General features: G+C 48.1%; 1 protein-coding gene across 1 annotated transcript; it reads right to left on the bottom strand.

Moving 5' to 3' along the window:
• Positions 1–46,820: 46,820 nt before the first annotated feature.
• LOC146201217 (uncharacterized) lies at positions 46,821–124,336 on the bottom strand. Its single transcript, XM_084592503.1, has 4 exons — positions 122,829–124,336; positions 121,574–122,780; positions 90,180–91,073; positions 46,821–49,052 (listed from the first exon to the last, which is right to left on the bottom strand). Exons 1-4 carry the CDS (start codon positions 124,334–124,336, stop codon positions 46,821–46,823), a joined length of 5,841 nt encoding a protein of 1,946 aa, XP_084448629.1.
• Positions 124,337–144,179: the final 19,843 nt, after the last annotated feature.

Below are 144,179 nucleotides of genomic sequence, written 5' to 3'. Positions count from 1 at the left end.
AAACAAGGTGAGGAAGATAACTTCATCGTAAAAATAGAGACAAATATATAGCGCGGTCATCGATATGATATGCGATAACTATAGGATTGTGCCTGGAGCACTTTCCTCGGACAAAAAGCGCAGCTAAAGTTATGTTGCGTCGCCTGTGAAACATAGACATCCAGTGGCCCGCGCGCTCGCAGCTTGATCGAAAAGTTCCGGAAGGCGTAATTTGACGCACCTGCACCGCCTATTTACAAGGGAGACTATGCTCAGCTTAGTGCGCCTGACAGAGGATAGAGGGGATGCAGGCGATTGAGATGCGGAAGAGCGGGCATAGGATTATACAAAGCGTTCCTCTTCGCCGACACGCAGGGCAGGCCCACGTGCAGCGTGTATCGCCCTTTGTGGCGTGTTCCGTGCAAGCCAAGCATGTTCACCGGTACAAAGCCGACAAAGCACAAAGCGCACAAAAGATGACGTCGTTTATGCCTGACCACAAAACGCGGAAGCACGAGGGAGGGACCCCGCCGGCTTTGACGCGCGACAGATTAGCACGCAAACGATGTTGAACGAGGGACGCTCGCGACTCCCCCAGGCGGCCCTGCGACGTGAACGACAGCGTGCATCATTGCGATGTTTGACTGTAGCGATATGGGTGCGACGTTGGCAAACACGAAAGCTCATTTGTCACCCCGAAACTGCACCAAGTGCTTCTGCCTTGCACCTTGGAGCAACTGCGCTTGATTTCGCTTCCTGTGCCCGTATACGCGGCACCCGCAGGCGCAGTAGAGGTGCGCACGGGCCAAAATTTTGAGCCCGAGCCCGGCCCGACTCTGAAAGGGCCTTAGTCCGGACCCGGTGCTGCCCGTCATGCTGTAATTGCAGTTGAAGCGATGATATGGAGGAAAAAATTTCCGGATGAAAACTTTATCCATGATCTTGAAATGCTGAATCTCAGGTTTGAAATGACAAATTTGCTGAATATATAGAGGCACATCACGCACGCAGAATTAACTTATTCTTCGAAGTCAACAAGTTATGCCTTGAACTGAGGCATTTACGGCGCTCGAGCGTGGGTAATGAACCCGGTAGCGCTGAAGTTGCTCGCGGTGCTAATAAAAAGCAAGTATTCGCTAAGAAGGTTGCTTGCTTCTCCAAAAGTGCGCTTCCTCTAAACCTAAACACGGGGTTAATTTTGTGGCCAAGTTCTCGGTGAGCTCGCATCGCTCATCTTGGGCCTTTAACGCGAACATTTCGCAACAAGAGTAACAAGAGGAAACTCTTGCAGCGCAGATGCTTTGAACTTCAAATCAGTCCGTGTCGAGGCAGAGACGTTTGATATATAGGCGACAGCGTGGCGCGAATCTCGAAACGGATACCTAAACATCAGCGCCTGTGTGACCCAAATGGAGACGCGAAACTCTCAACTAAATAGCCCACAGGCAGCCCTTCTATTCAGTCACTGCTACCAAATATCCGTTCGCGACGAGAAGGCGGGGAGGAAAGGCGGCCGACGCCGGGAAATCTGAACTCGAAAGCGCTCGCGTGGGGATCGAGGGCGCTGGAAAATGCCGTGCATCGTAAATTTTGGAAGCGCTGAGGCAGACAAAGACGAGAGAAGTGGACGGGACAAATGATACTTGTAACTGTGGTTACTTGAATCTTCCTGTCCGGTGACTGGTGTTCCTGCGCAGACGCAGCAACATGGACTAGCGCAAAGTATATAATAGCAAAGGTAAAACAAATTGAGAAAAGAAAGCGGACCAGACACGCTCCTCATTTAATAGAGAGCTTTAGTTTAGCGTTAGCGCAAGTAGCGGTGCTAACGGAAATAAAGTTAGCTTGCCGCAAAAGACCCACTATCAGATCTAGTTTTAGTATAGCGTTTAGCAAACAGTACACAAACATGAGGCATCAGCGATTGAGGATATATGGGAGGTAAAGTCCCTTGATTATTTGAAAGTAGCGACACTCTCCTCCGCGCCGTGCTTTCCTCCTCGATTCTCCTCGCGCGGCGGCGGCGAGCGCTGCGCACGACATGCTTTTTCTCCTTGGCGCCCGCCGGCCGGCTGCAGCAGTGAGCGAAGCGCGAGCTTTTGGGCCAGCTCTGCGCTCAAGGAGTGCACAGAATTTTTGAAAAATTGCGAGAAAAGCATTGAGAATGCCGAAAGTAAAGTTCATGAATTGATTGGTTTCTTCTTAGAACTGTTTGAATGGGGAATACTGATAAACAAAGCTTTCAGGCGAGTTCTGTGCTGCAGACACTTTTTAAGTCACTTAATGAGATATTTTACTTTGTGCACCTAATCTAGTACTGCCTATGACTTTTTGTTTGTTTTTTTAGAGCGTGAAATCTGTCACCGCTGTAAAACTTCGGAAAACGATCCCTTCAAGATCAGAGAAGGTCAAAGCAGGACTTAGTCTATTTCGACTGTCATGCTATCTGTCTAAGCATAGTATATGTCACGTGATCAACCATGAGATTGGATTATTGGTTAATTGTACATGTATTGTGATCAATTACTGGGCCAAATTAATTGATATTTAGTAAATTTCAATTAAAATCTAAATTTTAGCTGCAGCATCGAACCGTATACCATTAGAAAGCTTAGACCTAGTGTAATGGCATTGTGCTAGTTGGCGATCCGGAATAATCTGCGTTAATTGTTAAGTTTGTATTAAACCAAACATTGAGGCGTTCCTTGCCACTTCGGGGCAAGGAACAGGTTTGCCACGGCTGTCTTGATATGATGCTGATGGAGGAATTAAATCATTTTATGAGTACGCGGCCACTCACTAACTTCGCGTGTGGTTAAAAGACAGCAGGGTACACTGGGAGAAGTGGTGCGCCCTATTGCTGAAACACTGAAGTTCGGGGGCAAGCATGCAGTGGCCTCATGCGCTATGTAAAAGAGCTTGATTTCATTGAACGCAACAATCAAATAAAAAAAATTACAGGGTGCACATAAATCTTCGACGTGCGGGAATGCGAAACCATATAACTGCCAATTCATTAACTATCGCTATCCTATCTATCACTATATCTACTAATGCCTTCAAATGACTATCATAACTGTCACTCTCCGCAACGAACACTATCACCTCACTATCCGGATCTATTACTATCATTTACTATTAATATCCGTAACAGTCATCATCATTAGCTATCACTATTCATAACCATCACTATTTATTCTGATGCCGTCCCATGACCCATTGATATACCTCAATATTCATTGACTTACGTTGTCAGTCATACCTCTATTATCTCATAATATCTGATGAGACAACTATACATTGACTTTTCATTCTTATACTTTCTTGTTTTCTCATAAATGGAGGTGGGAAAAGAGCAAGCCACAGAAATAACTGACTACTATCATCCCGAGGTTCATGTCTCTGTCGAGGAGGCTTCCTTAAGGACAGGTCGGTGAGAGAACATTGATGGAACTGCGTTGGGCCTCAGCTTTTTTTTCGAGTTCGTGTAATATTGGCGGCTCAAACTGGTTTTCAGTGAAATGTAGCTAGAACATAGAGCGATGAGTTAATCACGCTGGCTAGGTGAAAAAAAAATCTTCTTGCATACAGTTGAAATGAGTAATACGTTACAGTGCTAAGAATTGTTGCTCGCAAAATGTTCCCCTATTTTACATCATAACCATAATCATTATTGATTGTTTAAGTTTCGTAAATACAGAAGATTGATGCAATGATTCCGGCTGATTTGACATCGATGGGAAAACTTCTCTCGCAGTAAATGAATATGCGGAATCGCGGTTTTAGAGCTACAGCTTTCAAAGCGAAGGTAACCTGCCAACGCCTAGTAGTCATAATCAAAGTGAAGCGTGTATGATCATGTGAACACCCCCCCCCCCCCGCACATTGGCCGTATCCCTAATAAAACGAAGGCATACTTTTAACCCACGCATGCGTCGAAGCATGGCAAGACACATTCAAGAATTGAAAAAAAAAAATGCCGTACGACCTAACTAGTGCAGATTACCCGCAATACCGCGGGTTTACTTGCCAAAGAGTTTTCAGGGCCAGCATTCAATGCTCCCGAGTAACTGACGCACACTACAAGTAAAAGCTGGAAAGACTAGCTCCTCTACAAGCCTCAATTTTGATTTTTAGGGAAAGAGGCCAATGATACTACCATAATCGCGACAAATGCAATCGAGAGACTGTACTTTTCCAGTTGTCACTGACTGCCAAAATTAGATTATAGTGCCGTATTTCTGACTATACAGAAGTCGACAGTGTGTGGAATGACGGAGCCTCGCAGAATATTCAGCATGCTGCAGAGGACAATCTTATTTTTATACAATGAACATGTTGCCGCCGCAAAAATATTGCGGAGCAAGCAGGAATAGAAAACGCAGCGTCAGGTGACGCGTTATTACGGGGAGTGAGAAAGGTGCCTTACGTCGCACACAACTATGTTCTTTCTAGGAATAAGCCTCTTTGGACTAATCTTGTGAATCCACTGACTCTTGCGCAAGCCGTCACGTTTGCCTTGAGGTATCATGAATACCGCATAACCATCTTCAGGCCGCTTGCTGCAGTTGTACGCGCAACAGCACGGCATAGAGCTTGCACGCTGTAATAAAAGCACAGCGCGCAATATTCGCCCGCCGAGCCTAGGAGAAAAATGGCGCGAAGGAAAAAGAAAAACATAAGGAAAACGCCGAAAGCGCATTGGTTTCCAAGGGCAACGGCAGGGAGACCAATCATCGCTCAGGAAATTGGGCGGAGAACCGGCCTTCAGCGGAGGGGTGCGCAAGGGGCGAGGAGGAGGCGAGGAGGTAGCGCAGCGGCGGCGGCAAAGTTCGATTGTTGGCGTAACTTTTTAATTGGAGGTAAAGTCCCTTGATAATTTGAAGGTAGCGACACTCTCCTCCGCGCCGCGCTTTCCTCCTCGATTCTCCTCGCGCGGCGGCGGCGAGCGCTGCGCACGACACGCTTTTTCCCCTTGACGCCCGCCGGCCGGCAGCAGCAGTGAGTGAAGCGCGAGCTTTTGGGCCAGGTCTGCGCTCCAGGAGTGCACAAAATTTTTGAAAAATTGCGAGAAAAGCATTGAGAATGCCGAAAGTAAAGTTCATGAATTGATTGGTTTCTTCTTAGAACTGTTTCAATGGGGAATACTGATAAACAAAGCTTTCAGGCGAGTTCTGTGCTACAGACACTTTTTAAGTCTCATGATAAGGTTTTACTTTGTGCACTTAATCTAGTACTGCCTCTGACTTTGTGTGTTTTTTTTAGAGCGTGAAATCTGTCCCCGCGGTAAAACTTCAGAAAACGATCCAGGCTGGTGCTTTGAACTTCAAGATTAGAGAAGGTTAAAGCAGGACTTAGTCTATTTCGCTACTGTCAAGCTATCTCTCTAAGCATAGTATATGTCACGTGATCAACCATGAGATTGGATTATTGGTTAATTGTAAATGTATTTCGATCAATTACTGGGCCAAATTAATTGATATTTAGTAAATTGCAATTAAAATCTAAATTTTAGCTGCAACATCGAACCGTATACCGCTGGAAAGCTTAGGCCAAGTGTAAAGGCACTGTGCTAGTTAGCGATCCGCGATAATCTGCGTTCATTAGTTAATTTTGTATAAAACCAAATTTTGAGCTTTTCCTTGCTGCTTCGAGGCAAGGAACAGGTTTGCCACGGCAGTCTTGATATGATGCTGATGGAGGAATTAAATAATTTTATGAGTACGTGGCCCCTCACTGACTTCGCGTGTGGTTAAAAGACAGCAGGGTACATTGGGAAAGAGCAAGCCACAGAAATAACTGACTACTCTCAGCGCGAGGTTCATGTCTCTGTCGAGGAGGCTTCCTTTACTTCAGGACAGGTCGGTGAGAGAAAATTGATGGAACTGCGTTTGGCCTGTTTTTTTTTTTCGAGTTCGTGTAATATTGGCGGCTCAAACTGGTCTTCAGTGAAATGTAGCTAGAACATAGAGTGATGAGATAATTACTCAGGCTAGGTGAAAAAAAAATCTTCTTGCATACAATTGAAATGAGTAATATGTTACAGTGTTAAGAATTGTTGCTCGCAAAATGTTCCCCTATTTTTACATAATAACTATAATCATTATTGATTGTTTAAGTTTCGTAAATACAGAAAATTGATGCAATGATTCCGGCTGATTTGACATCGATGGAATAATATTTCTCGCAATAAATGAATACGCGGAATCGCGCTTTTAGAGCTCCAGCTTTCAAAGCGAAGATAACCTGCCAACGCCTAGTAGTCATGGTCAAAGTGAAGCGTGTGTGATCATATGAACACCTCCTGCACATTGGCCGTATCCCTGATAAAACGAACGCATATTTTTTAACCCACGCGTGCATCGAAGCATAGCAAGACACATTCAAGAATTGAAAAAAAAAATGCCGTACGACCTAACTAGTGCAGACTACCCGCAATATCTCGGGTTTACTTGCCAAAGAGTTTTTCAGGGCCAGCATTCATTGCTCCCGAGTAACCGACGCACACTACAAGTACAGGCTGGAAAGGCTAGCTCCTCTATAAGCCCGAATTTTGATTTTTAGTGAAGGATGGCCAGGGATCCTAGCATAATCGCGACAAATGCAATCGAGAGACTGTAATTTTCCAGTTATTTCTGACAGCAAAAAGCAGATTATAGCGCCCTGTTTCTGACTGTACAGAAGTCGAAGCGTGTTAAATGATGGAGCCTCGCAGAATATTCAGCATGCTGCAGAGGACAACCTTATTTTTATACAATGAACATGCTGCCGCCGCAAGAATATTGAGGAGCAAGCAGGAATAAAAAACGCAGCGTCAGGTGACGCGTTATTACGGGGAGTGAGAAAGACACCCGACGTCGCAAACTCTGTTGTTTCTAGGAATAAACGTCTTTCGACTAATCTTGTGAATCCATTGACTCGTGCGCAAGCCGTCACGCTTGCCTTGAGATATCATGAATACCGCATAACCATCTTCAGGCCGCTTGCTGAAGTTGTACGCGCAACAGCACGGCATAGAGCTTACACGCTGCAATAAAAGCACAGCGCGCAATATTCGCTCGCCGAGACTAGGAGAAAAATGGCGCGAAGGAAAAAGAAAACACAAGGAAAACGCCGGATGCGCGTCGGTTTCCAATGGCAACGGCAGGGAGACCAATCGTCACTCAGGAAATCGGGCGGAGAGCCGGCCTTCAGCGAAGGGGCGCGCAAGGGGCGAGGAGGAGGCGAGGATGTAGCGTGGCGGCGGCAAAGTTCAATCGTTGGTGTAACTTTGAAAGTATCAAGGGGCTTTAACTGGAGGTGCTTGCCAGCGCCGCCTGGTAAGAAAAATCTTCACTGAAATGAAACAAGGCGTAGGTTGAGCCACAGGGAGCCGAGACAATCTACTTTGAAGCCGCGAGCAAAGCGAAACGTTTAGAAGCAGACGAAACTGGAAGGGTACCCCTTCCGCTTTGGAAGCAGACGTGCGAAACATCTGCTTCTACAGGTGCTGTATACAGACATTCTTCTGCGTCTGAACATTCCACACGTCTGCTTCCAAAGCGCAGACAACGTGCCCTTCCAGCGCTGAGCAACTGAAAAGCACATTCTTCGGGCGTTTTTTAACTATACCGTCGAGCGTCTTGGATGATTCACGATATCTGTCGGTGTTGACATGGGTGGAGTACGAAGAACTGTATCTATAGAGCACGTAAGTCAGCGCGAACTAGCGAGTTCACTCGAAGCCGACAGTTTGGAAATCTGGCTGCAAAGCATAAGTTAGCCGACTATAAGCCGCTACCGCTCGAAGAATGGTCAGCGGGTGTATCTGCTGGGCTCGTCCAAGTCCGCCATCTACGTGGATGCAGCCAAATATGCCTCGCTAGCTGCCTTCACAGCGGTCGTGGTGGACCACACGGGTCGCCTCCTCACTGCGGCCTCGCTACGTACTAACAGCGCTCAGTCAGCCGAAGAGTTGGCCATCGCTCTGGCTCTCACTACCCCAGACCCACTCACATCCCGGACAGTCTTTACCGACTCGGCCTCCGCCTGTCGTGGGTACCGCGATTTAGTCGTAGACCACACCGCCGCTACCGTTCTTCAACATGCACCGACTCCCGCCCCACCGACTAAGCTAGTCGGACCCCTGGACACGACGTTCTCGACGGTAATCAACAGGCACATGCCTGGGCTCGCGCTCTTGCCTACCGAGCTGATTCGCCGCCGAGTTCGCCGGGCCCTTCTCCGGCAGCGTTTAACCCTGTACTCCCTGTGTACCGGGAGATCCTTGAATACTACCGCGCGACACGTTGCGCCTTCCCGCGACCTCACCGCCGCCTCTCGCGGACCGAGGCGGTCTCTCTCCGAATGCTCCAAACTCTGACTTTTCCCTGCCTCACTCGTCTACACCGTATCCATCCAACTCTCTATCGTCCTGAGTGCCCACTCTGTGGGTCTCTAGCAACCCTATACCACACTGTCTGGGCCTGCCAAGCTATTCAAGCGGCCCCTCGTATACTCACGCCAAATGAGGCGGACTGGGAGAATGCCCTTCGCGCACCCGACCTGGAGGACCAGCGTCTGCTCGTTCGCCGGGCTGAAGCAGCAGCGAGGGCTATTGGGACCCTGGACTGAGGGTACCACTCCTCGTCCCTCATTATGTAATCGCCATATCAGAAATAAACGTTTTTCACTCACTCCGCGCTGTTCAGTTGTCCTTCCGATTCGAAAAGAGGATTTTGAGCAACTGTACAACTGGCTTTCTGTGTCAGACACTTTCACCAGCGCCCAAGGCTAAGTTAATGTATCTGGCCGACAGGCGCTTTGTATTGAAGACGGCTTTCGTATTCTAACCGCTGGTGCGATTTGGTACTCATCTTCGGCCTGCATTCAGCAGTGATGCCGAAAGTCATGGTTCAAACTACCAGCTACATTGTTGGTAGTTTTCTGCACCTGTTTAGCGATGTCAACAATCACAGCTGGCTGAAGCAATAATTACATTGTGCTGACGGAGAAATTCGAAGCAGTGAGCACTCACACAATGCATGATATATATTTTTTTAGTGTCACTTACGCTTCGAATCAACGCTAATACCACGTGAAAAGTATACCTATGCGCCAACCACGATTGTTGAGCAGCGGGTGTTCGGATGCTCGAAACAGAAACAGGTGCCCGCAGAAGTGCGACGTTGCGTTGAGCAGTGAAACGTGCATTTTCCGCTACACTGTGCTTCGACGTTGGATATTTTGGTTATGGCGCTTGTCGTCTGCTCTCTTCTACTCCGAGGATGGATGGATGTATGCTACAAGAACCCCTCTTGCCTGCCCTTTTGAAGTGAGATTTTGAACATTTAACAGATGCATTGCAAGCTTCACAGCCAGCTCAATATGTTCTCGTAAATTGTAATTATATATCAGTCAAAATTAGTAGTTAAATATAGTAGCCACCGAAACTAGACTTTAAACCAGTTCGCTTTGTTCAGAGCGGTTGAATCGTCATAGGCGCGACCTCATTAGGCTTAGGAGCATCAGATTCCAGAACGAATTTTAACAACAAAGCTTCTTTATACCCTGCACATCGGCGTCAAAGCAAGATTAGTAAAAGCGAAAAAAGACAGTACCAGTAGTTGCCCATAAACGTGCCAACCGGAACTGCAACGACTCTTTGTTCGTCTGAATCGGACGGCTGCCCGATCTATGGACGCCGCCTTGTTTTCACGCTAAATGCGCAAACGACGCGCGCTGACTTCTCAAAAATGCGTGTATGCGATGGCACTATTTTGCTGCTAGCGTTCAGCTCATGCGCATTTCTGACCCGCTATTTCGCTAATCCAGTGCCTCCTGAAGAACAGTGCCTGCAGCGTCGCGCCTGTCTCCATAGTAATGCAATTGGCGGTCTGTTTCGCTGAGGAACTGTGTGGTGGTGCTAGCGTCACGCCATACAAGGCCATGAAATACAAGGCCATGAAATACCTAGAGTAGCAGAATATAAATATCTGGGGGTATGGGTAAACGAAGGATTGGCATACATTGGAAAGCATGAGCAATCACTTAAGGCCTAAGGGCGAAGGAATGCCGGGATAATGAAGCATAAGGCATTGTGGGGATACAATAGGTGTGAAAGGAGTTATGGTGCCCGGACTTACTTTCGAAAATGCAGTTTTGTGTCTAAAATCAGAGGTACAGTCGACATTAGAAATAAATCAGAGATCCGTTGGACGATTAGCACTAGGTGCCCATGGCAAAACTACAAATGAGGCGGTACAGGGAGATATGGGCTGGGCATCTTTCGAAGTACGGGAAGCTCAGAGTAAAATATTATATGAGGAACGCCTGAGGAAATTGGACAGTAACAGATGGGCAGCTAAAGTATTTAAATACCTGTACTTAAAAAGCATTGACTCACAACAGAGGAAAAGAACTAGGAAACTAACTAGTAAGTATGCTAGTCACAAGGACGGAGAAATAAAGAGCATTAAGCAACAGGTGAAAAACACAGAAGGTAAAAATTAGATAAATTCGATGGAAAAGAAACAGAGTGTGAAATTATACCGAAAGTGGAAAATGCAGATCAGGAAAGAAGATTTCTTTGATAACTCAAGAGGCAGTGCCCTACTTTTTGAAGCTAGATCAGGGTGCCTTAGAACACGCAGCTACAAAAAGAAATTTAACAATGGAGATGACGCATGTGCTGTATGTGGTAATGAAACAATTGACCATAGTATACTCGAATACGCTCCCTATCGACGGATGCGAGGCGACGTGCATGGTGCTCATCCACCCAGAGGTATACGATCTCGGGCAAAGGCGTGTGCCTCCTCGTTTCCAAGTAGTTCCGCATGGGCTGGCGCCCAGATGAGCGTCACATTTCTGGTTGGAGTTCAGCGCCTGAGTATGGTGCTAGCTTGCCGAGAGATGCGTCCAGAGCTAAATGTACAACGCTTATTTGAGTCAGATATAATTCTGGTGGCGGCCGAGGAAGCGATGGCTACAGCGATAGCCGCCTTCTGAGTCGTGGTCATAGATGAGGTGTAAACGATTCCTGCCGTGACATGGCAGCCGTCGCTGCGAACAGCCCCTATCGCTGCCTTAGCGCCTGATGAATATAACGAGGCATCAGTGTATACACGTTGGAATACTATTTATAGAGTCTATGCAGTGCCAGGGCCCGGATCTTCCTGCGTTTTCTATCCCGTTAAGGATGCATGTGCTTTGGTAGTGTAGCTCGTATGGAAGTAGGAATTGTGTCATTACCGGATATTCCACCGACGAGTGATTAGAGAAGCGACTGCAAACGAGCTCGTCTATAGAGGTTATGTGAGTCTGGCTAATAATTAAAGGATTGCGCTAACTTGACCAAACATACAAACGGGATCGAACAATACCTGGCAACTTAGCAGCGAATTGCGGCAGACAAAAATGCATGCCTTTGTTGGAGAGTACTTCAGTTTTGTTCCGATTCCACAACAATGGCCACAAGAGATCTGGGAGGAGTTTAACTTGGCCTCGGTTACGAGGTATATAAGCCAACCTTCGGTAGCTTTAAAGGGACACTAAAGACAGCCAAAGATGGTATGAAAATCTAATAAACTACATTTGGTGACACTGTCGCCGCATATCCAGCAGCAAAAAATCGAATAATTGCTGAGATATTGCGATAAGAAGTTGAGGTTTTTTTCTTGTTCCCGCCGGTCGAATTCAAACTGTGCCCTTCGACTACGTAGTCGGAGTTGAGTGACGCACACTATGACGTAAGCGGAGACTCCGTAATAGCTAGCGAGCCAGCGCGGCCCGCGGCGTCGCATCCCTCAAGGGCCAACATGGCAAGAGCGTACTCGCAATGACGGCCTCAGCCGAAATAAATAAAACGATGAAGAGAGTAATTTACCGAGCGATGAGCCCATAAAGGAAGTAAAAAAAGAACATGGAGCGCTTGTAATGCACAATACTTTACATGTTTCTCAAGCTTTCGCGCTCCTTCTTGCACTGTGTATAAACAAATGACCGCTTCCTGACATGTTTACATACAAATAAGATTTAGTTGCCAGCAAAATAGTGTCCTCGCTGCTGCGCTTGTCAGTTTTGAAGCTTCATCGCACTTTTTTCCTTTAAGGTTTGTGCTACAGCTCCGTGTTCAGCGAAAATTACGTCCAAGGTAGCAGAACATGACCGAAGTGCCGGCGCCACTACATTTGCTAGCGCTGTGAAATTCCACGTGTTAAAATGGATCTAGTGCACAATATAGTGCGCATATGCATCCAGAACATTAGTTGCAAGACGTGAGCGCAGGCAGCATGCGCCGATGATTAAGAAGTTGTAATTTTTAGACCGGCAGCAGAAACACTTTATTGTAAATGGGGCCGTGACATAAAAACTAGAAATATTTCCAAGGTTTCCGTGTTAAAACTAGAGCCAGAATGGTTAGTTAGTTTTGAAGGGTTGTCACATATGAGGGATTTTTAATCCGACAACTTCAGCTAAGGAAGGCTGAAGCTTTAAGTCAATGCTTGATCTTTTATTTTGTCATGTTACTGATGTCACATGTGTCTTTTTCTGTACGTCCTCGGTCAGGAAATAAAGAAAAAAAAAAGCGGCGTAGCCGAGCGGTTAGCGCCGAACGTTACGGAGCAAGAAGTAGCGTGTTCGATCGAGTCTTACCGCTACCGGCAGTTTTTTTTTTTTTTACAAATCAATTTTTTTAACCTTTTGTAATGTATTTCTGGTGCTTCGTTATTTTTAGTTTTTACTTTTTACCCGAGGCCCTTTTTTTCGCCGGGCAACGAGCGCAATATACCGACGCTCTCCTTGGTATAAGCGGCAAGAGGCCCCTTTTGTTTACGACGCCTGCAAATAGCACGTTGAAGGTCGTGAGATGTGCTATGATTTAGTGAACAATTGAATGATAATGCGTTTTTCCTTCGGTACTTAGCATATGTATGCTTTTCGTGGCGTACGTAGCTGCAGTCAAGCGGTCAGGTCGCAGTCGAAGCGGCAACGGCGGCGATATGTTGGCGCAGAAGTGTGAACGAAGGAGTGTGTCGGCGGCAGCGGATTTCGCTCGCTCGTGCCTCCGAATGCTCAAATGGGAACCATCAAGGCGCATCTGCTGCTCCAAGCTCGTATTTCAGGCGCTGCAGGTTCAAACAAACTATCCGAGTGCGCACGAAATGCCTGAGCCGAAACATAACCAAAACTGAAGTGGGCGCCTGTGTACAAGTATATTTTTGTATTTGCCTTGCAACGTTTACGTTGTCTTTTCGCCGTCGTTTACGTGTGATAAAAGAGTGTTATCATGTTTGAGAAAAAACGTACTACCGCATTCAAACATGCAACGTGATTCGCATTTGGCGCCTCCGGGATCCCTAGCGCGTCACGTGATTTGTAGTTGCGAGCCTCGGCCGTTTGGCTGTGGTGGCGATACCTGTATTTCTGTTATTCTTCTTTACTCCCTTATAACAGCTCTGTTTTCAGTAAGAGTGGTCTTTTTGTAATCAGGAACTGGCATTCTATCGATGCAAACCCACTTCCTTTCTCTCTTTAGTGTCCCTTTAACTTCAAAAGAAAGAATGTTTTTATCGACTGAAAAGGTAGCTAACTAAGACTTCTGTGCACAGGACCCCGCGTTTCACTCCGCTTTCTTGCTTCCACTGAATTGTTGTTTTAGTTTTTTGTGTATTCGTGTGACGATAAGGTGTGCATAAATATGCGCGCCTTGGAGAATAAAATTAAGTTAAAAGTTGTGCTTTGTGTCCCGTGCCATGTGTTTTTTATTCCGTTTGCTTGTTGTGTTAAGCTAGCGCATTCCTTTAATTATTATGAACAACCCTTTAAAGCATTATTGAGTCTGGCTATACTTGTGCTGTCTTGGTTCATTCCCTCAAAAGTATTATGTATTCCCACTCGTAAGAAACGCTCAGTGGAAGCTCTCGGGGCAAAGCGTAAGGCGGCACGTGTGCTGCTACAAATCAGGCCGCCTAAGCGTTCCCTATATTTCGTTAGGAGGTACGCTAGTACATGTGTGATTCTGCTGGTAATGTAAGCCTGTGTAAGCGAAATCTGTTTGATTTCTGTAAGCCCGTTTTCCTATGTGGCACGCGTAGGATAAGCCTGATTGTCTGTCGGGTATGCTTTTTGATTGTTTGAACTGTGCCAGTGTGAGATTCGTGGATTGTGTGAAGCATGCCTAGGACGCGAATATTTGGGACTGCGGGAACTGATTCTGTACTAAAAATGAGCTGACTATTAATCGGTGCGCCGGATGTTCGGTGAAGTTTGTGCATGAAAGTGCCGATTTCGTGTGGGAGCATGACAGCCCTGTCTCATTGACATTGGCAGAAATTATATTTAGCGTTGTACGCCAGTGGAGTTCTATCTCTGCGTCGCTACTACGGCATGTCCAGAAAGTTATGTCATCGGCATAAAATGTGTAGTGCAGGATGGGTATCGAATCAACCGGCGAAAGCTGGGCACCAGCCGGCCACCCCATTCTGTCACTAAAGGTAGTTGACTTTCGGATGACCTTGCCACGGAAGTTGAGGGCATCTCCTCTGAGACCCACAAACACTCTAAGGGTGTCTCAGAGTGTGAGCGCCGATTATTAATTATATATAATTATTAACTCCGTCTGTAAGGGCATAATAGGTATTCGTCTGTTGCGCGTTTTGCGTCCTGGCCGCGATGGGGCGTTCCTCGTGCTTTGGTTAGCGTTCCCCGTGGTGACGGACGTCTCAAGCAATACAGGGGGAACCGCTGCCGTCCCTTGCATTGCTTCGCGGGCCTTGCACGAGCGGCGCAATGCGGAGATCTACTCGCTAGACTGCAGTTCTTGTTCTAGGATGGTGCTTCCCTCCACGGTGACGTTCATGATAATGCCGAGCTCGCCGGCCTGGCGCGAGGGTGCCGTCAGACTTAGCGAGGTGGCTTTCCCTGGCTGCACAGAACCCGGCCAAAATCCAAAAAAGGATGAGTTTTGGCTCGCAGCTAGGCAATTGCGTACAGTCACTGGTGGCGTTACTCTCTTGTCTGATCACAATTGGTTGGCTGCTGTGAAGTAAATTTCTGAGAAAACTCACAATATTTAGCCGGCGCCCATATGCAGAGCGCCTAACCCGCATGCCCCCCTAGCGGCGTTTTTCTTTTTTTTCTCAGCGCTGGCCGCACGGGTTGCGCGAGCTTGCCACAGTGGTTCCACTCGCGAGCGCTTCGGTTGACGGGATTCTGACCGTGTGCTCCATGGTCGTCGCTAGTTTGTTTCTTATCAAGGCCACGGCAGATGGCGCTTTGAAAGTGGGCAGTTCAATAAATGAGTCTTTGCATTGTCTTTGCCCTTATTGTCAACCCCGTTTCTTTATGACGGAATGTTTGCTATTACTTTATAAAGCAGTGGTTAGGGCGCTCGACAGCTGTAACCCAGGCATGAAAATGATCAGCGAACAACTGTGACGAGGACAGAAGAAGAACAGTGGGCACTCGTAAACGTTTTCACATAATGTACTACCAGCAAGGCCAAACTTCTGTGTTAGTGCACCTAAGGATGCGGGACCTAATTCTGGTCGCGGCGGCCGCTTTTCGACGGAGGCGAAAAGTGAGGCGTCCATGCGCTGTGCGAGCCACTGCACCAAAAGATCCCCAGGTGGTCGGGAGCCCTCCACTACGGCATCTCTCATAGCCTGAGTCGCTTTGGGGGTTTAAATCTTACAATACAAATCAAATCTAGGTGTAGATTTATGCAGGGAACCAATGGTGACTTTACCTTATCGCAGACGTTATTTACGCGAAAAAGAAATTCTAGCACATTATCCTGACGCCGATGCTTGGGATTCATGGAAAAGGCAGACGGTTTGCTGGAGATTCGGCAAAGCTGCGCGCGCTTTATTGCCGGCATTGGGACGGCTTTCTAAACGCTTCCTTGTAAATAACTATGGGCATTGAGGGGCAATTAATTCTTTATTGAGTATTTGTCGAATCTATAAACGCTCTATAAATTCTCGAAGGCAATTGAGTTATGTTATAAAACGCCAATATGATATTTATTCGTATGCAAAATTAGACAGTTAATTGACACAGTTTAATGGAAACTCAAGCAACACAAAATCAATTAACAGTGGATTTCTCACTTAGTCGATAAATTATTAATATATTATTGATCGATATGAAGAACAAAAACTTAATTGTCTGAAACGTAATTAAGCCTCAATTAACAAGAATTCAATTTACAATCAATTGCTCACTGAGTGAATAAAAAGTCAATATGTCCTTGATTCATATGACCAAGGTAAAGTTAATTGACTGAAATTCAATTAGAACGCAAACAATCGAGAACAAATGTTTTGCAAATCAATAAACAGTCAATATATTCTTGACTAATATGACCAAAAATAAAGTTAATTTACTACAACTTAATTAAAACTCAAGCAACCAAAAGCTAATTTCTCGCCAATCATTAAACAGTTTATTTTTATTCTTGACTGATTCGTGTAACAGAAAGTTAATTTAATACAACTTAATTAAAACTCTGACAAGAAAAACAATTTCTCATAAATCATTAGAAAGCTTATATGTTCTTCACTAATATGGCCTACTATAAAACTAATTGAATACACCTTAAAGGGGTCACGACAGCTAACATTTAAGCACAAAATGATTATTGCATTTCACTCCACACACGTTAATTATAAATCCTCAAAATTTGAGCACATTCGATGCAGTATAGATATAGTTTTAAAATAATTTTTTATTGTTATTGTTATCGAAAACAGCTTCCTGGTTTGGCAAACATTGGCCACTGACATAACAACGAGATATCATCTGCATGACATCTGCTATTTGCGGTGTCGGCTGCACTCTTCTATGCGCGCCTTAGACGGTGGTCGCTGAGAGCCTCTTTTTTTTTCAGCAAAAATGTTTTATTCGTATATTCTATTTTTACTTCAGAAATATTCACTATAATATGCGACCTTAGGGATCCTCGGACTTGTTTTAGGCTTCGTCTAGAGATTGTCGAGAAGGCCGACATCGTTGGGCTCACACTGTATTATTTAAGCATACAATCAGAGCATATTATTCTTACGTTATGAGAGTTAACTTGGTTTAGCAACAAGCTCTTCCGCGTATAAAAAGGTACATGTCCGATGTTTCCTTCCGCCACGTGCGCCGCGAAAGGGGGGAGGGGTTAATGTTTTCTTGCTGATTATTGAGCTATTGCCCTTCGCTTTTTCGGTTCATAAACCAAAAGGAAATCCCAGACAAGCATACGTTGACGCGAGAGAACACCTTGCCACATAGATGAGCAGACAAAAGTTTTGAAAGAAGCGGCGCCTCTTGATTTTCTGGTATAGCGCGTACGTGTTAGTCAAACTTAATTATTTCGGCTCGTAAAGAATTTTCGCAAAACTATGTTCAGTCTGGCCACGGCCAGCGCACGAAAGCATGCGCAGCCTCAGGGCCGTCATCGCAATACCTAACGCGATTCGAATATGCCCGCACCGAACAAAACCTCCCATCTGCCGCCGTCTCCGTCGACTGTGACTGACTCTCGAGCCTAAACTTGTGTTCCTAAGGCGACAACATTTCTAGGCTCATGGAACGAAATCCCCTGCGCGAGAGTTGTGCGCGAGATCTGTCATATTTCGCGAGATGTGTTCTTGTCTAGTGTTCCTGGCATCGGCAATCCCACACTTGTAAGCGCGCCACGGAACGCGAGAGGAGCGATGGTGCACCGGCCGTCCAAGCTCACACTGCATGCCGGAGAAAGTGTGACAGATACTGGCGTTCGCTTTCCTGCAAACTAATTACATGTAGGACTACAACGAACGCCGATTAGAGGCAAACAATTAAAGCAAATGATAGGAGAGGAAGGGTAGGCTTTCGCCAGACACATCTAAGAAACCCACTAAATTTTGTACTGGTTGTCCAGCAAATGACTCGTGATTGCTTCAGTGTAAATATACACTATTTAGTTTTTAGTGTGTGATGCCGAAAGTTGGGCGAGTTGGTTAACATTCATGATGGAAAATAGCGCGAAAGTACACGAAGGACGGAAGGAAGTAAGACACGGACAAGCGCTAACTCGCAACTGCAGGGTTTATTGCTGAAGCACGCAATAAATACAGGTCACATGAAAAAAAATAACAGAAAAAACGAACGGGAAGAGAAGAGAGAGAGAGAGAAGCAGCCTCCTAAATGGGAAGCTAGGCCATAACATAGACAGTGATACACAGTAACACGTGCCAGTGTGTGAGCCCTAAACTCCCGCAGGAATGAGCCGATTCGCGGATTACGACTGCACCCTGTTGTGCCCAGCCAAAGCCGCCCAGAAATTCAGCCGGACGCCAAACTTCTCTGGCGAACACCTCCTTCACAAAATCCGGTAACTGCTCTGCAAAGCACCGGTGCACTTGAGGCGAGCCGTGCCAAGGGGAGAGAAGCGACGTGTTTCAACACGAGCTTAGCATCCAGAAAGCTCGGCGCCTTGGCTCTGGCGGTGGACCCCTTCTCGCCCCGTGACATATTTGAAGCAAGGGCGTAGCAAGCTCTCCCATTGGTCCTGCGAAAGTCCTGCTGTCGGATTCGACCGTTTGAGCGTCAACGGTTTCTCGGTTTACGGAGACTTAAGTGTTTCCGCTCGAGACTCCGAGTGTGAGTTCGTCACTAGCGTCCATCGGAAGCAGTTTGCCCCCTAAGAGAGCGGACGCGGCGGAATCTCCTCGGCCGTCGCTGCGCGAGAACAGTCGCGTATGGCTATGTTAGAATTCGGCCCCAGAGCCGATCTCGTTCTGTAACTGCCTGTAAATAGTGTATAAAGTCTTTTATTCATCTCACCAGCGCCGACTCGGATTCATCGCTACCGCCCACGGAACTGACGGGCCTCGATCACGAAACGGGTGACGAGCGCTACGCAACCAACTCCTTGGCACAACCCTGTTGACGGTGGGCTACTGTGTGATAATCCCACCGGCACAACAGCCCCCAGCGTGTTTGTTTACATGGCTTTTACAATGAGTGGATGCATGCTGCTTGTTGTGACGCCATAAAATGCAAGCTGAGCTAGCAATACCAAAACTGTCAATTTCGTTTCGCACCAGTTGCACCTTTATTTGTTCAGAAACTACCACTGCGCTGCAAGAAGCACCATGATGCTACGTCCCCTGCCTGCGCCGGGTACCCACAAGCGGCTGCCGCTGTGCTCGCCAGACAGGGTCACATCGATGCTTCCCGCCCAATGTGCACTCACTTTGTGATGACTGCCAGAACTACACTCGATGACCACATGGAACAGCTAAAACCTGTAAATGCGCGCTCCGTAATCCCTTACAAAAATGAGTTTTGAAACTCTATTGTTGGACTATTGACCGCCTTTTGAATTTATTGAATTTCGATAGACATTCAACCCCAGCTGAATGCAATCTTTACAGGGCCAACAGAATTTTCATTGTGTTCTACCCAATAGACTTTTTGTGCAATTTTTTCTATGTGCTTTTTGTTGTCAGTTTTCAACATTCACGAACAATTAGCGTGTACTGTTCATGCTGACCAATGTTTTTAAGTAGTTTTAGGCACAAATGATAAGAGCATGATGTGACAATTTCGTTATGAACTTTTGGTCTCACTTGTGATCAACTATTGGCCACATTCTGCAAAGGGAAATATAAGAGCAGCATGCAGTTGCGTGCTCGTTCATGTTATATAAAAATACATATTAACGGTGCACACTTAGCTCAAGCTTCGCAACACAGTGAAAATACGCCCTAAAAACTTCATGATGGCAAAGCCTCCACTAATAATGCAAATACATCGTTGAATGTCAATCAGAATCCGTAATGGATCAGCTTCTGTATGTCGCAGAAGGTAACTTTAGTGGTAGGACATATTTTATATTTATCATAAAACAAGTTCAGTGAGTCATCATACTAACAAACAGGATCCTAGATTGAACCTACCATGTAGGGCAGGACAGAGCTTTTTTAAACCAGTTCCAAAGTTCACTATATATATGCTTCAGGGTCTGACATTCTGCCCAAGCATAGGTATTTTTGCCCGTAGCTTATTGCCGCAAAATGAGGTGCAGTCTGTATTGGAATCCTCCACCGCTCTATGTCTTTGGAGAGTTTTACTGTAATTTGTTTCTTTTCTTTCCTTTCTTAAAGTGGACACCATGCTAAAATGAAGTCACTTTAAACATTGAGGGGTTCTAATAATCACGGATTGATCCCACGGATACTATAGAGTTAACACGCATAGCAAAAACATTCGCGTATGAAAAAAAAAGAAAAAAACAAGATTGCATGCGTCTTCTAACGGCGACTCTTCTTTTCAAAGAAGCATTCGGCCGCCGCCTTGCTCCTGTCCGCATCCCACTTCCCCCGTGCCCCGCGAACGGCGCCAGCATGTCCGGAGAGGTCGAGGGTCGCTTCCTGTCGGCTGGGGGGAAAAAAGGGGGCAGGGAGGAGGGGTTGCTCCCGCTTGGTCTCCGCTCTCTGCCTTCTCCGTGGTTTGTTTTCACGGAGATGACCTTGGCTTCAGCAGTCGCGAAGCGGGGGTGGCGGCTTTTCACCGAAGCTGTTCTTCTGCGCCCCGTTTTCTTTGCACGCAGACGCGGGTACGCTGAGTGCGGCGATGTGCCAGTTCAGTTGGCGTTTTCCCGCCACCGTGGTCGCATCTTGCACTGTGAACGAAGCACCGTATGTAGGTTTTTCGCTGGTGATTATCACGAAGATTGTTTTGTTCAAATTGGAGCGCGAACGTACGAATTTAAGTCTTCGGAGGACTCCGCTCTTGGGTGGCAGCTTCTGCGCAAGGAGGACGTGTTTAAGAAGTTCAACAGTCGCAGGCGTTTTGGATTCTAAGCGAAAAGCCGGCGCGGGCGGAGGGAGCGTCTGCACTTTGGTGAGTGTTTTACTTTTTCCTATTCGTGTTTGTGCCAGTCTTGTACAGTGTGTGTTACAAGGTGAAGCCCGCATGTAAATATTTCTAGCAGACAAACCAGCCTCGTCGGAAAAAAAAGGAGGGGGAGAGAGAGAGAACGAGGCTTGTCTCTACGCGGACGCTGGGGCCGATGGAACGCCAGCTGGAATGGCGACATTTTCTTTCTTTTTTTTTAACCGGTGACCGTTTTTGACGGATTGTTCGGCACAGTGCTGTACTCTTTCGATACGCTACTCGCGCTGAGACGGACACATTATCGAGATCATAATATGCCTCTGTCACACATTGTGGATTATTCAATCTGTGCAGCTCCGCCATTTTTGCAGTGTTTGTTTTTGTTTCCACTCATTTTAGTGCCTATAGTTGGTAATTTTGCTTCAAGTTTTCTTGGTAGTAATGCTTGTGACCTGCGCTTTGCTATTTATATTCACAATGGGATCTTTGACGGCAGCATATATTGTTTATCAGGGAGAAATGAACGATGTGGTAGTGCCGCCGAGCTGTGGAGGCGGCGGTCGATGCCGTCTAAGCAGTGAAAGACAGTGACAACTCATTTTAGACAAGAAATTTCTTGAGCTATGACGTGGAGCAGCGCACAAATGCCTTTGCTCTATTTTTAGGTTAGTATATACCGCAGCTTAATTATGATTTATATTGTTTATTTCAGCATCACATGCGAGGAGTTCCCGGACGTATCAGCGTTTTACGCAAAGAACAGCCTGGCGTCATACCTTGCACATGAATTGAAATAAAGCAAATAAACAGCCCAGCTCATGTTATGGGTTCACCAAAGATGCGTATTTTTTCTTTCTCATTAACGCGCATTTTTTATTCTGTGTTCCCTTTCCGCTGCGGATTAACAAAAAATGCTGCGTGATCAACGGTTAGCCAGGAGCAGGCACGAGGTGGTTTACATTAATGCAAAAGTAGCACAGCACATATCCTTGCTGCGGTCAGTCAACACATTCTATGTTCTGCTCGACCAATCAACAATTTAGTCAGTTTGGTGTAGGTTAATGAGTGAGTAAGTATAATGGGGCTTAAAAGATCAAGATCTGTTTTGTTCTTTTAAGCCTCACTATGCTTATCATTAACCAGCACTGATCAGACAGGATTGTTGATTGGTCGGGCAGAACATATAATGTGGTGACTTATCGCAGCTAGGAGATGTACTGTACTACTTTTGCATTAATGAAAATCACCTCCTGGCAAACCGATGGTCGTGTACTATTTTCTGTTGTTCAGGAGTGGAAAGGTAGCAGAAAATCAAAAAGCGTCACTTGCAGAGTTTCTGAAGCATTTGAGCCTGAAATCAACAGAATTTCAGTTGCGCGAATTCCAAAAGCGCTCTTAAGAAACACATGGGCCACTATTTCATAAGCGCTCAACAAGAGGTCAACACTGCATCATCCAAGATGTTGCCGATTATCGACAGACTTTCAACAGCATGTATTGACACAACGCTTTCGAATTTCTATAGAAACCCTACATGCATTTTTGTAAGGGATCGCTGAAACTGTACACCCGAGCCCCGCGTACTCGCGCTAGTGCTCATCGCGGAACAGGCCGGCAGTTCAGCGCCGACTAACATTCCTGGCCAAGGTGATTGCTGATGGAAAGGGGGATCATATAAAGTGTAGCTGCTTGTTTTCCTTTCTCTAACACGGTTACCCTTACAAAAATGCATGTAGGGTTTCTATAGAAATTCGAAAGCGTTGTGTCAATACACGCTGTTGAAAGTCTGTCGATAATCGGCAACATCTTGGATGATGCAGAGTTGACCTCTTGTTGAGCGCTTATGAAATAGTGGCCCATGTGTTTCTTAAGAGCGCTTTTGGAATTCGCGCAACTGAAATTCTGTTGATTTCAGGCTCAAATGCTTCAGAAACTCTGCAAGTGACGCTTTTTGATTTCCTGCTACCTTTCCACTCCTGAACAACAGAAAATAGTACACGACCATCGGTTTGCCAGGAGGTGATTTTCATTAATGCAAATGTAGTACAGTACATCTCCTAGCTGCGATAAGTCACCACATTCTATGTTCTGCCCGACCAATCAACAATCCTGTCTGATCAGTGCTGGTTAATGATAAGCATAGTGAGGCTTAAAAGAACAAAACAGATCTTGATCTTTTAAGCCCCATTATACTTACTCACTCATTAACCTACACCAAACTGACTAAATTGTTGATTGGTCGAGCAGAACATAGAATGTGTTGACTGACCGCAGCAAGGATATGTGCTGTGCTACTTTTGCATTAATGTAAACCACCTCGTGCCTGCTCCTGGCTAACCGTTGATCACGCAGCATTTTCTGTTAATTCGCAGCGGAAAGGGAACACAGAATAAAAAATGCGCGTTAATGAGAAAGAAAAAATATGCATCTTTGGTGAACCCATAACATGAGCTGGGTTGTTTATTTGCTTTATTTCAATTCATGTGCAAGGTATGACGCCAGGCTGTTCTTTGCGTAAAACGCTGATACGTCTGGGAACTCCTCGCATGTGATGCTGAAATAAACAATATAAATCATAATTAAGCTGCGGTATATACTAACCTAAAAATAGAGCAAAGGCATTTGTGCGCTGCTCCACGTCATAGCTCAAGAAATTTCTTGTCTAAAATGAGTTGTCACTGTCTTTCACTGCTTAGACGGCATCGACCGCCGCCTCCACAGCTCAGCAGCACTACCACATCGTTCATTTCTCCTTGATAAACAATATATGCTGCCGTCAAAGATCCCATTGTGAATTTAAATAGCAAAGCGCAGGTCACAAGCATTACTGCCCAGAAAACTTGAAGCAAAATTACCAACTATAGGCACTAATATGAGTGGAAACAAAAACAAACACTGCAAAAATGGCAGAGCTGCACAGATTCAATAATCCACAATGTGTGACAGAGGCATATTATGATCTCGATAATGTGTCCGTCTCAGCGCGAGTAGCGTATCGAAAGAGTACAGCACTGTGCCGAACAATCCGTCAAAAACGGTCACCGGTTAAAAAAAAGAAAGAAAATGTCGCCATTCTAGCTGGCGTTCCATCGGCCCCAGCGTCCGCGTAGAGACAAGCCTCGTTCTCTCTCTCTCCCCCTCCTTTTTTTTCCGACGAGGCTGGTTTGTCTGCTAGAAATATTTACATGCGGGCTTCACCTTGTAACACACACTGTACAAGACTGGCACAAACACGAATAGGAAAAAGTAAAACACTCACCAAAGTGCAGACGCTCCCTCCGCCCGCGCCGGCTTTTCGCTTAGAATCCAAAACGCCTGCGACTGTTGAACTTCTTAAACACGTCCTCCTTGCGCAGAAGCTGCCGCCCAAGAGCGGAGTCCTCCGAAGACTTAAATTCGTACGTTCGCGCTCCAATTTGAACAAAACGATCTTCGTGATAATCACCAGCGAAAAACCTACATACGGTGCTTCGTTCACAGTGCAAGATGCGACCACGGTGGCGGGAAAACGCCAACTGAACTGGCACATCGCCGCACTCAGCGTACCCGCGTCTGCGTGCAAAGAAAACGGGGCGCTGAAGAACAGCTTCGGTGAAAAGCCGCCACCCCCGCTGCGCGACTGCTGAAGCCAAGGTCATCTCCGTGAAAACAAACCACGGAGAAGGCAGAGAGCGGAGACCGAGCGGGAGCAACCCCTCCTCCCTCCCCCCTTTTTTCCCCCCAGCGGACAGGAAGCGACCCTCGACCTCTCCGGACATGCTGGCGCCGTTCGCGGGGCACGGGGGAAGTGGGATGCGGACAGGAGCAAGGCGGCGGCCGAATGCTTCTTTGAAAAGTAGAGTCGCCGTTAGAAGACGCATGCAATCTTGTTTTTTTCTTCTTTTTTTCATACGCGAATGTTTTTGCTATGCGTGTTAACTCTATAGTATCCGTGGGATCAATCGGTGATTATTAGAACCCCTCAATGTTTAAAGTGACTTCATTTTAGCATGGTGTCCACTTTAAGAAAGGAAAGAAAAGAAAAAAATTACAGTAAAACTCTCCAAAGACATAGAGCGGTGGAGGATTCCAATACAGACTGCACCTTATTTTGCGGCAATAAGCTACGGGCAAAAATACCTATGCTTGGGCAGAATGTCAGACCCTGAAGCATATATATATAGTGAACTTTGGAACTGGTTTAAAAAAGCTCTGTCCTGCCCTACATGGTAGGCTCAATCTAGGATCCTGTTTGTTAGTATGATGACTCACTGAACTTGTTTTATGATAAATATAAAATATGTCCTACCACTAAAGTTACCTTCTGCGACATACAGAAGCTGGTCCATTACGGATTCTGATTGACATTCGACGATGTATTTGCATTATTAGTGGAGGCTTTGCCATCATGAAGTTTTTAGGGCATATTTTCACTGTGTTGCGAAGCTTGAGCTAAGTGTGCACCGTTAATATGTACTTTTATATAACATGAACGAGCACGCAACTGCATGTTGCTCTTATATTTCCCTTTGCAGAATGTGGCCAATAGTTGAATTACAAGTGAGACCAAGAATTCATAACGAAATTGTCACATCATGCTCTTATCATTTGTGCCTAAAACTACTTAAAACATGGGTCAGCATGAACAGTACACGCTAATTGTTCTTGAACGTTGAAAACTGACAACAAAAAGCACATAGAAAAAATTGCACAAAAAGTCTATTGGGTAGAACACAATGAAAATTCTGTTGGCCCTGTAAAGATTGCATTCAGCTGGAGTTGAATGTCTATCGAAATTCAATAAATTCAAAAGGCGGTCAATAGTCCAACAATAGAGTTTCAAAGCTCATTTTTGTAAGGGTAAGCTACAGACGAGCGCAGCTGTTCAGGCCGTTAACTGATCGGGTGTCAAGTTCTCGCTCGGCCTCCGATCCGACCAAAATAAAACGAGCGACTGTCCGTTGATAGTTCCGTCAAACTTCACACTATGGTGATAAGCGACCGTTGTTCGTGCTGGCAGCTCTCTTTGTATCGAATTTTGAACCAACTATCCAGACAAGCTGAAAAAGCACACACAAGATCTTGTGTGCGTATATGTGACATCTCTCGCCCTTATCTTCACCTAAATGGTGTCTACGCCTGCGGGCTCCATCCTTGTTTTAGTGATTCTGCTTGTTTCTGCTCTTTTTACCAATAATTAATGCATTAACTCTCTCAGCCTTCCGTTGAGGCTGGTAAGAACGTATATACGAAGCTGCAAAGCTCGACGATCGACCTTTACAGTTATATTGCAACGATTGCGTGTCCGTCAAAAATTTAGGTTTACTTCTGCGCTCGGCACCTTGCGCTACTGCATTACAGCTATCCTGGCAGTTACGTAAAATGTCAGTCTATGTTTCTTTCATATCGCGAAAGAGAGGAGAATACGAAAGCACGAAAAAGCCAAACGCCAACAAAACACGAAACCTACCGGTGGCTCAACCTACTTCTTTCTTCGCTCCACTTCACTTATGTTTTTACTTCGATGTAAACTAAAGGGATAGCCACACCAATATCATCATTATCATTTTCCCTTGATGTGAGTTAGTTACGAAGGAGAACAAGCTGTCTAGTTGCTACGTATAACCTAACGCATACCCATACCTAGCGTGCCCCACTTTTTGCACGCTGCACTTCTCTTTGTTTCCATGCGGTGGTGCGGAGCGGGCGTGCGTTATAACTCTCGTTGCTTTGTTTCAATAGCGTCGTCGGCATGGTCGCGTTTTTTTTCTGCTTTTTGGTGGCTTGACGATGACTCGCGTTCTTATGAAGTGAGTGTCGGAAAAAAAATGTGATGTTTGCCCGAAGTATTGCGCGGAACAGTTGTCAACGTGCGATGGTCAGCAGAAAAGGAGCCGGCCCCGGCCTTCCTTCTGGACGTTGGTTGGTACACTCTTTTGTTTTTTATTACAGTTTGTGCAAATGCATACGTTATAGGCGTTTGAACGGTCGTTTTAAGGGTGTTTCCGCACGCTTGGAAGCATGGTCGTGTTGAGTTTTGCTGCGTACCGATTTTCGTACTGATGGTCGTACTGATTTTAGGGGCGAGTTGGACGTTGGTGCACATGAATTTACGGGCGTCACTGATGGCTACCACATTTGCTGTAGGCAGGACAAAGGTGTTGGAGCGCAAGCGCTTCCGTCTTGCAGAAAGTGCTGAGTCGCAGGACCCTAAGTAACAAGTGAGTGACGTTGCCAGTGATGTCCATCCAACTGATTCGACAATCATCTGCACAGACGCAACCCGGCTGTTTACACAGTTGAGAGCGGCAGCGAGGCGGTGACACAGACGCTTGGTCCTTACGCTGATCCTCTTCCAACAGCGACCCTACCAATAATCGCCAGTATTCAACCTCTCTTTCTACCACCCCCTAACCTTTCAGGATATGCCATATGAACTGATTCAATATAAGCTATACGTGCAATTTACACGGGTCGTATACCCGCAGAACTGCCAATACGACCTACATGAACTTCCACACACTTTCACACTGAGATTGATTCCTGATCCCGCTGGAATCCCAGACAATGAAAGATCGCCCCGCCCGCAAACATCAGGGTTGGGCGCCAAGGATTCTCTGGCCTTATCCTCCTCCCACGTAGGACGTTACACTTCATTACAAAAAAAGAGATCGGTAACCATTAGAGGAACTCTTTGTACACTTCCACTTTCGGACAAATCCCTCACGCCAGTGCAACTATGCATTCTTCGACGCATACAGCTAAATACACTCCTTGCTCCTGCCCCATCTTTTTCTACCCTATCAGACACTATCCCCAATGATGGAATTATCCTGAACACTATACTGATTTAGAACACGGAATTTTCTCCTGCTCCGTTAGCGAGTCCCCACATTTTTCACAACCTCCCCCCCCCCTCCCCCCCCCCCCCCCGCTGGCGGGCTCGGCTAGCCTCGGACCACCTGACGGATTTGTGACCTTGACTGTGGACGTCCTTGACGCTAACACTACGTCTCAATAAAGGTTTTTTCCCTCCCCATCTGTCTCCACACTCGCTGGAAGCCACTTGCCATGCCTGTTCGGGGTGAGTCAAGGACGTGTTACCTCTAATCTGTCTATCCACACTTGAAGGCGACCAGATCGCATGCGGCGCATTTTCGCCCTTTGCTCTTCTTTGGAATACATTAAACCAGGGGTTCTGAATCTGGGTTCCACGAAAACCAGCTACTCCGTGAGCTGTTTTTGTGGTTTCCGCAAGCTCCCACTACATTTGACCTTTCAAACTTGGAGCCGAGGAGAAAGCGAAATGGGGTGGAGCAGGTGATTAATCAGTGGGAGACGTCCCGTCGCGCCAGCACACGATGGAAAAAGCCATGACGTCACTTGATGGGTATAAGAACAAGGAGCAACAGCGCCTCGACTCGGAGCCAGCGATGGACGCCAGTGATGATACTGCGCTTAGCGCGTCGTACCGATGCCAGTTACATCGGGCTACCAGAGAGTTCTAACTAGCGTAACAATGCCGTGAGGCTTACCCTGAATACCATGTTTAACTAATGCTAAACCTCTGTACATTTGTTATTACACTTTCTAATCGTTTATCGCCTTGACTACACCAACAGCAAAAACGCCCCTGTGCTTTCTTTGGTGTTATTGGCTGCTGGTTCCCTGCATGCATAAATATGTAGCTATCTACAGTCAAGAGAAATACTTGTATAGAAGAAAGGGGGCAGGCACCAGGCCACCTCTACACTGCATTTATTCCCCGGCTGTCCCCACGCTATCGATGTGCCAACATATGAGCGTGTCAACCGCACGCTCATCGTCCCAAACATCATCTTCTTCTTCGTTTCGCTTGCAGATAAGTGCGAATCTGCAACACGCTCCGCGCCCTGAGATAGCTCGAAGCTGCAACAGCGTCACGTACATCAATCGTCTCTGATGCCCACCATGATGAAGTCATTGCGGACATCTCGCTCTTGAAGCTTGATGACACTCAATACTCTGCGAAGACCGGGTTCCAACATCCGTAATTGGACGCCAACAGTGCAGAACTGGATGGATCCGTATGGGCGTGGTAGCACAGGTTCGAAGAGCGCGCTGTAGCCCACACTCTGTCGAATTTGGTGATTAGTCGGCGCTGAGTGACCACAATCTATCGTTGATGGCGCTCGTCCATTATTTGCTTCAGTTTCGCACCGTGGTCGACTTGATGGTTCTAACTGCTCAAGATAGCCTGATCGTGGCCATGGGAGCCTGATCAGTGTTACACGATGTCTACGGGTTCCAGCTCTGTTGGGCGAAGAACATAGCACCACTTCTCCGGATATCGGATGTGACATCACTCGCTCTGCTTCCAGTGACGTACTACGTTTAGAGAAAAGGCCACTCAGCCCTCATTTGAAGCCCTGCTCCCCGGCATGAAGGTCTTACGGCTTCGTCCCACTTCACCTTCAGCATAATCGGCATTGATCTTGTTCATCTGCTTAAACTTGTGAGCTCGAAGTTTTTTATAAGCACATCCTTGACCTAAATGCGGAAACATCTCACGCACACACTCTGGAACAACAAAACACTGACAAAACAGTCTAGGTTTCCATCTTGATTTTTTTTTTCTGCGCACTGGCCTAGCTTTCTTTCTGTGCTCGTGAAACTGTGGCCTCCACTTTTCCAGGCTGTTCGATGATTCGTTGTCGTTCTTCCTCTTCCTTGCGCACTGCATAAGTGCTTGCGTCATTGTCTGACTCTGTTCTTGCATTTGTACAATAATTCTGGAAACAAACTTTTCGTTTGCCACCTTGACCTCTTTCGCAAGCTATACAAAAGTCGGCGCGTCTGCTAGAATCATTATCGAGGTGCCTTCATTCCGCACGTTATTTTCAGAAGTTCTACTTGTAAGTTCTTCGAGGGAGGCTCGCTGCTGTTCGCTTTCTCTGTCTTGCACAGAGACAATGAATGCGCTTTCGTCATTCTTTATTGTATTCTTCTGCATTCCTCCAAGATCAACATGTTGAGCTCTTTCAAAGTCTCCTTCCATTGGTCTTCCATTGGCGGCCCGAAAACAATCTCGCGTGTACACTGCGCACAAGCGTCTGCCCTCCGTTCAACGCGTGTAAATGGATCGATGCGTTCTTTACTGTCGGAGATCTGCGCCTATACACTGGTGCCTGCTTGCTTCTTCCGAATGTGCGTCTTACAGTACGGCAGCCGCTCCTCGATGAGTACTGACACCACTCTGGACCCACTTAATATCACCACTCTTATCTGTGAATTTCTGAGATGCCTCTTCATACTGGGCTTCCTCTGTTGATGCGTTTGGGGTTGAATCGAATAAACATAAATCGAGTATCGGCGTGATAACGGTGGCACTTACCACTTGCCTCGCTTTAAGCTCAATGACAGAATCGGTCGTTAAGTATAAAGGTGGTGTGGCGAAATTTTCCGGTATAACTGCGTTCGTAGACGATGCAGCTGCTACAGGGAGTTCATATGTTGCCTTCATAAAATGTCAGCAGCAGGAGTAGGCACCTGAAGGCCCTCGATGTGGCGGCTGAGGAGCCTCTGTCTGTGTGGCAGTATCCTCGTACTCCTGTACAGCTGTGACTTCTTCTGGACAACCGTAGACTTTGAAGGCATGCATTTTCTCATTCAGCAGCGTCGACCGTCGTTGCAGGTTTTTAGTCTGGCGTGAATGAGCTTTAAGGCGAGAGTAGTCTGTTGTTAGATTTGAGTAGTTTACTTGCCTCGTGGCAGAGCCGGGTCTGAAAATCTCGCCGAATGACGCGTTTCAATTTGATATTGTGTTAACTGCGCGAAAAAGGAGGGCAACAGGAAGAAACACATACGACACTTAGAAGCGCAGATTGTCAACTTTATTCTTCAAGAAAATGCAAGGCGTATTTAAGCGCTCTCTGCTACGTGCAAAATCATTTGCTATCCACGTGAACACAAGATAAACACTATATTTCTGAAATCAGCAAGAAACATACTAAACAATGATAAGACATACATGAAGCAAACTCTGGGCCGGCTCACAATCACACAGGTAATCGAGCTCTGCTAAGCAATCAAGGGAACAACTTGGCTAAGCCAAGATATCAACAGACATCTCTGGACGAAAAGACTGAATTTAAAATTCCGAAACCATCACCGCACAAACCGTGCATCACCACATGGAGGTCTCGACAAAAGGAACACCGTAGCAAAAGCCTAGTCAAAACCAAAACGGAAAAGGATTTCCAAAAATGTGCATCAGCACTCGAAGGCTACGTCAAATACAGGAGCCGTGAAAAACACATGCTGATATGGCGGTCAATCTCTAAACGAAAACCCGAAACACATTGCATAAAAAGTTTATCAGCTCCTAAAAGCTGCGTCAAGTTAAAAGAAACAATGAATAGGCACCAGGTCAAGAGATCAAAACTATTGAAAAGCGAAAAGGCATTCGGACTAAAAATTACAAGCAAAACTTGCACGGGGCGAATCTTAGGCCTAACAGGCTGAGAGGCGTACTAAGAATTAAAGAGTAAAACCAGCAAATGATAAGCCAAACCCAAAAACTTTTGGGAAAGAGAAAAAAATAAGTTGCAGAAAACTGGGTTTGTCCTGAATACCCGCCTGCTCGTAAGCTGTCTAACTATTGAAAGTCTGCTGAAAGCCGTGCAATATTGGGAAGTCTATACAAAACCTTCCAAAAATGAAACTTCTTTCGACGTCAGGTTTATGGAAGTCTTTTTCGGACAGTTAACCTAATTTCACTATTAACCAACTAGCCCGGCAAATCTTGTGGCAACATAATTCCTTTTCATGCGCTCCAAAATGTCTCGTTGAAGCCCTCTTCGTCTCTCTCCGGTGGGGTTCGCTGGCGGAGCTACTGGCATCTTCCTGGAGAGTCGTTGGATTTTTTGTAACCTCCAAGAAGGATCGATGGAGGGGCTCAAATTCCCTTCCCGGGTTTCGGCACCAAAATTATAGAAGCAGGGCAGACACCGCCTCTACACTGCATTTAATTCCCGGCTGTCGATATGCTGATATGGCGCTCAATGTCTACCGCGCGCTCCCAAACCTCCTCCTCGTTTCGCTTGCAGATGAGTGCGAATCTGCGACAACCTGTGCATCAAAAATAAGCATGGTTTTAAAAAGTGCTCGTCCATCGCAACGCAGCTGCTAAAATCAACCCCTCACTTGGCATTTGTGACTTCCTTTAAGATAGAGAAAAATCTACAAAACGCAGGGACACCATCCAATGTGAATTTTGAAACCGTGCAAAAGGCCTGGAAAATGGAATGCCTTCAAAATACCTAATCAGGAGCAGCCTTTATGATTATTATTGTTTAGAAAAAAAAAGACGATAAGTCCAGTTCAGGTTAAAAGTTAACAAAAATGGTCGCACCTAAACGTTTGTGTAGTGTTCTTAGCCCTGTTATCGTGAGGGGAAGCAACGCACTCCTTGCATACAAAAGAAAAAAAGGGGGATCGAATGAAACAAATTCACATCATCTGACAGTGACGTAGTTTATGAAATTTCTCTTGTGTTAGACAACCAGGTCGTTGCATCAAAATGTGATTATTGGAACCTGCCGGCAACGTTGACACAGGATACGGTGGCAAGCTATCCAGACACGTGTCAAAATGCTAATGAATTCCTCAATTTGGACATGCAAGAATCTGAAAAATTATAATCAGCTGCCCATGCTCGACATTTATGAAGCATATATCATATATCAGAACTGATTGACATGCTTAAGCAGGTCATCACTGGCATTAACGAGAAAAAAAGGAATTGACTCGCAGGGTAAGAAACGACGTCGGGAGCGGAAGAAAAAATGGAGAGTGCATACTGAGACTTGGAGGATGTAATGTGTTGAATCACATATTCCCGATCATTACTTTTCTTTAGTCAGTTTTCGTCCTATTAATATAGCTTCTTTCTTGTTTGTCCCTTCCGGCAGTCTGGGTGCAGGGGTTCCTATTTTGAATGAGGAAAAATAAATACAACGGTTACTGATTTATGTCAATCCTTTTTCGGTTTGGTTTGTAGGGTTTAATGTCTCATAGAAACTCAAGCTTTAAGAGTCGCCGTAGTGGAGTGCTCCGAAAATTTCGACCACTTGATGTTCTTAAATTTCCACTGACATCGCACAGAACGCGGATGCCTTCCTTTTCGTCTCATCACTGCTTTCGCCGCCAGTCTATGGCTCGAACACAAGATGAAACAATTCGTTACGCCTGAAACATTGCTCACTGTCGCACATTCATCATCATCATCATCATCAGCCTGACTATACCCACTGCCGGGCGAAGGCCTCTCCCATATTTCTCCACTTAACCCGGTTCTGTGCTAGCTGCATCCACTTGACCCCTGCGAACTTCTTAACCTCATCCGCCCACCTAACTTTCTGCCGCCCCCTGCCACGCTTTCCTTCCCTTGGAATCCAGTTTGTTACCCTAAGAGACCATCAGTTATCCTCTCTTCGCACTACATGCCCTGCCCATGTCCATTTCTTCTTCTTAATTTCCACTAGAATGTCGGTAACTTGAGTTATTTCTCTGACCCACTCTGCACGCTTTCTATCTCTTAATGTTACCCCTACCATTTTTCGTTCCATAGCCCTCTGGGTTGTCCTCAACTTAAAAGTAGAACTCTCTTGGTTAGCCTCCACGTTTCAGCCCCATAGGTGAGTACAGGCAAGATGCAACTGTTGTATACTTTCCTCTTGAGCGATACCGGTAAGCTGCTAGTCATAATCTGCGAGTGCTTGCCAAATGCGCTCCATCCCAATCTTATTCTTTTTGTTATTTCCTTTTAATGGTCCGTATCTGCGGTTACTACCTGTCCTAAGTAGACATATTCGCCTACTACTTCCAGTACTTCGCTACCTATTGTAAACTGCTGTTCCTTCCCGAGGCTGTTGAACATTACCTTAGTCTTCTGCATATTGATTTTCAAGCCTACGTTTTTACTTTTCCTGTCTAGGTCATCAATCATTATTTGCAGTGCATCCCCCGAGTTGCTTAGCAAAGCAATGTCATCAGCAAATCGCAGATTACTGAGGTATTCTCCATCTACCCTTATCCCTAACTGCTCCTATTCCAAGTCTCTGAATACTTACTGTAAGCAAGCTGTGAATAGTACTGGGGAGACTGTGTCTCCTTGCCTAACACCTTTCTTTATGGGAATTTCGTTACTTTCTTTATGCAGAGCTATGATTGCTGTGCAGCCACTATATATATCTTCCAGCACTTTCACGTACGGCTCGTCTACCCCCTGATTTCGCAATGCCTGCATCACCGCCGAGGTTTAAACTGAGTCGAATGCTTTTTCGTAATCAATGAATTCTATGTATAAGGGCTGGTTATATTCCGAGCATTTTTCTATCACCTGATTGATAGTATGGATATGATCGATAGTAGAGTACCGTTTCCGCAACCCTGCCTAATACTTTGCTTGATTGCAGTCTAAGGTTGTCCTGATTCTATTAGCGATTAGCTTATAGTAAATACCTCATACGTAACGGACAGTAAGCTGATTGGTCTGTAATTTTTAAGGTCCTTAGAGTCCCCTTTCTTGTGAATGAGGATAATGTTTGCATTCTTCCATGGTTCCGGTACCATCTATGACACCAGGCACTGCGTATACAGGGTGGCCAGTTTTTCTAGCACGATATCCCCCCCCCGTCCTTAAGCAAATCTGCAGTTATCTGATCCTCTCCAGCTGATTTCCCCCTTTTCATAGTTTGTAGTGCTTTCTTGACCTCGTCCTTCGTCACTGGTGGAACGTCTGACTGTTTTTCCCTACCGCCAATCTCATTACTGTCCTGACTACTTCGGCTACTGTAGAGATCTGTATAGAACTCCTCGGCTACTTTGACTATCTTGTCCATATTAGTGATGATGTTGCCCGCCTTGTCCCTTATCGCATACATCTGGTTTTTGCCTATGCCCAATTTCTTCTCTACCGCTTTAAGGCTTCCCCCGTTCTTTACAGCATGCTCAATTTTCTCCATGTTATACTTGCTTATATCGGCCACCTTGCGCTTATTGATTAGCTTTGATATCTCGGCCAATTCGATCTGGTCTGTTGGATTGGAAGCTTTCATACTCTGCCGTTTCTTAATCAAATCTTTCGTCTCCTTAGACAGCTTACCGGTATCCTCTCTAACTATCCTACCGCCTACTTCTACCGCGCACTCAGTAATGATATCTCTGAAATTATTGTTCATTGCCTCTAGGGTAATGTCGCCATCCTCAGTTAGACCTGAATACCTATTCTGTAGCGAGATTCTGAACTCTTTTTTCCCTCCCCCTCACCGCTAATTCGTTGATGGGTTTCTTTCTTACTAATCTGTTGCGTTCCTTCTTCAGATTTAAGCTAATTCGGGACCTCACCATCATGTGGTCACTGCATCGCACTTTCCCGATTACCTCTACACCTTGCATAATGGCGGGGGTTGAACACATTATGAAGTCGATTTCATTTTTAGTTTCCCCGTTAGGACTCTTCCATGTCCATTTCCGGTTCTTCCGTTTGCTGAAGAAGGTATTCATGATTCGTAAGTTATTTCGCTCTGAAAACTCAACTAGTAACTCCCCCCTGCTATTCCTAGAACCAATGCCATAGTCACCTACTGCCTTGTCTCCTGCCTGCTTTTTCCCTACCTTGGCATTGAGGTCACCGATTAGTACAGTATACTGCGTCTTTACGTTTCTCATTGCCGATTCTACACCTTCGTAGAAGCTTTCAACTGCCTGGTCATCATAACTACATGTAGGTGCATAAGCCTGTACAACCTTCAGTTTATACCGCTTATTAAGCCTAATTACGATGCCTGCCACCCTCTCGTTAATACTATAGAATTCATCTATATTACCCACTATATACTTATTCACAAGGAAACCTACTCCTAGTTGTCGCCTCTCTGGTAAACCTCAATAAAACAGTACGTGCCCATCCTTCAGTACAGTATATGCCTCATTCGGTCTCCTAACCTCACTAAGCCCTATGACATACCATTTCATACGCTCTAGTTCCTCTAACAGCACTGCTAAACTAGCTTCACTAGCTAGGGTTCTGGCATTAAACGTTGCCAGGGTCAGTTTCCAATGGCGGCCTGCCCAGCGGAGCCAGGCATTCTTAGCACCCCCTGCTGAGTCACAGGTCTGACCGCCGCCGTGGTCAGTTGTTCCGCAGCCGCTGGTGACTGAGGGCCGACGTTTTGTGGAACTTATCATGAGAGGTTGGGGCCAATTACTGCACCAGGGTGGCCAACTCCTGTTCTGGTGAGGGAGTGCGTTGCCGGAGGTGTTCACCGGCATGAGGTCGCACCCCAAACCTGTTTATGCAGTTCCATCGACACACGGATTTCTTTTTTTTTTTCTTTTTTTTAATCTGGAGGAGAATTGCGCGGCACGAGGTTTTTAACCCCGGTCCTCTTGCATGCGAGGCGGATGTTCTACCGCTACGCCACCGCTGCACTTACATGAGACAGAAAAACTCGCAGAATTTCTATACTACCAATCCTCCGAGAAAGCTTGCCCATTCAGTGGGTAAGCTTACGTTGAAGAGTAGCAATATTATTCTGCTGCGTGGGCAGCATATATGTATAGCTCAGGTGGTAACCTATGCAATAAGATCTAGAAGGATGGCATAAACTTGCACCAAAAATGTGACAACTCTACTATATCACAAAATTAGTTTACCATCATCAGCCTGGCTATACCCACTGCAGGGCGAAGGCCTCTCCCATATTTCTCCACTTAACCCGGTTCTGTGCTAGCTGCATCCACTTGACCCCTGCGAACTTCTTGATCTCATCCGCCCACCTAACTTTCTGCCGCCCCCTGCTACGCTTTCCTTCTCTTGGAATCCAGTTTGTTACCCTAAGCGACCATCGGTTATCCTCTCTTCGCACTACATGTCCTGCCCATGTCCATTTCGACTTCTTAATTTCCACTAGAATGTCGGTAACTTGAGTTATTTCTCTGACCCACTCTGCACGTTTCCTATCTATTAACGTCATCCCTACCATTTTTGTTTCCAAAGCTCTCTGCGTTGCCCTCAGCTTAAGTAAAACCCTCTTTGTTAGCTTCCACGTTGCAGCCACATAGTTAAGTACAGGTAAGATGCAACTGTTGTATACTTTCCTCTTGAGCGATACCGGTAAGCTGCTAGTCATAATCTGCAAGGGCTTGCCAAATGCGCTCCATCCCAATCTTATTCTTCTTGTTATTTCCCTCTCATGATCTGGATCTGCGGTTACTACCTGCCCTATGTTCATATTCGCCTGCCACTTCCAGTGCTTCGCTACCTATTGTGCATTGCTTGTTCCTTCCCAAGTTTTTTCAACGTTACGTTAGTATTCTGCATATTGATGTTCAAGCCTACCGTTTTACTATTCCTGTCTAGGTCATCAATCAATCTTTGTAGTTCAATATTAGTGCACTCTTTGAAATATTATTTAAGGCTTTCGAAAAGAAAGTTTGGATATAAGATATTTTATATGCTTCGGATGCAAACATGCACCTTTCATAGAAGGATATGATAATGACATCTCCAGGCTAACACTTTAACCTCTTAAAAAGCTTTTTACCTAGGTGGCTTAGTGTTACACTTCAAATGACGGCACAAGTTTAGTCTAGCAAGGCACAACGCTTCATGCTAAGACATAAGCATGTACCTAGTCTCCAAAGAACAGCGCAACCTGACGTCAGGAAAGGTGTCAGCTCAACGCGCCTCCCCTAAAGTCTAAGAGCACATCTTTTTCTTTTTTTTAGCGTGTAAATGACATGGTATTGGGCGCTTGGCAAGAGATTTCGGAGCTCCCAAGGCAACACGGGCGCTTCATGTTTTTCCTTACACTCTACAGCCCTCGACTCGCACGTGGGGTTAGCGTATTCCATATCTGATTGTTTATGTCCTCACTTTTCACCCTTCCCCAGGACAAGTAGGTGGCCACGCGCTAAATCTTAATGCCGGCTTCCCTGAACTTCTTTAAAATAAACCTCACTGTTCTTTTGTGTTAACAATCCATGTAGTTAGTGGGAGCAAAGCCGAAGCCGAAAATTTACATGATGGTTGATTGGTTGCTTAGTTCGATTTAACGTCCCAAAACGGCTCAGGCTATGAGAGACACCGTAGTGAAAGAATCCAGAAATTTATACCACCTGGGGTTCTTTAACGTGCACTGACATCGCACAGGGCACGGGCGCCTTGCTTTTCGCCTCCACAGGAAAGCGGCCGCTGAAGCCAGGATTCGATCCAGCACCCTTGGGAATAGTACTCGAGCGCCTTAACTACTGCGCCACCCCGGCGGAGTGAAAATTTTCATGGGGTCATTCCAAAAGGCCCGTCTGATTTCTTTCGTGTTGATTAATTTCGAAAGTATTAGTGAAAACGTTTTGTTGTTAATATGTTTGCGATGTATATTATTGAAGCAAGGGCCGCATTGGCCAAGGAGTGCCATGACATAAAGTAATTTTTGTCTCAGAAGGCAAGGCCAAGGATACATGTTTAAAGCATTTGCCAACCAACGTGAAGGCTGGTACTCACTGCGTCACCATTGGATACTCGGTGGCACCGGGACTCGATCCCCCCCCCCCCTCCTTTCTTTTTTTTTCCTGCGGTCTATATTGTTTCCTTCCGCGGGTCTGGACCAGACGGAAGGCTCGGCTCTGCTTTTTCGGCAAATCTTCGGTTACCTGCGAAACCATGGCTCAACCATCTCACACTGCAAGTTGGAATGGTTCCTTCCATTCATTAAGGCTCAAGTCAGGTTCCTGATCTGAGGAGAAATTCCTGATCCGAGGAGATAACTCATAGAGTTATCAAAGTTCTACAGTGATGTGTCTAGTGGAAAGGCAACTGGCGCAACCCAGTTTCCAGACAACTGTGGTTATAAAAAAAGGGAAGTATTAAAGTCGTCTTGGCGAACGAAATGGTGCGCGACAGCATGCGAATCTGCTGCGGGACTCGGTGTGAGTGGGCGCCTGGTGCTATTTGCGCCATGATGTTTCTGGAAGCTGGCGCAAGCGTTCTAACTGTTCGGGGAAAAATCTAAACAGAAGCAGCGGGCAAATCACTCAAGACCGGCTTCCCCACTAGCCTTTTGTTGCGCTGTCTGCGCGGCTCTTTTCCCGGTTCCCCTCCCTGGCCGCGCCACAGCTGCCGAGGGGAGCGCTCTTTTCACGCACGTAATCTCGCGGTGGGGAGGGCGGGCTGCCGGCTCACGCGTCCTGTGATTGTTGCTTTCAAGTGGGCTGCCGTCAAACGGCGACAGCCGAGCTCGAACCCGCGGCCGCAGGTCGGGCGCGGACCCCGGAGGCTGCAGGTGTTTGTCCCCTCGGTGACTCGCTCTTCATGAGGCAGCCTTCCCTGGTCGAATGCAGCACAGTCCAGCCCTGTTTGCCGCTGGCTGGCCGCACGTGAGCGGCACCTTTCCGCTATTGCGACCGCGGCGCGCCGAAAGTGGGTGCCTTCGCCAGGAAGCTGCCTCGAAATAACAGTTGGCGTGGGGATGCGAGAGGAGCTGTAAATGGGTTATACAAGTGCTCTTTGTTTTGCGAGGAAGCTTGCTTTTTAAACTTAAATTGTCTCTTTTTTTTGCGCTTTGCTTACCGCCTTTTTATGTTATGTCGTTTGCTTGCATCTTCTTGCTGATAACTGAAGGATACGAAAAATGGTGCCTGGGCCAAGTTACCGCTTGAAGATTGTGCATACGCGTGAGAACAAAAAATCTATCGATGCAACAACAACGCTTAATAAAATTACGGGAGATGCACATAATATTCTAGGAATGTGAGCGCGAAAGCCCAGTCGAACGATGGAGTTTACATTGGGTTTTGTGCTGATCTTCAATGTTAGGTATTTTGCCCACAAGCGAAATCCGACACGTACGCACAATGAAAAACGCAGCTGAACAGAGAGCAATATACGGAAGAAAGAAACACACACGCGGATGATGCTGCACTCACAACTGAATTCTTCAAACCCGCGCACCTTCTTCTCTCTTCACTTCATCTAACTAGACAGCTAACTTCTTGCGTCCCTGTCCTGCCTGTATAAGCGTAGGAAATCCATTTTCCCAACAATCCACTGTATTATTATTCCACAAGTATGACCTCCAGCTAGGGCCTCAACGTCCTTATACGGAAATTCCAGAGGTAGATAGAGCCCAGCTCAGGATTAAGTTCACGTCCCCCTCCAACCGAGTGCAGTCTCACACAACAGACACTGGACCAAGGGGATTATCAGCAAAGTATCCATTGTACTTGGTCATTGCTCTGTTCTGTCTTCCTTGTATTATCCCCACAGCGCATGCGTCGGCAACCACTTGACCAGCCCTGTTGTAAGGCACCCTCCGGATTAAGTTCCGCGCTCGTCAGGAGCCTCCCGTTCGCCCTGGTCGGTGCTTGAACAGCTAATCTTCACAGACAATCATTACTGCGCAAGAACACGAAAGCATATTTGCAATATTCTGCCATGACAATCGGCTCCCGCGATGCGAAAATACCTCGTATTGTAATTTGTGAACATGCCAAGTTTGCAGCTTTCCAAATACGCAGAAGAAACAACCAAACTTTAACTGCCATTAAGAAAAAGTAATATTCCCAAACATCAACAACTGCTGTGATTTCTTTTGGAGCAATGCGTTTTGAGGGAATGAAACAGAACTATACTCTTTGCCTTTTCTATTTTCATCTTCATAAATCCTATTCTTCTTTTCGTAACATGCTTAGTATGGCTTGACTCTTTCGTACTTAAAAATTCATCTTTTCGCTACATTGAACATATGTGCAAAGATTCTTTGAACCCTCTTTATATTTTTTCTTATAACCTTAAACTTAAAAAAAAACTGATAATACACTAATTTGAGTTTTCAATAATTGGTTTCAGGTGAAAAAGGTCAGTATTTCTGAAATGCAGTATATGGCCTTTAGTGCTTGAGCAATATAAAAATTCATTTTATTTCCTTTAAAACAACATATCAAGCTCAAATAAATAGTGAAAACAATACCACATGGTTGGTTAGACTTAAGGACGGTTGAACATAAGCCAAGTATTGAAGGTAAGGGCGTTTTGCTACGGTGGTTATTGGGTAAGCAAAGCTGGTATTGATCCGCTGATACTCCATTTCCTCATCACCTGATACATGAGGATTTTTTCTTTGTTCAGTATCACCTCTCGCTCGGAGCAGTTAAGTTGGTTTTTCATACTTGTTAGATTGGTTTGGTTCTCAATCAGCTGCCATCAAAGCCCAAGCCATGTGACGCTATGCTCGCTCAATTCAGCGCGATGACACAAAGATAGTATGAAAAAGTGAAAACAAGATCTTCTTACAATTACAGACTTGTCATCGCGTTTTTGTCAGCCAACTACCTCATTCGCCTTCATCATATCGTTTAATGAGGTTAGCAATTCCTCCTGCAAGTACTTAGAAGTAATGGTAAGTACCAGTAAGGATATCGTCTTCATCATCGGCCAGGCTATACCCACTGCAGGTCGAAGGCCTCTCCCATATTTCTCCAATTAACCCGGTTCTATGCATCCACTTTAGTGACGCGCTTATGAGCCTCATCGGCCCACCTAGCCTTTTGCCATCTACGCATTTCTCTCCTTCGAATCCATTTTTTTTTCCCTTAGCGACCACCAGTTATGCTCTCTTCGAACTACATGCCCAGGCCATGCTCATTTCTTCTTCTTGATTTCTACAAGAATGTCATTAACTCCACTTATTTCTCAGGCCCACTTTGCACGCTTCCTATCTGTTAACGTTACAGCTACCATTTTCCGTTACACAGCCCTCTGCGTTGTCCTCAACATAAGTACAACACTCTTCGTTAGCATCTGCCCCATAGATGAGTACCGAAGTAAGATGCAAATGCGTCACTATCGTCGCGTACACCAGTCCCTCGTTTGGCGTACCAATAACTCCCTTTCTCTCCCAAGGAAACGTAACTTCAGCCTGTTTTTCGGTTGCCGTTAATTTTGTTTCTCGTGCTTTCCGCTGTTAAACCTCGCTCGGCCTTTTTTGTCTATGCACTCCTTTCCACTGCTGCATGGCTTAAACGGTAACTTCAATATGTTTACCTCTTCCCGTACTACGGCAAGGAAGAATTGTGCCTAAAAAAACGCAGAAAAAACGGCGACACGCATTGATGTTCCAATGTTCAGTTGTTGCAAGCTGCGAACATGTTATTCTCAAGTGTTCTATTCATATTATTTCCCATCCTGTCTCTCAGACATAATTCATGCTTCACAACAAAGGCCATGTTCCCCGCCTTGCCTCATCATGTTGTAGAGCTGGCACTTGCTGCTGAGGAGCCCTACCTAGAGCTCGCATGCGTTGTATTAGAAGCAGCACGCGCCGACCACGCATTGCCAATGCGAAGCCACTGTCCGATGCCTTCAGCAGAGTGCTCGTGGATAACCTACGAGAATACGATGGGTCGAACCATGACATGTGCTGTGCGCAGCTCTTGCAGTCGTCTCCGATACCTTCTCCCGAAGTATAGAATCGTACGACGGCCCGATTCCCGAGTGTTGAGCGAACGCCGCTCAAATGGTGGCTGCATAAGTCTTTCAGCTTCCCAACGTGAAATGGTTTAGCCGAGCGGCGCCAGGTTCTTTCCTGCAGTGGTGGTTTTGTTTTGTGCGTGTTTGTTAGTGTCGAATTCGTTACTTGTGCGACAGATTCGTCTAGGCCTTGTGGGTCGTAGTGATGTATGCAGCAGCATTGGTTGGGCGCATGGTCGAAGTGAGTTTAAAATAGGAAACAGGGATTTTATTGCGAAAGCATTAGCACCTTCACTTTTGAGCCCTTCGCGTAGCGAGGCGGCAGCTACCATTGACCTTTAGCGTGACCTTCGGCGCGCCGCCAAGCACAGCTGCGCAAAAACAGGGCCCTCAACTCGCGTCGTCAACTCGCGAGGCGGTAGCTACCGACCGCGGCCTACCTCCCGCTCCTACCGCAACTACCGCCGGGGGTGCAACGTTGGATACTATAGGAGGTGGCCTAGCGGCAGGTGGAACCAACGCAGTCTCCAGGGATGCTTTCATTTCTGCTGGCGTAAAGAATGCCGTTGCAGCCGGTGCCGGAGCGGCAGTTGTACATTCTGCCTCGACCTCACCCACAACCAAGTATATCGTTGCAGCCACGGCACTCCTTGCCTCGCTTCTAGTTATACATAGAATAACCAGGTAGCACTCCGCAATAAACAATAGTTGAATCATATGCCGTGGCCAGAGTGAATCACTGCATAACCATAAGCATAACCACAAGCACCACAACCAGCTACACCACCAGCTGAACCTAGGCGTAGCCATTGCTATTGCTTTCGCAATTACCAGCCCTAATCTATCTAAGCCACTGCCAATTTTTTCAGAGAGTAATACAGAGACGAGTAACGAGAGAAGAGAATTGCGGTTCAGGATTACGCGACAATATTGCTGAATACTACGGTATTGGACGGCCCGAAGAGTCGACATAAAGCATTTATACAACAGTCGTTACACGGGTGCATCTGCAAACGTCCTGTTCGCCCTCTGAAACGTGCGAGCGATTCAGGCATATCGGGTCCATCTCGCGTTTCCCGCCGCTGCGCCTTCACCTGTGCTGCGAGGCGCGTCTTTCGCGGCTTCTGTGCGGAGGTAAGCCTCTTATGTAAGTATCTCGATTAGTCATAATACATATCTCGAGGTCAATGCCAAGCAATAAGCGCGCGTTAAGGTCCACTCTTGGCTGCAGCTGCCCCGCGCCGCCACCTCATCAGTCCCTTTTTGAACGTTGCTGCCTGTTTCTAGGACATGTTAAGGCGCCTTCCACACGTCGCAGCCAAACGTTTTCGTGATGTTGCAGCTTGGAGCGTTGAGCTGTATGCGGAAGTTGTAAGCGCGGTCTCATAATGGCTGTTCACAGAGAAACACCCGATCAGCAGAGTCTCCTAGCCAGTTCAAGGGCTTTCAATCAATCAATTAGTATCTTGCAGAGCCTTTCACCGCCCACAAACTGAGACAGACATTGGAACACTTTTACTTTGCATTTAGATTATATATTGTTAAGGTTTATTTACAAACGACATCTCCATTCCGCCAACATGGTGAAGCTATGTGTTGAATCCAGACCGAGAAGTTGTCAACAGCTAAATATATTCTCTTGGCATAGCTACTGCTATGTCAAGAGAATATATTCAGCTGTTAAACAAACATTTGTACTTAGGTGAAGGCGGGCTTCGTCGGGCGGCCCAATATTATTAAAAACTGAGTTGTATTTCTGACTTTAATAAAAACCTTGTCTTGCTGAATGAGAAAATGCCGAGACCCACATGATGCTTTTATCTTCACGATAAAAGCATCATATGGGTCTCGATAAAAGATAAAAGATGATCACATGATCACGATAAAAGATATTTTATCTTTACTATACTCTCCTAAAGCACTTTGGTAAAAGCCTGCTCATTTTTTTGTGTTTTTTTTTTTTCTCCTGTAGTCATCCCTTAGATATCGGAGACTTGTTGTCTTAGCGTCAGGCATCCCGCTCATTTTCACCTTTTCGCAGAATTATTGGTTGAAAATTCAATATTAGCCGGCATTAGCCATTCAATAATTGCCAGCAGCAATGTGCTCAACTGTTGATCCTTGTTTAAGCAAGACTCATAGAACATTTAGATGTAGTATTAGAAAAGAAAAGTCCCCAATCATACATAGCTTTCAATAGCAGCGTTAAACTGAGTTCTCTCGATGAGTTCGACTCATTCACACTTTCACTTGTTCCTGCTTGAGGAAAAGCGCGGCAACCAACGAAGAAATGGTCAGTAATTTTTTTCTCCACAATAAAAGACGTGCACTCTTTCCGTTCAAGGCGGATGTTCACATTGTCAAGGCACCGCAATATAATAGTATGCGTTATTTCAAAAAGTTTCAATGCGCGTAGGAAGATTGATTGTGCCCACAAAGCCGGCATCGGCAAATGTGTGTAAATATTCAACAGTGCCCTGCTTTTATGTTTTAACAGATCGATGCTGACAAAAAATCATGCAAATAAGGGAATGTGGGAACTTAACCTTGCTCAGCTCTTCGATGAAATAAGTCATGTTTTGTCTCAATGGCTGATAAACAATAGTTCCGATATTTACCAGGCGATCTCTATATTTTTGTTGTTTTTTTATGCTTCTTGCGCTTATTCAAAGTTCTTTTTTGACTGTATTTACATAAAAGCACACATTAGTTTCAATTTTGTTCATTCTATATGTTTAGTCTGCGAAATTCTCAATTCCTTTGTTCTCAATTTTGCCGTCCACCATCGTAATCTTTGTTGCTGCCAACAACAGTTGCGGATTATCGCTTCGCTTAGAAAGCACAGAACGGCTTTGTGCTGCTTTCCAGTTCACACTCATCAGTACCACCGGGACGCTGTTTTATCACTATCTTTGCAGCGCAAGATGCGCAGAGATTTAACTCGAATGATTGCTAACCCCTGCTTCCACATTGTTACTGGGTTGCTATACACTTCTTTGGCTGGTTTATCTCGAAGTTTTCTTTGTGATCTGAAGTTCAACGCCACCGCGAGCGGCAGGCACTAGTAGTCCGACGACAGACCAGCACGCTTGCCCACCGCCGAATTGCTTAATTATTTTGCGAGCATAAATATGTTCGATTCATTTCAGCGCTGCAGTCTCTTCACTTGTTGGCTTAGACACTGGGACAGTGAGGTTTAATTTTTTTTGTGCATTGCCCTCTGGCCTTGGATAATTATCCCACCCAATTACACACTTCTTATTTTGAGTATCTTTATTGCAGTTCATATCTGCTTGTATTAAAAGCGATATCGTTAAGGGTGCCGTGTCGCATAAAAGCCAAAGTCGGCGTAGTAGTTGTAACGAGAAAATCAGAAGAAAGTAAAAAAAATAAAGTTTTGAGGAAACCCGTGGATTCGAACACGGTTTCTTTGCAGTGCGGGGCGGGCCCGTAACCAGTCCTCCACAGAACAGCATTGCTTCTTTCCGAATAAAGGTGGACCCAGTGCTTAAAGTCTGGCTCCATCGGAGGGGGGGTCTGTAGTGATTATAGCACTGGTGGAAAGGGAAATAAATAGGGAAAGACAGAAAGCGGCTGGTTGCTTGTTCTGCAAATCATTTTATACAAAGAGAGATATCATTATTTTTCTCCATCTCTGGTTTCCTAAATCGTGTTAGTGGTTTTTATCAACACTCACTGCGAAACTTTCGAAACGATAGAGAAGAAATCTTTCGATTACACCGCTGACAAGAACAAGAAATGATTGTCTGCTTTGTATTCATATAGACCTTATACTATCAAGCTAGGGGGGTCTGGACTCCTCTGACGTATTACTGAGGAGTCTCAGACCCCCCCCCCCCCCCCCCCCCTACCCCCTCGAGACCAACTGACTTTAAGCCTTGGGTGGAACATATGCATGCATTGCCTTATGACTGTCAGCTAATGTTTACGTGCCTCATTAGAAAGAAGCTAATTACAAGAGTAATGTTTAAGCAAATACAAAAGAACACTTCCACTTTGCTTACCTGCGACTAGGCGCTGACTGGAAATTCCTCCGATCGTACGGCGGTGGCGCAACTGATGGGGCGAGTCGCCGTCATAAATGAAAACAAAGTGATACTGTGGACAAATAAAACAGTAGTGTGTTATGAGACGTTAGTCGTAGTGAGGCTGAAAAGCATGAGAAGGCGATGCGAACGGGCCAAATAACGCTACGCGTTGAACTCGAAGCTTGAACTTCCTACAATTTTTTCACTGTTATGTGGTGCTGCTTGTTGCCCATAGCATTTGATTACACACCCCAGGGGGTCCCGATACAGTTCTTGACCTTGGGACCTGCTTTTGAGTACTGGGTATTGTAATTTGTTTGTGTAATCAATAAAATACAATATTCAAAAAACAACAAAAAAAGCCAGGTTCCTTTATTGAGACTCAATCAGCAAGCGGGCGAAGAGATGCTTGTAAACAAAAGAACAATGGGTGGAAAGGTGAGGGCTTAGTAGAAACTGCACTTGACCGCCGGGTTCATGTTGGTGCCTGGGCCACAGCCGAACACCGTCTCAAAATCCGGGTCGTTCATCAGCGCAGCGTTCAGTCTACGCCTCGGGGCTTCGTCACAAGCGCTGCTCGCAGAGGCGGCCACCGGCTGGCACAGGTTTAACGCGTGATATACGTAAAAAAGCTGATTCGTCGAGATGCCTTCGGCGTTTTGAAACCGGTAATCTGTGCGGTGCCTGCTTCGAGACATGATGTACATCCTGTATAGTTTGAGCACCGGCGCTACGGCAGCACTTTCGGTGATGTCGTGCAAGATAGCCAGCTCTCGCCTGTGGGCAGCCGCCTCGCCGGCGACGCCCAAAGGGTCGCAGGCGTCGGGGGGCCGCTGGGCGCTGAAGCAGTGCTTGCGTGCTTGGTAGCTCTGGCGCGCAGCCGGAGACCACCAGGAGGCGCTGCCGTCGAGAAGTGTCAGCAAGAGGCATTGCACAAGGCGGGCTCCGATGCGCGGAATCTGGAAGAGGAGGAAAAACTGCGTCGCACGGCCAGTCACGTTCAAAAGCGTGACGGGGAAGTAAACGTTATTCAGCTCGCTGTCCACAGAGCACTCCGTGTCGAAAACGCTGCCTTCCCAGAGGTCGTTCTTGTCAAAATGGTCAAGCAACGATGCGCGAAAGGCATACTGGCGCAAAGCTTGGTACGACTCCAAGGCACGGCCAGGCTTGACTTCGGGCAAGTCAGCGAAAAAGTCGCGCACAATTTGTGTGTTGCTCATCCAGTGCGGGAAAAAAGCATGAATCTGTGTCTCAGTGAGTTTTTTTAACAGCTGCGACTTAGTTGAGACGTCTAGCCATGAGGTCTTGGCTATAGCTGTCATCAGCTCGTGCTTGAGGTCATCGATGATGTTCCGGACAGAAACATTCTCGAGTGTAGCTTTGAATTTCGTGTACGCAAGATAGTGAACAGCACGTGGAAGAGCTTGTTCAAGAGCGTTGAGGCAGGCAACGTCACGATTCTGTGCGCTCCACAAACTAGGCGAGACAAAGGGTCTGATATGGTCCAGCAAGACGTAGCCGAGGTAGTTCAATGTGACGTGTGGGGGCGTTATCCGCACGGCTTCGACTAGGTTGCTGATGTAATCCGCAGACTGCAAAAGCAGGACGGGCTCTCCAGAGACATTCTCCAGCGCGTCTCCTAAGGCACCTAACACAAAGGGCTGGAATAAGCTCAGGTCGCCGATGCTTCTAACTTGCTCTTCACTGCCTTTGTTAGAAACGCTTTCCGTTAGGTGAAGGATATAGTGAATGAACTCAAAAACTTCATCGGACAGACCTCGAGGTACCGTGGCGTTAACGAGTTTCATCCCCTCGTGAAGCCCATGTGAACGTTCACTTACAGAATGATTATTCTTGAAGTCGTCAAGACTTCCGAAAGCACTTGATTTATCCAAGACCACTACAGCGTCTGACGTGCGAGAGACTTTCGTCAGACGAATGTTAAGCAGTGTCGGTATGCCGAACTTCCTAAGAAGCTTGGCTGAAGCGTTCCAGACACTGTAAACAGTGTTGTTCCCGTCAGTCTCGTATGGCCACCCGGAGAGACCAGTGGAGTCCAGCGCGGCATCCAGAGGCCCTGTTTTTAGCGAACGCAACGTGTCGACGTCCATGCACTCTGCCCACAGCTGCCGCGCTGCCGCGACGGGGCTGTCCACGAAGCGTCGTTCGTCACGTAGTACTTTGATGACCGCGTGCTGAACGTCGCTGACGATGGCGGCATCGGCGGCACGGAAGTCCGGCTTGACCGTAGCCACGGAGCACGCGAAACTGTAGAAGTCTATGCACGGATTTACTGACCAGTTGAGGTTACCTGCGATGAACGCACCTTCCCTACGGCACTCGGGAGTCCTGCATAGACCGAAGGGCTCCTGCGCGCCGTCGCTTCTGTTGCCGTGGATGTTGAAGCTGTGTAGGAAGTACTTGTACCACGGACTGTTCATGGTGGTGTTAAAATCGTCCGAGTCTGCGAGCAAAGACATGTAGCGCCGCCGGCCGTACACGCTGAGAATGGCCAGCGCACCTATGATGGTGGCCAGGAGCATGAGGAAGGCGACGATGATGTGCACTTGGTAGCCGGTCTTGCGGTTCTCTCGGTTCACCTCGCACCGGGCCTGCTCGGCCATCCAACGGTCGTACGTCCGGCACGTCTGCCCAAGGGCCAACTTGCTTGACTTTGCCTGCATCATCACCAAAGCCCCATTAAGCCTTCAGAGCCCGTGAAAACGTACAGGCCTCCTAGTAGAATATAAATGGGACATGGAATGAACGACTGCTCGATGATGATGACAAGAACAATTCTTCTTCTTTTCTAACATGTTTCCGCATCGGCGCAGAATAACTGAAATATTACTTTCACCTTTGGTAGAGAAATATCGGTAACGCTTGCTCTTTGCTAGTAATAATAATAATAATAATAATAATAATAATAATAATAATAATAATAATAATAATAATAATAATATTAATAATAATAATAATAATAATAATAATAATAATAATAATAATAATAATAATCACTCAATCGATCTTTGTTTAATGTGCGCAGGAACAATTATGTGGTCTTCATGCTGCAGCACAAAAAAAAAGACAATTCACACACAAGTTTTACACACACAGATAGAACACAAAAGAAGAAACAAATGACACATGAAATGAAACTGAGACGAAAAGTGTCGCGGAAAGAAAGCAATCAATGAGTAGCATCACTTATATACACAGCGAGAGAATTGTAGAGCACACATGATGAAAAAAAAAGAAACAATAGATAGATAGAGAGAAAAAAAAAAAGCAAATAACTGACATTGATCATAGTAATAAAGAATATGCATAAAATAAACAACCATTCCAGGCACATGTGCGTGGTACTTAAAACACAGGCTAGAAATACAGGGACATACAATAAAAATATAGAATTGAACGCGGGACAGTAATATTTGAAAATAAAGTTTAAAGTTAAAATATAAATAAGAAACGGATAAAAAGCAGTACAAGATACTTTAAACAGCGCTGAACAGGAGAAAAAGCAAAACTTGAAGTAAATTAAATACAATACTTAGGCTAGAAAGTGTAAGTTATATGTGATAAATACAGTTTGGAGTACAAAGCTACGAACGTCCAATATAAATGAAGAGAGCGAGTTTTGGAAGATGTCAAGATGAAGACAAAAAGAGTTAAATAACATCTGCATTCTGTCAAAAGGGGAATGGGAATGAAGAAACGGAGAAACTTGAAATGGTCTGAATTCCTCATGCTCTTTCGCGGAACGCGCAGAAGAATGTACTCTAAGAGCTGAGGGTACATAATGCGGCCATGAAGGAGCTTGTATAGAAATATTGTATCTACTCTGACAGGACGACAGTTAAGAGAAGGGAGATTCAGTGGGGTACTCTTGGTGGAGCGAGAGGAGGAAGTTGAGCAAGGAAAGCGATATCGAAATATCCGTAAATATGTTTGCTGTACTCTGTCAACCTTGTTCCAGTTCGATTTACAAGTGCCACTCCAAACAACCGACGCGTACTCCAAAAGCGGGGCATATGGACAGGTACAGCTTTAGGAATGGAAGTGGAGTACGAAACTCTCTCGAAATTCTGCAGACGAATCCGAGTGTCCGCATAGCCCGCTGAGCAATGCATTTAGTATGAGAGGTGAAGCTGAGGGTGCGGTAAAACAGTACACCAAGGTCATTAATTTCGTCAACCCTGTCCAACAACACAGAATTCACAGAATAGTGGTAGAGAAAGCTGTGCATTTTACGAGTAAATGAGACAACCCTAGTTTTGGAAGAATTGAGGGTAAGTCGATTCTTCGCACGCAAATCAGAAAAAGCAGATATGTGCAATTGCAACAACTTTTCGAATTAGCTTTGCATAATCTACTGTCCTTCCATCTCAAACATGTCATCATACCGAATCAACATGGCTTCATATCGGGTCGCTCTACTTCAACCAACCTAGTCACGTTCATGACATATGCCTCTGCAGCAGTCCTTCAGAGAGGTCAGGTTGGCGCTGTGTACTGTAATTTGAGCAAAGCTTTCAACGTTGTTACTCACTCATTACTTCTCGAAAAGCTTCAGTTCTCTGGTTTCGAAGCCTCAACCGTACCCCTCCTACGTAACTATCTCCTTGATCGCTCCTGCTTTGTCAGTGTCAATGGACAGACTTCCTTCGTTTATCCTGCAACCAGTGGAGTTCCTCAAGGTTCTGTATAAGACCCGCTTCTCTTCTCCGTTTTTATTAATGACGTTTCCTCCATCATCAAGAACTCCTCGTGTCTTTTTTATGCCGATGATATAAAAATATTCACGGTCATACATTCTTTTCAAGATTGCTTGTTGTTGCAATCGCACATATCTGCTTTTTCTGATTTTTGTGCGAAGAATCGACTTACCCTCAATTCTTCCAAAACTAGGGTTGTCTCATTTACTCGTAAAACGCACAGCTTTCTCTACCATTATTCTGTGAATTCTGTGCTGTTGGACAGGGTTGACGAAATTAATGACCTTGGTGTACTTTTTTACCGCACCCTCAGCTTCACCTCTCATACTAAATGCATTGCTCAGCGGGCTATGCGGACACTAGGATTCGTCTGCAGACTTTCGAGAGAGTTTCGTACTCCACTTCCATTCCTAAAGCTGTACCTGTCCATATACCCCGCTTTTGGAGTACGCGTCGGTTGTTTGGAGTGGCACTTGTAAATCGAACTGTAACAAGGTTGACAGAATACAGCGTACAGCGCCAACCTGACCTCTCTGAAGGGCTGCTGCAGAGGCATATGTCATAAACGTGACTAGGTTGGTTGAAGTAGAGCGACCCGATATGAAGCCATGTTGATTCGGTATGATGACATGTTTGAGATGGAAGGACAGTAGATTATGCAAAGCTAATTCGAAAAGCTTAAAGGTTGCACATAGAAGAGAAATCGGACGATAATTAGAAACATGAGATTTGTTTTCTGACTTGAAGACCTGAAACACACGTGCTATTTTCCACACGCGAGGAAAGACAGCATTTTTCAAACAGTTATTAAATATAGCAGTCAGTACTGGTACAAAGATACAATTGAAGACTTATTATGGCGGCTGGAACGCCATCAGGTCCAGGAGACAAAGATGGTCTCAGATGCTTAAGACTCGCAGTTATTAACTTCTCGTCAAAGAGAAAAGAATTATATGGTGCACCAGATGGGAGGCATACGGAATCGCAGTGTGGAGGTTCGTATACGGAGGAAAAATGTTGGGCAAAACTGTGGGCAACATAAGCTGATACTAGAATTCGATTTAATGGAACGCTTGCGAACGCACCGCCAGACCTGGCTAGGGCGATTAGTGGCACTCCTCTCTAAAGACTCAATAGTCATGGTCCCGCTTGTATAAGCGTTTGCAAAGAGAACGCAAGCGGCGGTGAACCCCGGGGCGTTTCGCTTAACGATGGGCCTGTTCTTTAAGTTTTAACGCCGTTCTCAATTCTCTGGGAAGTCAGAAAGGAAACTTCCTACGAGTAGGAGTATGAAGAGGTATGTACTGATGCATACCATCAAGTACTATTTCAATGAAGCGACTGACTTGTCCGTCGGCATCACTATAATGTCATTTAAAAGGGGCCAGTCGACAGAAAAGAAGAAATTGAAGAGACCGACATAGTCACCACGTGCATACACGAAACAGGGCGAATTCCCCGCCCGATCTGAATTAGTAGAGGGTGAGGCAGAGACAGAACTAATCACAAGAAGTGGAGGGTGAAATTTGTCACAGCCAGTAAGCGGTATGTCGGAACTCGAGACGCGAACGCTTTCTATATTCGATAGACAGATATCGAGAATATTACCACAGCAGTTTTCAATGAAATTGTGTTTCTACAAAGAGTTAAAGGCTACAAAATCAAGTAGCATGCTACATTTACTCAATATATAATGATTATTGTGAGAAGAAGTAAATGAATTCCAGTTGATGCCTGGAGTATTAAAATGGCCTAAAATGAGAAGTTTGTGTTTGCTATGACGAATATTGAGAGCAGAACATCATCATAGGCTCGTGGAGAATGTAGAAATCTGCAAGTAAACGCTTTTCATGTCGATTTAAAGTGAGCTCAAGCCACACACATTCTTCTACAGTTTCCAGATCGGAACGTCGAACACACTATAGAGAACTGTCAATAGCAATGAGCACTTCCCCTCCTCTGTGTTTGGGTCCAGTTTCAGAGCGGTCGCTTCTAAAAACAAAGTAATTATTAGGAAAGAAATCACTGGAAGGGATATCGCTTGACAGCCAGGTTTCGGTAACTACAACAGCGGTGTAACAACTGGCCAAAACGCTAGAAAAGAATTCAGATCGTTTAGTCCGAAGAAATCGGGCGTTTTGATAACAGATGTCCAAATTAGGGGCCACTGCAATTCAGTTCGGAGGAATGAAGCATGTCGTCGTGAAGCTTCCCACGAAAGTCAGTGTAAATTCAGCCCACCGGAGACATCGAAGGCTCGACAAGCTTACTGTAGGATTCTTCATCAACTTCGATATGGAAGGACGAGTAGGAGTCGTACCTTGTTTTCAGCTGCCGGCAGGAAATGGGGGTAACATACATTGACTTTAGATGGTTAGTAAGGTCTACCGATGTTGTTTCGGGACTGAGCTTAGAGACGAAAATAGCCTTCAGACGCTTCTTTTGGTGATTGGAAACGTTCAGGATAGATGAGCTCGATGCGCCAGTGATGGCTGGACTTCGGTGCTTCTTCATTGCACTAGGTGGGTTAACCGCACGAGGCGGAGCAGAGGCAGAAGATGAACAGGTAAAATCGCCGGGAGTCATCCCTCGATGAAGAGCGGCGGAGTAGTTTGCAGCCGGCTGCTCCTCGCGGGTAGGATTGCATACGGAAACGACGAGAAGACGCTCGACGAGAGGACGCTCACACTGCGAAGCAGCCCGCCGCACAAACTCCTGGCGTAGGCCGCGAACATCGGCACGTAGAGAGGCAATAACCCCGGCTTGTTGTACGAAAGCCCGCGAGTTCTCCTTACGAAGGCGCTCGTTCTCCTCCCGTAAGGGGGAAAGCCGGTCGGGTGGCTGGACAGGAGCGGGGCGATGGGAGAAAGGAACGTAGCTGCCGGCGCCCCTCCGTCGCTAAGCCTAGCACCGTCAGACGACGATGACGCACACAAATTGCACACGAATGGCCGAGAGCCGGACTTCAAGAGTTGCAGCTCATCATCCGCCCAAGTGACGCACTTCGTGTGAACGCGTTTCGCACAGTCGGCACAGCGTGAAAACTGCTGCTTGCCAAAAAAAGGGCGAGAGCACAGTGCGTCCTTGATAATAATAATAATAATAATAATAATAATAATAATAATAATAATAATAATAATAATAATAATAATAATAATAATAATAATAATATAATAATAATAATAATAATAATAATAAATTGGAATCAAACACATTTTTATTCACTTCTATAATAATTGATTAGCCAGTAGGTTCAGTAAGCCTACGATACCGAATGCAATAAATAAGTGCTTGATATTTGTTCTTCTTCTTCATATCGAAGTGCCTATATGGAGGTTTTTCAGCACTAATGCAAAGAGTATTGCTGCTCGGCGGCACCGTGTCAGTGTGAAAACGTTATCCTGGAACAAATGCACGTTCTTGGGGGAGTCACACAGACATGATCTTGAAAAAAAAAAAAACATTAGGAGAAGTCTAGCGAGCTGGACACATGTATCGCGCGAATGCATTTGGAAAGGCAGGCACGCAAGTGAAACGAAGACACCATCAACGCTGCAGAGCCGAGGTTTTCATGAACTGAGGCAGGCCATCTCGAAACTATAGGTAACAGAAGATTCGGTGATGTTTGTGATGTTCCCTTGAGCAGGATAACCTCCCCAGTAAGCGGATGGCGTGATGGTGTGCCATTCATAGAATAAAGAACACCCCTTGCAGGCTTCGCAGTTGGAGAGCAAGGATGCTACCGGTGCCGGTTCCATTCAGAGATGAAGCAAGGGAGGAAAATATGGACCACTTCAGTCCCGGCTAACTCGAGGAACCTCCTTTCACCTGAAGGCACAGGTGTAGGCGCGGAGAGGAAAATCTCTGTGTTCTCCTTCTCTGTATTGTCTACACCTTTTGAACTCTCGATCGCAGTGCCGCCTACACTCCGCGACCGCTGCACTCCCGCATGTCGTTGGCTTCGTTTTAATGGTTTGTGTTTTTCGTGAGCTCCGCCAGCCATTTTGCCGACGTTGACTTTGCGTCGCGGGTTAATTTTTCATGTAGTTTTTTTTCGTGCTCATATGTCATCATGTCAATGCAACCACAGTTACGACGGTGTTCGGTTTTATGTCGTGACCGTTGAAATCCGCCCCAATCGCCTGAGGCCGGCCCTGCTTGGTTTCGCTTCCGCGGCTTGCATGAACCGTTGAGCACCTTGAATCCCTTGCCTGCCGACTAATTACAGTCGAGGGTATCCTTGCCAGCTTTATGTGCGATAGGGCTCCATCACGACCCCTATGTTTGAGAATGAACGTTGGAGCGTGCCTTTTTTGATTACCGAAGGGCAGTGTTAATTTCGCAGTGCACCACCTCAACTTGGTCTTTTCGGAAACGTGTTCGGATAAGACTACACCGACAGAGTGATCAACACACAGAAAGGCCGGTATATCTTGGGAGGCAGCTGACCGATGCGAGTATACACTCAGTGACCTTCCACCCGTGATGTATGCATGTTGATTTTTCAAGAATGACGTGCCAGTTTTAAAGTAAAGGTTCAGTTCACGTGCATATTTTCAACAAAATGCATGCAAATATTTAGTCGTTTATTTGCGCACTTTCTTTCTGGTGTGGTGAATTGAGTGTTCACAAGGCCGCATGCAATGGTCGCATATGCGCGCGAGCTCTCGGCAGCTCCCTTTATGGCGTGTTTTCGCTTACTTTGTCATCGCTGCCGTAACTGGTCAAACTTGACGTGCACAGTGTTTCACGTTCAGCGGGACCAACACGCAGCAGCAATGGCAAAGTAGGCGAAAACGTGCATTAAAGCCAGCTCGCTAGAGCGCGTGTGCACGCACCGTAGTGCTACCGACGGAAAGCAAGCCTTGCATCGCTTGGTTTTACCCGCTCCGAACGTCCTCTCCCTTCGCACCCCAATGGTTAAGTCCATGGTTCGGCCTCCAGACTACAGGGCGCAAGTGAGGGAGGACGGAGCGCTAGGGTGGTAACCCGTGGTCCCTGCACTAGGCACGATCACTGAGGCGATCGTTATTAATCGAAAGAATTTCTTGGCTATGTTCACAGATTTCTGTCCTCAGAGCGCATCCGCAAAATCGTGTCCGCAGCAGTTGTAATTCAGGAATGGTAGAGGTTAATGAGTGGTGTCAATCGATAGAGGGTGACGTAATGTTGTATTCGAAGAAATAATTAGGCCAATAGGTTAATTAGGTAAATAATTAGAGGCACAAATGTCAAAGCAAAGGCGAGAATGGTCTCATTGGCCAATGGTTTGGCTCCACATTTGAATGTATCAAATACTAAAGTAGTTAATTAAATCAGTCAATTAAGGTGACGTCAAGGATGCGATGTCACGAAATCTGAAGTCTAGCCAAAAAGGGCATAGGAAGGGATTGGCGCGCAATTTGAAAGTACCAAAAACTAAAATGGGTAAACAAGCAGAGAGAAGCAACCAACAGCAGCATCCGTGCTTCCGCAATACTCCAATGCAGATTATGCAGTGCTCTGTAATTTTTGGATCGCAGCAAAGGAGACAAACAAGTTGGTATTCATCTTGAGATAACGAAGGCGCTACACACACAAACGCAGACCTTGTGTATCGCTTTTGTTATCTCAAAACGATGCATCGCACAGTGTAATCAATACGTGAGACCGCTGAGAGAGCCCTTGCCAGGTGGGGCTAGGTTATCTACGCAAACTTGATAACCTGATCCTCACAAACAGCTCACTGCCGCCCATTGATTTTCCTTGTAACCACTCAATTGCGTTAAAAGACCACCAATGGTTGTTTTGCCGACAACTGTATAATCTATCATAAAGTTCATAATACGAGAGACCAGGCTATACTACACAATTATCAAGCGAAGATTGCAGCCTCTGAGATTGGTAAATTGCACTAATTACACAAAAATAAGTTGCAACGACCGCAACATGCATAAGCACAACCCTTTTACTTCATAGGTGGGAACGCTGTCGAAAGGAACAAATATAAATATTCAGGAATAATTATTACATCGGATATAAGGTCGAATTAGCATATATTCAAAGTTGTGAAAAGGGCCGGGCGTGAGGAAACTTGGTTACAAGGGGGACGCTGCGAGTGTGTTCCCGCGAGGTGAAATCACTAACATATAAAATTTTAACCACGCCTATTACCAAATATGCGTCGATCGTCTGGGGCCCCTCCACCCCAGGCAACATTAGCGAAATAGAATCTGCTCAAAAGAAAGCTTCCAGGCTTGTATACTGTTCTTATAGTTGGAATACTATCGCCAGTGCTCCTGTGAAAAATGCATGATTCGAAATTTTAGAAAGGCGGCTCAAAAATGATCGATTAAAGTACATGTGATTGCTGCACATCGACTAACTCGACATGCGCAAACTCTTGTACATACAGCAAACGTGCGGGGGGACCATCCGATCGTATCGAAGTGAAAAATAATAATAAATAAATATTCCTGCCATAATACCGTTCGCTGACTCGTTATTTCCGTAGGCTATACGTGAGTCGATTCGGCTACCAGTCGGCGCTTTTAAATGCCAAATTGTTGAATCTTTCATAAAATCCCATAGGTCGAAATTTTAAGTGTCCTAAACAGTGCTACGGCACTATGAGCGTCTAATAGGTTTTTTTATAATCATCATCAGCTGGACTATAGCTACTACAGGACGAATGCCTCACCCATTTTCCACCCATTAACCCGGTCCTATGCTAGCTGCATCGATTTGACCCATGCGAGATTCTTAACCGCGTCCACTCAGCTAATTTTTTGTCGCCCCCTGCTACGCTTTCCTTCCCTTGGAATCCAATTGGTTACTCTTAGAGACCGTCGGTTATTCTCTCTTCGTATTACATGTCTTGCCCATGCCCATTTCTCCTTCTTAATTTCGACTAGAATGTCAGTAAAGAATTATTTTTCGGACCCACTTTGCACGTTTTCTACCTCTTAACGTTACACCTACCATTGTTCGTTCCATGGCCCTCTGCGTTGTCTTCAACTTAAATAAAAGGCTCGTCGTTAACCTTTTGTTTCAGCCCCACAAATCAGTACCGGTAGAATGCAACTGTTCTACACTTCCTACGTATTTTACTAGCCCGCCGGGGTGGCGCAGTAGTTAGGGCGCTAGACTACTGTGCCCAAGGATGCGGAATCGAATCCCGGCCTCGGTGGCCGCTTTTCGATGGAGGCGAAAAGCAAGGCGCTCGTGTGCTATGCGATATCAGTGCACGTTAAAGAACCCTAGGTGGTCAAAATTTCTGGAGTCCTCCACTACGGCATCTCACATAGCCTGAGTCGCTTTGGGACGTTAAACCCCACTAATAGAAACCAAACTATTTTAAACTGCTGTTCCTTTCCCAAGCTGTCCAACATTACCTTAGTCTTCTGCCTTTCTGCTGCTCCTGTCATTAACCACTGGTGGCAAATGGTCCCTTCAGTTACTCAACAAGGCAATGTCATCAGCGAATCAAAGATTGCTGAGGTATCCTTCATCGACCTTGATGCCTAACTGCTCCAATTCCATATCTTTGAATACGTCCTCTAAGCAAGTTGAAAATAGCACTGGGGAGGTCGTGTCTTCTTACCTAAAATCTTTTTAATTTGAATTTTATAAATTTCTTTAGGCATAACTATCGTTGCGGAGCAGCCACTACAGATATCTTCTGGTAATTTCACATATGGCACACCTACACCCTGATCTCGCAACTGCCTGACTGCTGAGGTTTCGACCGAGTCAAATATTCTTTCTCGTATTTAATCAATGAACACTATGTATAGGGACTGGTTACATTCCGAGCATTTTTTCATTACCTCAATGATAGTGTGCATGTGATCGATGATAGAGCACCTTTTCCGAAATAGTGCTTGATTATTTTGTTTATGAAAGTGTAAGGTTGTCCTGATACTATTAGCGATTGCCTTAGTAAATATCTTGTACGTAACGGATAGTAAGCTTATTGGTCTGTCATTTTTGCAAGTCCTTAGCGTCCACTTTCTTATGAATTAAAATAATGTTAGCGTTCTTTCATGATTCCGGTTTATTCAACGTCATTAGACATTGCGTATACAGACAGGACAGTTTTTCTACCACGATAACCCCTCCGTCCTTCAAATATGCAGTTATACCTGAACCTCCCCAGCTGCTTTCCCCCTTTTCATAGCTTTTCATACCTTCGTTACTGGCGGAAAGTCTGATTGATCTTCATTACAGCCAATCTCATTTTTGTCCCGAATGCTTTGGCTACTGTAGAGGTCCGTATAGAGCTCTTCGACTACCTTGATTATCTCGTCCGTGTTAGTAATGACATTGTCCCCCTTGTCCCTCACTGCATACGTATGATTTTGCCTATGCCTAATTTTCTCTTCACCGCTTTCAGGCAATGACCGTTCTTCAGAGCATGCTAATGTTTCCTCATGTTATACTTCCTTATGTCGGCCACCTTGCGCTAATTGATTAGCTTTGATATCTCTGCTAGTTTTATTCCGTCTGTTGGGTTGTACTTTTATACTTTGGCGTTTCTAATCGAATCTTTCATCTTCTTAGATAGTTCACCAGTATCATTTCTAACAATTCTACCGCCCACTCCTACTGCGCAGTCAGTAATCAAAACTGAAATTCTTGTTCATTGCTTCTAGGGTAATGTCGGCTTCCTCGGTTAGCACTGAATATATATTCTGCAGCAAGAGCTTGAATTATTCTACTTTTCTCCTTACCGCTAATTCGTTGATGGACTTCTTCCTCAATAATTTGTTGCGTTCCCTCTGCAAATCAAGCCTAGTTGGACACCTTACCATCCTGTGGTCAGTGGTCTCTATATCAAAATTTTGCGCTTACCTCTATATCCTGCACGGTTAGAACACAATATGAAGTCAACTTCATTTTTAGTCTACCCGTTAGGTCTTTCTTATGCCTACTTCGCGTTCTTCTGTTTGGTAAAGAATGTATTCATGATTCGTAAGTTAATGCGTTGTGCAAACTCAACTATTACCTCCCCCCTGCTATTGCTTAATATAATGCCATAGTTGTCCTCTCCCTAGTCTCCAGCTTGCCTTCTGCCTACCTTGGCATTGAAATCGTCCATCAGTACAGTATACTGTGTTTTTACTTTCCCCAATCGTATAACATAATCTTATAACAGTTTTGTTTTCCGCGAGTGCATTTTCTCAGTTGTCCATCTGGATTTGTGGAAGCGGGCTTGTGGTGCCTTGATGTGTTTTTCGCATGTATTACTTGTGTTTGTGTTTCATGTTTCCCACTCCTGCTTACGACGTAATCTTAGCGCTGTGTGAAAAATAAATAGCAGCATCAGCCACTACAGTTTTTCAGACGATCTGCTACCACCACAATCTGGCAACTGGGGACACGGCGGAAAGTACTACTTGCGTTATGCCGATTACAAAGCTGACCATCGAGGTCCTTGTTTTCTTTATCTGCGCGGTCTTAATAACCACTTCGCAGCTATGCGGCGGGCATACAAGGTAGGGAAGGAGGGAAGAAAGGAAGGAAGTTCATTTCAAAACAGCGAAAAGACAAAACACGAAGAGAAGCAAAGAGGACGCGGCTTTAAAAGTTTTAATATAAGCGATTACCAACTCGCCCAGTCATCAATCTTGTGGAAGGAAGGAAAAAAGGAGAGAGGGAAGTAAGGAAGGAAGAAGAAAAAGGAATGAAGGAAGGAAGGAGGGAGGTAGAAAGGAGGGAAAGAGGAAGGGTTGGAGGGAAGGAAGGAATAAAAAACCGAACTAACTTACATAGAATTATTTCTATTTACTGAAGAACCCATATAGAGGGTTTACAAAAGTACGTCTGGCAACCGTGAGCGGCACCCTGATCCCGCGCTGGCCGCCATATTTTGTTCGCTCCATCCGTTCGCTTCGTGTCCGTCCGTCAGCGCTCGCCGTTCTGTTCACGCTTTTCACGTTTTAACCTAGTGTGCTGCTCTTGGACCTCTGCTCGGTCCCTGGCGGTTTCTGTTAGAGACGCCTAGAAGCGTATTTTGACAGCCGAGACGTGGCGGGGCCCACCGGCTGCGCTGCCGAGCGCAGTTACAAATTGCTCTACGAGTCGTGCATGCCCCCCCCCCCCCCCCCGCCCCCCTTGGCAATCCGCAGCGTCATCCCTATCCAGGTACAGTATCCAGAGTTCTGTAATGTGGATTTTTTTTTTGTCTGTGCGCCTTTGCAGTTTACTTAAATGCCTATGAGAGATCATCGCGAGTTTGTTTGCTTGGTTTGCGCAATCACCGTCGCTCACCCCACTGGAAGATACTTGGTTGGTGAAATGAGCGAAGATGCATTTTATTTTATGATAAAAGGATCATGCGTAATTTGACATAAGTTGGACTGGCGCTTAGCACTTTCCTTCCCATGCCGTCGACGCAGTAGTTGGCATTAGTCTCAGAAATAATCGGGGGCTGCGTAAAAAAAAAAAGTGCCATGGTAATTTGTGCTTCCAGTGATTGAATATTGATTGGTGTGCGATAGGCGATGACGAGTTAATAAAATCTTTGTAACTAATTGATCAATTAATGAAATAAAGAAACGAAAAAAAAGGAAAAATTGGAAAGTAAGGGTTTAAAGGTGTGAGAAAAAACCAGTGCTTGGTGATGCTAAAGAAGAAAATTTAGAATGTGTAATTATTAATTGAAATAATTGAAGAATGTGTTCAAAAGTGTCAAATTGCTCAGAATGGAAAGCCGATTGTTGCTGACGCATGCGTATTGGTGTATAAAAATATAAAACGTCAAATAAAATAAAAATAAATAAAGAAATGATAGAAATATAACATAACATACATAACAACATATAACATACTACACTTGTGTGTAGTATGTTACTTTTGATGAATTCATATTTCGCTGCATTGTATTCTTTTCGCCCCTCCTGCTAGGGCCCAGTTAGGCCTGCAGTATTTGGTAAATAAAATAAATAAATGAATAAAAGAACTAAAACATAACACGCGAAGGAAAAAACATCGTGCGTGTGTGTGTATGAGAGAGAGACACTATCGCGTTATACCTTTAACGGCGGAGCTTAAGTGACCCCCTAATTTTTCTATAACGATATGATATAGTATAAATCTGATTTTATGAACACAGCCAGTTGCACAAAGCACAAACACTTCGCAGTAATGCGAGTTGACTTTTCAAATTTGTTTTCGTTTCAGCCGAGTTCCTCCTCCCCCGAGTTCCTCGAAGCTTCCAATGTCAGCGCTTTCATATGAGATTACGGCTTCAAATGTTTACTTTCTGACAGAGGGAATAAACAAGAAATCGACATATTTAAAAATTCCAGTGAATTTCAGGTAGCTGTGAATTAGCGAACCATCGGGTGACTCGAAAAAACACAAAAGTGAAGCGCACGCTTCGTTATTTTATCGGCCGCGCTGGCAGGATAAAACCTGAGCTGCGCGCTCTGGACGTGGACCGGTCGAAACGGGCTGTACGTGAGCATGTTACACAACACACTAGTGGGATGTCATCTTTTCCTGCTTTTCTAGACGCCGCGGGTTTGGCAGCCGCTTGCTTTTGCAGCGTGAAACACGCACCTCGGGCGCACTAGACAACCGTATTGCTCTCTGCACCAAGCACCACCATTTCGTACGACTGTAAAAAGTAGTTTCAGTAATCATGCCCGTGTCTTAAATGAAATACACAATGGTAAATGTAACCTACGTACAAAATGTTTCAAAGAACGTATTTGCACAATAGCATTCATTACACATCCACTGCTCCTTCTCCCGTGTCCTCCATCGAAGCATAAGCCTATCCTTCAAGTTCACAAGGCTCCATAGCGCGCAAAACAACCTTGCTGTCTTAGGTGATAGCACATTCTATGAGCTAGCTCCCAGTCAGAGGGACGTGCAGTAATGCTTGACATGATGGAAGTGACCCTTGTAAAGCCGATTAGGACTGCAAACGAACGGTCGCATACAAGCGTATACCTTGATTCCGTGCGCGTCTATGACGGTGCGCTGGCTGCAGAAGGACACGCAACAACATGCTGGCATCATTCCGAATAGAGCTTGAAGCTAACAGCGACTGCTGTGATGTTAAAAAATGAAACAATCGCTTGTGAGCATTCCAGTGCACCTTTCGGTGCATGCACGGGTTCTACGAAGGCGCACGTTGACAGCGTACTCGATGGGAGGCGCGGGCGGACTGAGCAAAACATGGCCGCCGCGCACAGTTTTTGTTTCTTTCCCTAGATGGCGCTAACTTTTGTAAAGCCTCTATTACAGGATCCTCCTCACACCTTGAAGAAGTACTTGCTGTAGGGCTAGTTGGTTCATACTGGCAAATGGAACGGCGCAATGGACACGAACACAGGAAAAGAAGAGGGATAGAAAGAGCGTCTACTACCAACTGAGTTTATTGCAGAAGACACCACCTATTATACGCTAGTGTACATCAGATATTAAACATTGCAAAAAAATGTAGATCTATATATAAAACGTTGCAACAAAACCCACATATGAGATGCGTACGGCAGCCAAAACAAGGCAAAAAGAACCCAAATCGCTAAAAAATGGCTCAATGTCAGGAACCCAGAACATGGTATCCAAAAACCAGATAAAATGCTGTTCTCAGTATCTACACGTGACCGTCTAAAAAGTCCAGTTCCTGGTCGCTGAGCTTTATCGACGATGTGCTTATGCAGGTGGGCCCCGCTTTCTGTATATGACACGCCTCAATTATTTTGTAAGAAAGAAGATGATACAGCGCCGACACTAAGGACGATGAAGACGCCGATCAGCTGCCGCCGCGCGCACTGAGAACTCGGACTGTATTGTTCGAACGAGATTGTGCTTCGCTCTACGATCGTCTTTTGTCACTGGTCGCCGTCTCCAGTCCTTCGAATAACCCCCAATAAACCCCACTTCAATACATATATATATATATAGATATGTTTTGAAGTGGGGTTTATATATATATATATATATATATATATATATATATATATATATATATATAAATATATATATATATATATATATATATATATATATATATATATATACATATATGTATATATATATACCACAAGTCCTCGTCTGTCTCCGCCGAACGTTTTCGTCGATAAAGGGGCCACTCTCTCCGTCATTAGCGAAAGTTTTTGCTGCTCGCTTCATAAAGTCACAACCCCGCCTTCTGGACTTTCTCTTCGCACCGCCAGCACCGATTCCGTTCATCCGTCTGCTGCTTGCACAGCGCGTGTAGTTATCGCGAACGTCTTATACGTTGTCGAGTTTTAGTGCTTGCGTCATGCTCGCATGACTTAATTCTTGGCTGGGATTTCCTTTCCCGCCACAATGCTGTTATTGACTGCGCCCGCGCCCACTTCGCCTTCTTTGTGCTCTGTGATGCGGTTCTTGACCATTCGCAGTCTTTTTCTTGCGCCAAACTTGTTGTCGCCGACGACACCGACATTCCACCCAACTGTGCTGTGATCGTTCCCGTGTGTGTACCGTTTTCCTTAGACGCGACTGTTCTTTTTGCGCCTTCTCGCCATAAACTCTTTCTTCCCTTTGCTATGATCGATATTAACCGCGGCGCCGCTGACATTGTTGTTGCGAATGCCTCAACCACTGCGGTCCCGCTACTTCGTGATGAATTCCTTGGCCATATTGAAGTTGCTGACCCCATCTCGCCGTTTGATGTTGACGGGTATTGCCCACGTGCCCACGTAGACTCCCTAACGCCGATTACTGCGTCTTCCGATATGCCGAGTTGGGACCTTTTTCAATCATCTGTGGCCAGTGACCTCGACCCGACTCACCGTGAGCACCTGTTTGCTCTCCTCAACCAGTTCTGTTCTTCGTTTGACCTGCAGACGACTTCCTTGGGCCGTGCGACCGAGGTTGTTCACCACATCGACCCCGGCAGCAGTTCCCCTCTTCGCCAGCGCCCTTACCGTGTTTCGCCTACGGAGCGCCGTGTTATTGCTGAGTAGGTCAACGACATGCTACAACGTGGTGTAATTCAGCCTTCATCTAGTCCGTGGTCGTCTCCCGTGGTACTTGTGAAAAAGAAGGATGGCTCCATAAGATTTTGCGTTGACTACCGCCGTCTTAACAAAATTACAACGTAAAGATGTATACCCACTACCCCGCATTGACGACGCCATCGATTGTTTACAAGGAGCCGAGTTCTTTTTCGTCCCTGGACCTGCGCTCTGCTTAGTGGCAAGTCCCTATGGCTGATTCTGACCACCCGAACACCGCCTTTGTTACACTGATGGACTATGAGTTCACTGTGATGCCGTTTGGTCTTTGCAACGCTCCTGCTAGGTTTTAGCGAATGATGGACAACATCTTACGCGGCCTCAAGTGGAACATTTGCCTTTGTTATTTGGATGATATCGTCGTTTTCTCTCCCGATTTTCCGACGCACCACGTGCGCTTGAACCAAATCTTGGGCTGTCTCACTGGCGCCGGTCTCCAACTTAACCTGAAGAAGTGTCGTTTTGGCGCCCGCAAGCTGACAATACTTGGTCATGTTGTGTCCAAAGGTGGTTTTTTGACCGATCCGGACAAACTACGTGCGGTCACTGAATTCCCGAAACCAACTTCTGTTAAAGCGCTGCGCAGCTTCGTCGGCCTATGCTCATATTTTCGCCGTTTTGTCCGCAATTTCGCTACCATCATTGCACCGCTTAGAGAATTGTTAAATGGTCCCGCTGACTTGTCTACATGGACCCCACTCTGCGATGACGCTTTCACTACGCTCCGACGTCTACTAACTTCACCGCCCATTCTCCGCCATTACGACCCATCCGCTCCTACAGAGGTGCACACTGACGCCAGCGGCATTGGCCTCGGTGCTGTCCTCGCTCAACGCAAACACGGCTTTTCTGAATATGTAGTTGCTTACGCTAGCCGAGCGCTAACGAAAGCTGAGTCTAACTACACCGTCACGGAAAAGAAGTGTCTTGCAATCGTGTGGGCCTTAACAAAGTTTCGCCCCTTCTTATATGACCGCCGTTTCAACGTTATCACCGACCACCATGCCCTCTCTGGTTGGCTTCCCTGAAAGACTATTCAGGACGCCTCGGCCGCTGGGCTCTTCGCCTTCAAGATTTTGACTTTGACGTGATATATCGATTGGGACTCAAACACTCCGACGCTGACGCCTTGTCGCGCTCGCCGCTGCCTTCTCCTGCACCCTCGGACTCGATATCCGAACCCTCCGTTGCAGCCCTTACTACCGACGATCTTCCTTTTGATCAACGCCGGGATCCATGGATATCTTCACTCCTAGACGTCCTCACCGCGTCCTCACCACCTTCATTTCCGCGAGCGATTCGTCGCCACGCTTCCCATTTAATGATCCGGGGTGGTCTGCTGTATCGCAAAGGCTATCGCCCGGATGGTCGCAAATGGCTCTTGGTCATTCCTCGCCATTTTCGCACAGAAAGTTGTGCCCATCACCATTTCGAGCCGCAAAGCGCACATGCTGGTTTATTGAAGACATACGAGCGTCTCCGCCAGCGGTACTACTGGCGGGGGATGTACAACTTTGTCCGCCGCTATGTTCGCTCCTGTACTGCTTGTCAGCAGCGGAAGTCTACTCCGCGCCCCTCCGCTGGCCCATGCCTTGTCCAGCGCGACCCTTTGATCGTGTCGGAATCGACCTCTATGGACCTCTTCCATCTTCGACATTAGGCAACCGCTCGAGAATAGTCGCCGTGGATCACCTCACTCGCTACGCGGAGACTGCAGCCCTGCCTACGGCTAGTGCTCGTGACGTCGCCTCCTTTATCCTACGTCACTTCGTTCTACGTCACGGGGCTCCTCGTGAACTTCTCAGTGACCGCGGCCACGCCTTCCTATCACAAGTGGTCCACGAGCTGTTGGAAGCTTGCAAAATAATACATCGAACCACCACAGCTTACCATCCTCAAACCAACGGCCTCACAGAAAGGTTTAACCGAACTCTTGGTGACATGCTCGCCATGTGCGTTTCTTCTGACGGTCTAATTGGTATCAGGTGCTTCCGTACGTCACCTATGCCTATAACACAGCGTCTCAGGCAAAGAATGGATTTTCCCCATTCTTTCTCCTATACGGTCGTGAGCCTTCCTCTCTAGTGGACACCATACTTCCTTACCACCCCGACAGTTCAGAGTACACTTCTCTTTCTGCTGTTGCCCGTAATGCTGAGCAGTGCCGTCAGCTGGCGCGCTCATTCCCATCGAACATTCAAGATCTTCGTCGACATGAGAGTGATCACGGAAAGCCCGCTGCTGGCTTTCCTACCAACACCCTCGTTTGGCTGTGTGTTCCGGCTGATTCCAAATTCTCTGCAAAGTATAATGGCCCTTATCGTGTATTAGAGCGTACATCACCAGTTAACTACGTCGTGGAGCCGGCAACGCCTTCTTCGGACCACCGTCGCCGCGGCCGAGAAGTTGTTCACGTCAGTCGACTTAAGCCATACTACGATCCCGTTGTCATACCCTCGCCTTAAGTCACCAGGATGGCTCCCTCTTTCCGCCGGGGCAATTGTAAGAAAGAAGATGATACAGCGCCGACACTAACGACGATGAAGACGCCGATCAGCTGGCGCGCGCACTGAGAGCTCGGACTGTCTTGTTCGAACGAGATTGTGCTTCGCTCTACTATCGTCTTGTGTCACCGGTCGCCGTCTCCAGTCCTTCGAATAACCCCCAATAAACCCCTCTTCAGTTTCCCTTTCAACTCGTTCTCTGCCTTTGCCGATAAACATCGCCCCTTCCAGCACGGGTTTGCAGTCTTTGCACTCTCTGCAATGATCTGGGAGTTTCCTCCTTTTTTTTTTGTTTCTTATTGATCGTTTGTGCTCGTTAGCTCTCTCATTGAAACATCGTCCAGTCTGACTGATGTAGACGAGCTCACATTTGAGTGGCATCTGATGGACTACGTCGGTCTGGCACTCGGTACACCGAATCCCATGCGTGATAGCGCATTTCAGTTGTCTGGTCATCATAAGCAAAACGTTGCCAGTTTACATGGCGCTGAAAACACCACATTTACTCCATAACGTCTGCCTGTCTGCTTGATGTTGTGCGCTATTTTGTGCATGTAGGAATTACCGCCACAGGCCTCTTATCATTCAACTTGCGTGGCAGCTCACCGCTGGAAGTGAGCTTGATTTTTTGTCGCAAAGATTCACACACAGCTGTTACCAAGAAGCACGGGTAGCCAACACTGTCCAGTCTCCGAAGCTGGCTGTCAAAGCTGCAGCCTGCAAACGGTGTTTGTAGGACTTTGAGAGAGTGGTTGTAGGCACGTCATGGCGATACTCCGTTTTACCAGTTTGGAATTGGCGCTGCTGAACGGCGTGAATCTTTTTCCAGCTTCCAGTTTCCGGACGTTCAGTTCGACAGCTCGACTTATGTGGTAAAGAACATGTGTGCTTGATGCACAAACCCAGATCCAAAAAAAAAAGCCTCCTGCCGTGCAGTTCGTCAAGCCTGACCTCATTTCGACCCTCCCTTGATCTGTTTACTCTATTTTGAGATTCTGAAATTATTTCTAACGGACGCTACCGCCGACTGTATACGCCCGGTTTTCGGTTCAGACTAAAAAGCGTCTTGACTCAGACGCGTCAATGGTGGAATTAGAGCAGCATGTTCAAGGGGACACACAGAACACGATGAAGCTGTCGGGGACAAAAAAAAACGGAAAAAGGCCAGAATCGAAGGGCGTGTCAGGAGACTGCGGTTTCGTCCCCCTGATCGCCGGCCGAGCGGCCACTCGCGGGTGTGTGTGTTTGTGCGGGCGCCGAGGTGCTCTTCAGCGGCTTGTGTAGCGTTTCTGGCACGACTGCTGCTTGCTACTGCCGGCCGGTCGACCAGCGGCTTGTCGCCCCTCAAAGCGTCCCGCTCCACTGGCGCCGTCGAATACACAACCGGGGCCATAACTCACGAACCTCGGCGGGCCTGCACCACATGTCGGCAGAAGAGGTTCTTGGAAACCCAGCGGGCACAGCGATGGGCTGAACCGCGTCCATGCCGGGCCTGGACATGTGTACGCGCTGGTGGCCTAAACAGACGCGGACGCCAGCCTGCCCTGAAATTCGAGCCTACAAGGGGGCTGCGAGCCGGCACCGAGGAGGCGAGGAGGATTCCTCTGTTGCCGACACCGCCGAACGAGCGTCGCGACTGCCAGGCTCCAAGGGCTCAGGCAAGCGGGGGGAGGGGGGAGGGGCTAAAGCAAAGGAAACAAGGGAGAGAGGCCTGGAGAGAAACACGGCCAACCGTCCTCGAAAAACAGCAGCTTGCAAGACGCCGAACGAAACGGTCGTCAGTTTGAATTTCTGTAAAGTTTCTTTTATGTAGCTACGTTACGTTTAACCGGAGTTTTATTCTGTGACCAAATTATCCAAACGCAGACACGACGACGACAACTACGACAAAAAGTTTGGTGGCGAAACCCGGGACTCGATTTGCCGTGGATTTGTGAGCTTAGCGCTTTCTTTCAACGCTCACCGCAACGCATCCACGCCAGGGACGTCGGCAACGATCTGGTCACAACTGCCGATGTCATCGAACCGGTGAGCTTAATTATTGGCTAACTAATTCTGAAGAAAATGAAACGCCTTTTAAAAAAACTGAAAGTTTTGCGCTCGCAAGTTACGAAGCTGATCAACGAAGTCAACGAGCGGCAAGCGACACTCGCAAATAATGATGCAACGTTGCTGCATGCTAGACTCAGCAAGCTGGAGCGACAACTTGATTCTGTCAATATGGAAATTGAGCAATTGGTACCGGAAGATGACGAAGAAAACGACTATGAGCAAGTATTTCGATATCAAGACCGGATTGTAATCTGCCTCGCTAGACTACAGCTTCAAGTTGATAGTGGTCTGCTATCAATGCAGGTTGTCGTGGGATCGGCGGGCAGTTGCAGTATCATTCAAACGGCCACGCCAGCCGCTCAAACGACCACGCCAGCCACCCAAACGGCCACATCTGTGAAGCTTCCGAAAATCGGCCTGATGAAATTCGCCGGACGACGTTCTGACTGGCAACCCTTTTGGGAAGTGTTCGAGCAGGTAGTAGATAAAAGCGAAGATTTGTCTGACAGACAGATTTCACTACCTGCGAGCATCAGTCGCGGGCGACGAGGCAGCTGCACTCGCTGCTCTTCCAACGGCCTCAAGGTGTTAAAACGACGCCATCCAGCTGCTCAAAAAACGGTTTGGCAACGAGGAGCTTCTAGTTGAAGAACATCTCAAGATGCTGATCGACTTGAAGCCCGTGCGCTCATCAGAAGATATTCATGGTCTTCGCCGTCTCTACGACACCTTGGCGGCACACATCAGAGGCCTCGAGACGCTTGGACAAAGGCTGGAATCCTACAGCTCGATGCTACTTCCGATCGTACAAAGAGCGATGCCACGTGACATCCTGTTGGACTTCAGCCGAAAGGGCGTTGTGGACACAGACAGCCTCGCCTGCGAACAGAGCTCCCTCTCCGATGCGTCGTCACACGCAACGAACGAAAGCGACAAAAGTACTGTTTCTTCCCGTTTAAAGCTTTCTGAGAGTAGAGGTCGAAAGTCGGGAGAATTTGACTGCATTACAAAGCACGGACCTCAGGCAACAACCTAGAGAAGGCCTTAAGGACAATTTGAAGCTGCATGGGAAAACGCATGACAGGCACGTCCGATCGGCTGCGATGCTACATCAAAACGCTACCCCGTTCACCTGCTTTTTCTGCGATTCCAATGAGCACAAAACGCCGAGCTGTGGCGCCGCAAAAACTTTGAAAGAAAAGAAACGACTTCTGCGGTCGTCCGGCCGATGTTTCAAGTGTACGAAATCTGGACATCAGTCACGAGCATGCCGCGTAAGCCTGCAGTGCAAAAAATGTCGCAAGAAGCATGCCAGCACGATGTGCGACCCTTCGTACACCGGTAACAGGCCACCTGAACCGAACCGCACTATGACGAACGCGCAAGTAAGCCTCAAAACTACAACAATGGGAAGCGGCCCTACTCCCAAAAGAACCGCTTTACTGCAGACCGCAACTGCATTATGTGGTGGAGATGAGTTGCAAGGCTCAGGTACGAGTTCTGTTCGACGGAGACAGTCAGCGCTCTCACATCGCTGCTGACACCTCGAAGAAGCTGGGATCCACGCTTCTCGATCATGAAAGGTTGACCATCGGTGTGTTCGGAGGCCACCAAGAGGAACGAGAGTTCCGAAAAGTACGAGTTACCCTAAAGACGAAGCGCGGAGGCGAACGGGAAATCGATGCGCTAGAAACGGATATAATTTGCGATAAACCGATTTCCTCCCCACCAAAAGTGGTACACTTAAGACCCTTGGGTACGAACCGGCCGACTTCTCAAACGAGAACGGCACAGAACGTGTTGAGCTGCTAATCGGATCTGACCACATATGGAACCTCACGACAGGCAGATCGGTCAAACTGGGAAACCGACTGAGCGCCGTGGAAACATCAGCTGACTGGACTATTCAAGGACCCCTTGAGAACGATATCGAGCAAACTCGCTGCTTCCAAACTGTGGTACTAAGAACATCCGTAATCGAAAGGCAGATGACAGACATTATTAACAAAACCTGGGATTTGGAATCAATTGGAGTGAATGAGGTAGAGGAAAACAGCAAAACGTGTCACACCTTGACGACAGCATCAAGCGAGTCGGTAGCCGTTGTGAGGCTGCATTGCCCTGAAAATCAGATTTCGCTCGAGGATAAGCGAGAAATTGCACCGAACCGCCTCAACATGCAGTTGGCGAGCCGACTCACAAGGGCTCCTGATCTTATCGAAGAGTACGACACGGCGATAAGGCAGTACGGAATTCTAGACATGGCAGAATGCGTAGAAGACGAGGCCAACAGCAACCTCTGTGTTTATCACATGCCTCCTCAAGCGGTCATCCGCGACTCCAGTAAACTGAGGGTTGTACTTCACGATTCCCCCGACAATTCAAAACATCTTGATGACAACTTGAAAACCGGACCGAGCTTAACGGTGGACCTCGACGAGCCTTTGCTTGATTTCCGCAAATATCGAGTTCCGTTTGTCGCGGACAATGAGCAGGCCTTTCTGTAAATTGGAATGCCAGAGCACGACCGAGACGCTCTGCGATGTTTTTGGTTCCAAGAGACCGGTACTTCGTTGACTCCCATGAAACGTGGCGCATCAAGTATATAGTACCGTCGGGAACCACCGAAGGATCCCTTCTCTCCGCTGGCGTTCAGCCCTACCTGAAATCTTGCGAGGAAGAGTTTCCCCACACTACAAACCCGCTGCAGCAAAGCCTTTACGTATACGACCTGCTAACCGGTGCACATGACAAAGAGGGGGCTGCGAAGCTCTATAACGAGCCAACGCGATATTTCCCACCGCCTCGATGGAGTTGCACAGGTGGTCATCGAATAGCGAGCAATAACAGATAATAAGGAGTAGCGTGCTTTACTCGGAGTCCAAGTGGCCTGAAAGGTTAGCTCCCATCCTCTACCCTCAGTCGACAGCTCCTGCCAACAGCATGTGTTATCACCACAACACATCGACGAATGGGTGGTATGCCGTGTCACCTGTCAACCATACCCCTCCAGGGTCATGCCTGTGACACATGTCATCCTGGTAAGCGGCTTTCCTACTGAACTGAACTACGGCTGTGTAAACATTACAAGGGTTCAATGCTGCTGAACCAAATATTGAGCGAAAGCATTAGCTGGGGGGACAGAGTGTTCTGCTCTTTTTCTTCTTCCTCAGCCGACATATAAAGCCCCGCTTTAACTAAGCCGTATGAACGTGCCTTAGTGGCCTATAGGGGTAACGTGAATGCCAGGGTCCTAGCAGGCTGATTCTGACATAAACGTCCCATGTGAAACGAGAGACCCAAGTTGGCAGCTCCTGCCAGCCCGTGTGTCACGTGGGGTGTGACGTCACAGCGTCACGTAGGTAAGAAGTACGTGGCTACGGCCGCGCTACGCTGAAGGCTCGAAACCTAGAGTATATTACATATTGAGTTACTCCTTCATTTACAATGTATTATATCCATGGAGTCTTTAAAGACGTAGTAACATCAGGCGTACCAAAGGGTAGTCTACTCGGGCCACTGTTATTTCTCATATATAGTAATGATACCATCAATATATAGTAGCTGATCCAATTCAATTTAGGCTCTTTGCAGATGATTGCGCCCACTTTCATGAGCCTTACAACCATACTGACCAATTACTCCTTATTACTAGAATTACTAGAATTTGAATGGTACAGTGAGTGGGATATGAAACCGAACAGAGAAAAATTGGTCGTCCTGAAAATAACAAACGAATCGCACATTCATTTTCGTACAGTCTTACGTCGCAGCCTCTGACTGAAGTCAGTGAATACAAATATCTTGCAATCACTATATCTAATTATTGGAACCGACATATAGCAAACATAAGCGTAACTTCCTTTCAAAAGCTTTCCCTTCTACGGCAAGCTCCACCGAAAGTTACGCCGTTAGTATTCTCATCAATCATAAGGCCCAAGCTTGAATATGCCTCCACCGTTTGGGACACGCACACAAAACATCATTCACTCACTCAAAATGATCCAACGCAAGGTGTTTTATTTTTTCCAAGCATCGCGCAACGGACTCACCAACCGAATTCATAATGCAACATAACATCCAAACACTCCTACTAAGAAGGAAGATTCAACGACTTAAACTTCTCTTCTTACTGAAACAGTAAATTGTTATTGCACTCCTCGCCTTACCTGAAGCCGCTTAACACCAGCCTGACAAGAACTCGTCACGAACAATGACTAACCCCTTACATTTCTAGAGTAAACACCTTTAAATATTTGTCTTTTTTTTCCCGCTTAGAGTATCGAGCCGACCGCCGCCTTGTGTAGCTAATAGCATTGACTCCATTAACCTAAATCAATCTTGACTACCTGTGACTAGCCTGCTATGATGTTGCTCCTATAAAGGATATCTGTTTGCGTTTGAAATAACCCTTTTTTTTCGCTGCTGTGTGCAATGACGTATTCTGTTATTTATCTTCAAGGTGTTATGCGGGCGATATTGTCTTCCTGGTCCTTCTGGATGTCCAGTCCGCTTTTGACAACCTGCCCCATACCATCATTGAGCAGGCTCTGGATGCCCTTGGAGTGACTGGGAAACTGCGTAGCTTTGTCTCGGCGTTCCTCTCCAATCGCACCTTCCAAGTTCGAGTTGGGCAAACACTTAGCTCTCCTCGTCCTGTTACATCTGGGGTTCCCCAAGGATCAGTCCTCAGTCCTTGGCTGTTCAACCTCGTCCTAGCTGGCCTGCCGAAGTTCGTTCAGCAGATCAGAATCCACAAAGTTTCCTGCTCCATCTATGCAGATGACATAGCCCTCTGGATCCGAGCTCCAAAGAGACGTATTGTCTCCGCTAGGAAGGCTATGCAACAGGCACTGGACGGCGTCCAGTACTTCCTATCATCTAAAGGATTGACCCTCTCGGCTACTAAGTCTGAGGCCCTCGTCTACCATCCCAGAGGAGCACGGAGTTCCCGCCGTCTTGCAACTTTGCATATCGAAGGAACCCCTCTTCCATGGAAACGCCAGGTGAGATACCTAGGTCTCACAATTGACGACCGTCTCACCTGGATCCCAGCTGACAAAGCCCTCATTCCCCATCTCGATCGTGTGGGAAGAGCAGTCCAGCGTCTCCTTGCTAATGGCAATGGTTGCTCCTCCACTTGGGCAATCAAGCTCTTCGAGGCAGCAGCGACTTCGGTCATCCTATATGCCCTTCCCTTCGTTTCCCTTCGGTCGACTCGAGTCATTCGTCTCGACACGATTCGAAGGCGTTGGATTAGAAGATTCCTCGGAGTCCCTCAATCCTCACAGATTCCCGCTACCCTTGCGGAAGCTGGTATCTACCCTCTGGATCTTCTCCTCGCCCAGAGGGGACTGACCCACATTGATCGTCTCAGCCATGCTCCAGATGGTGCCTCACTCCTAGCACGGCTGCACAGCAAATCCCATTCTCGTATGGGTAAGCTGTATACAGTGTACAGAGAAATCATCGGTCCTGTCCCAGGTTTCTCAGTCCTACCCCCTCCACCCAATCGACCCCCAATTCCTGTCTTTTTGGATACGGATGGTCACACCAAACGTCACACCCCTGTAGCTGCCTTCCAGCAGACAACTGCAGCCCTCCTTGAGGAGTGTAGAGAATCTACACTCCTCTTTACGGATGGCTCGGTTCGACCCGCTACCTTCCAAGCAGCTGCTGCTATGACAGCACCGCAGCTAGACCAGTCTAGGTCCTGCCGCCTGTCATTCCCTGCCAGTTCAACAGCTGCTGAGCTGGCCGGTCTACACCTAGCCGCACAGTTCATCGCTTCCAGTGTCCCTCCTGGACCTGTGAATGTTCTGTGCGACTCCAGATCTGCTCTGCAGCTCCTGACTATCTACCACGGCACCAACCTCTCGGTGAACATTCTCCGAGCCCGTCTCCTAGCCCTTCAGGACTCGGGGTATCAACTGGCCCTACATTGGGTTCCAGGACATACTGGAGTCCAGGGCAATGAAGAGGCGGATGCCTTGGCCAAAGCGGCGCATGACAACGGCGCCCCAGTCACTGAGGCTGTCACACCTTTTGACTTTTCAAGACCCCTCTTGAGAAGGTCGATAAGGTCTTTCCATCCTGACCGTCGTATTGCCGCTGGTGAACATCTCCAACGGCTCTCTGACAAACTTTCACGGAAGGACAAATCCCTCCTCCTACGACTTCGAATAGGCTGCACGTGGACTCCGTCCCGCATGTATGCCTGTGGCCGAGCTCCCAGCCCAGCCTGTCCCTCTTGCGGCAATACTGGCACACTGGGACACTTGCTCCTCGTGTGTCCAGCCTCCGCTGGCCATCGCCAGAAACTTCTGAATGGCTATCGGAATCTTGGTCTCCCTGCTGATACCGAAGGGCAATTGCTCTTCCCATCTCGGAACCAACTTTCTGCTCACCGGCTCCTCCTGATTTATCTGGAGGAGTCTGGCCTCAGCTCTGTTCTGTAGGCCTGCATGGGCCCATAGTGCTTCGTGCGGAAATGGCGGCGACATAGACGGCGTCAGCAACCTTCCCCTCCCCAACCTTCCCCTAAACCCAACTTCCCCTTCCCCCTGGTCACCAAGAGTGATGCCACAAAGATGGCCAACATAAGACGTGACCAGTACCCCCTCCCCAAAAATAAACCATAGTCACCACCACCACCACCTTCAAGGTGTTCAGTTATTGTAACCCTGGTTGCTGTGAATATTGTGTTGTGTACGTTTTTTTTTTATTTGGTTATGTGATACTTTTAATGTTTCCCTTCCTGCTAGGGCCCATCAAAGGGCATGCAGTATATTTTAAAAAAAAAATAAAAATTAAATATTGACTTGCTTGATTTGTTTTTCTCGAGTCTGAGAAGCGCACATGTCTGCTCGCGCATTGCCTGTAATACCCACATCACTCGGGGCCCTGCAAAATTTTGATGTCCACAAACAGCGGCTGCTGTTGCGTTATCAAACATGTTCCCATGAAGCTATGCAGACGCATATCTGGGGTGCGCCAGGGGATGAGAATAAAATGAGGGAGTCTGTGGTGTAAATAGTACTGTTTGAGAAATCTTGTTTGGTGTTTTTCTATACACACACACACATACATAAACACACACACACACACACACACACACACACACACACACACACACACACACGGGGCGCCATCAGGCTCAAGATTAGTCAGCAGGGCGATCGTGGTAGGGTTTCATCCGGACGACGTGTACAACATCAGTAAACTTGCGTCGTCTGCGGCTTGAGGGATCTTGGGTCGCGGATTCAACTTCGTAAGTAACGACGCTGAGGCGGCGGAGGACACGGTACCGGCGCAGCAATTTTTCAGAGAGCCCACGATGACGAACGGGCGTCCAAATCCAGACATAGTCTCCAGGCTCGTAGGCAGCGAAGCGCCGTCCCTTGTTGTAACGGTCAGCGTCTAGTTGCTGTTGTAGGTATATGCGCTGCCTTGCCAGCTGCCGCGCTTCTTCCGCACGCTGAGTAAAACTAGCGATGTCCAGGTCAATTAAGCTCATGTTCGTCGTCGGTGTATACAGGCAGCATTGTATCCAGTGGAGTGGTCACTCGACGGCCGAAGACAAGCTCGAAGGGTGTGAGCCGCGTCGTCTCCTGAAGTGACGTATTATATACGAACGTGGCATATGGGAGGATTTGATCACAGGTCTTATGCTTTATATCCATGTACATAGACAGCATGTCGGCCAGAGTTCTGTTTAGCAGTTCCACCAAGCCATTAGTTTGCGGGTTATATGCCGTGGCCCGTATATGGCTAGTGTGTGTAAGGTTCAGTACAGCCTTAGTCAGGCGGGCTGTAAAAGCTGCCCCGCGGTCGGTAATGATAACAGCCGGAGCGCCATGACGCAGTACGATGTTTTGGACAAAACACTCTGCTACTTTGGTGGTAGTTCCATTTGTGAGCGACGCGGTCTCAGCATATCGGGTCAAGTAGTATGTCGCGACAACAATCCAACGCTTTCCATTAGTTGACTTCGGGAAAGGGCCAAGAAGATCCATTCCCACTTGTTGGAAAAGAGTTTTCGGTGGAGCGATCGGCTGAAGAAATCCAGCTGGTTTCATGGGTGGAGTCTTTCGGCGTTGACAGTCACGGCAGGTTTTAACGTAAGATCGTACTGAAGGTAATAATTTCGGCCAATAGTATTTTTCCCGAATTCTTGCAAGCGTACGACTAGCTCCCAAGTGGCCGGCGGACGATTCGTCGTGACAAGCGCTCAAGATGTCAGGCCGTAGGTGCGTAGGTGCTAGGAGTAGAAATGTCTCTTTTGATCTTTCAAAATTGCGCTTGTAGAGAACTCCACTTCGTAAAGCGACTGACTGCAAGCCACGACGAAAAACAAGCGGTACTCTACCACCGCGTCCTTCCAGCTAATTGATGAGCGGCGCAGGCTCCGGGTCCTTGCGTTGAAGGTCAGCCATATGGGATTGGGTAATGGCGCCAATAAAGGGAAAATCGTCGGAGTTTTTCACTGCAGTGGAGTCCAATGGCGCGCGTGACAAGGAAACCGCATCTTGGTGTTTATGTCCCGACTTATAGACAACAGTAACGCCATACTCTTGAAGACGGAGGCTCCAATGAGCTAATCGTCCAGACGGGTCTTTAAGGTTTGCCAGCCAGCATAAGGAATGATGGTCGCTGACAATACGGAAGGGTCGTCCATACAAATATGGTCAAAACTTGCTGATGGCCCAGATTACCATAAGGCACTCCTCCGTTGTCGAATAGTTCGCCTCCGATCGTGAGAGTGTTCGGCTCGCGTAGGCGATAAGCCGTTCTACTCCGCCTTGCCACTGAATGAGTACCGCGTCGAGGCCAACGTTGCTGGCATCCGTATGTACGTCGGTTGCGGCGTCTTCATTGAAATGGGCGAGTATTGGGGGTCTGTGTAGGCGTCTTCTAAGCTCCTGGAAGGCTTGTTCTTGATCGTCTCCCCACAGGAAGGGTATGTCTTCTCTGGTTAGTGTTTTCAGTGGTTCAGCTATCTCAGAAAAACCTTGGACGAAACGTCGGTAGTATGAACAAAGCCCTACAAATCGCTGGAGTGCCTTTTTGTCGGTGAGGCGTGAACAATTTGACACTGCGGTAGTCTTCTCGGGATCAGGGAGAACGCCCTGTGCACTGAAAACATGGCCGAGAAAGCGCAGTTCCTTGAAAGCAAAGTGGCATTTCTCAGGCTTGATCGTTAGTTGCGCGCCTTTGAGTGCTTGGAGCACGATGCGCAACCGGTCCAAGTGTTGCTCGAAAATAGGCGAGAAAATAACATCATCTAAGTACACCATGCACGACTGCCACTTCAGACCTGATAAAACCGTGTCCATCATACAAAGACCAAACGGAAGCACCTTAAACTCGTATAGGCCGTCGAGCGTCACAAATGCAGTCTTCTCTCGGTCTCTCTGATCCACCTCGATTTGCCAGTATCCGCTTTTGAGGTCTAATGAGGAGAAGTACCTGGCGTCGCGTAGTCGGTCGAGGGCATCATCAATCCTGGGCAGCGGATTGATGATGCCTTTTTGGTCACGTTATTTAACTTTCGGTAATCGACACAGAATCTCAAGGTGTCATCTTTCTTTTTGATAAGGACCACTGGCGACGCCTATGGGCTCGTCGAAGGCTGGATCCCGTCGTCCGCAAGCATTTCATCCACTTGCGTTTTAATGGCGTCACGTTCCTTAGGAGAAACCCGGTACAGGCGCTGTCATACCGGTAACGTGGTGTCATCGGTGATGATGCGGTGCTTGGCGACAGGAGTGCGACCGACCTTAGAGCCTGTGGCGAAGCAGTCTGCGAAATCGTTCAGAAGAGCCGAGAGAAGATTCCTCTGATCGGGCTTCAAGTCGGGGCTAATTTTAACGGTTTGCAGAGCATGACAAGGTGCGGCCTCTTTTTTAGGGTTCGCTCCGGCGGTGCATAAATGAGGCAAGGCAGTAACATCGTGAAGGACGGCAACAGCCGAGTCCTTAGCGAGATGCCACATCTCCTTAGCAAAATTTGTCAGGAAGACAGTAGCACAACTGTTCTGTAGTTGTACGAGTCCTCGAGCAACGGCTAATTCCTTCTCGAGTAGTAGCGGAAGGTGCCCATCCGCGATGCCCTCGTAATCGTGGAACAAGTCATGCTTTACAAGAACCAGCACACTGGAACGTGCCGGAACCCTCACGTCATCGTCGACTATACACAAAACGTTCAGACCCGGATCTTCATTTTCAATGCGTGCCACGGCTCGTTTCGTCGAAAAGGAAACACGCGCTTCTTTCAGGTCAATGACAGCGCCGTTGGTATGCAGGAAGTCTAGACCAAGGATCAAGTCTTTCGAACACTCAGGAAGCACGATAAATTCTCCGACATACACAAAACCACGGATGCCGACCTGCGCTGTGCACTTGCCTGCAGGTTCAATCAAGTGACTTCCCGCCGTGCGAATTTTCGGGCCGGACCAGTGTGTCAAAACTTTCTTCAATTCTCAGGAGAGACCACGGCTCATTACTGAATAATCGGCACCAGTGTCGAGTAACGCGGTAACATCCACTCCATCAATCGTTACACACAAATCGGAGGTAGTATGCTGTCGCTACCTGACACAAGCGAAATCTCGTCCGGTCGGCCTGACGATGACGGAGGATCTTCACATTTCTCGACATCAGCGACCCTGCCTCCGAAGGCCGCTGGTATTAGTTTTCCCGGCTAGGGCTGGGAGAGCGGCGTCGGGAAGAGTTGGGACTTGTCGAACGGTAGCTTGTCGGGGACGTAGACCGACGCTCTTGGTAACCGGACATGACGAGATACTGTCGCGCTGCAAGGTCGCTTGCAATCTCAGTATACCCGTTCGGCATTCCGAGGGTAGAGGTCCTCCGAGGCGAAACCTCGCATGTTGACGCGGCGGTACGAGCACGCCCGGTAAAGGTGACTGGTTTCACCGCAATAATAGCACAGGGGCCGACGGTCCCGGAGCCGCCATACTTGACTTTTACGGGGTTGCTGGTAGATTGGCGGAGGGGAGTAGCGAGACTCCATGCGGCTCCATGCGAGGACCCTGCGGCTCTATTGCTGGAGCTGTGGCGTTGATACTATGGTCCGGAGGGGGAGCCTTACGTAGGACGGACGCGTAGGTGGGTCTCGCGTCGAACGTCTGGTGGGGAACGCGCTGCTGGGGAACGTCAGCAACTTGCTCAGCTGTCATACGCACCTCGTTCCGGACGACTTCAGCCAGTGAAGGAAAAGGTGTTGTGTTGTAAGGCATCCGGAGCGCTTGCAGTTCCTCCCGCACGACAGAACGGATGAGATTGCGTAATGCGTCCATGTCGCTACTGACATGCACAGGGGGTGCGTCGGACCCAATGATGTTCACGTCACGGTTGTACTGACGGGCTCGGTGTTGCATCGTTGTCTCCATGGTCGCTGCCTCGCTGAGAAACTCCGCCACATTGCGCGGTGGACTGCGCACCTGTCCCGCGAAAAGTTCTTGTTTAACGCCCCGCATCAGGTGACGCAGCTTCTTATCTTCTGGCGTTTGTGGGTCTGCACTCTTGAAAAGGCGTGTCATGTCCATTGTCCTCAAAGAACATACGCACGCTCTCATTCTGGCGCCGACTGCACAAGTGTAACGCAGCTTCTGCTCGCCCCCGGCGGTCGGCGCTAGGAAAAGTGGCTTTCAAATCACGACAGAAGGCTGCCCAGGATGGGAAGGAAGTCTCATGGTTTTCAAACCATGTCCGTGCAGGCTCTTCAAGAGCGAAGAATAAGTTGTGGAGCTTACGCTCATCAGTCCGCCCGTTGTAACGAGTGACTCGCTCGTAGGTCTCAAGCCAGTCCTCGGCGTCCTCGAACACGTCGCCATTAAAAGAGGGGGGTGTTCGCGGCTGATGACACAGGATGTGGGTGGGAAGCCTGCTCTCAGATGTAATTGCAGCAGGTTCTACGGCCGTGTGAGGGTGCGTCGTCGTGGTAGCGGCCGGATGGAGTCCGAATTCAGGGGGCTCTCCACGTAGGCGGCAGCCGAGGCGTTGATGTACGGGGGTAAGCTCCGTAGTGAGATGTTGATTATGCTCGACTGGATTGATACCCGGCAATTCCTCCACCAGATCTGTAACGTAGCGTTCCACAGAAGGCGCTCTGTCACTCTGGCACCGAAGAACACCAACAACCATCCAGGTCAGCACGAAAGCGGAGCACCGTGTCGTCTTCTCTGAATGGCTCATAAATGCGCAACAACTTAGACAGGACATAGGAAGAAACACATACAACAGTTCACGAGCGCAACTACCAACTGTTTAATGGGGTGAAGCAACAACAGCATATATACAGAAAAGCAGAGCATGCGTAAAGGTAGAGCAGGCACACACATCACAAACACCGCAATTTTACACAAACGAATCAAGAAATGAAACTTCAGCGTTATAGATCTGCAATGAAGCATCACTTACGAAGCGATCAGATAATTTTTTGACATGGAAGGCCTCTAAGACAAGCCGGGCTTTCACATTGGTACTCCTGCCTAGAATTTTTGGCATCTCTAATCTTGCCCTACACGTGCTAATGCAGGAAGAAATGTCCCTTACAAGGTTTTAATTTTTATCATTATTGTCTACACTTTTTGCATGCTCCCGTAGCCGGTCATTAACGCCACGGCCAGTTTGGCCTACATAGGAAGAGCCACAAGAAAGGGGCAAGCTGTATACCACTCCTGTGGCCCACTTAACATAGGAGGTGCCATGCCTTTTTTTGCACCCCTTTCACGAACGCCAGAAATGCGGCAGCAAAGCTTTATTAGCTTGTTGGGGGCTGAGAACACCAAAGGAACATGGTGTCTACCGGCCACTTTCTTCAGGTTATGAGACACCTGGTGCACATAGGGGACCACAACCGGCTTTGAAGCCGAGTAGTCAGGTCTTTTTTGGGCGCCTTTTTGTTTCTGCAGGAGGGTTTTCAGCGACGGCAGATATGACACGACCAGGGAAGCCTATCGCCAAGAGGCGGGAAACCTGATAGTCGAGACTTTCCTGCATGCCATGAGGGCACGACTTGTGAAGCGCCGACTCCAAACAGAGAGACGCAATGGCTCTTTTTACAACCTTGGAGTGTGAGGAGTCGTATCTCAGTAGCTCCTTGTTAGCACGGGGGAATACATATGGCAAATGTGGTTGCCCCAGAACGTAAGTTTGAGGTCCAAAAAACGTAATTCATGATTATCTGAGAGGTCATGTGTAAAATCCAACCCTCGGCCCAATTGATTAGAAGTAGTTAAAATCTGTGAAACAACCTGGTCAAGGTATGTAAAGGTCCCAGACTTTAAAAGGATTAAAAAATCGTCCACATATCTAAAAACTTTTAAAACCGGGCCGTCACTTAGGGTTAGTTGTAATGAGTGGTCAATATAAGATAAAAAGATGTCGCATAAAATGGGTGCAACACATGAACCTATGCAAATGCCTTTGCGCTGCAGGTAAAACTGGTTGTCATAAAAGACAACCATCCAATGTGCCTTGTAAGGCACATTTCTTCCTGCATTAGCTCGTGTAGGGCAAGATTTGAGATGACAAAGATTCTAGGCAGGAGTACCAATGTGAAAGCCCGGCTTGTCTTCCATGTCAAGAAACTTTCTGATCGCTGTGTAAGTGATGCTTCGTTGCAGATCTATGATACTGAAGTTTCATATCTTGATTCGTTTGTGTAAAATTGCTGTGTTTGTGATGTGTGTGCCTGCTGTACCTTTACGCATGCTCTGCTTTTCTGTATATATGCTGTTGTTGCTTCACCCCATTAAACAGTTGGTAGTTGCGCTCGTGAACTGTTGTATGTGTTTCTTCCTGTGTCCTGCCTAAGTTGTTGCGCATTTCTCTTATATACCATGAATGGCATGTTTCAATATTGTAGCAATCCTACAGAAGAGGAAAAACATAGAAGTAGACATGGACAAAGACATTGAAAAGATGTGGAGACTCTCGTGCCCGTGCCGGACTCGCAGCCGTTGACCAGCTGAGTTCTCTGCCCCCTCGACCCGTGCAGCGCTCCGACGTCAAACCCCCGTCGTAACAACTTGGTGGCAGGCGCTGGGTACGAATACCCTCACGACACATCATCAACCACTGGAGACTCGCCGGAGCCGTCGCCTTGCTGGTCTTCCTCCCGTTCCTCTGAGAATGGAACAGACAAGTGAGCAGTCCCGAACATCAATGCGAAGCCTTCTGTCCCCGTCTGGTGATGTACCACCTGCCTCAAAAGCGACGCTACCATTTCGAGAGCCTCCTTCTTTTGCTGGTCCAGCAGGGGAAGATGATGAGTGACTTACTCATTATGGACGTGTGAGCCGCTTCAGCCGCTGGGATTCGGTGGCAAAGTTCGCGAATGTGGTATTCTTGACGCAGACCGCCTTGATGTGGTACGAGAACCGCGAAGACTCTCTGACCACTTGGGATGGTTTTGTAGGAGCTATAAAAGAATGTTTTGGCGATATAACTGCAAAGAAGAGGCAGGCCGAGCAGACATTTGCTCAAAAAGCTTAAACAGCAGGTGAGACTTGCACCACATACATCAAGTCAGTACTGAAATTATGCAAGATAGTCAACAGCCGGATTATCGAGGAAGACAAGGTAGGTCATCTGCTCAAGGGCATCGCGGAAGAAGTCTACCATTTGCTCATTGCGAAGGACAACTTGAGTTCGGTAACCGACGTTATTCGACACTGCCGGACATTCGCGGTCCTCAAGACACGCAGCATTACACCAAAGTTTGGGCTAGCAAATGTCACTACCGTAGCAAGTGTCGAAGACTCTACATCGCAAAGTCCCCTGTGCGTCATCCGTTATATAGTTAGGGATGAAATTGCATGACGTGAGCTGCTTTCCCGGCCGCCCTCTGGCTTCGCGGATGAAGCATCTGCTTTTCCAACCCATGCATGTACGTGCCCACCAACGCCCAGTTATACACCAGTCAATGACACCGACTTCGCCTGCCGCGAAGACCTTGACACCCCGCGACCAGGGCCCAACCAGATTTACCGCCAATTCTCTATCCTCAGCGCAGAGACCCTCGGTGCTACTCTAACAGTACACCACGCCTACGGCGGGAAAGCTACGTTGACCCGGAACTTACATTTGAATATTCGTCGCGCACTGCCTTGCAGAGTCGCTTTTTGATTGGCCCGCCACTTTTTGATCGCTGATACTGCCGCTTTTTGATCACCCCATTCCCGTATGTTACCGGTGTGGTGTCGCGGATCACATTTCCACTACTGCAATCGGCGCGCATCGTTCAAGAATCCCGCGACGGCAACGAACCGACACGCCCTTCAGCCCTACATCGACAGCTATCGGCCAGAACATCGCTCCCAGAGGGGCAGTTTTCAAAACGAAGGGCTCCGCAGCCATTCTCTAGCGTCTCACCGTAGTGTGACACCACCTCCGTCATTTCGTGTGCTCCGTTCCCTGTCACCACGGCGCCGATCTCCGCCGCCCTTGCAGGAAAACTAGACAGCGCGGCCAATGGAGGGGAGGTCGCTCGACAATGTGCGCTGCTACCTATTATTCTTCCGTCTGTGTGCATGTTTAAGAACAAGGTCAATGTGCTTATTGATGGTTTGCCTACGATAGGGTTGGTAGACACTAGTGCTACTGTTTCAGTAATGAGTTTAGATTTTAGGAACCTTTTGAAGAACAAAGTTGCGTTTGTTTGGGTCAAAACTGCTAATTTTTATGGAGGAAGAGGAGAGTTATCGTATCCGGTTGTGGTATGCAGCGTTAATGTTTCTTAGGGGGGCACAGTATTTCCGGCGGAGTTTGCAGTACTGCCCCGATCGACACACGACGTAATCTTGGGAATTGACTTCCTGCGTATGTGCGGCGCTACAAATGATTGTCGAACGGGAGAGCTAAGTGTTAGTGGTTCTCTTCCTCATGAACTTTTGGAAGAGACGTCATATTATGAAGACGTTTTGTTTGTGCGCGGTGTGTGTGTGTGTGTGTGTGTGTGTGTGTGTGTGTGTGTGTGTGTGTGTGTGTGTGTGTGTGTGTGTGTGTGTGTGTGTGTGTGTGTGTGTGTGTGTGTGTGTGTGTGTGTGTGTGTGTGTGTGTGTGTGTGTGTGTGTGTGTGTGTGTGTGTGTGTGTGTGTGTGTGTGTGTGTGTGTGTGTGTGTGTGTGTGTGTGTGTGTGTGTGTGTGTGTGTGTGTGTGTGTGTGTGTGTGTGTGTGTGTGTGTGTGTGTGTGTGTGTGTGTGTGTGTGTGTGTGTGTGTGTGTGTGTGTGTGTGTGTGTGTGTGTGTGTGTGTGTGTGTGTGTGTGTGTGTGTGTGTGTGTGTGTGTGTGTGTGTGTGTGTGTGTGTGTGTGATGAAGTTATCATACCGCCACATTCTGCAGTGTGCGTCCAAGTGTCTTGCTCCCATGTTATTAACGACTCTTTTGTGGCTACTGTGGCGCCTCTTAATTTACAGTGCGTAAAGAAAAATGTGTTAGTACCGCATTGTTTGGTTTGCGTCAAATAGGGCCGTACCGGAGTGTGGACTATAAATTTCTCACCGGAACTGGTTATTTTTCCAGCGGGCTCCAAACTAGCATGTAGCGCGACCCTACCAAATTGTGTAGCTGTCGTTGCTCCTTCCCTAGACAACCCCGCTACTAACTCACCTGCTGACGAAAAGCTTCTTCTGATGATCAGCACACCGTTGAAGACCTCACAACGACAGATGTTGAAGAACCTCTTGTCCCAGCACATATCCGTTTTTGATTTCGCGCAGTCCAACGGCTCACAACGTTTTCCGCTGTCGTGCGCACGCCACGGGATTGACACGGGATCTACACATCCGATCCGCCAAAAGCCGTACCGCGTGTCGTCGTCAGAGCACAACTAGTTAAAGACATGTTGAACAGGGGCGTAATTCAGGAGTCCTTCAATCTTTGGGCTGCTCCCGTGTTACTGGTTAAAAAAAAAGGACGGAACATGGAGGTTCTGTACCGACTACCGTCACCTCAACTCCATCACTAAAAATGATATCATATCGCATATCGACGATGCTTTAGATTGCCTTTTCTCTGCGTCTTATTTCTCTCCTGTTCATTTGCGATCGGGGTATTAGCAGATTCCAATGGACCCTGCCGACAAGGAAAAAACATTTGTTACGCAAGACGGCCTATTTGAATTTAATGTGATGCCCTTTGGCCTATGTAATGCGCCGGCCACATTTGAAAGATTTATGGATGGGCTCAAGTGGGAAATCTGCATGCGCTATTGACGATGTTATTTTTGGCCGGACCTTTACAGAACATAACACCCCACTCGCTATTGTTTTAGATTGCCTGAAGAAGGCTGGCCTTGTCCTGAATTCTAAAAAGTGCCTTTTTAGCGAGCGTCAAGCACTGGTACTCGGACATCTCGTCGACCGCGATGGAGGTCGGCCAGATCCACAGAAGACTGCTGCAGTTGCAGCATTCAAACGACCCCAGAATCAAAAGGAGTTCCGCGGTTTTCTAGGGTTGTGCTCTTACTTTCGAAGATTCATCCCAAGATTTGCCGACGTCGCTTATCCTCTAACTTCCCTTCTACAAAAAGACGTCCCTTTCGACTGGACCTCAGATTGTGACGCGTCTTTCCACCAGCTTAAGTTTCTCCTTACGTCATATCCCATACTACGGCACTTCGACCGCTCTGACGCAAGTCCACACAGATGCAAGTGGGATTGGTGTATGCGCTGTGCTTATGCAACGTTTGGCAACCGGCGAACATGTAGTTGCGTATGCAAGCCGTTCCCTCAGCAAACCTGAGCATAACTACACTGTTACGGAGCAGGAGCGCCTCGCTGTAGTTTTAACTGTTCAGCGGTTTCGATGCTACCTATACGGACGCCATTTCACGGTTGTGACGGCCCATCATGCCCTGTGTTGTCTCGGCAACCTTCTTGATCATACGATCGTCTAGCACGCTGGGCCCTTCGTCTGCAGGAGTACGACCTAAGTGTTTCCAAGAGTGGCCGCAAACACGCCGATGCAGACTGTCTTTCACGTCTTCCCCTTGCTACGACCGAAGGTGACTCTGCTGCCTTCGATCACTACATCGCCTTCGTCGCGCCCGAGTTTCCCGACGCCTCGGCCCTGCGGACTGCGCAAGAGACCGACATAAGCCTCGAGCCACTGATTGCGGCGGCGCGAGATTCCACAGCTCCCAGCTCATTTTGTTTCCGTGATGGCCTTTTGTACAAAAAGGCTTACTCAATCACCGGCACGAATTTTCTACTTGTATTTCCAGAGAGCTAGCGCTCGTGCATCCTGCGTGCCATGCACGACGATCCCACTTCTGGTCACCTAGGCTCTGCACGAACGCTATAGCCACCGTGCCCGCGACCGGTTTTATTGGCCGAAGATGCGCCAAACGACTGAGCGATATGTGGCGAGGTGCACTGAGTGCCAACGATACAAACGGCCTACGTCCACGCCACAGGGCCTGCTGCATCCTGTGACTCCACCACATGGTGCATTTGGGAAAGTTGTTATCGAGCTTATGGATCCCTTCCCAAAATCTTCCTATGGAAATTGCTGGATCGTGGTTTGTGCCGACTACCTCACCCGCTACTGCGAAACGGCCGCTCTTCCTTCTGTCACCGCCCACCACGTGTCCATGTTCTAGCTCCGTTCCGTCGTCCTGCGCCATAGACCTCCGCTAGTGATCATCAGTGATCGAGGTCGGCAGTTTACGGCAGATGTTGTGGAAGAGCTTCTCCGTTTGTGCGCGTCACATTTCCGACACTCCACACCATACCACCCACAAACCAACGCTTTGACGGAGCGAACCAACCGCACACTCGTCAACATTCTCTCTATGTACATTGGCATCAGACCACAAGAACTGGGTTACATACTGCCGTTTATAATTTTTGCCTTCAATTCTGCAACAGATGAGCCGACCGGCTACAGCCCGTTATTTTTTCTCTATGCCCGTGATCCTCGGTATTCTCTCGACACTACTCTTCCCTATTCGTCCATGAAGAACCTTGCATCGCCGAAAGTCTTTGTTGGGCCGAAGAAGTTGGACGTATCGCCCGTTTGCGGATTCTGGCTTCGCAAGAGCGTTCGAAAGCTGGGTACGACAGACAGCATCACCATGTGTCTTACGCACCTGGAGACTTGGTGTGGCTTTGACGACTTCTCCGGAAACGAGGTTTCACCCAGAAAATGCTGGCCCATTACGCTGGCCCTTACGTTGTCCTCGACCGCGTCAGTGACCTGAACTATGGAATCGCGCGCATGAACGCAAGTGGTCGTCGCTGAGCCACATCAGAAGTCGATCATGTCGCCTGTATGAAGCCGTGCTACTCCCTTGGGAACGAATAACTCCCTCGTCCAAAGGGGCTTCAGCTTACTAGGGGGAAATGTAGCAATCCTAAAGTAGAGGAAATATATAGAAGACATGGGCAAAGACGTTGAAAAAGACGTGGAGACTCTCGTGCCCGTGCCGGACTCGCAGCCGTTGACCAGCTGAGTTCTCTGCCTCCTCGACCTGTGCAGCGCTCCGTCGTCAAACCCCCGTCGTAACAATAAATATATGCATATATGCATCTATATATATATATATATATATATATATATATATATATATATATATATATATATATATATATATATATATATATGACGTAATATTCAGCGCTGAATACGAAAGCGCACTGCAGAAGACCTCTTATTTTCTCTCATCTTCCTCACCCCACTGCACTAGCAAAGTGAACTTTATTTTATGACCATCGGTATACAGGTCTGTAAACTTGCTGTCTTTTTTCCGGAGTACGCGGCATTTTTGAATGATGTGCTCTGGTGGGGTTAATGTTTTACAAAACTGCGTTGATTAAGATCACAGATTCAGGGCTAGCGTACCATGGAGTGAGCGTGTCATGAATGATGTCTGATAACGCATTCAGTATTCTGGGATCTCGACACATCTCTTATATTTATCATATTATAAATATATATTTTTTAAGCTGTGGACATTTTCCCACGGCATAGCCGCTGCAGCAATAAAGTTTTGTTCAGTTATTAATCTGCGCCTATGTCTGTGTTTTTTCTTCGTCCCATGTTTACCACTGTTTAAACTGTATGTCATGATGTAGCAAGTGGCCTGGATAATTAATCCCGTGACATATCTTTGAATCGCAGCCGCAATGGCCGCATTGCTTGGAGTTTGTAACCAGACACTAATTTAAGGAATAATTAGTTACAGTTCAATAGCATATGCATATATGTTTTTGTGTGCAAATATAATTTTAATGATACACGCGCAGTAATTTCGGTTCCTCAATTTTCAAGAAGGAGTCAATTTGCTTCCGCAAGAAGTCTGCATATAGGAGATGTCTAGTATGTTCCGCATATATGGTAGGTAAGCTCGTTCAGCCGTACGTTTATATTTATTTTATGTTTTTTTATTTATGTGCTTAATTTAATTTTATTACTTTTAATGTGGCCACACTCTCCCCAATGACGCTTGCTGTGTGATTTGCTCTGTTGCGTGCGGGCATAACCGACTGCTACAAAACGCATACCTGTGGGTCGCGCGGAACAAGCGCCCTCTGGTCAAGGTAGGCGGGCTTCCTCGAAGGAATGGCCGGCCTCTCGTACATCGATGTGGCGGCCGTAGATGTTAGGTAGGATGTGGCACCCGTTGACGATAGGTAGGATGTGGGTGCCACGCTACTGGCGGCCATGTGCCCGTACGTCTGTTCCGAGTCAGCCGTGGAGCTCTCGGTGAAATACTCTTCCTCGGTGTAGGTGCGCGACATGTGTCTAAGCACGGGCGCCGACGCCGTGTACGTTGACATGGGGAGCAGGAGTGGCGAGGCGGCGGCCAGTGTCGGCGCCACCGCGGGCTGGTAACCGCCGCCTACGTTTCCGTAGTAGTCGTACACAACGTATTGCGGGGGAGATACGCCCAGGGGAGCAGGTGTGGCCACCTCGGAAACAAACTGTGGTTGCGGCTGCTCCAGAAATACGGGAGTACATTCTTGGGACGAGTACTGTTCCTCCTTCATGGCATTGAATGTGTCGTTGTATGCCCACTCCGAACCAGCGCAGGTGGCAGGGACCTGCCAGAGTGGCTGAGTGAGCTCCATGGTGCCTGGCTCGCAAGGGACCGCCACCGGAACCTCGCAGTCCACGTCGCCGCCCTGGACGATTGTCCGCGCCATCGAGGTGCACACAGGCGGCGTCGGCGCAGCAATGCAAGGAGCGGCCGTGTAGGCGGGGCCACTAGGAATCATGTATGTGGCGTGTGAACCAGTGCTCGGCTGCGACACGGTGGCCGTTGCGGTGACGCCTGTTGCCCCCACGATGTGCGTCCCGCTCAGCACCGGCGCCACGATGGCGGGAGCAGACACCCGAGACGTGACCGCCAGCATGTCTTCAGCCAACAGCGGCTGAGCCTCCATTGCCGGCAGCACCTGAGGGGAACAAGCACAATGTAGTTCTGAGCCAGCTGACATGAATTGTTAAGAAGCGCCGTTGGGAGCAGAACTCAACGAGACCGAAGGTCAAGGCGAGGTTTTCTCGCCCTATTTTTAAAGTGTTTAATCTTCCTGACGTGCAAGTAAAGGGTTACTCAAGCATTTGCGTGATACTCCGCTGCTGTTCCGCGCATAGTGACGGAGTGAAATCGCCTCTAGGGGTGGTGCAGTGGTTACGGCCCAAGGACGCGAGATCGAATCCCGGCCTCGACGGCCGCAAGGTGCCCGTGTGCTGTGCGATTTCAGTGGACGTTAAAAAGCCCCAGGTGGTCGAAATTTCCGGAGTCCTTCACTACGGCGTCTCATAGCCTGAGTCGCTTGGGACGTTAAACCCTACAAACCAAACCAAACCAAATCTAGCATAGTGGCCTACGTCTTTCCGCCATTCGATCAACGTAAAGGGCATTCTGGCCTATTAACGCCATATGAAAATAATTACGAATAAATACATTTCTTACAGGAAAACGATCAAATTACTCCTCAACCATAAATATTCATATTTAGAACGCGCGTTTATATAGATTTTGTAGGCAATGATGTGGACGTTGGGAGCTATACACCACTTTCGCACGTGCTCAATAGAGCATGTAGTATAATGCGATTCTAAGTACCAGGTGTGGACAATATACATGTGCAGGACTGTCCGCAGCGGCTCAGTGATTAAGACACTCCGCTACTGAATCGGAGTACGCGGTTGCGAACGCGACCTTGGCGGTCGCGTTTAAAAGGAGTTGAAACGCAAAGGTGTCCGCGTACCCTGCGATATCAGTGCTCGTTAACGATTCTTAGGTGGTGTCCCTCAGCCAGCATCCCTCGGCTATACATCGCAACTTTCACTTTTCTTTCTTCATTCCCACTTTCCTCCCTTTCCTTAAGACGTGGTTGAGGTCTCAATAGAAAAGTGTGACAGACACTGCGTCTTTGATTTCCTGTAAACGAATTCACATATTCATAATGACACGAACGATTCAAGTCTTTATTCTTTTTTGACAGTCGCCGGCATGGCCTTAGCACAGTGATTCTAGCATGAGGATCGATTCTGTCTTATGGTTTTTATTCAGGCTGGTTGTCGCGAGATGCTGCTTTATCAATTTCTTTGTTGCGAAAGATGCGTCGAGAGGAATCTAGAAGATTCCTGCCACTCGCATGTGTTTCTGCAATGTTCCAGCTTACGCTAGACACGGTCTGCGGCTTTATCTCGATGTTTCCTTGCCGCCTTTAAACTGAGCGTTGGCGCGTGCGACGAGAATTCTTAGTTCGATGACCTACGAGAACTTTTTATGTCATCGGCGCCGCCGATTCACTTAGTCATTTTGCGGGCGCGAGGCAGTCCAATAACGAGTTTCATTCAAGTGCAGCGCCAGTGTCTTCATTTGTGGCTACCGGGCTTGTCACTACTACGTTACATCTGGGGGAGGTGCTGTCGTTCATGTTTCGGGCCCCTCCTACAAGCCGAGACAACCGCCTTGCTCGTGTCGCCCACCGACACTCGTGTGGGAGAACTGCCCACAACCCACCGAGCCAGCCGCCGACTTCAATGGCTACAGCATCAACAAGGGTTACTACCGGGCCCGGAAGGAGGATCCCGCAGTAACAATGACTCAGCCTACAGTTCCCGTTGTTACGCAGCAGCCCCGACCCCCCGTTTTTCACGAAACAGGGGAAAGATGCCGAAGAGTGGTTCGATCAATACGAGTGAGTGGCAGCCTTTAACAGCTGGGACGACGCTGTGAAGCTCCGGAACATCTTTGCGCTTGATGGTACCGCCCCTACGGGGTTCGAGAACCACTGATTTAAAAAAACTGATTTATTTATTTATAGGAAGGGAAAGTCGCGGTAACTGTCTCACTTGTTTACTGTGGACACCGCAACCGCGCCGTAAGGGAAGGGATGAAGGTGGGAGTGAAAGTGGAAAGAGAGAAGAGGAGCCGTAGTGGATGGCTACGGAGTAATTTCGACCACCTGGGGATCTTTATCGTGCGCTGACATGGCACAGCACACGGATGCCACTTCGTTTCGCCTCCATCGAAATGCAGCCGCCGTGGTTGGGTTCGAACAACTTCGGCATAGTAGTCGGGCGTTTTACCACTGCACCAAGAGCTGAAATGCTCCTTCAGTCTACAGTCTAGTTGCTCAATGTATCCGTCCTCGCACACGTTAACGAAATGAAGTGCCGTTTTCGTCGGGCGACCCTGAGATGAGCGACGACAAGACAGCACAAGACAAAGCAGAGATTGAACACCGAAGCCAACATGCAATACGAGGACGCGAATGAGTGACCTTGAGGTTGCTGTCGACTGTCGCATGGTTGCTGCCTTAGCGGACACAGCAGCTGACTATCAGTGGAGCGTTCGCCGCCCAGCTCAAGAAAGTGACGACCACTTGGGATGGCCTGCTAATCCGCACCGCTAGTGACAATGTTATTACGCCGTCGGGGCGATGCACCGCAAGGGTTAGAGTAAATAGACGTACTTACCCTATCAGCTTCGTCGTCGTACAGCAATGCTCGCGCGACGTGATTTTGGTTATAGATTTTCTGAATGAACATCGGGCGATCATTGACCTTCGCTCTAAACTCATCAATATCTCGACGGACAAAGTCAATCCTGATACGAGAATGTTGACGCATGACGTCGCACTCAGTCTCCTCAACGGAGAATTGAGCGTATCGCCCCGATCAAGCGTCATCATCCCTATTGGTACAAAAGAAGTCGAAATCGCTGAAGGGGTCGTCGAAGGAAACACCCAGTTGCTACTGAATAGAGGACCTAGCATCGCAAGAGGCATCACTAATTTCCGGCGTGGACAAGGTCACGTGATGGTCACCAACTTTACCGAGGAATACTGGCGTCTCAGCAAGGACATGAAGATCGCTCTTCTCGGCCACTTAGCAGACGCCTGGGACATCCTCGCTCTCCCCGAATAATTCGAATATGATGCGCCTAACCAAGACTACCAGGTCACGTTCGACGTCAATCCAGCGCTACCCCGAGCCAAGCAAGACCAGAGTGCACGTTAAAGAACCCCAGGTGGTCGAAATTTCCGGAGTCCTCCACTACGGCGTCTCTCATAGCCTTAGTCGCATTGGGACGTTAAACCCCACAAACCAACCAACCAACCTTCTTCAAAGATAGAGTGAATGCTTTTCATCAGCATCGAAGCTGCATCAAACTCGACTAATTATGCACCGCATTGTCAACCACGAACACACCCGACCTCTCCGCCAAAGCCCATACCGAGTATCGCCGAGAAAACGCCAAGCCATCCGTGACCAAGTCGACGATATGCTTCGTGGCGATGTCATTCAGCCATTTAAGAGCCAATGGGCAGCACCAGTCGTCTTAGCGAGGACGAAAGAAGGTACACTTCGCTTCTGCGTCGATTGCCACGGCTTGATGAACGTCCCGAAGAAAGATGTCGACACGCTGCCTCGCAACCGACGACACTATAGACCGTCTCTGCAGCGCTAGGTATTTTTCGTCAATGGACTTGAAGGGCGGGTACTGGCAAATTGAGGTCGACGAAAGAGGCCGCAAGAAGACGGCGTTCATAACACCAGACGGCCTCTTCGAGTTCAACGTAATGTTATTTGGCCTGCGCTCTCAGCCAGTCACGTTCCAACTAGTAATGGGCCCTGTACAGGTTGGATTGAAGTGACGAATTTAATACACTTGGTCGACGTTGTGGTCTTGTCGTGAAACTTTGAAGACCACCTGAAACAGCTGAAGAAATTGCAGGATGACATCAACTCACCACGACTAACGTTAAAATAAGAGAAATGTCACTTCGTCTGAGGAACTGCTGTTCCTAGGTCATATCGTTAGCAACGATTATGTTCGCCCAGACCCGGAGAAAACAGATGTGATCGCAGTTTCTACCACCTGCAGACAAGACAGCTGTGTGCAGATACCTTGGTCTGTGCGCGTACAATTGACTATTTGTAGGAACCTTTTCGCGCATCGCCGAACCATTGAAGCGCACAAAGACTGACGTACCTTTTTAATGGGAAGCGCTGCAATGAAGCTTTCAATGAAATTAAGCGCCGCTTACAGTCCCCTCCTATACTAGGCCACTTTGATGACAACGTCAAGAGAGAGGTAAAGTCTTTGTCAAAAATATGCGGCCCATTACATTTGCTTATAAGCCCTCTAATGGAGATTCTGGAAGAAATACTGGGTTATATATGTAAGCTAGAGAAGGGTGAGAATCAGATTTGCCATCTACGAGATTTGAAACCCTAAAGGTGCACAACGATCCCCATTACGGGGCTTAGAAGCAAAAGCCTAGGGCCGTAAATTTTTTACAAAGACTGTACATACCGAAGTGAGTAGTCTGGACCTAGATGCCATTCTCTTTGAAAAGAACGCCCGACAGGAGAACGTAATCGCCTACTCTAGCAGGTCCCTCTCGAATGCCGAAGCCAAGTACTCGACGACAGAAAAGGAGTGCCTCGCGATCTTCTCGGCCACTTCAAAGTTTCGCCCGTACCTACATAGTCGACCAATTAAGCTGTTAAGCGATCATAACACACTCTGCTGGCACGCCAACTTGAAAGTCCCCCCAGTAGCCTTGCACGATGGAGCTTACGCCTCCAAGAATTTGACATCACGGTGATCTACAAGTCTGGTTGCAAGCATTCCGACGCAGACTGCTTGTCATGGACCCCTTTTGATGCGCCCCCGAAGAACGATGACCATAATGCCTTCTTAGGACCGGTAAGCACCAGCGAAATTTCACAGCAGCAGCGCTTGGACCCTGAGCTGAGAAATCTAGTGGGTTACATAGATGGTAACACTACTTCTCCTCCGACTGCATTCAGGCGTCAGTTGTCCTTCGCGTTACACAACGACGTCCTAGTGAAGATCTTCGCACCCAAAACGACGACATATCTCCTTGTCGTGCCGAAGGAACTACGAAAAAAATTTTTTTACACGCTCTCACGATGAGCCGACAGCAAGACAGCTCGGAATGGCACACACGCTACATCGCGTCGAAGAAAAGTATTGCTGGCCGCGGTTACCTGCCGACGTCGCACATTACGTGAAAACGTGCCGTGACTGCCAGCGACGCAAGGCGCCTAAAATGAGACGTGCTGGGCTTCTGAACCCCCATACCATCCCCGACCAAGCCATTTAAGCAAAATGGAATGGATCGCCTCGGGCCCTTTCCGACCTCTTCTATAGGTAACAATTGGGTCATCGTGGCCATCGATCACCTTACCCGTTACGATGAAGAAAAGGCACTGCCTAACGGTACCGCAGAAGACGTAGCCAGGTTTTTTGTCGAGCACATTCCCCTGCGACACGGTGCCCTCGATGTGCGCATCACGGACAGGAGAACAACATTTACAGCTGACCGAAGGACGACCGCCTATCACCCGCAGACGAACGGACTCACGGAACGTCTGAATATATTCGCCGCGAGATCGACCTAGAGATGGCGCCACCGTCGCTCTGGTAGTGTGGATCGGCAGCCGGCGGCGCTCGCAGAAACGCAAGCTGCGTAGGCCTCCTTCCAAGTTTAGGGCGGGTTTCTTGGCGATGAAAACGTGTCTTCTGCAGTATTTCTGCAATATTGCAGAAAAATATTCAAGGATTTCGCCAGTGTAGCAGAAGAAGCGCGGATTTTAGGAAAACAAAGCACGCAATCTAGATTTACTTTGCACGTTTCTTGCGCTGTACCGCGCTCACGCGCCTAATACTTGGGCTTACCTAATGACAGCTTTGTTTTTCTTATCGACTTTTAAACAGTTTGCGTGTGTCTCATGCGAGTGAGACCGGTGAATTTAGTGTCAAGCCCAAGCAGATAAAAGGTTCGTGCTGTGACCTGCAGTACTTTAGATTGAATCGAGAAAACCTGGTTCATTATATCGTACTTGACTCGAGGATTAAGCAGGTTAATTGTAGCACTAGCAGCGTATTGCATGGCGAGTTGCTTTAGACTGAGTGCACATCAACTCTGGCCCAAACAAACACGCACAAGTATTCCCCAAAAATGAGATCACGCCGACACTATACAGGAAACCTCTCCGCACAGGAAAGCTGATTGTTCAGGTGTACAGCGCTAAGTGGATTGAATTTGCAGAGATGCTTTTTGCGGCCACTGTCATGGAATGTGATAGTGTATTACTGCATGCGCCACTAACTGTAAGCGATTTCCTGAAACTGAGAAAAGTATAAGGGATTTCTGATGTGTGTGATGTCAATATATAATGGTAAATTAGTAGCGTAATTATTTTGTTTTGTATTGCCAATAAATTTCACCGTGTGAGAGAACTTTTACACACTTGACAGAATTTACAATAATCAGCGATTAATTTTCAGTAACATTAAAGTGCAAGCTACGAATTAATCGCTGCGAAGACATCGTTATAAACTGCGCATGGGCACTGTCATGTTCTGGGAAGCAATTTTAAAGGCTGAAAATTTCTTTATCGCTAATTATTTAGCAGTGACTGAATCTTATGCGAAGTAAAATATTAGGGTTGCTTCCACAACAGGTGCCGGATATAAAACTATTTCGAAAGAAATGGAGGTCATCTTATCATGCGACTATAAAGATGTATTTATTCCCGAACTAAACACTGATATTTAAGCCCGCATGAAGCTGTTTTACTCCCCTTGTCTGAAACGACTAGCTTGCTCGGAACACAGTACATGGAGGAAAAGGGATTATAATCATTATAATAGGCTACCAGTAAAGTACCGTCTGTTGCAGAAGTTTGCGGCCCAACGCGCCGGGCAGATGAGCAGTATCGCTCCCGAGAGGCGGCGCTGCGCCCGCCGGCGCCGCCTGGTGACGCAGCTATAAAGGGTGAGGAGACGACTTGTTCTCTTCCCCTCATCCCGCGGCTGAGAGCAAAGATGTGCGATATCAACCGCTGGATGAGGGGAAGAGAACAAGCCTCCTCACTCTTTATAGCTACGTCACCAGGCAGCGCCGGCGGGCGCAGCGCCGCCTCTCGGGAGCGATACTGCTCCTCTGCCCGGCGCGTTGGGCCGCAAACTTCTGCAACAGACGGTACGTTAATCGAGGTGTATTATGCAATATTTAGTGTAACAATTAGTTGCAGGGAAGATGTTTCCCAAACATTCAATTATTTCTTTGAAGCAAAATGTGCTCACTACCACTTTTACGGATGCACAGAAGCCTTCAACAGCAAAAAAAAATATAATGAAATGCATATTTGCTCGGGTTTAACGCATGAAAGCGGCATCGGCTATGACGGATGATTGCAGAGGCTGGTTTTGGTGTCGTTTTTTTTTCTTCATTGCTAACACCACATTTACCACATGGGATTGTTTATTGTGCAGAGGAGCGCCTTTCGAAACGGTCGTGTCGTGATTGAATACCCCGTTCTCGAAATGAGCAGTCGAGCGCCCTTACCATTCAGACACTGCGACAGTGGTTTAAAAGCACAAAAAAGTACGCACACAACTCTATCGTGCATACAGAAGGCATAGCAGGCATAGTGGCCTGTTCAAACTGCATTCTGCTATATGAAGCAGTCTGCGGTGGCATATGTTTTAGTAGCTCGGTATTCCAAACAGAAACGGGAATATGCGATTTCTGAGCGTTTGCATTAACTTTAACTGACGGCAGTGACCTGTTTTGCTTTGTAAGGCGGTAACGACAGTACCACTTCGTTTGAAACATTGCGTGTCAAAGGATCTCAAGCGCCGAAGACCGCGATGGATGATGTCCTTATCCAAGCATGACATACTCGATACGGACAAGTTTTTTTTTTTGTACTGAAGCGTGGGGTTATAGACTGTTCATATTGTGAGCACTGTGTGGCTCTTCATCTTCCACACGGCTGTTTCATCTTCATCCTGCTCCCTCTTGTAGATACCCATCGTCATCGCGGAGTGTGTTTGGCTGCAGTGTGCCACCAAGGCTTCAGGTCTGCAATAAAGCCTCATGCCTCAAGTCCGACCTTCGCGTTACCTTACACGTGGTGGAGGTGCGCCTTGATTTCCCCGCTGCTTCCTCACCTGCATCCACCTGGAGCTTCGTTCTGGCCGCCGTTTGACCCCGACCACCATCGTCATGACTCAAGAGGGCCTCTCCGCTATTCCGGCCTCTACCAACTCGACTCCAGCTCCCCTTGCCACTTGGACTGTCAGTAGCCGTCAGCGCGACCCGCAGATGTTCGCCGGTCTCCGCGGCGACGACGCTGATGACTGGCTCGACAGCTACGACCGGGTCAGTGCTTTCAACCGGTGGGACGATTCTCTTAAACTAATTAATGTGTCCTTTTATTTGACGGATGTGGCCAAAACGTGGTTCCTAAATCATGAATCGACGATTACTGACTGGGCTACCTTTAAACAAAAGTTACGCCAGATTTTCTGCGCTCCTACTTTTCGCACGGAGTCCGCCAAGAAGAAGCTAGAAGCCCGACTTCAGCGGTCCAATGAGACCTGTACTTCCTATATAGAAGATGTTCTTGCATTTTGTCGGCGCATAAATGACACCATGCCAGAGGCCGAGCGGGTTCGGCACGTCCTTAAATGTATTGGGCCACTCGCCTATAACGCCCTGGCCGTGCAGAAAACAAACATCACATGTGCTACTCCTGCCGCTGCTCCGGATCGCTACGCCATTATTTCACACCAGCGAGCAGATCCCTACTGTCTTTCTCTAATCAACCTTCTCACCGGTGCTCCTCACCCTCCTACCGCTAGGATGCGCAGGCAACTCCAAAAGTTCAAACTTGACAACGACGGGCTCTCCCGTTATATTTATTGCTATGAAGGCACCCGTTGGGTCCCCGTTATTCCGAGAGCGCTTCGCACCTGTATCCTGGCGGCTTTCCACGATGATGCTACAGCCGGTCACTTAGGCTTTCAAAATCTTACCACCGCGTGAAAACCCGTTTTTTCTGGCCAGGCCTCGCCTCAAGTGTGGCAGAATACGTCGCCTCTTGTCTGCCATGTCAGCGCCGCAAACGGGCCACTTCTCCTCCTGCTGGCCTACTACAGTCGCTACCTTGCCCTGCTACTCATTTTGCCGTTGTTGGCATAGACCTATACGGGCCACTTCCATTGTCCGCACGAGGTAATAGCTGGATCGTAACCGCCGTCGACCACCTAACACGCTACGCTGAGACCACTGCCCTGCCTAATGGCTCAGCACATGAGGTCGTGACCTTCTTTTTGGAATCGCCAGTACTGCGCCATGGGGCCTCTCAAGTGCTTCTCAGCAATCGTGGTCGGACATTTCTGTCGACGATTGTAGCCGAAGTTATTGAGGTCTCAACCACACATCACAAACTGACCTCCAGCTATCACCCGCAGACCAATGGGTTGATTGAGCGGCTCCACCGCACGCTTTCTGACATGTTGCCTATGTACGTCGACCAGGACCACCGAAACTGGGACGTAATACTTCCTTCTGTTACGTTCGCCTACAATACGGCTGTACAGCGGACCACAGGTTACACCCCGTTTTTCCTCGTCTACGGCCGTTCTCCCGCTACCTTTCTTGACGCCTCTTTCCTTTCTACGCATGCCAGTTCCTCATCCTCTCTTCCTGACCAGTTCCTTTCCCGAGTGGCCAAATCTCGCAGGCTTGGTCGCGTCAACACGGAAGCTAGCCAGGAAGACTGCAAGTGCCGCTATGATGCAACCCATCGCCAAGTTTCGTTCCGTCCCGGCGACGAGGTATTACTTTGGACCTCATTACGCACTCCTGGCCTTTGTGACAAGTTACAGCACCGTTACATTGGTCCTTACACAGTTCTTGCAAAAACCACCCCGGTCAACTATCGCGTCTCCACTGTTTACCCTCCTCCGGACTGTCGTTACCCTGGCACTGAAGTTGTCCACGTTTCACGTATGAAACCTTTTATTCGGCGCAATCCTGCGGACTAATTGCGGCCAGGCTGGCTGCTTCAACTGCGCGGGCGAAATAGTGTGAGCACTGTGTGGCTCTTCATCTTCCACACGGCTGAACGTGCTGTTTCATCTTCATCCTGCTCTCTCTTGTAGATACCCATCGTCATCGCGAAGTGTGTTTGGCTGCAGTGTGCGACCAAGGCTTCAGGTCTGCAATAAAGCCTGATTCCTCAAGTCCGACCTTCCCGTTACCTTAGAATATTTATTTTGCAAGAGGTATATAGGTAAGCAAAAGCGCACAGGAACCGCGAAACAAGCAAAAGCACTCCTGTACACGCCGCATGCGCGCGCGTAAATCACTGTGGGCTGGCACGCGACGCGAAAACGCATCCACACTGAGTAGGTTTCGCCGCTGAGCCGCAAGGTGGCGACTCTGCTCAATCTCGAGGCCAATAGCCGACATGCTCCTCATGTACATTGACGTCGAACACAAGACTTGCGACGCCAACTTGCCGTACGCGATCTTCGCGTATAACACGGCCATCCAGGGGACAACCAGAGCGACCCCGTTCAAGCTTGTGTACGCAGGCAGCCCGCGACAACGCTTGACGCGTTGCTGCCACACGTAACAGAAGACAACTTCGACGTCGCCTTCTACCTGCAGCGTGCGGAGGAAGCCCGATGACTGGCACTGCTGCGTATTAAAGACCAACACCGCACCGACACCTGACGATACAACTTACGACGACGCCACACATGTACAAGCGAGGAAACCAAGTGTGAGTTTGGACTCCAATTCGCTGTCGTGGACTAAGGGAAAAGTTACTACGCCGATACTTTGGGACATTCAGAGTCGTTCGGCGCATAGAATAACTTGATTACGAAGTCATCCCTGACGGCACGATCACATCCCAGCGGCGTCGGGTGTGCCTATAAATCGTCCATGTGGTGCGCCTAAAGCCTTATGTCGCGCGTTTAAGCGCAGTAATTTTAATTTATAATATTTTTTTTACCTTTCTGTGTTTATTTTGCAAACATCGGGGCGATGCCTTTTTGAGGGGGGAGGGGAGTAATACCGCGAACGTAAAGTCTTTATTTGTTCTTTTTTAACAGCCGCCGGCATGAGGCCTTAGCACAGTGATTATAGCGCGATGATCGATTATGTCTTATGGTTTTTGTTCAGGCTAGTTGTTGCGAGATGCTGCTTTATCATTTCTTTGTCGCACAAGATGCGTCGAAGGAAATCTAGAAGATTTCTGCCACTCGCGTGTATTTCTGCAATGTTCCAGATTATCATAGTCACAGTCTGCGGCTTTATTTGGATGCTTCCTTGCAGCCTTTAAATTGAGCGTTGGCGCGTGCGATGAGCAATCTTAGTTCGACGACCGACGAGAAAGCTTGATGTTATAGCCGCCACCGATGCGCTTAGTTCTTTTGCGGGCGCAAGCCAGCCCACTAAGGTGTTTCATTCAAGGGCAACGCCAGTGTCTTCATCCGTAGCTACTGGGCTTGTCCCCCTACGTCACAATATTGTTATGTGGTGTACCATGCTGGCATTCAGCAAGTGAAGAACGAAGTGGCTGGGTGTGTGGACGAAGACGACGCTGAGTGTTGAGTTATGCGGTTAAGCGGTGCCCATCAATTCCAGAGTGGTGTTGCCCATCAGTGTGTGATTTCCACTCGTAACATTTTTGGTGGAGGTAAAATAATCGATCTCGTACAACAGGCTGGATCTCTGCAGTGGACGCCACGTCGGTACCGTCACCATGTCCACAGACGCCACCCCCAATTGTCATCATGGCTCAACCCCGGGTCCCGGGCACCTTCTGCGGGACCGACGACGTTGATGTGGACGACTGGTTGGCCCTCTACGAACGAGTAAGCAAACGCAACCGCTGGGATGCAACGCTCATGCTGGCAAATGTCATATTTTATTTGACCGGAACCGCGTCCGTATGGTTTGAAACGCACGAAGACGAGCTCACATCTTGGGACGTATGTAAACAAAGCTCCACGACCTCATCGGCAAACCCACTGGACGCCACCTTGCTGCCAAGAAAGACCTGGCACCTCGTGCGCTAACTTCCTCTGAATCCTATATTTCCTACATACAAGACGTCCTATCCCTGTGCCGAAAAGTCGACTCGGCCATGAGTGAGGAAGCTAAAGTGGGCCACATATTAAAGGGCATAGCCGATGACGCTTTCTACCTCCCTTGTGCAAGGACTGTTCTACTGTGGACTCTGCTCTTAAGGTGTGCCGGCGCTTCGATCAGGTGAAACAAAAACGCATATGTCACCGTTTTGACCGCCTGCTGAACACAGCTACTAGTTCGTCCAGTAGTGACCTGCCTACTCTCCGTCAGCCCTCCAACCAGACTAACTTGTGTTACGTTTGGCGCGCGTGGGCCTGGGGTAGCGTACCGCTGCGGCGCGCGGCCCCTCGGTAGCGCTGGCCTGGCGGCTCCGTGGACGGCGGACGGCATCAAAGGTGCCAGCAAAGACGAGGAGTCTTCTAACGAAACAACACTCTTTACTACAACATCGTGAAGATACGGGCAGAGAAGCTGACCCGGAGAGAATACAGACACTCTCACACAGCTGGTGTCTAGCGTCGTGCCAACGGCGCGTCAAAGTAGTCTCTGTCCCAGCGGAGTCGGCCGCTGCATTTTATAGGTTTTCCCGTTCACAGGGAAAGGGTAAACTCTCACAGGAAAGGGAGAGCCAAACATGTTGGTTCACGACGAATGACTCAATCGCAGGTGTTCCGACCTCATTTCCTCCACCTCCTGCAGACAGGAGAGGGCGACGCACTTTCCCTCGAGCTCCAGGCTTGGCCAGCTTTTGCACACACACGCACGCACACACATTTGGCGCGTGGCAGGAACACGCTGAGACTTGTCGGCGGGAGGAAGCGTCGCGCGGCCGATGAACAGCGTCGAAATGGCCGATCCGCTCGCGGTTCTGCCTGTTGCTATGCGGTGGCCGCGTAGCTGTCCCACTTCTCGGTGGAGAAACGTAACAGACTGCCCCGCCGGGGAAGGGAGATCCCGAAGGGCAGGGGACTGCATCCGCTGTCCGGAGGGATCGGGATGTTGCTAGCCGGGTTCATCCGACTCTGTTTCTCTTGAGCCAGTCAGCCTGAAGAATTCCTCGGCAAGTCCGGGTTTCCAAGGCACTCTGCAACTTGTCTTCAGGAGAGATTTCTGACAACCTACAGCATCACAACCACGTTAAAAACTCAACTGGTCAGCCAGCAAGCACGGCACAAACTTCACTAAGTTATGCCAGACTATTTCCCTCTTTTATGCCCCCATCTACATTAAAGGGCAGCCTAGCAGCACTTGGAACGCGTCCACAAATTTGAAAATCGCATTTTCAAAACAGCACTTCAAACAAAGATAATACAATACAAATTTTCAAAATCCTATGCCAGGAAGAAAAACAACAAGTGAAAATTGAGGCTTCTTCTCACGTTAAGGGCTTCGACTTAAGCCATCGGCATTACCGTTGAGATCACCCTTTTCACTAAAGCTTCGGCTGTCCGTTTCTCGGAACAACCGTACCTTCCTGTTTCTGTGCGAAGAAACACATGAGCATGAATCACTAGCTTTGCTAAACAACCTATCCCTCTCCTTACGCTTGGCGCACCAGTCACGCATTTTCTTTGCACGGGCGCATTTGTGCCTTCGGGATAGTCGCTTTCTCTTTCGCGATAGCTTACACTTGCTCCATTCTTTCTCGCGCCTGCCTTTCCGCTTTTTTCTACGGCAGCACTGAAACACATGCTTTCTGCTTTCTTTTTGCAATCGTTTCAGTTTGCTCTCCTTACGATGGCAGCGTTCTTTCTCGCGCCTGCCTTTCCGCGTTTTTCGTCGGCAGCGCGGGAATACTAGCCTTCTGCTTTCTTTCTGCAATCGTTTGAGTTTGCTCTCCTTACGATGGCAGCATTCTTTCTCGCGTCTGCCTTTCCGCGTTTTTCGGTGGCAGCACTTGAATACTCTAGTTCCACTTTCTTTCGGCGTGAGCTCTGGCAAGCTAGCGGTAACCGGAGCTAGTAGGACACCGGTGTCGTCTGAGTGGTCAAAGTGCGGCGCCGCGTCTGCATCGCGGCCAGCAGCGCATGACTCACTTTCCGTCAAGTCCGAACGACAACTGCTCACGCCAGCCCTCAAGCTAGGCATTTCCTCTGGCGGCGCCGCGGCTGCATCGCATGACTCACTTTCAGTCAAATCCGAACAACCGCTTATGCCAGCCCTCAAGCTAGGCATTTCCACTGGCTCGCCACTCACGTTACACGGGTCCTCCGATGAGCCGCATCGCTCAGCGTTAACCGGCGCACGATCAAGCTCCGTCGACAGCTGGGGCGCTTCGGATAGCGTGAGGGTCATGTGTGCTACGTCCGCGTTCGCACTGGGGTTGCTTTCGCGAATACAACCTAGCGTGGTATCAGGGCACGAACGATTCTGACTCTGCTCTGGTCGCTCGCTGTCGCCTTCGCAAGTCTCGCTCTCTACAGCGAACGCGCACTCCTCGTCGGTCTGCCCTGGCTGATCACAACTCGCGGGCTGCGCAGTTTCCCTGATCGGCCCTTCGTTTTCCTGCGTGCCCTGCTCTACGACACAGCTGATTTCGGAAACCGCAATTTTCTCACTTCCAAGCTGGCTTCCTTCTCCGCCACGCTCTACACAAGCTTCTGCATTGAGAGGCGGTTCAGTTATTACCAGTTCCCTACTCTCATGTGATGGAACTGTATCTCCTACAGCTACTTGGGTCGGCATGCAGTTCACCTCGCTTAACGGCGTCACTTCGGACTTCCCGCCGTCTCAGCTAGTGGCTCGACCAAGGTAACACGATGCTCTTCTGTTAGAGGCTCGGTCGGCTCGCTACTGCGGTCACGTTGCTCGGCCGCTTCCCCAAGCTGTTTCTCACCCTCCGGTGCAAGTTCGATTTGCTCCCGAACTTCCGCGCTGTCTAGCCATTCGCTTACAGCGGCTTTCAACTGATAGGCCAAATCAGAGTATGCCTCGTTACAATGTTTCTCGCTCTCATATCTCTTCCGAAGATCCTGAGGCGTTATCTGATATCGTATCAGCAATGACTCTTTTAGTTCATCGTAATTTTTCAAGCGGTCGCCAACCAATCGCTTGATTTCTTCCGACGCTTCAGCGGAGAGAAGAGCTACCAACATCTGCGCCCAACTATCTCGCTCGAAACGTTTACTTCTGCAGACATTCTCGAAGTCTGCCAAATACTCGGCCACATCCTCGGCAATGAGGAACGGTGGCGGACCATCTCGCGGTATTGAACCGTTACACTGAATGGCATTGCAAGCTTTAATCCTTTCCACGCTCATTCTATGTGCTGATATCTCCAGCTGCATCAGTTTCCTTACGCGGGCGTCCTCTTTCTCGAAACGTTCCCTACGTTCACGCATCTCTTTCTCGTAATGTTCTATACGTTCGCGTTCCTCTTTCTCGTGACGTTCACGTTCCTCTTGACGTTCGTCAATGATCTCAAGGCATTCCAAAAGCTCGTCATCTTCAGCTTCCAACGCAAGAGTAGCCTTTAACACTTCTGGTTTTCTGAGTTTGTCTGACAAATCCAGACCCAACTCCTCCGCAAGCTCCAGCAATTTTGGTTTGCGCAACGACTTCAAATCCAAACTCATGGCTGTTCCGAGTGCTGCCTCCTCTACTGCCCACTATTGCCTTGCTGCGCTTAACCCAGCAACAACGACAGCACAATTACCAGCTCTGTTCTCTACTTAACAAAAGCCTGGCAAAACTCAGTAGAAGAAAGTCCCGCACTCACCAAACCTCGCAGCCAAGAATCCAACGCAGTCGTTCCGCTGCAGGCAACCAGTCATCACACAGGGCTCGTTGCACTGCTCCCGACTTTCCGCTAAGCTGCTTTGATTCACGGGTCACGCCTGTGACATCTCCGCTCTTCCCACCAGATGTTGCACCTCGGTCAGGCCTGGCTCGTTTCACCGACCACGGTCACTGCTTGGTCGTCCTCGTCTCTCCGCTGTTCACCAGTTGTTGGACGACGGTATCGCCTGGCTCGTCCCTCCAACCACGGTTACGGCTTGGTCGTCGTCGTCCCACCGCTGTTCACCAATTGTTACATTTGGGTGTCGCGAGCGCCTGAGTAGCGTACCGCTGCCACCAGTTGTTAGGTTCGGCGCGCGGCCCCTTGGTAGCGTTGGCCTGGCGGCTCCGTGGACGGCGGACGGCATCAAAGGTGCCAGCAAAGACGAGGAGTCTTCTAACGAAACAACAACCTTTACTACAACATCGTGAAGATACGGGCAGAGAAGCTGACCCGGAGAGAATACAGACACTCTCACACAGCTGGTGTCTAGCGTCGTGCCAACGGCGCGTCAAAGTAGTCTCTGTCCCAGCGGAGTCGGCCGCTGCATTTTATAGGTTTTCCCGTTCACAGGGAAAGGATAAACTCTCACAGGAAAGGGAGAGCCAAACATGTTGGTTCACGACGAATGACTCAATCGCAGGTGTTCCGACCTCATCTCCTCCACCTCCTGCAGACAGGAGAGGGCGACGCACTTTCCCTCGAGCTCCAGGCTTGGCCAGCTTTTGCACACACACGCACGCACACACATTTGGCGCGTGGCAGGAACACGCTGAGACTTGTCGGCGGGAGGAAGCGTCGCGCGGCCGATGAACAGCGTCGAAATGGCCGATCCGCTCGCGGTTCTGCCTGTTGCTATGCGGTGGCCGCGTAGCTGTCCCACTTCTCGGTGGAGAAACGTAACACTTGACACGTATCGTCCACCGGGAACTCGAGACCATAGCTCCCTCTGTTTCCTCATCGCAGCTGACGAATAACACCCTGCCTAGGGTATCCTTCATTCAGGCTGTTCACCAGGAGGTTGCTAACATGGGCATCTCTACTGGCCATGTCCCGGAAACCATCGACTCCAACTCGGCCCTTCCTGTGATCGCTGCTGCCTCTCACCCCAGCTTTATGCCTCGATACCGCTACCGCAATCCTAATGACTGGCGTACCGCTGACGATCGCCTCATCCGCTTCAATTGTTCCCGCCTTGGTCATATCTCCCGTCACTGCCGCAACCGCTGTCGCAGTGGCGTCTCTGCACCGCGCCGTTCATCGCCCCAACCTGAACCGCCTCGTGCTGATTTTGTTCCTTCTGTTCGTGTTTCCCGCCGGTCGCCTTCCCCGCAAACTGACGTTCCCGCTCTCCTCTTCCTCGTTGTAATTCTTCACAGTCCTCTTGCGGCCTCTTCTCGGAAAACATGACGATGTAGCTCACGGAGGTGACGCTGCATTCGCGACCCTGACTGAAAAACCTCTGTTGACCTTTGCTCCACAATCTAACCTCATCGAAGTCCTTGTTGATGGTGTTCCTGTCTCTGCCCTTATTGACACTGGTGCACAACTCTGCCCTCAGTTCCTCGTTTCATTGTCGCCTGAAGAAAGTACTGACGCCAGCAGTTTCGCCCACCGTTCGTGTCGCCGATGGCAGCCCTGCTGCCGTGCTTGGTACGTGTACCGCCCGTGTAATCATTGCTGGTCGTCACACACCAGTCTTATTCACCGTGCTCCACGAATGCCCCCATGACCTGATCCTTGGCCTTGACTTCTTGGCCACTCACTCAGCCCTTATTGACTGCTCAACCGGCATTCTACGCCTGGACCTTCCTCTCTGCTCTGAAGACCTCTCCACGACACCTCACCTCCGCTCAGCAACATATATTCACGCCTCCCTCCTGAACCTGTTGTTTACGTTCCTATATGCCCTCTCCCGCGCGTGCCCGATGGAGACCACCTGACGTGCCCAATTACAGACGACGTACTGCAGCGTCACGTCATCCTCCCAAACCTCATCGTACACGTATCTCAGAATCGCACCACTCTCCCAGTCCTCAACTTCAGTTTGTCAACCTAAGTCCTCCCAGACAGAATTTCATTAGTTGAACTTTCCCCGCTGACCAACTGTGAACTTTCAGCCCTAATTACCAACCCTCCCTCTGCACCTTGCACAGACCCTACCGCTCCTATGTCGTCTCCTTTACACCGTGATCTTGTTTCCAGCATGATTCCGGCCGACCTGCAACCTGATTCTGTCGACACGCTCAACAAGCTGTTACTTTCATATAGCAACATTTTTTATATTGGAGCCCGACCTCTTGGCGAAACGTCTGTTGTAGCCCACCGCATCGACACTGGCGATGCTGCTCCTGTTTACAAGCGACCGTACCGTGTCTCTCTTTCCGAGCGCCAGGTGATTCAACGTGAAGTCGACAAGATGCTGGCCGACGACATAATTGAGCCGTCAAACAGTCCCTGGGCGTCACCTGTTGATCTAGTCCAGAAGAAAGATGGGAGCTGGAGATTCTGCATCGACTATCGCCACCTCAACAAGTTGACCAGAAAAAACGCCTACCCCCTTCCGCGCATCGACGATGCACTTGATTGCTTACATGAGCCAGCTATTTTTCCTCCATCAACCTTCGCTCTGGCTACTGCCAAATCTCCGTCGATGAACGAGACCGCGGAAAAACGGCATTTATCACTCCTGACGGCCTCTATCAATTTAAAGTCATGTCTTTTGGCCTATGTAACGCCCCTGCAACTTTCAAACGGGTGATGGACTCGTTGCTGCGCTGATTCAAGTGAACGACGTGTCTTTGTTACTTAGACGACATCATTGTTTTCTCGTCCACTTTTGACAGCCACTTCTCTCGCCTTTCTACCATTCGAGAGTTATTCCGCCACGCCGGCCTTCAACTCAGCTCCAAGAAATGCACTTTCGACCATCGGGAAATCAAAGTTCTTGGCCCCTTAGTGAATGCTGCTGGTGTTCAGCCTAACCCCGGTAAGATTCGCGCCGTTCGTACTTTTTCCACGCCACGTTCATCCACTGACGTTTGAAGTTTTTTCGGCTTGTGTTCGTATTTCCGTCGTTTCGTCCAGAACTTCGCAGCCCTTGCTCGCCCTCTCACCACCCTACTGAAAAAAGGTGCACCTTTCTCTTGTGGCTGTGACCAAGCTGAAGCTTTCTCTAAACTTATCGTTTCTCTTACTAATCCACCCATCTTGACCCATTTCAACCCTTCGGCCCCTACCGAACTCTGCACCGACGCAAGTGGTCATGGCATTGGAGCTATCCTCGCTCAGCAACATCACAGCCGCGCCAGAGTGATTGCGTATGCCAGCCACCTACTATCTAGGGCAGAACGAAATTACTCTATCACAGAGAGGGAGTACCTAGCTCTTGTTTGGGCTATTGCGAAATTCCGCCCTCATTTGTTTGGGCGACCCTTTACATTTATTAAGAACTACCATGCCTTGTGCTGGCTGTCTTCACTCAAAGACCATACTGGACGTTTGTGACGCTGGGCGTTAAGGTTGCAGGTATACACCTTTTCCATGGTTTATAAGTCTGGTGGGCTTCACCAAGATGCAGACTGCTTGTCCCGCCACCCTGACGATCCTCCCAGCTCTACGGCCTGTGACATTGACGCATGCGTCCTGTCTTTATCGGCCTTTTCCCACATAACCGACGAAGAGCGCTTGGACTCCGCGCTCCAATATATCATCGACCGTCTGACTACCGGCCAGTCTCATCCTACTCTAGCCATGTTCGTACTACAAGAAGGGGACGCACTATATCGCCGCAATATGTGACCTGATGGCGCTGAGGTCTTGCTCGTCGTTCCGAAACATCTGCGCTCCACCATACTGGAAAAATTTCATGATGCTCCCATCGCTGGACATCTTGGCGTGTCCCGCACGTGTGACAGCGTGCGCTGCCGTTTTTGCTGGCCGGGTCTCTATCGCTCAGTTCAGTATTATGTGGCCGCATGTGAGCTGTGCCAGCGTCGGAAAAAACCATCCGCATTGCCATCAGGACCCCTGCAGCCAATATCCATCCCGACGGAATCGTTTTTCCGTGTTGGTGTTGATTTGCTCGGACCCTTCCCGGTCTCTGCCTCGGGCAACAAATGGATTGCCGTAGCGACTGACCATATATGCTATGCTTTACACCACTACCCGCGCGATCCCGAAAAGCTGCGCTACAGACGTCGCCGATTACCTTCTCCACGACGTCATACTACAACACGGTGCCCCTCGTGAACTTCTCGCGGATCGTGGTCGCTGCTTCCTCTCCAGAGCAGTTGACGAGCTACTTCATGGTGCACCGCTCGCCACAAATTTACCACCGCCTATCATCATCAGAACAACGGCCTCACAGAATGCCTCAACCGTACGCTCACATATATGTTATCAATGTATGTCTCCGATGACCACCGAGATTGGGACATTAATCTACCCTTTGTAACATTCGCCTATAACTCTTCTCGTCATGATACATCCATAATTTCTCAGCATTGTTTTCACTCTACAGACTGCCGATTCTACGTCTTCAAAGACGCTTTTGGTCATCGTACTATAACCACCGGATGTAGGCGCGGAGGGCCATGCCACCTCAAATTTATGCCTCTGTTGAAGCGTATTCACGACAACTATTACGCTCCCTTTAACCTACGAGGAATTGCACAGTTAGTTTCCGTTTCTGCGGAGTAAAACATGCACGGCTCAATATGCCACGTGCCATTTAGTATCCGCTTGTTTCCCAGACAGCATATATAAGGATGTCAATCGCCCTCAAAATCGAGGACACACGAATGCCAAAAGAAAGGGACATGCACTGCCGCGAGTCATCGCCAACTATATAGCCAAACTTGTAGATTTAAGACATATCAAACGAGCTTGAGAGAACGAGAAATGATCAGCATTTTTCGGTCCTTGTTCTTCAAGCTCTTTCGATATGTCATTCATGCACCTACTGAGCCATTCCACCTTTTTTGTTGCGTCATAATAGCCCATCTTTTATATAGTAAGTTCAAGTACTACACACTTTCAAGTTCAGTTTCCATTGGAGGTCCATCCTTAGAGCCACAGAATATGAGCACCCTCCGTTGCATCACAGCTAGATCAGTTGCCCCGCTGCCGCGATGACATGCAGGCCAGAGTCTCGTGTTTTCACTCTGCATTTCTGCTGCCTATTATAAGTCCTTAATTTCATCAGGTACCGTTCGTTATTTCCTTCCTTTCTTAGCAATAATATGACTCAGTATATCGCAAAAGAAAATAGCGCGAATTAGTACGGATCCATGTTGCGGCATCACAATGTCCCGGGACAAATACGAAGAAAGAGAAATGTGATCCCAATTGTTTTGTATTTCTCTCCGTCTTTGTCCTTGTGAGCCGCAACAAGATGGTTCTGTATATTACTTCTGAAATTCGCATTTACGTTATATACCCCTTAAAAACCAGTTCGAATGATGCTTCCTCCCGGCAAGACTAGATAGGTACTAGCACGGTTTGACGCATGTATCATGCTGTAAGGCCGATTTAACACCTTTCTACAGCCACCCAAACATCGTCTTTCCAACCTACCTGCTCTCATGATTCTCCAGGTTCTACTAGTTTAGCCCACCTTATATCACCAGCGTCACTAATACTTTGCACAACGTTTCAGACTACCCGCGCCTTAATTTGTCTCTAACCCCGTCTCTTCAAAAATTCGTTCTCGTTTTAACGTTCCTTCATTACCGGAGACGTCGTATGACCCTGACATTCTTCATAAAAGCTGCTTGCGTTTGGTGCTTTTTTCTTACAGGGTCAATGGCAATCTAGATTTGTTTTCCTTTCGTTTTCATGTATGGAACTATCCAGCGACACCCTGCGCCATTAACTCTTGAATACATTTTGGCGGACAATGCGAGAAAGCATTTGCGGACTACAACGTTGAACGTAGTTTTCAGGCTCTGGTCTGCCAAATCAAACATCAAGATACTACCCAGTCTTGGGTCCCGCCGTTTTGGCACACTGTCAGTTGTTTACGCAGGTCCTGGCTTCGACGATGCTTGCACCGCGGGCGGCAACATATTTTCTAGCTTCTGTGGAACCAGCCTCGCTAAATTCTGCCCCAGCTCCACCTCCCTTGGAAAGCAACGGCCCACCTAGGCGTGCCTCCCCGTGATCGTCAAGGCGATTTCCCCGCTGTTGGCTTCTATACCACAAATCGACTGAAACTAGGAGTGATAGGCAGTCCCAGTGTGACGACCCAACTACATAAGGGGCGTTACTGTATGCGGTGCACGTGAATTGCATGTTGCAGGGCATCGCGTTTTCGATGTGCTCACGTCAGTTGTTTAGCCAGGTCAGTTACATGCGAAATGCATGCTATTTTCGTACCGCGAACCGATGTACAGCCTTTGTCAAAAGTTTAGAGCCCGGAGGGTTTGCTTTTAAGCTGTATATTATGACTTCATCAACAATATTCGCACTCCTACCCTCCCTAGACATGCCCTTTAAACTGAATTTCAACAAGTTACACACCTACAATCGGTGCTTCATCTATGACACCGGCTCTGAAAAGTTGGTCGAAACTGCAAGACAGCTAGCTAGTCGTGAAGGATCGGCCTCGCCACGTGTCTTTACATATTCCCCATCCTCGTCGATCGAATCCAGTGGCCGATGAGAAAGTTTTGTTGCGAAAGCAACATTACGCCAGGTTTCGCCTCGTCGCGTAGCCGGTGGCCGGTGGGCACGAATGGTCTTAAACAGCCGTTGCCTAGCATACGTTTCAGCCGAGCTCCGCTAGGTCGTGCCGCTGTCGTCGGCGCCGCTAGCGCCGCGCGGGCAGTCGCTCGCTCCGCTCTGCCAGATGGCGCCGCAGTCGGCGCCGCGCCGCTGCCGCTCGCTCCCGCCAGATGTGTGCTCGCGGGCAGAGAAGAGAAGGTGATGCTTCGCCTCGGTGGAATCAGCCTGCCATGACATTAAATTCACGTTACCCCTTGCCGCAGGCAAGAGCTTTGAACTCGGGTCGCTCCTTTCATATGGGAGGATGATATCAGAATCAGCTTGCCAGAACCGTTTCCATCCTCGTTACCCCTACGACACACAGGCACGTCCATACGGCTTGGTTGAAGCGTGACATTATATTGGGTTGGTAGCTTACGCTCTCGCGTCATACCCTTAAAGGATGATATTAAGTGTCTCCAATAATGTAGAACTTACACTGATAGGGCGTGATAGGGGAATAATGTAACAGGCAAAAGAAGCTTCCACCATTGCTTTCTCAATTCAACTAGGGTTAGCCAGAGCTACACCACAACTAATTTTTTTCTTCTTGTGAACTGTCGTCGCCTAAAAGTAAAATTGACTATTTTGCTACTTTCACATTTTCAGCCAAACCTGACGTCGTACTCGAAAGCGAAACCTGGTTGCATGATTCTATTGGAGATGCTGAGGTTTTCCCTTCTAGTTATGACGTGAACCGAAGTGACAGGGACACTCACCGGGGCGGTGTTTTTGTAGCGAAAGCTACACTACGCTAGTCAGCAGCGCATTTCGCCGTGTGTAAGACTGGCCACTAGTGCCCATGCGCGGGAAGCGGAGAGGACCAAGAAGGGCGTTGCGCATGACATCAGAGCTCGCGGCCGCGTGCCGACTCCACTGCGGACGCAGCAGAGAGGCCCGAACAAAGAGAAGAGCGTCTTGCCAAGCGGAGGCGCCAAGATGTAGAGCGCAATAAAAATAAATAATAATAATATAATAATAGTTGACAGGTAAGGAAAGGCGCAGTATCTGTCACACGCTCTGTGGACACCTGACCGCGCTGTAATGGAAAAAAAGGGAGGAAAGTGTGAGAAAGTGGAAAGAGAGAAGAGTAGCCGTAGTAGAGGGCTACGGAGTAATTTCGACTACCTGGGGATCTTTAATGTGCACTGTCATCGCACAGCGGGAGAGTGCTGTCTGCTCCTGGCCCTACGGGAATGAGACTGGAAGGTCACCGCCGCTTAATTACGGCGGGAGCTAACTTAATAATAATAATAATAATAAATTGGTTCACAGGAAGAGAAAGGCGCAGTAACTGTCACACTTGCTCTGTGGACACCCGAACCGCGCCGTAAGGGAAGGGAGGAGGGTGGGAATGAAAGTGGAAAGAGAGAAAGAGGAGCCGTAGTGGAGGGCTACGGAGTAATTTCGACCACCTGGGGATCTTTAACGTGCGCTGACATCGCACAGCACACGACGCCTCTTCGTTTCGCCTCCATCGAAACGCAGCCGCCGCGGTCGGGTTCGAACCCGGGAACTCCGGCACAGTAGTCGGGCGTCTTACCACTGCACCACCCCGGCACGCGGGAGCTAACTTGCCATCGGAGTTTTATCTGTGTCAGGCCGTCATTGCACCCGCCACCGCTTCGTTAGAATGAGGACTTGCCATCGGAGTTTTATCTGTGTCAGGCCGTCATTGCACCCGCCACCGCTTCGTTAGAATGAGGACGTGTGTTGCGACGCGCGTCTCTCTCTTTACCTCTTCTTTTTCTTTCTTCTCTATTTTCCTTTCGGTCCGCACAAGGCAGCGGAGGTGGCTCAGTTACAGAGCCAGCAGCAGGCCCGTGGACTTTCTTTTCCTTCTTCCTACAGACGCAACAACAACAACATTGCACAGCCCGCGGACGTGTCTCCATTTCGCCTCCATCGAAACGCAGCCGCCGGCAGAGTGTAAAAGCGGCGCATAGTAGCAGCAAAGAGAAAATGAGCATAGGAAGGTGAAGAGAGCAGCTAAGATGCCCGAACAGGGAGAGTAATGGTTAACCAAATTGTAATACGAGACTGCCGAGTGTAATAGACGCAGCATAGCCGTATTTTATGGCTGTTCCCGTGTGTTGTTTTGATGTCTCATCACCTGACTATAGCACTTGTGATGCTTGATTTCACTGTATGTCCCCCCTGCAATATAATGCCTTCGGGCGCTGCAGTTACCTGCGCATAAATAAATAAATGAACAAATAAATAAATAAATACCGCACTTGAGAGGATATTGCCTGAAACAAAAGCTTGAGCACGGAAATCGGACTGCAGAGAAAACAGCCGTCATGAATATCCTTCCTTTAAGGCCACTGCAAAGCAGTGCCGACTCAATGTACGTCATCTGACATGGAAAAACATTACTGCTAGCAATATATACAAGGCTAGGCTGCAAGGGAAAGAGACACCGCCAATTAGGGACATGAAGTAATTCAAATTTGTCCAAACAAATGAACTGAGAGAAAAGGCTAAAGTTTACTCAGACCGTAACATGTTTTTTTTTTGGCTGGCACGGAAGGCTGTTAAAGAGTAATTCTTTAGAAAGCGTGTACGACGAGTCGCATGGAGTCTTTTCTCGTAGATAATCTGTCTAATAGTGCACCCCAGAAGCCTGTGCAAAATCGCAGAAAAAAATAAATAAAAAACATCCGGGAGTGGCCGGGGTTATATTGAGCTAGAAGCTGCTGTATAAAGTGTGTCCGGCGTCACATTTTTGACGTGTTGAATATCGCTTGAAAATGATTGGAGACATCTAAGCTCCGCCTTTAAGGACATAACGCGATAGCGCAGGCTACCAATTCACACATAATGCTCCGCATTAACCAAAAACCGCATGAATGCGCCTCCGTGGCTTAAGGTGTAATACGACGAACCGCGAACTGAGCCGCATCACGTGGTGTCGGCCCGCGACAGCGTTCACACGGTGGACCAAAATAGCAGCCGACAAGCCGGACAATGGGGCAGCCCGGAGGGATACCTCGCAGTTTCGCGATACCGCGCCCTTTAATATTTTAAAGCATTATTTTCCAATGGCGAGCTGGGCGTGCATTTTGGCAGTGTTCAGATACAGTACTGGACTCGTCTAAACATCGGCGAACCTAGATTACCGACAACATACATACATTTGACAGCGGTCCGCTTAATCCGTTCAATCCTAAATGTAAAGATGGAGGCGACTGCATCCACAAAAGCGGCCGGCTTAACCGTCGCTACGCTTACCCAAGGCTGCCGAACTTCACTGTAGTTACGCGAATAGGAGTTGTTACACAGCTTGCAACTACTACCCATTGAGCCATCTTCCTGACGAAGCTGCATTTACAAATTTATTAGGAAGTTTTAACACCGAGTGCGGAGTGGCTTAATTAAATGTTTTTCAGTACCATGTTTGTTTTTCTGGGCCTTGGAGTAAACGGCTTAGGCTTAGTTGTGAGTCAGCGCATGTACTGTGGCTTTCTTGTTTCTTGTCCCTTGTCTTCGTGTTCGCGCTGTTTATATTAATAGTGAATTCTGCGTGGTGCATACGTGTTCGTTTGCGAACTTCTCTGCTTTCTTTAAGTAGCTGTGGTCTATATTTTTCGTCATTTTTCACTAAACCCGCCTCTGAAAAGACTCATGCGGGACGTGACGGGGCAGCAATGCTGCACATACCGTCAGGCTATGCTCTAAGACTTGTGCAAAAACGAAGTCGGACGCAGCGGTGCAGCGGTGGCGTAGCGGTAGAACATCCGCCTCGCATGCAAGAGGACCGGGGTTCAAATCCCGGTGCCGCCCAATTCTCCACCGGATGAAAGAATTGCATAAACAGGTTTGGGGTGCGACCTGATGCCGGTGAACACCTCCGGCAACGCACTCCCTCACCAGAACAGGAGTTGGCCACCCTGGTGCAGTAATTGGCCGCAACCTCCTATGATAAGCTCCATAAAACCCCGGCCCTCAGTCACCAGCGGCTGCGGAACAACTGACCACGGCGGCGGTCAGACCTGTGACGCAGCAGGGGGTGCTAAGAAAGTCTGGCTCCGCTGGACAGGCCGCCATTGGAAACTGTCCCTGGCAACGTTTAATGCTAGGCTTCTAGCATTAAACGTTGCATTAAACGTAGCATTAAAGGGTTCTAGCACTGCTAAGCTAGCTTCACTAGCTAGGGTTCTAGCTAGTGAAGCTAGCTTAGCAGTGCTGTTAGAGGAACTAGAGGGCGTGAAATGGGATGTCATAGAGCTTAGTGAGGTTAGGAGGCCGAATGAGGCATATACTGTACTGAAAGATGGGCATGTACTGTGTTATCGAGGCTTACCAGAGAGGCGACAACTAGGAGTAGGTTTCCTTGTCAATAAGTATATAGTGGGTAATATAGATGAATTCTATAGTATTAACGAGAGGGTGGCAGGCATCGTAATTAGGCTTAATAAGCGGTATAAACTGAAGGTTGTACAGGCCTATGCACCTACATGTAGTTATGATGACCAGGCAGTTGAAAGCTTCTACGAAGATGTAGAATCGGCAATGAGAAACGTAAAGACGCAGTATACTGTACTAATGGGCGATTTCAATGCCAAGGTAGGGAAAAAACAGGCAGGAGACAAGGTAGTAGGTGACTATGGCATTGGTTCTAGAAATAGCAGGGGGGAGTTACTAGTTGAGTTTGCAGAGCGCAATAACTTACGAATCATGAACACCTTCTTCAACAAACGGAAGAACCGGAAATGGACATGGAAGAGTCCTAACGGGGAAACTAAAAATGAAATCGACTTCATAATGTGTTCAACCCCCGCCATTATGCAAGATGTAGAGGTAATCGGGAAAGTGCGATGCAGTGACCACAGGATGGTGAGGTCCCGAATTAGCCTAAATGTGAAGAAGGAACGCAACAGATTAGTAAGAAAGAAACCCATCAACGAATTAGCGGTGAGGGGGAGGGCAGAAGAGTTCAGGATCTCGCTACAGAATAGGTTTTCAGCTCTAACTGAGGATGGCGACATTACCCTAGAGGCAAGGAACAATAATTTCAGAGATATCATTACTGAGTGCGCGGTAGAAGTAGGCGGTAGGATAGTTAGAGAGGATACCGGTAAGCTGTCTAAGGAGACGAAAGATTTGATTAAGAAACGCCAGAGTATGAAAGCTTCCAATCCAACAGACCAGATCGAATTGGCCGAGATATCAAAGCTAATCAATAAGCGCAAGGTGGCTGATATTAGGAAGTATAACATGGAGAAAATTGAGCATGCTGTAAAGAACGGGGGAAGCATTAAAGCGGTAAAGAAGAAATTGGGCATAGGCAAAAACCAGATGTATGCGATAAGGGACAAGGCGGGCAATGACATCACTAATATGGAAAAGATAGTCAAAGTAGCCGAGGAGTTCTATACAGATCTCTACAGTAGCCAAAGTAGTCAGGACCGTAATGAGATTGGCGGTAGGGAAAAACAGTCAGACGTTCCACCAGTGACGAAGGACGAGGTCAAGAAAGCACTAGAAACTATGAAAAGGGGGAAATCAGCTGGAGAGGATCAGATAACTACAGATTTGCTGAAGGACGGGGGGGATATCGTGCTAGAAAACCTGGCCACCCTGTATACGTAGTGCCTGGTGTCATCGACGGTACCGGAACCATGGAAGAATGCAAACATTATCCTCATTCACAAGAAAGGGGACTCTAAGGACCTTAAAAATTACAGACCAATCAGCTTACTGTCTGTTACGTATAAGGTATTTACTAAGGTAATCGCTAATAGAATCCGGACAACCTTAGACTGCAATCAAGCAAAGGATCAAGCAGGGTTTCGGAAACGGTACTCTACTATCGATCATATCCATACCATCAATCAGGTGATAGAAAAATGCTCGGAATATAACCAGCCCTTATACATAGCATTCATTGATTACGAAAAAGCATTTGACTCAGTTGAAACCTCGGCGGTGATGCAGGCATTGCGAAATCAGGGGGTAGACGAGCCATACGTGAAAGTGCTGGAAGGTATATATAGCGGCTGCACAGCAACCATAGTTCTGCATAAAGCAAGTAACAAAATTCCCATAAATAAAGGTGTTAGGCAAGGAGACACAATCTCCCCAGTACTATTCACAGCTTGTTTAGAGGAAGTATTCAGAGACTTGGAATGGGAGCAGTTAGGGATAAGGGTAGATGGAGAATACCTCAGTAATCTGCGATTTGCTGATGACATTGCCTTGCTAAGCAACTCGGCGGATGAACTGCAAATAATGATTGATGACCTAGACAGGAAAAGTAGAAAGGTAGGCTTGAAAATCAATTATGCAGAAGACTAAGGTAATGTTCAACAGCCTCGCGAAGGAACAGCAGTTTACATTAGGTAGCGAAATACTGGAAGTAGTAGGCGAATATGTCTACTTAGGACAGGTAGTAACCGCAGACCCGGACCACGAAAAGGAAATAACAAGAAGAATACGATTGGGATGGAGCGCATTTGGCAAGCACTCGCAGATTATGACTAGCAGCTTACCGGTATCGCTCAAGAGGAAAGTATACAACAGTTGCATCTTGCCTGTACTCACCTATGGGGCTGAAACGTGGAGGCTAACCAAGAGAGTTCTACTTAAGTTGAGGACAACCCAGAGGGCTATGGAACGAAAAATGGTAGGGGTAACATCAAGAGATAGAAAGCGTGCAGAGTGGGTCAGAGAAATAACTCAAGTTACCGACATTCTAGTAGAAATTAAGAAGAAGAAATGGACATGGGCAGGACATGTAGTGCGAAGAGAGGATAACCGATGGTCGCTGAGGGTAACAAACTGGATTCCAAGGGAAGGAAAGCGTAGCAGGGGGCGGCAGAAAGTTAGGTGGGCGGATGAGATTAAGAAGTTCGCAGGGGTCAAGTGGATGCAGCTAGCACATAACCGGGTTAAGTGGAGAAATATGGGAGAGGCCTTCGCCCTGCAGTGGGTATAATCAGGCTGATGATGATGATGATGATGACGAAGTCGGACGCAACTGTACATACTGCCTATGCTATTTGATGCTATTCAAAATGTGTTAGTGCACTTCGTTGATGTGGGCTAGCTCATGCGCTTTAATCGGCAAACGCTCCCCTCCGTCCACAGACGCTGCCAAGTCCGTGGTCCGCGGCCAGAGAAAAATGCCCAACTATTATCGCCTGGTGCGGTCCGCGTAAGAACACAAAAACATGATCATTTCGCGAAGCCTTAGAAACGGAGCTAGCGTGCAAGAAGACCGGGTGAGCCAGCGCTGCACAGCGGCAGCTGCTATGCTGCTGGAAGCAGAAAATTCCTTATCACACCTACTAGCCAGTATGCATGGGTCAGCGATCCTCACGAAGTGGTCAGTTCGGATAGGGCTTGGTAAGCACGTCAAAACAGGCTTGCGGTCGGTCGTCTGGATACACCGTAGGGGTAAAGTGAATACAAGTGTCCTGGAAAGCTCATTTGATGCCCTTCCACATGAAAGGAAAGACCAGAGTCGGCAACACCTACCAGACGTAACGTCCGCCAACCCTATGCTCAGTCAGTGCATGAACGTGTCAGCGGCCAGCTACCGCTTGCCAGAGTCATTGTCGTGACGGGAAATTACAGCGCGTTTAACAACCCCACACACGGAGAGAAAGGAAGCAAGACAGGTGCTATCTATTCCGTCCTAAAATGCACCATCTAGCCCCAATGTTATCTTGAACCATGGTCATGATGTTTTCGCTGACAATTAACTTTAGCGCCGGCGCAGCACCGGAATAAATAGCCTGACCTTAAATACCACTTGCGACATCGTAAAATGTGGCGTGCTCTCTGCTAACACACCACACTTTCCGACCACTCTCGAAGTGGAGGCTGTGGCCATAGAGATATCGGGCCGAAAGTGAGACATTCGGCCATCCCCAGCTTCCTGTTAGCTCGCCCGCCCATTCTAGGTTGTAAAAGGTAACACAGTTGGTTCCCGCCATGCAGGAGCGGTACTCACCACAGAGTAGTGCCCTGCGTCGCCCTGGGTGGCCAGGCCAAACCACGATGGGACCCGGTCCGAGAGCGGATGCTGCGAATAGTCCTCGTAGCCGGCCGTGTAGCGAGAGAAGCGGTATGGCGTAGGCGACCGGCCGTGGGGACGCCGCAGAGTTCCGTCCGAGTGCCAGCTGCGCTCCCTGCGTCGCTTTTGTCGCCGCTTCTTACGGCGTCTACTGCGCTCGTCGTAGTCACCTTCGTCGCCTCCCTCGACCAGCAGCTCGGAGCGGTCCTCTTCGCGCCTCTGCAGGTCACCCCAGTCACCCACCCGCTCCGCCGCTGCTACTTGGTAACAGGTCACTGACTGCCTGGTCGTCACTGTGTCACTAGAAGACTTGTCGTCGGCTCCTTTAATTGTGTATCGCTTGCCCGCAAGCAGCTTTCTCGGATCCACGCGGGTAATGTGCGTGATGAACTCGAACTCTTTCGAACAGCGACCCGAACGTGAGGCCGAGGAGCGGCGCCTCCCCGTGGATGTGCTGGCGCGAGATGTGCTGCCCATCGTCGAGGACGATGAGCTACCCGACGTGGATGAGCTACGGCGCGTCGTCGATGAACGGCGCCGTGTTGAGGAAGAGCGCCTCGTTGTCGACGAGTTCCGCCGACGGCGGCGCCTTCGCCGGGGCTTATTTGGAGCGGTGTCACCTTCATTGAGGCCTAGCCAGGAGCAGAGTGTGCTCACACATGAGTCCTGCTTACGCTCGACCTTTTGACGCCGGGAGCGCCTGCGTCGCCCAGGAGACGAAGGCGACGCACGACGGGAGAGAGGCAGAGTCGGCATCGCTCGAAACTCGTCGGCCACATTCTCCAGCATCTGACAGCACTGCTCCAGTGCGTTGGCCACGCTAGCCGCTGGTCCCGCCATCCTCGTCGGCCCCGTAGTGAAAATCTGGCTCTGCGCCAATGTCAAACCGGCCGGAGAGAACTGGGCTTGCTCCTGAAGACGCTCGAATGGAATGTCCCCCGTGCTCTCCCAGTCCCGGAGTGCGCGCTGCTTGGCGGCGCGTCGTCGACGCCTTTTCTCCTTGCGAGCGCGGCGCCGCCTCCGGCGCTCCGTGCGGCGCTCCCTGCTTCTGAGCCGTTTTAGTTCGCGTTCCGTCCGGTTGTTGACCATCATGCTCAGCTGGTTGAGGATCTGGGCCTCCTTCTGCACGTCCGAGCTCGAGCTGCTGGACCGGCGCGCGCCGGCGACCGCCAACGGAGCCGCCGCACCCAACATCGGAGCACCAAGCAAAGTGGGCGAGGCCATCATTAGGGGCGCGGCGACACCCTCGCGCGGAGGGCTCACGCAAACCTTGGTGTCGATGCGTGGCATGCCATCGGCGCCCGTAACTTTCTTGGAGGTGGTGCGTATGATGCGCGCACCGGGACTGATGTCCCCGGGGCGTGTCCCGTAGCAAAGGCGAGACCGGCGGCCCCCGACGCGACAGCCTGGAAGCTCGATGCGCCGAACGATGTTCTCTTGCGATGTGGAGTAGCGCGGCTCTCCGTCTGGCGATGGAAGTTCCTCAATTGTTTGTCGAGTGATGGCTTCGATTCCCCGGCGAGGCGGAGGCGGCGGCTCTTCTTCAGGTTGGATCATTTCAATCTCGGTCTTAGTGCGGATCTTTATCTGCGGCCCCCCAGGAGCTTGAACTACCTGCTCTGTTATTACTCCAGGATCTGACACTTCTATAGCAACTGGTGCGATATCAACCCCTGGCACTGCCGGAATGGCCTGCACGTTAAACTGCTGGGCCATTGACTGCTCTGAAGAGCCAAAGAGACCAGCCGGCGGCGCTCCTTCGGGAGACGTCAGCAGTGGCTCTAAATTGGGCGGTTCCTGTGAAGACAACCTGTTGAATGTCTCGGGTGAGCCAACCATGCGGATCCTTTCTAACACCGGCCCGTCCAAGGAAGACGATGACGAGCGCTCATGCGTGATCATAATCATGCCGTCTGGGAAACCCATCGGAGGTAACGGTGGTATGTCCTCCTTGCACGGCTGTGGCGCTGCTGCTGCCTGTGGCGCAGAAGGTGGAGGTGATGCAGGAGCAGGAGGAGGGGTAGAAGGCGGCGCCGCTGCTGGCGGTGGGCTGGCTGGAGGCGGGGTCTTGGACTTTTTCTTGCTTCCCTTCTTTTTGGCCTTGGATTTCTTGCGTTTTCCCTTGCTTTTCTTACTTTTCTTCTTCTTTTTCTTTTTTTTCTTGCTCTTCTTACTCTTCTTGCTCTTGCTTCCTTTGCTCTTCCTCTTCTTCTTCTTCTTTTTCTTCTTTTTTTTCTTTTTCTTTTTCTTCTTTTTGCTGCTGCTCTCACCCACGTCGTCGTCGTCATCATCTCTTTTGATTGGCTTCCCCAGTTCGAAGCGATACTTCTTCCGGCGCCGTCGGCGCTTCTTTTTCTTTTTCTTTTTTCGCTTTTTACGCTTTAGCGTCTCCTCGTGCGGCCTCTCCGGAAGCAATGCCTGTTCCTTGGTGTCGGCGCGACGCGTCATGTGCACCACAACGTCCGATGCCTGGTGCTTGTCGAACTCCTGGACGCGCACGTCTTTCTCGAAAGAGAGCCTCTTGTTCTCCTTGACGATCTCCTCGCCCCAGTCGAGGTCCGACGGGGTGTCACCCATCGAGATGTCCCACCTGTAATGATAACCGCTCTCTTGTTCCACGACGGGACGTCGCGTCAGCGGCGTTACCTCCTGTGCCGCTGGCGCGGCGGCACCAGCGGCTGCTGGAGGCGGTGCTGCCATGGCACGGACACCAGACTCGGTCACTCGCAGTGGCCCTGTCCGTCTCTCTTACTAGCCAACGCACGCTGCCGCAGCTCAAGGCTCACCAGAAACCGCGGCGCACGTCACCATCACGGGTAGCCGCCTTCGGTGTCCGCTGCCGAAGGCCACAGCACACATGTATACTTCCTCCATGCGAAGGGGCAATGGCGCACCTCGTCCTCGTCTTTGTTCACCGCTGCACTGTACCCGACGACGATGATGATGATTATGGCCTCAGTCTCAGTGGCGCATATCCACAAGGGGGCTTGGCGAAGGTGCATTGCAGACACAAGCACATTAATAAACAAGGAGTGCACTGTTTGGATAGTTTCGTGCTTTAGGAGAGTGATTTGAATAAAAAGTAAAAAGAAATCCCTACTACACTTTCCCTGAAGAAGGAATAGAGGAAGTCTTGCCCCAGCAAGATGAATCTCGAAATGATTTCTATGGAGAGAAGCAAACCGATAGGAAAAGGTGATGTATAGACCTCCTTCGCTCTGCTACGTCATGAAGATGCTGGGGCGCTGTCTTCATTTGCGACTTTCGCGCGGTAGGCAAAAAAAAAACTTCAGTTGCGTTTGCCTACCGTGAATGCGAAGTAGTTTGCTGCTGAAAGCCACAGAAAGGGGAGCTTGCACAGGTTTCTTGGCCACGAAGGCCGCCGCGGGGAAGCGCGAAGACTGGATACCGACGCCGGCTCATATTTGTCCCGGCTAAGTAGGAGCTTATTCACCTTTATGCTATAGCGTTCTATGTGATCAAAGGTTGCGAATAACCCCAGTTTGGCCTTCTTTACGACGCGTAATGAAATCATGGTACTGCCTTTGAGCGGGCGTGCGACTGCGCCCGTAACACATGTAGACGAGGCAGCCAGAACATTGTAAAGCGTATAGGTCTTTACGACGCGTAATGAAATCATGGTACTGCCTTTGAGCGGGCGTGCGACTGCGCCCGTAACACATGTAGACGAGGCAGCCAGAACATTGTAAAGCGTATAGGCCTGTTTCTTTGTTGGAGCATGCATAGATGTGCTTACCTATGTAGACATTTCCTCAAATACTTTTTTTTTTTTCGCTTTCACAACTGTACGTATACGTAGTGAGCTGCTGCGCAAGCCATCTATCTTCCACTCCTCCGACGTTATGTTGCATGGCTAACATTCGCCGTGTTCACCTCAAATAATTTTATTTATTTGGTGATGATCCCCAGGCGAAAATGAACAGTTAGTAGACTTTCCTCGGCAGCACCCACTTGAGCTGGCAATTCTCTTTTCCAATTGAATTACTAGTTGGATTGCCATTTTCCGGCTGGAAGATGGTGAGATTCCAGCGGGAAATTTCCCAGCTGGAGCATCACTAGAGGTGTAAATTTCCCAGCTAGAAATTGAAACATTTCAGCTGGACATGAGTTCTGGTTCAATAACACAGCTGGAAATCGATGTCATTTCAGCATTGGCAGCTGCTGGTTTGCTCAATTGCATTTTTTTTTTGTAGCGAGCTGTTTTAGTTGTATTCGCAGCGGCTAATTGTGAATGTGAGCTGTGGGTTTGAGTATCACCGAAATACATATGGGCTCATGATTCAAATACTCTGAGGATATTTACCTGAGCTACGTGTTGCATGGCACACTCTCATATTCTGAGTTAATCCCACATTGAAATGCGGCCACGGTGGACGGCGTTGAACTAGGTCGCCCAACCTACGGAACCACAACGGGCACTGCAGCTTGTAAAGAAAGCTAAAACCGTGAATACCCGTGATAAAATTGAGAACTGTAACGCCGACAGCCACCCACGAACAGAGCAGATACAACAGGCGCGCAGCGTGTTGATTTGAACTAATAACGTAAGAATAAGCAAATCCGTACGGGCTACATCTGAAGAATCACCTAAGAGTGCAATAATAATTCGAGTAGAATACTCAGTAAGTGATTTGCGCGCGCTGTTTACGAGCGAGAACAATTAGCGTCTACTTACTCTACTCAGAATAGCTGTAAGCATCATGAAGCTCTGTTCTTCTCGATGCGGTCCGCGGTTAATTTACTGGGCACGTTTACTGGGCACGTTGCTGTTCTCGCCGTTGCTCACTTTCGCTGGCGGGCAGCAACGCTTCGCTTGCGAGCTTTGAACTCCCTCTGTCTGTAGGGCGTGCGTGTCTGAAAGCTGCACGCCTGTACGTAGAGTTTTTCTATGTATCTCTTTTGTCCTCACTGCTGAGGCTCAAGAAATACTCACAATACAGTGGGTTTACACGAACCCGAAAAAGTCGAGTCGGGTCGTCGGGTCCCCTTTTAGAGTGAAAGGTAAAAACCTAGAGGAATAGGGTAGAAGGACAGTCAAGCGTTTCAAATTCAAAACTTGCTCTTCCTCTCGAATAATCGATTCGACCTGCATTCCGCCAAGTTTATGTACTGAAGGCTAGAGCACATGGTTATTCCATCTGCGAAAAAAAGGCGCCCGCATAACACAATACGCTCTTGACAAGCTTGGCTAGTGCCGTGTTTTTTGCCTGCCGTGGATCGCAGACGACTGCAGCGCCACCTCGACCACCTTGTTTGTTTGTATATGGAGGAGATCTATAAACTCAAATTTTCCACATGGCTCACAAAGCTTCCATAGATAATCTTGCTTGAGAGAAATAAAGATTTAGTAAAGTTATTATGCAGTGCACGATGGTCATAGGCTAAAGGAGGCTATGACTATACCTGCCACCAAAGATAAAAAGATGAGATCTTATAAGTAACACTCCCCCCCCCCTTCCTCCTCCAGAAAAAGGTTTCCTGCCCTTGATTGCACCAAGATAAGCTGAGTTTGCTTTGGAGGTTGCCCTGTGGAGGTATTGTAAACAAGCGCTGCCCTATTCAGGCTGTCCTCCGAAGCCTACGAAGACTGGCCGGCAGCCAGTGGTGGCGCCAGGCGCAAGCATTGCTGATCATCGTTTAGGAATTCGTCGTGTTGACCCTCCTCGTTCTTCGTTAGGCCGCGGGCAATTCTTGAGAATAAAGAATCAACGCCTCCTTCTCATTTAGCATCACAGAGCTGCGTGCATCGCCAACAGAATGCGCCGTCCCTATGGTTATACATATTAGGGCTAGCACAACTGCGGGTTCCGGACAGTACAAGTTAGTGAGAAGGCGATAATCTAGAAGCGTTGTCATTTCACTGAAAAACAGGAATATTAAACTTCCAGTGTTTTGTGACCAATCAGCTTAATATACTGTCAACTGCTTTACGCCATATCCCCGCAATCTTTCTCATCTGCCCACCAGACCCTGAAAAGCTCAGGTTACGCGTGCCTTCTTAAGTATCCAGTCTGTTACCCTTAGCGACAGTCGGTTGCCACGTGTTCATATTGCGTGGCTTCTTCATTTTAGGTTGGACAAACTAGCTTTTCTTCCCGAACTCCTCTCCACTGAAAAGGGGTCCATCACAGAAAGAAAACTGGATAACACTGAGGTACAATTAATCATCTAACATTCTCCCGCGAAGATTTTTAATCTGGCAGTTGTAGCATGCAGACGTGTACACGTGCATTGAAAGAAAGATTACTGGCAGCACCGTACTTCGCTTACGAAAGTGGCACCCGGCCAACCAAGCTCGCTTGTTGACATTTTTATTTTTGCTGCTTGCTCGCGCGCCAAGGATAAACAACTGAACGGAAATGGAAAAAGGCCGCAGTTTCCTGCCCGCGCCTTCGCAGCTTGAATCTTTGACAAATGAACGATAATTCCTTCTGGATGACGTCACGCACAGCGTCTGAGGCTTATAGACAGAATTCGCCCTTAAGACCGGCTTGAGCAATCACTCAGGTGCGCAGCAACCGAAAAAAAAACTGTGGTCGACTAAGATTTACTTCCAAATGGTAATAATGTGCTGAAACACGTAACGTTTTATTTTGCTTTCAGTTCAAGGCTAAAGTTTCAGGCTTCTGGCAAGGACCGGAAGAATCGAACACTGTACACTTCAGTGGTAGCATACTCGAGAAGTTTTAGGGATTTTTTTTTTTTTTGTGGTACAAAGCAGTGGCGTTTGGACTAAGGTGATAGATATGCCGGTTGATGCAACTCAAGGATGCTACTTGAAAAAAGGTGAGCTTGAATTCCCTGCGCCCGGATGGAAGATAATAGCGACTGCAAGAAAGTTGCATTGAAGCATGCGGAGGAGTGATCGACTGCGGCATTAGCTATAAGAACTAGGATAGAAGCTGTTCCGAATGGCTGTGATCTTGAATTGGTTCAAGCTGGAAACATAGCATCGGCCGCAGTCTTTCAGAGAATAGAATTGCTACGACAGACTCGTACCAGATTTTCTCCCTTGACATCGGTAATGTTGCACTGAGCACCATTTGACTGCATGCAGATCTTAAAGGTCGCCCGTACCGCGCTCCCGCGACACTGGTGTCATTTGGGCCCTCCGAGAGATTTCCTGTACTGGCCAGATGAGCTATTTTTAGACGGTTGCCTGCGATAGCAGCTTGTGGAAGCAATAGAATGTTGGCAAAGATTTCATGTGAAAATCATCAAGCTTCCTTGGCGTTCACGTGATATGGAGCACATGAGGATTGTGTTAGTTCTAATGCCAGGAAAGTATCCGCTGAGTCTTCGCTGCAGCTGAGTTGGCCACATTCGGCGCCAGCGCCGCACGCCTTGGTGAAGCCATTTCGGAAGCTTTGGACATGCAGTGGATCGCGCTGCATTCTGAGCTATCTGGCACTTTGGTTCAGCGGCAACGAATGCATGACGATGACGGGGCTACAGTACACATCATAGATGTGATGGCTGTTGTGGACGCTGCTGTTGTCAGCTGAGCGATGAGCTCCCATCAGAAAGGGGAGCGAAGATACCTTCGTCCAATAGCAATGAAGGGCAACCTGCAATGACTGGCCTCCTAAATTCCGCTCGTACGTTCCTTTATGCATTTTATTTATTTATTTATTTCATTCCTTATTTCTTTCTCTTCTTTCTTTCGTTCTTTTCTCTTCTCTTTCTTTTTCTTTTTCATGCCCATTTGTGAGTGCAGATAAATATTGTTAATATTATTTTAATCTGCAGAGCTAAACCTACTGAACCCAGCCTCAGCATAACTAACCGCTTGCAATTCAGTGCATTCTGCGCAAAAATCTTCTGCAAAAAAAAAAGAAAAAAAAAAAAAGAAGAGACAGCTGCACACACCTCCTGTAAAGCCAGCAGTTAAGTCGCCGCTTCACTACGTTGAGAAGACAGTTGATGGAAAGGCCATTGAAACAGTTCGGCCTCAGTTTAAGTAGCCCGATATTGTTATCATTTGGCGCCACCATCCTTGAACACAGACACAGATCTGTTTTTACCGCCATTCAATTTTTTGTACTGGAATCAAATCGTTTGCCTTGCTAAATATTTCAACATCACTTGTTCTGCAATTCCAGTGTCAATCTCCCGTGCGTGTTTATTTTATATTTATTTATATCCCTTTTTGTTTCCTTTCCTCTACCCCTCAAATCACTTTTTTTTACATGAAAGTAAATTTCAAAAAATTTCTTCGCTACCCAGCTTTTGGCCGATCTCCCTCTGTATGTGCCATATGTTATTTGGTCAACAACAACAACAACAACAAAAAGTCAGCAGTTTCGTCGGTACTGCATTTTCGTCAATAGAGTGCAGCAGTGTCCACCTTCAGCGTGTTTCGTCGGCTGTCGTCGATGCTGCTGGTCCGCTCGGCTTCGTGGTCCTCGCTGTACACCGGAAGAGACAGAGGACAACGGAAAGCCTCTGAAGCATCCTATAGATCAGAATATGTGTGGTGAGAAAAAGGCATTTGGTTTGTGCGATATCCTCGGGAAGTGTAAATGCAAAAAGGAGTGCGATGATAGAGGCGCCTGACTTGAAGGCGGGCCAACCCATTCCAAGGGCGGCGTTCAATACAACAGATACAAAAAATGGCAAGCCTCGCAGCATTTCAAGTAGCTACCCTTACCGTTAGGGTTTGCACAATCGTCGGAGGCATTGATAGTTGCGGCATGTTTTAAAAAATGGAGTGTGATGTTGACAGCCATCCAGGTAGCCGATCTGTTCAATTGTGCTTGGAGCGATGAATACCGAGTGGTGTTAGGTAAGCGTAAGGCCCTGGTGAGGCTTTACTTACTGATTTAGCGTGTTTATACAGCCAGGTGGATATTTGGAAAGGTTAAAGATGATAATAATCCTGTTCCTTCTCACTGTTCCTTTAGCACTAAGTTTGACAAGAATACCATACGATTCCCTAGCCACGTTAGCAACCGTTATCGGTTACTGGGTGTGGCCCATATTCTTTACTGATCACTGTTTGGTGTTTGTTCAAGATAAGAAAGTTCAGGTAACGGTCTAAAACAAATGTCTCCTGTCTGATGGAATCTTTCAAAGTGCAAAGAGGAGCCGGTAGTGGAGGGCTTCGGAGTAATTTCGACCACCTGGGGATATTTAACGTGCGTTAAAATGCCAGCGCACATAACGATCCCCAGGTGGTCGAAATTACTCCGGAGCCCTTTACTACAGCTCCTCGTTCTCTCTATCCACTTTCACTCCCACCTTTCTCCCTTCCCTTACGGCGCGGTTCAAGTGTCCACAGAACCGCCTGACAGATACTGCGCCTTTCCCTTCCTGTGAACCAATTATTATTATTATTTTGACTCTGACGTCAGGAAATTTTGGGAAGAATCTTCAACTACAGATTTTATTTTAGTGTTCGGTATCTGGTCACCTGCGAAACAAAGCAAAAAGTGCCTTATTCCATATCTAAGGAAACATTTATTTAAAAATTTGAAGATGTGTACATGATGAAATGGTAAAAAAAAAACTAAAGTTCTTATAAAGATATAGGTTGGCTTTTTTTTTTTTTTTTTAGCCGACGAGAGCGCTCCTGTCGCGTGGCGTTCCTTAGCACGCGTTCAATGTGGCATTGCAGATATAAGGGGCGCATCCTGCCTCGGCCACTCAGAACGCCCCAAAAGTGGGACACACTTTGTCCATCACAGCATGAGCCATTAAAGGCTTTCGCCTTAAAAAAGAAACTCGCCACAGAATATCCGCCGAGCCATTACCATCCCAAGCACATGCATTCAGAATATCACCAAGACCGCCGACAGGCAAGAGCCACTCACCTCTCTCGAATATGGGACAGCCAACCGAATACTCTGTACGTAGACGCTGCTGGCCCTGTTAACGGACACATGGCCATTACCGTGACGTATCTCCAGCGGGCACTCTTCTCAACTATGCCTCTCTTCGCACCACCGAGCCGAGTATTGCCGAAGAAGCAGCCATCGCTCTGGCCGCCGTAACTAATGCACAAGCTACCATCATGTCAGATTCCCACACCACCTGCCGTAACTATCTTCACGGACGCATCGGTGCCGCCAGCCGCCGAATCCTCGTCGCTAATCCTCCGAAAAGGATCAGTGTGATCTGGATTCCGGGACACCAGTCGATGCCCGGCAGTGAAGCTTCCCATCGACACGCTCGCGCGCTCCTTCTCCAAGCCTGCCCTTTCCCGGATCACACGTATGCCTCCCCGATCCTTAGAAGAGACAGGTACTCCCCTGATGGGGCTGGGACAGGTAGGTCACCGCCGCTTGCGGCGGGGGCTAGCCTGCCACAGAAGTTTTATCTGTCATCATCATCATCAGCCTGATTATACCCACTGCAGGGCGAAGGCCTCTCCCATAATTCTCCACTTAACCCGGTTCTGTGCTAGCTGCATCCACTTGACCCCTACGAACTTCTTAACCTCATCCGCCCACCTAACTGTCTGCCGCCCCCTGCTACGCTTTCCTTCCCTTGGAATCCAGTTTGTTACCCTCAGCGACCATCGGTTATCCTCTCTTCGCACTACATGTCCTGCCCATGTCCATTTCTTCTTCTTAATTTCCACTAGAATGTCGGTAACTTGAGTTATTTCTCTGACCCACTCTGCACGCTTTCTATCTCTTGATGTTACCCCTACCATTTTTCGTTCCATAGCCCTCTGGGTTGTCCTCAACTTAAGTAGAACTCTCTTGGTTAGCCTCCACGTTTCAGCCCCATAGGTGAGTACAGGCAAGATGCAACTTGTATACTTTCCTCTTGGGCGTTACCGGTAAGCCGCTAGTCATAATCTGCGAGTGCTTGCTAAATGCGCTCCATCCCAATCTTATTCTTCTTATTTAATTTTCATGGCCCGGATCTGCGATTACTACTTGTTCTAAGTAGACATACTCGCCTACTACTTCCAGTATTTCGCTACCTAATGTAAACTGATGTTCCTTCCCGAGGCTGTTAAACATTACCTTAGTCTTCTGCATATTGATTTTCAAGCCTACCTTTCTACTTTTCCTGTCTAGGTCATCAATCATTATTTGCAGTTCATCCCTCGAGTTGCTTAGCAAGGCAATGTCATCAGCAAATCGCAGATTACTGAGGTATTCTCCGTCTACCCTTATCCCTAACTGCTCCCATTCCAAGTCTTTGAATACTTCCTCTAAACAAGCTGTGAATAGTACTGGGGAGATTATGTCTCCTTGCCTAACACCTTTCTTTATGGTAATTTTGTTACTTTCTTTATGCAGAACTATGGTTGCTGTGCAGCCACTATATATATCTTCCAGCACTTTCACGCACGGCTCGTCTACCCCCTGATTTCGCAATGCCTGCATCACCGCCGAAGTTTCAACTGAGTCAAATGCTTTTTTCGTAATCAATGAATGCTATGTGTAAGGGCTGGTTATATTCCGAGCATTTTTCTATCTCCTGATTGATGGTATGGATATGATCGATAGTAGAGTACCGTTTCCGAAACCCTGCTTGATCCTTTGCTTGATTGCAGTCTAAGGTTGTCCTGATTCTATTAGCAATTACCTTAGTAAATACCTTATACGTAACAGACAGTAAGCTGATTGGTCTGTAATTTTTAAGGTCCTTAGGGTCCCCTTTCTTGTGAATGAGGATAATGTTTGCATTCTTCCATGGTTCCGGTACCGTCGATGATACCAGGCACTGCGTATACAGGGTGGCCAGTTTTTCTAGCACGATATCCCCCCATCCTTCAGCAAATCTGTAGTTATCTGATTCCCTCCAGCTGATTTCCCCCTTTTCATAGTTTCTAGCGCTTCCTTGCCCTCGTCCTTCGTCACAGGTGGAACGTCTGACTGTTTTTCCTTGCCGCCAATCTCTTTGTGGTCCTGACTACTTTGGCTACTGTAGAGATCTGTATAGAACTCCTCGGCTACTTTGACTATCTTTTCCATATTAGTGATGACATTGGCCGCCTTGTCCCTTATCGCATACATCTGGTTTTTGCCTATGCCCAATTTCTTCTTTACCGCTTTAAGGCTTCCCCCGTTCTTTACAGCATGCTCAATTTTCTCCATGTTATACTTGCTTATATCGGCCTCCTTGCGCTTATTGATTAGCTTTGATATCTCGGCCAATTCGATCTGGTCTGTTGGATTGGAAGCTTTCATTCTCTGGCGTTTCTTAATCAAATCTTTCGTCTCCTTAGACAGCTTACCGGTATTCTCTCTAACTATCCTACCGCCTACTTCTACCGCGCACTCAGTAATGATATCTCTGAAATTATTGTTCCTTGCCTCTAGGGTAATGTCGCCATCCTCAGTTAGAGCTGAAAACCTATTCTGTAGCGAGATCCTGAACTCTTCTGCCCTCCCCCTCACCGCTAATTCGTTGATGGGTTTCTTTCTTACTAATCTGTTGCGTTCCTTCTTCAGGTTTAGGCTAATTCGGGACCTCACCATCCTGTGGTCACTGCATCGCACTTTCCCAATTACCTCTACATCTTGCATAATGGCGGGGGTTGAACACATGATGAAGTCGATTTCATTTTTATCTGTTGTGGGCCGTTACTGCACCCGCCACCGTTTCGGTGGTGGACGACGGCTGTTGTTGCGGCGCGCGTCCTTCTCTCCCTCTTCCTTTTCTTTCTTCTCTAGTTACTCCCACCTTCCTCCCTTCCCTTACGGCGCGGTTGCGGTGTCCACAGAAAACAAGTGAGACAGTTACCGTGCCTTTCCCTTCCTATAAATAAATCATTTTTTTTTTTCTCTAGTTTCTCTTCTGTCTGCCCCGCCGGGGTGGTGCAGTGGTAAGACGCCCGACTACTGTGCCGGAGTACCCGGGTTCGAACCCGACCTCGGCGGCTGCGTTTCGATAGAGGCGAAACGAAGAGGCGTCCGTGTGCTGTGCGATGTCAGCGCACGTTAAAGATCCCCAGGTGGTCGAAATTACTCCGTAGCCCTCCTCTACGGCTCTTCTTTCTCTCTTTCCACTTTCACTCCCACCTTCCTCCCTTCCCTTACGGTGCGGTTGAGGTGTCCACAGAAAAACAAGTGAGACAGTTACCGCGCCTTTCCCTTCCTATAAGTAAATCGGGCATAAAATCTCTCGTCTGTCTGCACGAGGCAGCGGTTGGTCGAAATTACTCCGTAGCCCTCCTCTACGGCTCTTCTTTCTCTCTTTCCACTTTCACTCCCACCTTCCTCCCTTCCCTTACGGTGCGGTTGAGATGTTCACAGAAAAACAAGCGAGACAGTTACCGCGCCTTTCCCTTCCTATAAATAAATCGGGCATAAAATCTCTCGTCTGTCTACACGAGGCAGCGGTTGGTCGAAATTACTCCGTAGCTCTCCTCTACGGCTCTTCTTTCTCTCTTTCCACTTTCACTCCCACCTTCCTCCCTTCCCTTACGGTGCGGTTGAGGTGTCCACAGAAAAACAAGCGAGACAGTTACCGCGCCTTTCCCTTCCTATAAATCAATCAATCAGGCAGCGGAGTTGGCTCAGCTACAGAGCCAGTAGCAGGCCCGTGCATTTTCGTTTCCTTCTTCCTACAGCCACAACAACAACATACATACATAGAACTGCTTGAACATTACAGGCTGTCTCGCCGTACATTGCCTCCCCCTTCTCCCACCCTGTCTACTCAAGAAGCAGCAACTTACCGCCGCCTGCAAACTAATACCTTTGTTGCACCATTTCTCCTAAATCTCTGGTACCCCTCCCTTTATTCCCCTGACTCCCCACATTGCGCTGAGCGGGCAACGCTCTACCACATGGTTTGGGCGTTCCAAGTTACCCCTTCTCACGGTGCAAGTATATTATTCTTACACCGTGCTCTTTCTTTAAGCCCTCTCCCCTACCCCTGCACGGAAGATTGGGAGGCCGCCATGCAGGACCCCTGCCTGGAGCGCCCGCAATGGCTGGCTCGCCGCGCTGTTAGTCCAGCCACGGCCAGAGGGACCCTGGACTGAGGGTCCCCCCCCCCCTCGCTGACTATATACATAAAGATGTTTTGTCCTCCTCCTCCTCGGCACAAAACGGTGAAACACGAGCGCAAACGAAGCCGCGCGCGAAGCGGCAGCCACGGTGGCGAACGCAAAACAAAAAGGAAAAAAAAAAAAATGACGCGCTCGTCATGCCAGCCAATGGGAGACGCGTAACGGCGCGCTTGAAGAGCGCACCGCGTGACAGCTAATCAGAGGCCATAAACGGCCACCTCCGGAAAGCCAGCGCGCGCAGCCATTCTATAGTGTACTAGTACACTGTAGCCATTCCGCTTGAGCGACGCCATTTTGAGATAGCGCAAATTGCGCACAAAGAAATCAGCTTCAAACCAGGCCCAAGATGGCTGTGTAACCCAATTAGGAAGAACATGTCTAGAGGCTTGCCAAAAAACGGCAATGCAGAGAGATATAGTAGAGACTGCGGTACTAGATCGTCTTTTTTTTTTTCAAGGTCTGTTGCAAAATATCCCGATTGCATCTTACAATCGATGAAGCAGTGATCAATGTATTTCGGAGAATCACGAAGGCGGCAATTCACTCGTGATAGAAATGTACAGCGCAGAGAAAGACAAGGACAAAATGAAGACACATGGGACACTTACTGTGGATATGAAAATTAATTACTGTAGACAGTTTACTGAAGTTACAAAAATGCTTTTTTTCCCTAACCTCGTTTTAACAGGCAGGGTCTCAGCGTGTAACAAAGAAAGTTTTCGTAAGCCTTTGTCAAAAGGGCCAGGAGGTCTGCTTCTGAGCCGTGTAGTGACACTGATTTAGCATTACTGGAGGTCCTTCCCATTGGAGAGGGTATAGGCAAGAAATCTTACTATCAAGAGATTTGGAACACCATTCCAAGCCACCCGACGTGGATCAGAAGCACACCCCATGGGCTCTACACATTTGACAAAGACTGTACATGGCGAGGGCGGCCTTTTCCGTACTCTTTTGAGTACATCATGTCCCGGCAAACTACACAGTACGGTACATGGGTGGATGAAAGAGCATAGAAATTAAATGTTTGTACAAAGGCTTCCGCGATGCAGAAAACTGGAGCTCTGGGGAGAAACGAACAAGTAAGAAATGAAGAGATAAAAACACCTCGTGCAATACACCCCATAAGCACGGACAATAGAAACGTTAGAAGACACAATAAATTCGTTAAAACATGACCTAGATTAACTTGCACTAATGCACGTACTATTGGATGGTGGTGGTGGTGGTGAAAACGTTTATTGCATATTTGGAGGTTTGACGCGGAGCCTTAAGGGCTTCGGCCTTACAATACTGGGTGGAGACCCTAGTCAGGGACCCCATCGGCGGTTTGGGCGTGTAGGTCGCAGCAGCCGAGCAGGGTCGCCACACAGTCCTCCAGGAAAGGGTGGGGGGAAGGGATGGGTTTTGTTGGCAGGCCCATACCATGTGGTAGGTGTCAGCCACCTCCCCACAGTACTGGCACTGGCCAGTGAATTGGGAGTCAAAATGTTTAAGTACTGCCGGACACAGCATTGTGTTAGTGAAGAGGCGCAGGAGCAGGCTCTCGTTCGCTTTTCCTAACCCTTTGCAGGGGTTAGGGTATTTACGATGCGTCACGGAAAACATGAAACGCGAAACTATCTGCCGGACATACAGGTGGACTAGACCAAGGCCGCCGGCACTTACAGGCCCCAAGGTTTTCACGCCTCATTGATTCAAAAGATGAATCTCACACAAAAGTAGCAAACACTCTGTGGAAGCGCTGGATATAGTCTTTCGCAGTGAATTATTTGCAGTATATAATAAATTTAGTGTCTAGAAACAGATTACAGATGGTAGCTCTGCCAAAAATAGACTACACTATGACAAGCGATGGGTGCTGTAGTTATATTTGTCTTTTTGTAGCGCTACTTTGCTGTTTCGAACTTTGTATCTTTCCCTCGAGTGCGGACGTCCTTCGACAATTGCCCTGTAAACACGCTGAACCTTTTTTTTTTCTATCACCATGGGATAGCCAATATCATGCATCAATAAAAGAATCTTTTTTTTTTGCATGTACATTTCAGGATATCCGAATATGTTATGTGCTGGCTATTTTTCATAGTGTTACAGTTAAATCTTGTTACAAGAGACAGTGTTACAAGAGACACTCGGTTATAACAGACACTTGAAAATGGTTTGGTTGGTTTTCCTATGTATGTCCTGTAAACAACATTGCATACAAGAGACATGGTTGCAGGAGACACTCTGTTACTAAGGGCAACTTTTTCAGATCCCTAGAGTAAATTTTTCGCTATTTATAAGAGACACAACTCAGGGGTGCTCATGCAATGCAGCTGAAGCGTGCCAACTCATACATGATGCACTTCAGATTCCCTTACCTAAATTCTGTTTCATATCAGCATCCTTCTTGTTGCACTATCTCAGGAAATGAGGAACGTTTCCCCATGATTAGAAAATCAAAGCGACCCCGTTGTTTCAGCCACTGGCATCGCATTACTGTCACCTACGAAGCAAATCAAAATGCTTGAATGACATCCAGCATTTTAACTCCTCACTGTTAAAATTTGATCACAAGATGAAAGCTCAGAATCTTGATGTCTTTCTCTTTGTGGACATTGCTTCGCAGCACAAAAGTTCTCGTGCTCAAAGCCACCAAAGTTATTTTTTCCCTCCGAACTCCACACCCTACCTTCAACCAATAGGCAAAGGCATTATGCGCTCTGTCAAGTTGCTGTACAAAACAAGGTTGGTAGAACGCTTGTTGCTCAATAGGCAGCAAGACTGTACAATAGTAATTGATGCGAAGTTTGCTGTTGAGGTGATTTCAAGGTGTCTGGAATGGCTTGAGAAGTTAACCTGTTGAAAACTATTTCAGACAAGCAGGCTTTAAATGTGGTGACATGATTTAAGAGGGCCCATATATGGATACTGTAGAAAGTTTCCTTGAAGATGAAGCATGGGCGAGCATGTTTTGAGGAATTCGTATCTGCAGACGTGGATCTTGTGTGCTCCCGAAGAGCTTTCGGACTGTGCAATTCTCGCGCAAGTAAATGGCACATGTGCCATAGAGGGTGACTACGGGGACATTTCGGAAGAAAAGTGTCAGCATCTGAGGTTGATGAGCATGTAAGAGTGCTTCAAAGGTATTAGAGTAACAGGAAGGCTCGCAAAGTGAAGTGCTTTACCTCCAGAATTTTGGAAGGAATGCACTCTGCACTCACAAAAATACATACTAGTATGAATAACTTGTTTAAGCTTTCCTGAAGAATTTCCTGTTAATGCATGTGAATGCATTTATACGCTGATGTGCAGTAAACTGATCAACACAGTGCTTTTATAATTTTTAGTTACAAGATACCTTGCTTACAAGAGACATCTTTTTTGGTTCCCTTGAGTGTCTCTTGTAACGAGGTTTTACTGTATAGCCTGTTTTTTCTTTCTATTACAGAGATATCTCTTACTATGCCACATGTCAGTTTATTTTTAGCTGCACATGCTGCCAGCGGAACACCAGCGGCAGTATTTCACTTCCCATTACGCCTTTTGCCCATGCAAACCCTTAAATGAGCATCGCTGTTGATTTGCAGCTAATGATGAAGAGTTCGGTAGGTGGCGACGTGCTTTGAGCTATGGGACCGGACAGCTGGACGAGTGGCGCCGCCTCTCGGCGCTTCGCTCGTTGTAGGGCCGGCGCATTCCCAGCGCATTGCGCTTTTGGTTTGTGTGGAAATTGGAAATCCTAATTTTTAGGCGATGTGCCTGAATATGTCCCCAGGAGAGCAGAAATTTGGGCTAGTTGTGTGAAAACATCCGGTGAAACGAAGTCTGGCCAAACGAGTCTGGCGAGACGTGGTGAGTTGTTAGCTGGCAGCTACGCGAACGTGTCGGGTGCTTCTAAATACATTCATTTCTGCTGGTTTTCATATGAGTGGCGGGTGACCTGAGCACGGAGGTTTAAAGACAGATGCGCGCGTCTATGTATTTGGTTACTCTCTGGTCGAGGAAAGCACCAAATGTTTTTTCTTTTTTTTTTTAAATACGGTTGCAACCGGATGCTTTGTGCCTTCTGTTCCCCAGGAGTGACTTCACGACATTCTCGGAGCCAAAGCCATACTCCTTCATCTGTAGTTATTTTATTGACAATTAGAAATCGGGGGAACCACTGCGTACAAGAAAAGCAGCACGGAAAAGGCCGCCACCATCGTTGTTCGAGCCGCTCTTCAGTGATAGGCAGAGATGCATGTTAGCGCATCTACTTTCGCTGACATAGTTATAGAGAATTTACCCTTTTTCTCATAACAGAAAGGGGAGATAGGAGACGTGAACAATTGCTATTCCCATAAACTTCTTGTCGTTTTTCCTTCTTTTCGTTTGTCGACCAATGCCAATGTGCTGAGAAATCTGCGTTGATACTTTTAGAATCTGTTAACATTTGTGACATGCCCTTCTCGCCTAATAAAATCACTCATTGCAGAGCTCATTCAATGCCACATGTTAACAAAAGCTGCTATTAGCTCCATATAAAATGCAAACAAGAAAAAAAAACGATATTTTAGTTGATGAAAGTGAACTTGAAAGCAGTATTTTTTTTTTTTTTTTAATTTCGAAGGCACGCAGATTGCCGTTTGGCATGTCAATAGATCCCGCCCACATTTCTTCTCGAGTAGCTGCTGTTTATTTCACATTCACGTTGCACCGGTTTACATATTTTCTCAGCAGCGCCAATGTCCTGGCCGGAATTGGCGTGTCAGTGAACGAGTGTTTCCTGGTTAGGACGTAGTATAAGAAAATGCTGTTTGACTTCGGAGAAATTGCTTGTATGACTAATACTCTAAACCAGGGGCGTAGCCAGGGGTGGGGGGGGGGGTCTTATGGGGCTTCAGCGCCCCCCCCCCCTCCCCCCCCCCCCCTGAAATGTTTTTGTACTGTCATGCACCGCCATCCAATACAACCTTCGACGCTGGAAAGCATTCAGGATTTTGTCTACAGTATCATTTTCCGATTCGAAAAAACTTTTATGCATGAACACTACGAACTTGAGCTACATCTCGTAGCAACACCCATGCAGCTCGAGTCACATAAAACAAGGAGCCACTTCCGAGCACGAAGCTTGAAGGGCGTATGGATGGCGTGTGTACTCATCGCGTCAACTCGCGGCGGCAGCGGAGTGAGGTGGACGAAACAAGACAGCGTCTAAGCCAGGTTTCCATTCCTGCTTCAAAGGCGGTATCTCAATCGCCTTCGACTCCCCGCTTGCTCAAAATCCCTGTGTGTCTATCCCACTGCCCTCAGCTAAACCCTCAGCCCATAGAACTGCTGCGTGTTTGTTTTCGTGCTTTTTTTTTTCTCTTACCTTCTGCGGATCCTCACCGTGCTGTAGCAGCTCTTTATGGCACTCCCTTGTGCTTCTCTCCGTACACTACGCTCTCTCTGTGGTTGCGCTTTTTGTTTGTGGTAGTGTTTTCATTTTCGCGCTTGTTCCTAGGCGCGGAAGAAAAGGCGCCGAACGCTGGCCCAGGGGCGTTTTGGTTTTCCTTTTATTGCACTTCATTTTTTCCCTACGCCGCTGCGCAGCAAGACAGAGTTCTCTACGCGCAGCTCCGTTTCTGTTCCAACCGAGGTTCGCGCAGATTCTCCAACAGTTGAAAACAGAAGTGGATCCAGCGGTCGCCAGTAAGCGACCAAAGGCATCGAAGCGGCGCCGACGGCGGCGAAGTGACCCTTTGTGTTCTGCTGCGGCACCCCCCCTTTCGGGACGGAGACGAGCTGCCCTTTCAGAATCCCCCTTGGCGCCCACGGCGGCGACAACGGGAACCTGACCTTTTGTTGAAAGTTCGGAGGCGCATCGCCGATCAGTACTGGCCATGATCGCCGACTTTTTGAGGCAGGCGGGTGACTCCTGAGAAGTAACGCCGGTGAAATGACCTCTGCCAACGGCCGACTTCTCCGGCTAATTCGGCTTGTGAAGGAAATTTCCACCGCCTGCATGCACAAGATCGACATCAACATCGGAGATGCTAGCCCTCGCCACCGAAAGATGTGCGTAGAGGCTCCAGCACTATACCCTCGGCAGTGGGCAGCATCTCAAGTCCTTGCTTGTGCCTCGCTGATTGGGCTGTACAGATTGAACTTTGTTTCTCAGTAGGGAAGTCGGCATAATCGACCATATTTGAACGAAAAAATTGTCTCCGCCGAGAGTTCCTTTTTCGTCCTTCAAATTGTACATATTTCATCATGCAAAGAGTTGTATGAAGCATTTCTTCGCCTCTGCTCCCTGGCTGCTCCTGCTCCTTCTCCTTTATCTCGGCTCCTCATGGTTCCACTGCGGTGATGTCTAAGCCCCCGAACCCTGATCACATCACCTACACCTCGAAGCCCATCTCTTCTCATCAGCAGCAGCCTTCCGAGCCAGGACCCGGGAACCTCGGTCCGGCGATAGACATCCCAGGCGAACCCCCTTCAACAGGGATGCTGCGTTTGCCTTCGAGCCGTGCGGACGTGCGTGGCATGGGCTCCGTGAACGTTTACTCGTCGCAGCGGAACTGACCTGGACTCCATCCGACACTGTCAGCGAAGGTGTCGTGCACCTCTACGAACCATTGTTCAGACATTTCCGCTCATTGGGACCGACTTAAGAAGCTTTTCCTGTCCCGCCAGGCGTGGGAACGCGCCACCGGTTAGGCTTAACGCCGCCGGCTGCTCATCGCCTCGTGCGTCTTTGAGCCTACATCATCATAGATGGAGTACGCCGTCGAAGGCGAAGAAATTTCTTCTCAAAAATTTGAAAATGATCCACGGTGGACCCGCGCCGTCCGGGCCCGCAACAAACTCTACCCTACCATGAAGCAGTCATCAAATGACGCATCAGCAGAGTCCAATTCCCAGGCAGGTCCAGGCAAGCCAGCCCAGTCGTTGCAAGACGTATCTACTACAAACAAAATCAAGAAGCATGCTCCCCTTCCTCGTCTACCAACTTCAGATTTCAAGATCGTGTTCCGCCCGGGTGGTCGTCTCGACCTGCGTCTCGTGAATGGCGGTGCTCTTCTCCACCTTCTCTGCACTGGCACAGAGATTGACTATGCAGATGCTCGGGCTCAGGACAAGCTACGGCTTAACCCTTACAACAACTCATTCACCGTAAGTATGCCTTCAGGAGCCCGAATGAAGCGCTATGTCCAGATTCAAGAACTGCGACTTCACGACCAACAGTACCCGGTGAAAACATACGTCGCTGCCCCTGACAACGCTGTCAGGGGGATACTTTACAACGCAGTTTATAACCAGACCCAAGAAGAAATCTTCTCCGACCTTGTGGCGCTGAACGCTAGCCGGCATTTTACGATCGCCGACGCTCGACAACTAGGACGCACCAAGTCCATATTGGTTACCTTCATCGACACTATGGAGGTTCCAAAACAGCTTGTCTTCTACGGCACCCTCTACCATGTTACCCTTTCAAGGCGAAAGTTGAAGCGTGCGCCAACTGCCGCAAGCCAGGCCACCGTGCTGATGTGTGTCCCAAGGAACGCCTTTGTCCACGCTGTGGTGCGTCTCACCCCATCAAAGAAACGCCGGATTGCACTCCCAAGTGTATCATCTGCAAAGGAGCGCACTTCACAGGAACGCGCAAGTGCAAAGTGCGTTTCGAGCGCTCCGGCAACAAGACGCCTGCCTCCAATACTGGGACAACGCCTCCAGCAGGTCTACCACCAAATCCACCACCCAAAAGTCTCAGGGAGTCGCGAAGCCGCTGACGCTCTTTCTCCCGCTCAAGAACTGACCGCAGTCGGAGCCGTTCCGTGTCCTTCCCGCCACTTCCAGGCCAAAAGGTTCATCATCATCATCAGCCTGATTATACCCACTGCAGGGCGAAGGCCTCTCCCATATTTCTCCACTTAACCCGGTTCTGTGCAAGCTGCATCCACTTGACCCCTGCGAACTTCTTAATCTCATCCGCCCACCTGACTTTCTGCCGCCCTCTGCTACGCTTTCCTTCCCTTGGAATCCAGTCTGTTACCCTCAGCGACCATCGGTTATCCTCTCTTCGCACTACATGTCCTGCCCATGTCCGTTTCTTCTTCTTAATTTCTACTAGAATGTCGGTAACTTGAGTCATTTCTCTGACCCACTCTGCACGCTTTCTATCTCTTAATGTTACCCCTACCATTTTTCGTTCCATAGCCCTCTGGGTTGTTCTCAACTTAAGTAGAAGTCTCTTGGTTAGCCTCCACGTTTCAGCCCCATAGGTGAGTACAGGCAAGATGCAACTGTTGTATACTTTCCTCTTGAGCGATACCGGTAAGCTGCTAGTCATAATCTGCGAGTGCTTGCCAAATGCGCTCCATCCCAATCTTATTCTTCTTGTTATTTCCTTTTCATGGTCCGGATCTGCGGTTACTACCTGTCCTAAGTAGACATATTCGTCCACTACTTCCAGTATTTCGCTACCTGATGCAAACTGCTGTTCCTTCCCGAGGCTGTTGAACATTACCTTAGTCTTCTGCATATTGATTTTCAAGGCTACCTTTCTACTTTTCCTGTCTAGGTCATCAATCATTATTT

The sequence above is a fragment of the Amblyomma maculatum genome, chromosome 2 (genome assembly GCF_055883805.1).
Source record: "Amblyomma maculatum isolate TAMU_Amacu chromosome 2, ASM5588380v1, whole genome shotgun sequence".
Lineage (NCBI taxonomy): Eukaryota > Metazoa > Arthropoda > Arachnida > Ixodida > Ixodidae > Amblyomma > Amblyomma maculatum.
This window is presented reverse-complemented; position numbering and strand designations above follow the sequence as displayed.

Coding starts and splice junctions, on each gene's coding strand:
- LOC146201217 (XM_084592503.1), bottom strand. CDS start 124,336: ATGGCAGCACCGCCTCCAGCAGCCGCTGGTGCCGCCGCGCCAGCGGCA. Junction 91,074..121,573: donor ACGCAGGGCACTACTCTGTG/GTGAGTACCGCT, acceptor TGTTCCCCTCAG/GTGCTGCCGGCAATGGAGGC. Junction 49,053..90,179: donor TTGTTCCGCGCGACCCACAG/GTATGCGTTTTG, acceptor GTGATGATGCAG/GCAAAGTCAAGCAAGTTGGC.